At 43.3% G+C, this 144179-nt stretch overlaps 1 protein-coding gene across 3 annotated transcripts; it reads right to left on the bottom strand.

Moving 5' to 3' along the window:
• Positions 1-62506: 62506 nt before the first annotated feature.
• ABCC12 (ATP binding cassette subfamily C member 12) lies at positions 62507-127722 on the bottom strand. 3 transcript variants are annotated; one of them, XM_045988498.1, is made up of 29 exons: positions 127604-127722; positions 123989-124144; positions 121532-121679; positions 121009-121242; positions 119091-119264; positions 118490-118637; positions 115162-115310; positions 112681-112788; positions 110360-110635; positions 106670-106741; positions 104213-104337; positions 96007-96079; positions 94163-94366; positions 90610-90744; positions 90428-90509; positions 90279-90353; positions 87324-87413; positions 86548-86651; positions 84382-84579; positions 83362-83588; positions 78387-78524; positions 74227-74383; positions 69777-69866; positions 67333-67522; positions 66678-66837; positions 65596-65674; positions 64456-64569; positions 62704-62868; positions 62507-62599 (listed from the first exon to the last, which is right to left on the bottom strand). In XM_045988498.1, exons 1-29 carry the CDS (start codon positions 127720-127722, stop codon positions 62507-62509), a joined length of 4083 nt encoding a protein of 1360 aa, XP_045844454.1. The 3 variants fall into 3 exon arrangements, with proteins under 3 accessions (XP_045844454.1, XP_045844453.1, XP_045844455.1); XM_045988497.1 differs by having other exon boundaries at positions 74227-74413; positions 90279-90350; positions 90434-90509; XM_045988499.1 differs by lacking the exons at positions 65596-65674; positions 90610-90744; positions 94163-94366; ... (10 more) ...; positions 123989-124144; positions 127604-127722 and having other exon boundaries at positions 66692-66837; positions 74227-74413; positions 90279-90335; positions 90431-90482.
• Positions 127723-144179: the final 16457 nt, after the last annotated feature.

Genomic DNA, 144179 nt, shown 5'->3' with positions numbered 1-144179 from the left:
ATTAGGCCAAGTAATCCAGAAAATACATTGGCTTCCTCAAAACCAAGCTCGTTCAATTTCTTCCAAAGCCGTAGAAATGATGTGGGACCCTCAGCCGAGTTGCCACTCTCCATCAGCACAGTTAACTAAGAGTTGCCTGAAGAGATGCACAAGTGTGGGAAGGAAGTCTTCAGTCTGGATGTGGGTCTCTTGAAGAGCAAGAGAAAAAGGCTTTTATCACAGCTTGATCTTAAAATCCCTTTGTGTGGCTGAAACTGGGGGGGAGTGCCTTCTAATGGACACAACCTGGCCCCTAGTCCATCCAACATACTCTCTCCTGCCTGCAGCCTCCTAAACAAATCGGCTGAAGGAGGATGATAATGGAGATAGAGGTGTGCGTCTTCCTGCCTTGGGGAGCTTTTCATCAAAGGCTTAGGCAGTGGCAAAGTAATCAACAAAGACAGGATTTCAATAAGAAAATTCAAGAGCCGATTTCCCTTTGCCATGTAGAAAAAAAAAAAGCCTATCAAACACAAATGCATAGCTTTATCCTCCAGATCCCCAAATATTTTGTATTTGTTTGTCTAATATTCTTATCCACAAACTGAGAATTCCCTTTCTTTTCAAAATATATTATTAAAATATAAAAATCTTCAAAACTCCTTTAAAGGGAATTGATTTGTAGAGATGAAAATCCCCCCAAAGAGGTGAAAAGAGAAAAAATATATATATAAGATACCATGAAAAAGGTGATTTTGAGTTTTGAAAGACATGAAAGAAGCAGTGAGGGGGGCAAGTAATAGACCTGCCTACAGAAACACATTTATTTTTCTGAGCTAAATGCAGAGGTGTTTTAAAGTACAATGTGAAATTTTATAAAATCCTTTGGCTTTAAATATGTGCATGTGTGTATCTGTGAGAATGTCCTGACAAGCTAGCTCTGCGGGCTGTGCAGTGCATTAACATTCTGGACGGCAGCAAAATGATTTGATTTTACCAAATATGAGAAGCTATTAATAAAAGCGGAATTGAAATAAATCATCATCGTGTGGATGCTGGCTGCCGGACTTTGAGGGAAGGCGAGATTCGTGAGACTGTATGGCGTGAAAAACAATTAGAGTGCTCTGACTGGGTGTTGTAATAAAGCCACCAGCTCTCCCTGCTGGAAGGAACTGTCCCGCTGATGTCAGCCTTGCCAGGCACTCCTCTCAGGGCCATACAGGTCTGAACGAACTTTGACCCTGGCCTTGCTTTCCTTTCTCTCTTTCTTTCTGTCTGTCTTTCTTTCTTTCTTTCTTTCTTTCTTTCTTTCTTTCTTTATCAAGGGACATAAACATACACTGGGTTTCATCTGTAACCACTTCTGGGAAGATGTGATTCACCTTTTCAAGAGGGCAAATCGGGCTGGAAGAAGTTTTTTAAAGGCTCAGAAAAATTGATGGAAATATGTAGTCTACGTTTTTACAAAATCCTTAGAAATGGACTTGCACAAAGTTATGAAATAGACAAGGCATGTCTCAGTCACCAGCCCATAACTCCCTTTGGCATTGCCTTCCAATGACCACCCTGGTATGCTTACCTAAAACCCATTCTGGCACCCTCTAAGCATTGGACATTCTCCCAGATGTGTATTCCATTCCTCAGATCCTTGTCTTTTCTAGAGAATAAGAGATGATATGATTAAGTCACCAGATTATAAACCCTACTCAGGGAACTTTCAAGAGAAGAAATCTGGAATTTAGTTAGAGCATACATTTTTAACAAGTCTTTGTAGTCCAACTGGTCATATTGGAGGGTATTTAAAACACAGTAGGTGTCCAGTGAGATGGGGATATTGGGAGGCTATTTATGTCATGGCACTCTTTTGTCCCTGCCTGAAACAAGGTTTAAATCTTGGTATTTGACTAACTTCCTTCTCTCCAGACCACATTGGTCCACTTTTTGCTCATGGGTTTACTAAAAAAAAATATTAAGTACCTGGTATTCAAGCAAGGTAAATACTATTACCTCTAACCAAAATGATAGTACCATAATAGGGACACCCTGCCCATCAACCGAGATGGCTTCCAGCTTGTACGGTCTCACTGCCATCTTCCCATTTTCCATCTCTAGACTTTCATGGAACTAGCCTACCAGAACAAAGCTGAGAAAAAGGAGTTCAGAACCTGTTATTTGGATGCTGAGACAACATGCATGTCTGTATCACTGACCCTGACAGTTGCCATCTTTTTATAGGGTATGAGTTTATACAAAAAACCATAAAGCTGTTGTTCAAAATGACCCTGATCGTAGGTCAGGTAAAATGTGTACTGTGATAGTTCTTGCAATCATCAAGAGGTTGGTAGCGTTAGCTTTATTCTGGCCTACGAGTAGCTGAGAAAGGTCTGATACCAGCAGCTGACATTGCTGTATTACTTGATTGAACAAAAAGACGTGGAGGAGAGCAGTGTTAAATTTAAGAACACAGACCCAAAAGATTATTCAGGGGATTCTATCACTGCTTTATTTGTTGAGATAATACCCCAATATTTCTCTAACCAAAATCCAGGTCTTCTACTATTTTTTTACTTTTGGTTTCCCAGACAGAATGAATGGAGGTACCAATTGAGGCACCTGAGAGGGGCACATGCTAGGCTAAAATGTGTGTGCACAATCAATGTGTGAGTCTTAAGCCTTTGAAACAGACTCCCTGGACCACAAGAAGCTCACTAAGTGTATTTTAGGTCAGTCCCATCAAGTGTGTTTGTGTGCACATGATTGTGCATATGTGTACATATGTGGGTGTGCGCATTTGATGCTATATGCTAGCAAGACTATAAAAACTTGATGAAAAGCAGATTCGAAGGCAGAATGGAAATGCCTTGTTCTTCAGCAATGCTGAACTACCTGCTGTTCCCAGAAAGGCTCCAAGGCACCAAGCTGTTCCACACACCTCTGTTTTTGTAATCATGTCTTTACAAGCTAGAATGTCCTCTCCTATTGGTTATTCATGGTTCAGCTTAAGCATCTTTCAAAGCTTTCTTTGACTGCAAGCAGACAATTAGCCATTTCCTCATTGGTGCGCACTAAACCTCATAGCCTCTTCTGATAAGAGGAGAACAGCAAGCTTGATGTTCTTGTTACCAGTTTTCACTTACCTGTTTCTGTCCCCCACTGGCTCAGTTAGAGCAGGTATTATATCAGACAAGAGATGATCCTATGGCCACAAGTCTACAATGTGCAGATGAAGGTACTCCTCTGTGAAGAAAACACTAACGCTGGGTGGGTACTGACCCAGGCACCCATCTGTGGGGCTCCATTTGAGTGCACTGAGTGTTTGACTGTAATATCATGACAGAAGTGACCAGGATTATCCTGGCGTCTTATAAGAACTTCTAAGGACTTCAGAATATCTCAAAACAAAGGAGAGAACCAGTTCATTTCAGATTTTAAAGAATATTTTGAAGTTACAGAAGAGTTTTAGAAAATGAAGATATTCCTTTCTGGGTATAATTTCTTCATGCCATTTTTGTATGAGACAGAAAGTTTTAATTCTGCATGTCATCTTAGTATTTGCCATTTGTTCATTTACTCATTTGGTTAATATTTATTGGGCATCTAAAGTTTAACTCCAAAATTACCTTATGCACCTGATCATGACATAAACATTTTTATCCAGTGTCGTAATGTGCAATTTAGAAATTTTGGGAAAAAAAACACTTTATTGCCCATCTGTGATATCTGCCTCCCTTCCCCAACTTAATCTTTCCTCTAAGAAGCCCGGACATCCTGCTCATGGAATTTACAGGAAGTGTAATTTACAGCTCCTTCTATGAATACCTGTTTCTGTGTGCAATGGGAAAAATAAAAAAACAGTGGGCCTTTGACAAAGGAAAAAAAAATCAGACAATATTTACTGAACACTTACTACATGCTTGATACAAAGAAGACCTAAGGAGAATACAAATTACTATCCTCCAGCAACTTTACTCCAGTCCCACTAGAATGACTAAGCTATCATGTGGGGAATAACTGTAGGCAATAGAAGATAATTCATTCCTTCAATGAGCATCTCCTCACCCTCTTATATAGGACTAGTGTTGTAGGAGCCCCCAGAAGTGCAGGTACAAAATATTCAGTCCCTGTGCTCAAGGGGTTGATGGACTAAGGGCCATATACTCATAATGTACCACAATAAGGTGGGTTAAGCTGTCACAGTGGAGATTTGTGGTAGCCCAATGAAGCAGATAATGAGCCCACTGGAGGCCAAGGCAGCCTTTCAGAGAGGATAACATGGGAGGGGTGAGTTCACTGGGGAGGAGTTGGGGCAATTAACTGCTGCTGAAACATTTTCATGGGGGGTATTCCAATTCTACTGAGGTCTGATGTAAACAAACAGTGAGGTTGAAGGAGAAAGAAGGGTTTCAAACTTTGCCAAGCCCCCATTCATTAAGATGCATCTCAACACACATAAATGTTTTTCTTGATCGCTTTATTTCCCATTCACTTACTCATTCATTCAACAAACTTTATGGAGTTTCCGTGCCAGACGTGATTCTAAGGACTGAGGATGCAATGGCACACAAGATAAGGTCCTTTCCTTCTAGGAACTTTTATTCTGGTGGAGAAGCAAATAAAAAAGATTGTAAGTTTGTCAAGTCCTTTGAAGGGCGAAGGTGTGAAGCTACTGGGAGGAGCCTCTTAACACATTCTGGGCAAGAAAGTTGTCCTGAAAAGGTGACATATGAAATAAGACCTGAAAGATAAAACTAAGCCAAATGAAGAGTTGGTGGGTAGAGAAGAGGATACTTTAGGCCAATGGAGTTGGGGAATATCCCTTAAACAACCATACCTTTAGGCCTGGATCCACATATAGCCCTCTTGTAATAGGATTTGACCATCAGTCAGATCAGACTGGATTATGTGACCATAGTAAGCGACTCCCAATCTCAGTGATGCATAATGACATAGGCTTACGTGGCATTCGTGGCACATGTCCACAGCAGATTGGAGGGAGGGAAATCTGCTTCATGGCTCCTCATCCCAGGACCCAGGCTGATGGAGCAGCCTGGATCTTAATGTTGGGGTCTTGTGGTAGAGAGAAAGAGAGGAAAAGAGGACATGATCAGTCACACACTGGCTCTTCCAGCGTTCACCTGAAAGAGGCGATACGCATTTTATTGACCAAAGAATGGCACATGTGCACACCTACCTCCAAGGAGGCAACACAGAGCAATTCCTCCATTTTATCAGGAAAATAAATGTCTACTCAACAGCACTAATGACTACCTTATGTGGGAAAAGTAATGAATTTGTATTTCTCTCTTAACTGGTACATGAACTCAAAAAGTTAAACTTTGGAAGTTTGTCACTGAGCTCTGAGAAGTTTGGTCGTCATCTATCTGAGCTCTCTGAACAGAGGAGCAACGCTAGCTTCTGTGGCTGGCGCTCCTGTCTTTGTCTGCTCAGACTACTTAACAAAATACAACACTATGAATAGGTTAAACAACAGAAAATTATTTCTCCCGGTCTGGAGGTTGGGAAATTCAAGATTCTGGTTTGTAGATGGTCACTTTCTCTTTGTGTGCTCACATGGCCTTTCCTCAGTGCACACTCATGAAAAGACAAAGAGCTCTTGTGTCTCTTCCTCTTTTTATAAGAGACACTAATCCAATCATGAGAGTACCACCCTTATGACCTCATTTAAACCTAATGCCTTCCCAAAATACCATCTCCCCAAATGCCCTCCCTCATCATCAGAAACCCCAGCAAGAGATGCTTTAGTCCCCAGAATCTCACTCCCTGGAAGCTCATGTTCAAAAGCTCAGAGAGCGGGGCGCCTGGGTGGCTCAGTGGGTTAAAGCCTCTGCCTTTGGCTCAGGTCATGATCCCAGGGTCCTGGGATCTAGCCCCACATCGGGCTCTCTGCTCCGCAAGGAGCCTGCTTCCTCCTCTCTCTCTCTGCCTGCCTCTCTGCCTACTTGTGATCTCTGTCTGTCAAATAAATAAATAAAATCTTTAAAAAAAAAAAAAAAAAGCTCAGAGAGCCCCCGAGAAAAACTCCTGGGCTCTTATGTGTCAGGCTGGGGGAAATCTCAGAAGAGGGTGCAGATGCCGAGGCTTTGGTTTCTTTAATGACCGTGGGAAAATGCCAGGTGAAGGATGGGCAGAAAGGGGAAGCTGAAGGAGTTGAAACATTTCTGATGAAAGAGTCTGAGTGAGGTGAATATGAAAAGGAGTGGATGAGAGACCCAGAGAGCAAAAGTAATGAGCAGTGCAAGTGAAGGAGGAGGAGAGCAGGTATCAGAGAGCTGGGTGTCCTTTCAAGTGCAAAGGGGGAATCATGGGCAGAGACAAGCTTGGCACAGCTGCCCCTGTTTGGCTACTCATCCTGGGGAGAGAACAAGTTGGCTCATACCTGCCTTATAAAGCTGGGGAGTCAGAGTGGGCGGAAGTAATGGATGCAGGTTGCTGAGTGTCTGGTCACCATGTCTCTCTATATGTACCAGAGAGTGAGGGTTAAGGACAGCTGCTGTTTTTGTCAGTCTTGCACCCATCCACCCTTCTGCCGCTCATAGCAACCTGACTTTTAACTGGGAACTCCCCTTAGGAACACGTCACTTCTTCCTACCTTTATGCCATGACAGAATTGGGCATACAAGTCAGGTTTGACCAATGTGAATATAGCATCAACCAAATGATTGGTTTGGGGGTTGCATTGTGACCAATCATGCTAACATTGTCAATTCCAAGATTTGGTCAGAATAATGGGGGATAGGTCCCCTTTTTATCCAGGAGCTCCTAAGCTGGCAGGATGTCTAAAGTCTAAAACTTTAATGCCAAGAGCCATCCTTGCCACCACCCGGGGGGAGTCTGAGAATGAACCAATAGAGAGGAGCGTGGCCTGGGTTGAGGGACTGAGCACCTGCTGGATTTCCTGGGCTTGAAGTTGGTGCATCCCAAGCATCTTTGTACTGTGACCATCTGAAATCCTTTTGTTCCTTAAGACTTCCTGAGTGGACTTCTGTTACTGAAGGGGCCCAACTCTGGTTCCCATGTCTTCTGGCAGCAAGCTCACTTTCTGCCCAGGTTTCTATGAATATACTAATTTGGCTTCTTCCCATGACTACCACCTAAATTCAGGGTACTAATGTGTGGTTTGCTTCCTAGCTCTGCTGTTTCCTAAGCGTGAGAACTTGAGTAAGTTCCTCAAACTCTCTGTGCTTATTTCCTCATCTGTAAAATGGGGATAATAATGTTATTTATCTCATCAGGTTGCTGGGAAAATTAAATGAGTCAATAGATGTCAATTGCTTAGAATGGTGCCTAACACAAAGTAAGTTCTTAGTAAGCATTTAGGGGCCTATCCCATCACATATTTTATATGCTGAACCAGGAAGAGATGCAAAACAGTTGCCACTGCCAAATGGTCTCTCCATGCTGAATGCACTCCTAGAATACTAGGCTGACACAAATTTGGCTTTCCTCCCACACCTCCTGTTACCTTGAAAGCATGCAAAGGACAAAGTGAGTGTTGATATGTGGCTTCATATCAAGGTGCAGTGAGCCATGGCCCCAGGGAGGGGAGTGGAGCAGCCCTGACTTACTGACAGCAGGAAATGTGGAGGCTCTGAAGAGGCTCCCGTAGCCTGCAGGGTGGAGACTGTCAATCAGTGGGAAGCGTTTTCTGCATCGGGGCATTGAGCAGCTTCAAATAGGACAGACCAGTGATCCCTTCCTCCTTTGAAACTTCTCTGAAGGGTTTGGAACCACGTTTAAAAGTTTATTTGTGGGTCTGTTGCCTGCATAGTAATTTAATTATGCACCCCTGAGAATTCACTCTCAGCTACAATTTCTTCCTCTTCATCTTATTTTCTGAAGTCTGAAAGTATCCTTATAAAGAAAGGCAGAAGGTGAACTTGTAAGGAGAATAAGCTAAGAAACCCTGATATTTCTAATACTCTACTTGCTGGGACCATTCCTGCAGTGATGATGTTGTTTGCCTTTGACATGTGACAGGATAACCCTCCAAATGCCCAGGATTCATTTTCAGTTTCCCCCATGTCAGAACACACACAGTCCTTTCTTCATGGACCCTCCATTCAGCTTGTTTCCATAGAAACTGCTGCCTGTGTCAGAGCACCTCTGAGAGGGTAGGAAGGAGGCAGGAGCTGCTGCCATAGCAACACGCATCTCCACAGCAGCCGCCCGTACTCGGTGCCATCTTGATTCCAAAGAGAGAGTAATCATTGTAGAGGAAACCTGGGTGGTTTTCCTAGGCTGGGTAGGAGGAACTCAAATAACTGATCCTTATCAGTAACTCAGCCAGCTCTGCCTGGTATGCAAGAATCAGAAAAATGTATTTCAAAGTCCTGAGATGACAACATGGGCCAGACCCTATTTGAAGCCATACTACCAATAGGGCCACTTGCCATTGTTGGAAAAGTTGAAGTATTAATCCAGACGTTTCTACTAACGTTATGCTTACATGACTCCCATACAAATGCTTTGTATAAAATTTATACAATTTATACAAAGAGTATAAATTTAGGAACCAGACTCCCTAGAATCAAATACGGTCACTTACTGGCTCTGAGACCTTGGATAAGTCAACTTGTCTGGGCCTCGGTTTTCTTATTTGACAACAATAGTCCCTACTTCACAGGGTTGTGATGAGAACTAAGTCACTGGATTTATGAAAAGCTCTAAATTCCATCTTACAATAATTCCCTAATATACATTAACTGTTATAATTACTGCTACTAATAATGAGATAGCACTTGTGAGAGCTTACTGTGTGCCAAACATAGGGCTAAGCACTTTCTTAAGGACCGTCTGTCATTACCGTTACGCCAGGAGGAGGTACTCTTGTTACCTTGCACTAGTATACCGACAAGGAGCAGACACTTCACCTCAAGAGATTAGGTCCTATCAACACTCTATCTTTAGAGCATTCATTCCTGACAGGGCCCAATCATCCCCTGGGGCACAGAGATATACAGTACATAAATAGATGTTCAGTGTATCTATGGTATTAACGTTTCATGGGTGTCAGGGAGGGTGGAAGGCAAGTAGGGATAATTGTCTAAAAAGGCTCTTCAGGGAGGTGATAATAAAAACAAGGTTGAGAAAGCAGAAATCAGATGGCAAGATGTGGGAAGCTAAGCTATGGGCAAATCCAACCTTGACCTGGGCCATCTGCTGGTAATCAAGACCTTCAATCACACCAGTATCAAGAACCGGCAACAAGACCACACCTTCCACAGTGACCTTGGAAAAAATGAGGTCAGAATTCAAGAAATTACTTGGAACTTGTTAGAAGAAAGGCCTTGTGTAAACCCATAGAATTATTGTCATTCTCGGCATTGATGGTGAAGTCTGAGATTGCTTAGGAATCAAGTCCCAAAGCTCTTCTTTGACCTGTGAAAGGATGACCAGCAAAGACATTGTGGGGGAGAGGGGGATCAGCAGACTTCTGTCCCAGCTCTCACCAGGAAGCTGACAGCCAGCTGCTGGGATGGGTGAATTTAGGCCCTGGATAGCCTTCTAATATCTGGGAAAAGGCTGACAAGGCTAATTCCTCCTGAACACACTTCCCAAAGGACTGAAAGCATTTCTATCCCCGTCACCTAAGCGGCTAACCTCTGGGCATTGAGCTATTAATTGGAAAAAATGGTACCCCAAGGGCCAGCAGGCTGCGGCAACCACAGGACAGTGAGATGGGAGATTCCTTGGAGCCCTTGACAATAGTCCCAGGACACCTATCCCTCTCCATCCACTCCCAGATATGTGAACAAAACCACTCAGCAAAAGTAAGAATCAACCTGGAAATTTCTTATGATTTTATGATTTGCTTAGTAATTTCACATTCATCAGAGCCATGAAAAAGCATTGTTGTTAATATTATTATAATCAGGAAAGGTAGCAAAGAGAGAGGGCAGAACCTCAACTCAAAACATCCAGCATTTTCCCAGAAGGATGCCACAGACCAGAGATTTTTCAAACCAGTTTTGATTGTGACTAAACTTAGGATAAACACTTAACCTTGTAAACAGGTACAAGCTCACATGTACGGTCAAACTAAGATAAAAGTGTCATGAAGCAATACTTGTCCTTAAGGTGGGTGATGCACTTTGATACTCCCTTCCTAATTTAATCTGTTTTAAAGGGTGTGTGATTCACTAAGATGACTTAATGGGTCACAAGCCAAGGTTTGAAGATTATCATCAAAGGCATGTTACTCTTTAAGACAGTGACACATGACGTTAGGAACCTGGATTCTGGCATCAGGCTTGTATGGTTCAAGTTCAAGATGATCAGTCAGTACTGATTTCAGCCAATTTAGTTCATTTCTCTCATCCTCATTTCCTTAGCAGCAAGGTGGGAATGTTTGTAGCACCTGGCCCCAAGGACTGCTTTGCAATTAAGTGAATTAATGCTCATAAGGCACCGAGCACAGTGCTTTCTGTATAGACAGTGGCCATAATTAAGAAGTATCATCATTATTACTGTTGCTGTTGTAGTGATTGTCACTTTTTTTTTTTTAAGATTTTATTTATTTCTTTGACAGAGAGAGAGATCACAAGCAGGCAGAGAGGCAGGCAGAGAGAGAGGAGGAAGCAGGCTCCCTGCTGAGCAGCGAGCCCGATGCGGGGCTCGATCCCAGGACCCTGAGATCATGACCTGAGCTGAAGGCAGCGGCTTAATCCACTGAGCCACCCAGGCGCCCCGTGATTGTCACTTTTAAATAATGCAGAAATTGGTATGTACACAAAAGGATAGTCATTTGGGAGTTCAAAGCAAGATCAAACAGCATTGTAAATGAAATCAGGCCCAGAGGAAGAGGAGTATGTGCCCTACTGAAGAAAGAAGAAGAGGGGGCACCTGAGTCAAGGGGGCGTGGTGGGGAACCCCCGGTGTGGATTGGAAGGGGGCACCATTCCCACAACAAGGCTATGGATGTCAGGAGCACAGAGAAGGAGTGCTCAGAAATCCTCACATACAAAATATTTTCCTTCCTTGCAAGAGTCCAGGGCTCATTTGCTTTTAGGCTAGAGTCAGTAACAAAGCATATTCCAGACGAGACTGTTGTAGCCTAGGCAAACCTAGAAGCTTGCAGTGCACTAATCGAAAATTACACACTTTGTTTTCTGACTGCCAACTGCTGTCCAAGGATGATCTTAAGTATGGGTCTGAGCACACCGTTTACCCGACTCCTGACTCACGGGCTGTGTTTATTGAGCAGCCGAAATTGCTGGTGAATCTGCAGAAATAGCCCAGTTTGTCCTGCAAATCATTGTGTTCAGGCCAGAAGCGGCAAGCTCCCTCCTTGTCTTTGCCCTTGCCCAACAGGACAGCCAGTCCAGGTGCTCTGAAAGCCAGGTGGGGAATGGATGGGTGTGGGTGAGCGTACCCGTGAGTGTGCATGTGTGAACATGTGGGCACACATCCACGTGGAGGGCAGCAAAACACATGGCTCCTAAAAGCAGCGAAGGGGGAGGTTATGTGCCCGGACTGTTTGTTGCTTGCCCTTGAGGTCCAGGACAGGAACAGAGGAAATGGTGATGAGCATAGTGCTCAAAAAAATGACTGATCTTTGCTGAGCACTTATTTTGCAACAGGCATGGTGCTAAGCTCTTCAATTGCGAAGGCGCATTTACTCTTCATGATAGCCGTATGAGACAGCTGTTACCATTACCCCTACTTTACAGAAGAGGAATCTGGGACTTAGGGATGTCAAGCTGCTGGTCAGTGGCCAAGCAAGGACTTGAACAATTTGCCTGAAAGCATCATCCTCAGGGAAGCGGCCAACAGATGCAGTTTCCGTCTGGGAAAAGGTAGTCTTCCCAACTAAGCTTGAGGCTGTCTCAGCTCTCCATCTTGAAACACAGGGAGGCTGCTGACATCTTCAGACAAGTTCGGGTGTTATGGATCAATGGGGAGAGACAGGAGGGAGATGATGAGGAGAACTGGAGGGCTTTGCTTGAAACCTGTCTTTCCAAGGAGTGTAGACTCTAGAATACATGAGATGTAATGGGCCTTTAACTTTGCAGATAGCAAAATTGAGACCCAGAAAGGGGAAGTGACTTGCTCAAGACCATCCAGCAAGTTATCAACAGAGCCATGATGAGAATCTGCATTGGCCAACTCTCAGTCCAGAATGCTCTTTCTACAGTCCCAACAACGAAAGTAACAGCAATACCATGCACATGAATTGAGTGCTTTTATTCTACCAGAAACCATGCTAAGTATGTTACATGTATTAACTCAGTTGTGCCCCACAACAACCTGATAAGATACATATTACTATTATCCCCATGCCACACCTAAGGAAACAGTGACACAGAGAGGTTAAGCAACTTGCTTAAGATCACACAGCCAAGAAATAGTCTATGTCCTTCAAGGCCTGGAAGAAGGGTCATTGCCCACCCTGTTTCATTTTCTCAATATAATGGGCCCAGTTTCCTCCCAGTTTCGTGTGCCCACAGCTGTCTGCTTTTCACTCTACCCCACTCCGCTCCCAGAGGACCCAAATGATCTTTTTCTGGCCTTGATCGGAAGGAGGTGAGGCCAAAAAGTCTAGAAGGGGTGGGCAGGAAGTCTGCAGGGCCAGGAGCAGGGGCTTTGCTCTCCTGAACAGAGAGCTTCCTAAACAGGCTGGCTGTTTCCCCTCCTCATCCTGCTGAGTAATATCCAGCCACCCAAACAGCTCCTGGCCACAGGGCTGGGATGCGCCCACTGGGTCTGCTGGACTAATGCTAGAATGTGTCTGTGAGTCATAACGGATAGCTTCCCACCCTCCCCCCCAAATTCCATTTTGATCAGGTGTCACCTTAGACAGGAAAGGCTTTTGTTTAATTTGGGTTATCTGGGTGGCAGTTGTTTTTTTTAACTGCACCTTACCCTTTTTATAGCTGTAGATAATCTTTCTTTCCATAGACAGGCCCAGAAATGTAACTGTATTTATGGGCCAGGCTTCGCACGCAATCATCACTCAGAGGACGGTGATGGAGCAGTAACTCACCGGAACAGTCGTGCCACCTTCCCACACCGGGCTCTCTCTCCCGGAAGCTCGCTCCTGTGGAGGGGTGGTGAAGGTGACCCCTCTGGAGTAGAATAGAAGATGAGATCCCAGCCCAGGAGCAAGGAAACTAAGAAGAGGATGGAAGTCGCAGTTCAGAGGCCTAGAGGGGCATGTGTAAGATGGTTATTGATCTTTCATGACCTGCCCAGCACGGGTCAGAGCCCAGGCCTCCTTTGATCTGCCTGATGTGGGAGACAGAGGCTGGGCCCTTGACCTGTCTAATGCAGGGGCCAGAGCCTGGGCCTTTGACCTGCCCAGTGCAGGGGACAGAGCCTGGGCCTTTGACCTGCCCAGTGCAGGGGACAGAGCCTGGGCCTTTGTCCCCTGCCCAGTGCAAGGGACAGAGTGCCAGCCTGTGGAGTCAGACACAGGAGGCCAAATTCTGACTGGTCCACTGACCAGCAATGTGGCTGAGCAGGTTATTTAACCTCCCTAAGCCTAGTTTCCTCAACTGCAAAACGGATAATAACACACTGTGGGATTATTATAAAAATTGGAAGAATGTAAAGTGCAGAACACAGCACCTGACAGCCCAGGAGTGTTCAAAAACATTAGAGGTTATTTGCAGGAGTGTAGATGAGCCTTGAATCATTTTGTTGAGTGCAAGAAGCCAGACACAAGTTGGCATGTACTGTATGATTTAATTGAGATAAAGTTCTAAGAAAGGCAAAACTAATCTCTGGTGAAAGAAATAAGAGCAGTAGTTGCCCTTAAGGTTGGAGTTAGGGACAGAAGGAAGGGTCATAAAGGATTTTCCAAAGGTGATGGAATTGTCCGGTGTCTTGATAGGGGTGTGCATGCATTTGTCAAAACTCATGGAACTGAATACTTGAGATCTGGGTTTTACTGTGTATGTTATATCCTCATCAGAGAATTACCAGTAAAAATCACTATTTTGCTTAACATTTTGTAAATCTTAATGAGGAGTCCTTCAATGATGGAGACGAAACTTGATTAAACAAAAAGGGAATTTATTGACTCTCTTATCTGGAAAGTCCAGGAGTAGTTTGGCTTCAGGAATGGCTGGATTCAGGGGCTATGTATGTCTCTTCTCTCAGCCTGCTCCCTATCACACCAACTTCATTCTCAGGGAGCCTGTCCCCACATGCTGAATAGAGAGCCATAGCAGCTCCAGACTTACTAACTACAAGTTTGGAGACCTTGAGCAGGGGGTGCTGGCCTATTTGCGGATTACTCCTGCAAAAGCCATGGGGTTGGCACTGGGGGTTCTCTTGGATGAAAAACAAAGAAGCGTGCCCCAGAGATTACAGTCAAATATGGTTTCCATTTTAGGCCATGTTTTATTGTTGTTGCTATTGCTCTTGTTATGAAACCCTCGGAGGAGGAAATTAAATAAACTGGCTTAACTGAATTGAGAACCAGCCTCCCCAAAATAAATAATTTTTAAACCATCAGTGGTTTCTTCCTATGAGGTAATACTTTAACTTCCCTAAGACCCAAGCTGAAAAGACACAAAGGACACTCGTTTCTTTATTGAAGTCTCTGCGATCTTGTTTCTATTTTGTGAAGTTTCTTTTCCAGTTGTGGGGTCCCTTCAGAATAGCTGTGTGCAGACCCTATTTGGGGGCCAGCAGAACTTTCTGCAGATTTAATATCAGACAGACTTCATTCTCTTTTCCTCCTCTTAAAGGTGCCTATCAAGTAACCTGAGGATGTTTTTACCTTTAAAAAGTTGCTCTAGGAAAAGAACACATTTCAGATGTCCTACTAAGCCTTTCACACAGTTGCTTTTGTTCCTGTCGACCTGTGTGTGACCTTGGGCTGTCAGTTACCTCTCCTATAAAATGAGGTGATGTGGGCTTTCCTGTCTGCATCACAGGGATTATAAATTCCAGGGAAGCTAATCAAGTGAAGGTATTTTGAAAACCACAAGCATTTATAAAAGCTTGTGAGTTATAACAAAGAATCCTAAATGTCCAGGAAGAGAGACTGTTGTCTGCCCCCACAGTCACCTGCAGCTTTCCAGTTTCTTGACTACAGTCCTGAAGGAGGAATATGCTCTCTTATATAACCCATGCCTGAGCAGAGATGTTGATTGAACCCTTTGTCAGGAAGCAGCCATGGCCTCACAAGACCCTGCAGTCATCTTGGGCCCTCCATTCCACTGCCCCATCTCTGGAGCAGAATTTGAACTCTACATCCCCTGTGACCCAGCAGATGGATTACAGCGATTTTCCCTCCCTGAAACATCCATTCATGCAAACGGAGAAACCTGTAAAAGAAGGCTCATTGTACCACGTTCGGAATGGTGCAAAATACCTGAAAATACCCAAGTGTTTATCGGTAAGGATAAACATTGGATACTTTAAGGTACATCTGGATTATGGAATGCTTGAAAGTCCCTAAAAAGGGATGTAGGTCAATAGCTCTGTTTCTTGGAGGAGAAAAAAAAGAAAGAAAGTTGGTGAAAAACATTAATTCATCCAGAGTTCAACAAACATGGGTGGCCACCTACCTAGGCCCTCTCCTGAGACTGCAACAGTGAGCAAGACAGATACAGCCCTGGCTTCATGGACCCTATTGGGGGGGGGGGGGGGGAGTGTGTTTCAGAAAATGTCTGCTCATAGCAACTACCCACCTACCCCCAGAGTGGGGAATTCAGGGATGGGCACGGAAGCATAGGGGAAGGAGGAGGGTGTTTTTACTTCTTCCATTATGCATGTCTGTGCTATTTGAATATTTCACAATGAGTATTTATCACTTTGTAATTTTTATAAAACCAACAGAGGGAACAAAATAAATGAACTGTGTGCACGCATGAGCACACACCATCCATAAAAAGCCAAGCTGGGAAGAGATAAGGAGGAGGTAGGGGGAGTCCGTGGGAGAGACAGATACTCCCCATGCACTCAGGGAAACAGCTGAGAGGAAGCTGTTTCTGGAGAGAGCAAGTTGCTAAAGTGTTCATTCCCTTGAGCATTTCTGTGCCAGGACCATGGCCAGGCCTTAGAATGTGGCTCCTCGGGGTCCTGGGTGCAGTGAAGGCAAATACCAGCTGGCAGGTGCTGTTCCCTTTCTGGGATAGGAGGCAGGCTCTGTGCCTGCCCTCACCAGGACGTCATCATCCCTGCTCTGTGCAGCACAGAACAAGTCCTGCCCTTATATTATAATACAGAGTTCAAGTCTAGCTGTGCAGCTCATGAGCACTGTAACCTAAGCAACACCCTTCACCTCCCTGTGCCTCGGCTTTCTTACTTATAAAGTGAAGATGATGATGATGATGATGATGATAGCTGGGCCAAGAATTTATTAAGTAGATACTTGTAAAGAGCTTAGAGTACCAACCACCCAGCACACAGGAAGAGTTCTGCAAGGTGTTACTTTTAGAGCTGTTGTTACAACTGCCTCCTACTGTGGTGAGCCTACCATGCAAAAAGTAGCACGTGTTTTCTGGCTGTTTTTACTTGGCTCCAGTGGCTTGGGATGTAATTCCCATCCAGTAAATCTGCCCTCAGAGTTGGACATCTAAAACCCAAAAGCCTTAGAGATCCTACAGCCCAAAGTCTCATTTTATGGATGGAACCACCAAGGCCCAGAGAGGCAAAACCTGAGCTCCTGCAATTCAGTAAGGCTCTAGAGAGTAAGGAAGGTGCATGAGGATGGGTTTTCCTCTGACCCTGCATGAAAGAGCTCTGGGGGTGGGGAGTGCCTGGGTGGCTCAGTGGGTTGAGCCTCTGCTTTCAGCTCATGTCATGGTCTCAGGGTCCTGGGATCGAGCCTCACATCGGGCTCTCTGCTCAGTGGGGAGCCTACTTCCCCCTCTTTCTCTGCCTGCCTCTCTGCCTACTTGTGATCTCACTCTCTCTGTGAAATAATAAAATTTTTTAAAAAAGAGCTCTGGGGATGTGCTAATTTGGTCCCTTAATTTAGGCAGTCTTGCTGGGACAGTTGGGTTTTAAGCACCATACTCTGCAGGGTAAAAATGATGCTACTAAAACTTCCTGGTCATCCTCTTGTGGATATGCCTAAGTATAAATTCCTTGCTGATACATGTATTTTCATCTTGGATCATTGTCACAGTTCATTTTGCAGTGCCTACTTGAGTGGATTACAGAGTATCTAGATCTTTGGCTAACTGTTATTTCTGGGTGTGTCTGTGAGAGCTGTTCCAGCTGAGATTAGCATTTGAATCAGTGGATTCAGTAAAGTACATTGCCCTCCACAGTGTGGGTGGGCATCCTCTAATTTATTAAGGGCCTGAACAGAACAAAAGGAGAAGTGAAGGAGGCTATGTCCCTTCTCTGCCTGATTGAGCTGAGACAGTGGTCTTCGCTTTTGGTCTAGGAATTACACCATCAGCTGCCCTGGTTCTGGGACCTCCTGACTCAGACTGAATTAAACCAATGGCTCTTCTTCTGCAGCTTCCAAACAGCAGATCATAGGACTGCTTAGCCTCCACTATTGTGTGAGCCAGTGTCTTATAATACCTCTGTCTATATAGATATAGATGTAGATGAAATAAATGACACAAAACATAGATGATACATCTATAGATGATAGAGATGAAAAAGATACAGATATAGTTATAAATGATACAGCCATAGATCCTGGGTTCTGTTTCTCTGGAGAACCACAACTAATACAACCATGTATTTTTTTTTTAACTATTCATTTTGAAATAAGTTTAGACTTTTTCTATAGAAAAGGTGCAGGGTTTTCACATACCTTTCATCCACCCTCCCTCAAATGTTAATAGCTTCCATGAGCATAGTACAATGATCAAAGCTAAGAAATTAATATTAATGCAATAATATTGACTGAACTGCAGACTTTATTCAGATTTCCTTTTTCTGTTCCTGGATCCAATGCGGATTGGATCTGGATTCCACATGGAATTTAATCATTATGTCTCCTTAATCTCCTCTAATCTGTGACTGTTCCTCAATCTTTCCTCATCCTGTATGACCTTGGAACTTTTGACAAGGGCTGGTCAGGTAATTTGCAAGCTGTCCATCCATTTTAATTTGCCTAAAGATTTCTCATGATCAGACTGAGGTTATAGACTCAGGGAAGTATACCACGGAGACAGGGAGCCCTTCTCATCCTATCATATAGGGGGGTAGGGGAAAGCAACATGTCTTATTGTTGGTGATGCTAACTTCCATCACTAGATTAAAGTGGTGTCCATTCCAAAGTTACTAGTTTTCCTTTCTGTATGCTATATATTAGAAGTGAGTCAGGGAATCAGGCCACGTTCAAGGGGAACGGAGTTACGCTCTGTCTCCTGGAGGAAGGAGTGTCAAAGAATGTGTAGATATATGTTAAATGCACCACAGTAATTAATGTGTATCTGAAGGGAGATACATTGGGGCTGTACAAATATCCTGCTTCTCCTAAAACTTTACCTCACTAATTTTAGGATTCATTGGTGGATATTGCCTGCAGCAATGATTACTGTGATGCCTTAACGGTGATTTTCTATTTCCCCTCATTCAGTCCCATTTATTAGTTGGAATTCTTCTGTAAGGAAGAGTTAGCTTTTCTCCTCCATTTATTTACTTATTCAATTATTTATTTACATCAGTATGGACTTATGAATAAGTATTTTCCTCTTTGGGTGATAATCCAACACTATTATTATTTACTTTGTTCTAGTTTGACCCTTGGGAGATCTTTCAGGGTGGCTTCTGGGCTTATGTGACTTTTAAGTGTCCCCATCCTTTTGGGGGATTGTTTTTTATTGGGTTTGGTCTCTCGTTTTTGGCACAGGCCATGTCTTTTTCTTTTTCTTTTCTTTGTTTCTTTTTTTCTTTGTAGATTTATTTATTTATTTATTTGAGAGCGAGAGAAGGGGAGAGGGGCAGAGGAGAGGAAGAGAGACACAGAGCCCAACACAGTACTTGATCTCAACCCTGAGATCATGACCTGAGCCAAAACCAAGAGTGGACCACTCAACCAGCTGTGCCGCCCAGGCTCCCCGGCCATGTCTTTTTAAAGCATCAATTGGATCATGTTCTTCTACAGCTCAAAACCCTCCCACACATTTCCACCATACTTAGAGTAAGCCCCAGAGTTCTTCCCCACACTTCTGCCTCACACAAGAGCCCCTCGTCACGTCTGACCTTATCCACACCTACCTCTCTTGCCTCTTGCAGAGCTGCAGCCCCTCTGACTTTCTTTTTGTTCCTATGACACACCTAGTTTGTTCGCTGCAAGCCCTTTGCTCCTGCATCCCCTCTGCCTGGAGCTCCCTTGCACAGATATCATCTTGGCTGACCTTCATCCTTCCAGCCAAAGCTCTGAGAAGCCTCCCTGATCAAGCCTGAAGTGGCAGGAGCACTCAGAGTTGGGATTGAAGGGAGTTTAACTAAGGTGCATTTTACAGAGGTGCAGATGGGTTATGGAGATAAAGATGGAAAAATGAAGCACACAGGAATGAGCCGGACAGGAGCTACTACCAATCCCTAGCTTACATTGAGAGAAGAAAAAGGTGTAAATATCTCTGGCAAGAGCTGGGGCCATAGGTAAAGTCATGCAACCACTGCCCAAACCCTGGGGTCAGCTGCAACAGGGGTGGATCCTGGGAGGCATTCACCTTCCCTCTCCTTCTTCAATTTCCTATCAGTGTTCCCCATTGGCCAGGGAGCCAGGGAACAAGTCTGCTGCTACACTCCACAGAGGTTGGCCTCCTAGGACATGGGGCAGGGCAGAGATTGGGTGAAGGTGAAGGTGAAGATTCAGTCTTCAGGGGCAAATGGAGAATACCCAGCTCACCACCAAGCTGTCATTAATGTGTCACTTCACCTGCTTCTCCCCCTCCCTTTCATGCATTTGCCATTATCCGAAACTACGGTATTTACTTATCACTTGTTTATTATCTACCTATCTCCAATAAAATGTGATTTCTATGTGGGAAGGGACCATCTTATTCACCACAATATTCACAGTCCTTGGCACATAGTAGGTATTCAACAAATATTTGTGATGAATGAAAAAAATAATTGATGTTCAGAGACCAAATGTATGTTCAGATTCTTGGTACTCCCTTTAGGATGCTTCTTGTGGTTGGGAATATTTGTGCCATTCCAGAGCTGGAATTATTCCAGCGCTTCTGATTCACTCTCCCCTCCCATATTCCCCCTTCAGCTTGGCTGAGCTGACTCCTGGCACAGCGGTGATGTCTCATCTGCTCTAGCTTTGGCCGCCTCTTTCCACCTCCTACCCCTGAGGCTCAGCCCTACCTGCCTCCTCAGAAGTCCCTCTGCTGTCTGTGCCCTTCCTGCCTTCTTCACTCTTCTTTGCAGACCAGCAAAGCCTCCCCTTGTTTGCCTATTACTCTATACTCCCACTGCTAGTAGCCACTAACCACATACGGCCACCCAGTATGTAAAATGTGGCAGGCCCAATCCAGATGTGTTATAAAGCACACACCAGGTTTCAAAGAGTATGCATAAAAGAAGGCAAAAATCTTTTTGAAATTTTTAATTTTTTTATTGAAGTGTAGTAAACATAGGCAGTTATTTTAGCTTCAAGTATACAACACAATGATTCAATATTTCTGCATATTACTCAGTGCTCATCAAGATACGTGTACACTTGATCCCTGTGATCATTTCACTCATCCTCCAACCCTCCTTCTGATAACCACCAGTTTGTTCTCTATATTTAAGGGTGGTTTTGTCTCTTCTTCTTCATTTGTTCATTTGTTTTATTTCTTAAATTCCATATAGGTGTGAAATGATATGGTATTTGTCTTTCTCTGACTGACTTATTTCACTTAGCCTTATACCCTCTATCCATATAGATGCAAATGGCAAGATTTCATTCTTTTTATGGTTGAATAATATTCCACTGTGTGTGTGTGTGTGTGTGTGTGTGTGTGTGTGTGTGTGTCTACCACTACTTCTTTATCCATTCATCTATGGATGGACACTCAGGTTACTTCCATATCTTGGCTATTGTAAATAATGCTACAACAAACACAGGGGTGCATACATCTTTTCAAATTAGTGTTTCCATCTTCTTTGGGTGGAAAACAGTATGGGGTTTCCTCGGGGGGAAAAAAAACCCCAGAATTACCATATAATCCAGTAAGAAAGTACAGGGTTTTGTTTTATTTTGTTTTGTTTGAAGTTTGTTTGTTTGTTTGTTTGTTTTTGGTCAGGGAGAGGGAGAGACAAAGACAGAGAACACGAACAGAAGAGAGGCAGGTAGAGGGAGAAGCAGACTTTCTGCTGAGCAGGGAGCCCGATATAGGCCGATTCCAGCACCCTAGGATCATAACCTGAGCGAAGGCAGACGCTTAACTGATTGAGCCACGCAGACATCCTAAAAGTACAATTCTTTTTTTTTTTCAAAGATTTTATTTATTTATTTGACAGAGAGAGAGGTCACAAGTAGGCAGACAGAGATAGAGAGGGGAAGCAGGCTCCCTGCTGAGCAGAGAGCCCAGTGTGGGCCTTGATCCCAGGACCGTGAGATCATGACCTGAGCTGAAAGCAGAGGCTTAACCCACTGAACCACCCAGGTGCCCTAAAAGTACAATTCTTGATTAAATGTTGAGATGGTAACATTTTGGGTGTGTTGAGTTAAATAAAATATATTATTAAAATTAATTTCACCTGTTTGTTTTTACTTTTTTAATATAGCTACTAGAAAACCTAAAATTATATATATGGTTCACATTATATTTATGTTGGACAAAGCTGTTCCAGACCAAATATCTCCAGAAGCATTGTCTTATTTTCCACAACATTCCCACGCTCTGGCACAGAGCCTGGCACAGAACCTGGCATGTAGTAGGTGTTCAATAAATAACTGTTAAATAAATGAACACTTCCTACTTAAAGTCTTTTTCCCAGAGGGATCATGAGCTCCTGGAGAATAAGGCGGGGATTTTCTGTCTGCGTCACAAGTGAGAGTTGCCTCTGGCACAGGTTTGTTGAATAAAGGTAATTAAGAAGGTCCAAATCTAACTGAGGCTCTAGAAACGAGAACTCGTGGCGCATGATGTCTGAATCAGGAATTAAAGTCAAAAGACCAGATTGGAGAATGAGTGGCATTACCTTTCTATGAAGAATAACTCACTTGAGGGTTTTAGAAGAACACAGGACTCTTAGAGAAGAAGCACAGGACCCCTGTGACCTGTTGAACTGAACCAGGGAGGCTGTTCTGTGCCAATTTTCTTGACAGGAAGATGCTAGCATCTGCTGGCTCTGCACATTTTTACCTGACAGAGGGGGGAAATATGTAACCTTTTCTGCTGCAAGAGGTTGTAAAAGGAAGAGATATCTGCCTCTCCCCAGAGGCAGAACTTGAGCCAGACGCTGTCATGAGCACTTTAGAATTCTTATTTCATAAATCCCTTCCATGCCTCTGAGAAGCAGGTAGTATTACCAATTCTGCTTTACTTTGGAGGAAAATGAAGCTCCAAGAGGTGAAGTAACTTAGCCAGGGTCTCAGATATAGTGGCAGAGAGAGCCCCAAAACATAATTTTCTTGCTTCTTCATCCAGTGTACTGTCAAGTGTACCACACTGGCTCCATCCTCAAGTTGAAAAAGAGGGAGAGAGGGAGAAAAAGAGAAAGAAAGAGAGAGAGAGAAAAAGATGTGGAGTGGGGAGACAGTTTGGGGTCTGTAATCCATTGTTTTTCTCATGTAACTTTTCAATGATAGACTTTTTCAAAGCAGGATAGGTGCACTCTCCGTCAGAGCCCAGCTGTGTGACAGGAGTCCAGATCTAGGATTCTACAATCAACACCCATATCTGCCTCTCTTTCTCTCTGTCCCACCACTGGCTTTCTGAGTCCCCAAGGATGATATTGCCAGCTCCGTGTGTCCCTTCTCTCTCTGTCAGAGGGAGAGCTGAGGTGCTGTGAATTTTCAAGTTTCCTGGGATACTCACTGGCTGTTTGACCTTGGAGAGTGCGAACACCTGTACCAATCAGTTGTTACTGCACCACCGAGTGCCCCCAAATGGCAGATCACTCACAGGTATGAAGATCTGTGGGGTGCTTTTGCTTCACAGACCTCAGCTCAGGGCCCAGACTGATGGAAGGGCCATTAGCCACCCAGGCATGGTCTTCTCATGTCAGTGTCAGAAGCAAAAGCAGGTAAACCAGTCAAGCATACCTCAAGTCTCTGCTTGTACTCTCATCTACTAACACCTCATTGACCAAAGCAAGTCATGTGGCCCAGCTCAATGTCAAGATGGGGATTGGATGAGGTTGGTGGAAGAAAAAAATTTTTTAAGAGTAATGTAATCTAGCATATACTTTTGTCTATCTGGGCCTCAACTACTATTGGTTTCAATGATCATTTGGTCAAGGAATAGAAACACACATCATGTTTGAACGGTAATACTAGGTATATTCTTGATTTGTGAAATAATGTTACAATAGATTTCGATTTCTTGAATAGCTCATTACTTCCTTGCCTGGAGTATTTCACAGGTCACATTCTATCTCTGTAACTGAACAACTACATCTGATTTGATGCAACAGGTCAATATATAAGTCCCATTTCCCATTACCAAGGTGGTAACCTTTCCACTGCAATACTATAGAAACTTACCCAAAGCTTTGACAGTGTTCTGCTCTCCAATTACAGTTTTCTCCCTGCATGAGTTATTAATACAAAGGCTCCCTTTATAGTTCTGCTCACTTTTCCATAGCCCTCCCACATTTTAGAACTTGCCATTTTCTAAGAGAGTTGAATGAAGGTTTCTTATATTTAATTGCAGATGGGTTGGGCCCATTATTAGCCAAGTAATCATAAGTATTTCGGCACCAGTTATACACAGGGCATGGTAGCAGGAAAATGAAGACAGACTGAGTGGTGAGACACAGTACCTACCCTCAAGGAGCATAGCATCTGGTTGGAAAATTGAGGTGCTCTCCCATATTGACATAGACCAGGCATGTCAGTACTGCAGTGTACGTATGGTTCAGGTCAAACCGTCACTGAAAATAATCACCCTAAATTCCACAACTGAGGCTATGGACTAGCATTTTTTTTTTAATCATGTTTCTCAAACCTAATATCCATACCTTGGATTTCAGAAGCAAATTTGAAATTTTGAAAAAATTTTGGGTTTCTGAAATGATGGTTTTAAATCTCTGGTCAGCAATATTTAAACTTCTCTAGCATTCTTTTCAGCTGAATTTTTCATTTCATAAAGGATATTTTTCAATTTAAGAGAAAAGGGTAATTTTGTTTAATAAAAGGAAAATAGAAACCCTAGATGGTACACATTTATCTTGCTTTCTGTTGATGTTTCATTACAAATTTCCATTGCATCTGACAGTCTTGCATTAACAAATCTTTGGATACATCATTTTGGAATTAAGACAATAATTTGCCTGCAAATTTGACAAAAAAATTCAGTAATGCTGGAGATCCATCATACAGATATAATTTGCCACTGCTGTGATCATTTTCAGTAAAATGATCCAATTATACTCCACATAGCTTGTTATTAGTTTCCCTCCCTCGACCAGCTGGAAAAGGGAAAATAGTTTCATGTTATTAGTAAATGGCTAAAGTTTTTACAACTCCAACTCTGATTCTGACAGTGAGATCTGGGGACATCAAGCCCCAAACCCTGTAGTCACTTTATTTGTTCAACAAATACATGTTAACCCCCTGAACTATACAAGATAATGTTCTGGGTATGAAGAGGAGTTAAGAGGAGTTACACAGAAATGAATAAGACAAAGGGTCCCAGATTCAGTGCCTACACTTGCCAGGCTACCGACATAAGTTGCTGAAGTGGGCATAGGAGAGCATGCAAACAAGAGACTACATGCTCGGCCTACTCAGCACCCAGTCACCTATAACCTGGCACAAAGGTAAAACTGGTATGACTACAGCATCTAAGTTTTTTAAAAGAAGCCAAAAACCAAGCACTTGGGTGGTTCAGTTGGTTAAGTATCCAACTTAAGTATGACCAACTTAGGTCATGATCTTGGGGTCATGAGATTGAGCCTTGCATCAGGTTCCACACTGGGCATCGAGTCTTCTTGGGATTCTCTCTCTCCCTTCCCCTCTGTCCCTCGCCAGTCCCTATCCCTTAATAAAATAAATAAAAGAATCCAAAAACTGGGGCATTTGGTGAAATCTCCTGATTTGAAAAACTTGTCTATTGACCTATGGGCTACTAATTGGGATCCCCATTTGGAGACAGGATTCCTGCCTTCAGGAAGCATAGGCAGTAGTGAACATAGGTCACTTTGACACAGGGCAGAGTGAATTAGTGGTGTGATGCATGCATCTCCAAGTACTAGAGAAGTAGGAAAGATGGGGAGAGAGCCCTCTAGGTGTGGGTTTCAGCAGGAGTCTTCTCTTGTGAGGTATCTGTAAGCCCTAAGCACTTTTTCCTTTTAAGGCTCCACCCCAAAACATGGTCATCATGTTAAAATGCATCCAGTTCTCAGATTAAATATATATTGTTGCCAAAAATGTGTCTTAAAAATATTTTGATTTCGGGGCACCTGGGTGGCTCAGTGGGTTAAAGCCTCTGCCTTCGGCTCAGGTCATAATCTCAGGGTCCTGGGATGGAGCCCCTCATTGGGCTCTCTGCTCGGCAGGGAGCCTGCTTCCTCCTCTCTCTCTGCCTGCCTCTCTGCTTACTTGTGATCTCTATCTGCCAAATAAATAAATAAAATCTTTAAAAAATTTTTTTGATTTCTGTTTTTCATATTTTGAGGCCCATTATTCTTTTTCCCCTTCCCTACAGGTCTCATGGTCATAGGCTCCTTAAAACTCTGTAGGGCTGATAGGCAAAATACTCCCAAAGTCAAGAACAGTGTCATAGATCTTTAAAGATGAGTATATTTCCACTCATAGTAGTGAGGGAATTGAAAGGCTTTCCAGAAAAAAGAAGCAGTGGGGGGACATTTAGGAATAGTCTGGAAAGGATCAAGTATTTAGCCTTTTCCAGGGGGAGGTTAAAGAGAGGTCTAGAAAAATAGGTAGAAGACAAATTTTGAAGACAGGATATGGATTTTGGATTTTATTTCCATGCCATGAGGAGCCACAGATGGTTTCTGAGAGAAGCCTGACCTGTCCAGAGTACTATAGGTGGGACTGGTCTGGAAAGGTTTCGAGAAGGTGAATCTAAAACTTGACTTTGAAGAATGAACCTCAGAGCAGAGCTTGGGGTAGAACCCAGTGCTGTATGTATTGACTCTGCTCCATGTTTTCCTAATTCCTTCTGCCTTTGACTTTCAAAGCTCTTCACTCCCTTTCCGTGCTACCATGCTCCCCATAATACGTTCTGCTCCTGCTTCCTGGTCTGCGGCAGTTCTGGTGCTGTCTTTGCTCTGTCTGGCCTTCTCAGTCATCATTTCATTCACTATTCCATTTGCTTCCCCCAAAACACATTTTTATAGAATTCACAGTATAGCTTCTTTTTCTAGAAAAGACTTGTTTCACAGAACTTAAATGCTGAAAGGGAAATTAGAAGCCAAGGATTCTTCATTTCTTCAAGTTTATAGTGAAGGAAAATTGGCTTAGACAGGAAAACTGACTTGCCTAAGGTCACCAGAATCAGAGCCAGAGTTGAGACAAGAAACTGTGTCAGCTGGTTCAAATAACTTTGCTTCTTTGCCCCTGGCCCCTCCTGTGGGCATAACCTAGAGATTGAACTGACAGATATACAATGGTATGAGCCTTCAGACCCCTAAACACACAGCTGTTTTCTGAATTAAGGTTGTTATCCCCTAAGACAATTTAGAAATACTTTTAGTAATGGGCCCTTGACTTTCTGACCAGGTAAGTTGTTTTGGGACCAATTAGACTGACTCATAAAATGCATTTTTCCATGGATTCTCCAAATCGATCTCTGATTCACTTTTTTTTTTTCAACCTTTTTAAATAAGAATGAATGAAGCAAATGTTGGGGCTGATGATCCATCTTTTTCTTATCCTCTGAGAGGAAATGTCTCACCCAGAAATAACCACATTTTTTTATTGGAAAAATTTGACATATTGGATAAAATTATTGGATGATTTTGACAATAACATTATGCATTTCTTTGATACATGTATATATTGTAATGTGATTGCCATTGTAGCAATATCAATCCCATTACATAATTATAATATAGTATTGTCTATATTCATTATACTGTGCACAGATCTCTATGGCTTGTTTACTATTCATTGCAAGTTTGTACCCATAAGCAACATCACTCTTATCCTCCTTTCCATCCCCCACTAACCACAATTCTACTGTCTTTTTTTTTTTTTTAGATGAGTATGACTTTGAGATGCCATGTATAAGTGATATCATACATTACTTGCCTTTCTCTGTTGGACTTATCACACTTAGCTTAAGGTGCTCAAGGGCCATCCATGTTGTCACAAATGGAAGGATATACTCTTTCATATCACTGAATAGTATTCTAGTGTATAACTACCACATCTTTTTTAAAATCTTTTTATCCACTGATAACCATTTAGGTGGAAATAACCATTGTTTTTTTGAAGGCTGCTGTTCATCCTTGGAAAAACAGTGATGTCAAACAGAGCCATGAGTTTCTTTGTGCTCTAACCTGCCTTGTCCCACCATTTGAACAGGGAGGGCTTCCCAGGTAACATGAAATTTTCATGAAAGATTTGTCTTTGAAAACGATTTAGTGCTGAAACTTTCCTGACAGTCTGTTAATGTCAGTATAACTCATGGTGATATGTTGTGTGGGGCAGGCGGTGGAAGTGAGCAAAATAGCCATAAAATCACCCTAAATGGACTGTCTCCTTCACTTTTCTTGTCTTCGAATGACTATCACATCCCTTCCTAAAGATCTTCGAGAGGGGAGATGCCATACCCTGATGCCATAGCCTCAATCTGATGGTTTCATCATTAAATTTCACAAAGTTGATTCTCCTATCAAAACTGCAATTCTTTTGACATTTAATCTCTTCCTAAAGCACAGAAATCACTGTTCAATTCCTAAAGCACAGAAATCACTGCCCAACTTCGTTTTTCTCCTTCCTGTCTTGAAGATGACATTGTTTCTGTTGAGACGGGCACCAAGGGCCCTTGAGAGAAAAGGCAACTTGCAAGGAAGGTTTCCTTGGAGACCCATGACCCCAAATGACCACCCTCGACGACATTTTAGATAGGCTCTCTTAAAGATGTTAGTATCTTGCTTCTCCCCTGCCTCTTCATTTCTTCAGGATGCCAATGAACTTGCATGCAAAATGAGTTCTTCCCTTGTTTGAATCTGTGCTTACAGTTCCTAATTAAATAATAACTTGCATAGCACTCTGCTGCTCTAAGCCTGAGCAGCATTTCCATTACCTCTTCTCTGAAGTCAAAATTACAGGCCTGTCATTTCCTGGATTTTCTCATAAGTGCAAGCATTAAATTATACCTACACTCACCCATTAGTAACTTCTCTTTGTAGTGGGTGTTTAAATGTCTTATAATGACTCTGCTCTCTCTTCAACTTTCCGTCCCTCTCAGAATATTAATAAGTTCCACCTTGTTCTGGAGTTCCTATCTACTTCGTCTTCTAATTTCTAGATATAACATAAATGTGATTTTATAAAAGCTCTTTTTTGCTTCTCTTTGGGAAAGAAGAAGGAAAACATCTTTCTTAGGCACTTTCTTTGACTAAGGGCAAGAACCTAATAGAAGAGGAATCACTTTTAGATTTCAAATTTTTCTTTGAGCAGAAGTACAAATAGTTTGGGTCCAGTTGCAGACAGACTGATAGAGTCCCTCTGTCTCTCCAAATAATTTTTTTGCCACTTGATCACACTTTAATAACGACACCTATGTTCTGGATGTTTTATATGTATTAACTCTTTTAATCCTCTGATTAAAGATAGTTTCTGTTTTTGTTACCATTTTACAGCTGTGGAAACTGAGGCAAAGAGGTCAATAAATTTTCTCAAGATCACAGAGCTAACAAGCCTCACATGCAGATCAAACCCAACCAGTGTGGCTGAGTCCACATAATTGTCAGGATCTTTTGAGTTACAAGTGACAGACGCTCAACACAAACTGGCTAGGCAAAAGGGAGAGTTTATCTCTTCATAAACTAATCCTTGAAAATAACACTGCTCTCAGAAGCAACAGAGGCTGGAAACATGGCTGCCCTCAGAGACTGCCATCAGAGACTCCATCTCTGATCTCTGGTGTTTGCACCAGTTAGCACCTCAAGCTAACTTCTACCACAAGGCTGCAATGGGGGCCACCAATTATTTCCTAGATGATACCCTCCCAGCTTCACAGGGAAAAGAAGGCTCTTTTTACCAAGCTCCAAGTAAAGAAAGAAAAAAAAAAGAGTGAAAGACAGATGGAAGGAAGAAAGGAAGGAAAAGAAAGGAAAGGAAAGAAAAAGAAAAAGAAAAGAAAAGAGGAAAAGAGAAAAGGAAAGGAAAAGAAAAAAGAAAAGAAAAGAGGAAGAGATGCTAATTGGACAACTTGGGTCACAAGACCAGCCCCTGGACTAATCACTGTGGCCAGGAAGGTGCAGCACTAGAATCAGTTCAGCCTGGGCTAGGTGCCTGTTCTTGGAGAAGTTTCGGAGAAGTTACTGTGCAGTTATTGTGCAGTCATTGTGCAACTACCAGAAGTAGCTTCTGGTAAATTACATTTTAGAGTCACAGACTAAGAGAAAAACAAAATGGTTCCCTAAAAGATGAGGGTGGGATGGAGGGAGGTAACACGACTTTGCCACTGGTGCAGTTACTGTAAACTGAACAATACCAAAAGAAACATAAAAAAAATCCCCAAAGAAACATAAAAATTAGAGAAATAGAAGGGGTAAAATAATGGTTCCTGAAACAGATGGATCAGCAGATCTGGCAACATCAGACTTGCAGGTCAACAGTTAGCTGGAACTCAGGACCAGGTTCCCCTTTATGGTGGGCTGTGGACAGTCTACTTTCCAAAGGCACCATCAGGCCTGCTTTGCTTATTTATGTCACCTGCTGGGCCCCTGTAGGCCTTTGAGTTTGAGGCCTGTGGCTTAGCGTGTCGCCGAATAGCACATTCCATCATCGGGACGACCAACTAGAGCATTCATTTCCTGCATCATATTTGGCCAACAGCCCAAGAAGAAGGTTAATGCTTTGAAGAAAAAAGAGGCAAGGCAAAGGATCTGGCAGTAAAAAACAAGAGATTTCTTGACAGAATGGCTTATGGCATTTGACAGAATTTTTCAAGCCGCAGAAAAACAAGTTTGACAGCCTGTGTTTTAAGCAGAGATGCATATATGGCACTTGCAAAGTCAATCACTGCCAGCCTTTGTGTGAGGTGGGAGTGGGGAGGGAGGGGGACTTTTTCTCTCTTTCTCCTTCTTCTTTCCACCCAGAGCCTTGGTCTACACTCTTTAGGTGGTTGTGTGAAATAGCCAAACCTATTTTTTCTTGTTCCCACTAATTTCTAGGTAAAGTCTCTGCCTTGGCATTCTGTTTATAAAGATGCCCAGTGGCTCCTGGAAAAGCCACGAGGCTAGGACATCATACAACACTGCACTTTTCAACCTGTGGCCCTAGAGATTCTTTGCTGTGTAAGCCAAGAGGTGTTCTCTGGCAAGATGCCCACCAAAAGCCTTCTGGGTCTTGGAGAAAAGATTTTGTTTTCCCCAATAGGCTGGGATGGAGTGAGCTAGTGATGGAAACACAGGATGAAGGTTTTATGCTCACATGCGGTCTTCGTTTTTCTCCACATCCAGATCTGCGAAAATATAAAGAGACCCTGTGGGTAGCGGGAGAGGGCAGTGACCTTGAACTGGGAAGTAGAAAGTGAGTAGGAGGTGATCATTTAGGAAAAAGCATCACTCTGGTCAAGTAAAAATGTAACTTTCTAGTCTCCTCTCACAGAGTGTCCACAAGAGGATGAGTCTCTTGCTTCCTTTTATGGTATTATTGATGCCATTATCACATTTGGGGTAGAGAACAAGCTTGGCTGCCAGTGAGTGCCTCCTTCTGCTATCCCTTTTGAAATAAAACCCATATTTGTGCAGCCAATCCAGTTTTCCTGACTGCTTTGCTACACCTCTGGGCACTGTTGTCCTCCCTGTAGCTTGTATAATCACCCTTCTGCATTCCTAAATAATTTCGGTGTTCATTTGTATGTTTTCCTCTCATTTTACTGAGAGAGAAGAAACAGTTTATTGCTCCCGATTGCATCTCTACAAAACCTCAATTTCATTGTCCAACCCCTACAAAACCTCAGCTTCATCATCCAACCCCTTATTTTGCTGATTTTTTGAAAAGATAAGAAATAATGTCTTTATCAAATCCAGTTATTGGCTTGAAGGAAATAAGAATGTGTTTTAACTCATATATTTTTCAAATTTATAACCTATGCTCAAGGTCACCCTTAATCCAACAATCTCTCACACCACATTAATCACTCATCTACCTATCTTTCCATCCACCCATGCATCCACCCAACCCACCATCTACCTATCGGTTCATCCATCCATCCATCCACAACATTTATTCAGATTAAAAAAACCCATCTCCTTTGCTATGTTCATTCATCTCAGTGACCATATGGAATCAGTTGCATCACAAGCCATAGCTACTAGGCAAAAGTTGGTTTTTAAAACAACCAGATAAACAATTTGATTAGGCAATTATTAAATGCATAGCTAGACTCTCCTGGGAAATATATTCCCAAATCTTTAAAAGTAATTTTAAGTTGTGTAAGTGAAGTATGACTATTTCTCGAAAAGACAAACAAAAGAAAGGAAAAGAAAGAGAGGGAGAGAGATGTGAGAAAATCACAGATAGCTCTTTGCTAAGGTCTCTGCTCCTCATGCCCAACCTTGGTCCCTTCCCTTCTCCTTAAAGGCCACCACTGTTGAGGTAAGATTTGCATACCTTTTTAGATGCATTTATATAGATATACAGTAGGATACGGTTTATGTTAAAATATAAAATAAATGTACATATTTCTCCATGGTAAAAAATGTATTTGCTGATTTTTTTTTTTTATAGCAAGCAATTCCAAATATTTCCCACAGTTTCAGTAAGAAGGTATTTGGGTCATTTATTCCTTGTTTTGGATAAAATTTTGAAGGCCCTGGTTAAATACCAGTGCTTTGGGTGACATCAGTGTCAGAGCTTGGGTCAGAATATTGGCATAAATTTGCTGAAATGCAATTTTCCCAGATGAATCAAATTTAAAACCACCCACTTTTACAGAGGGCACTACATTATCGACCCACCAAGAGCTTTTCCTTAGTAGGGGCTGGAGATTAACAAAAACAGCCTGTCCCCACCCTGATGTCTACAGGCTAGGCTTCTCCCACCAATTCACCTGCTCTCAGCTCACTCTCCCTGAATTGAGAGCAGAAAAATTGCCACCCAGGGAAAAATAACTTGAACAAGAGAGAGTCTTAAAGCATGGGACTGTCTCTATATCAAGCCCAAACTAGAGGGAGGCATAAAAAGAGAGGCCTTAAGTCACAATGTTAAGCTTGCAGTCACTCTGACAGGAGTCTTTCCTCTCAGCTGTTCCCTCACACCATTAATTCACTGTATGTTCACTTTTTGCTTCGCTCCGGTAGTTCTGATCATAATAAATTCATTGGCCTTTAAAATAGGAGCTTGTTCTTTACCCTCTGTCCCAACTTTGTCACCGGCTGTGCACCCCAACATGGACTAAGAAAGCATGTGTACCATACTTCAACAGTGGCAGAATCATATATTAACATAGAGAAACATTTCCTAATTGGAAGACTTTAAGCTTAAAAAATATGTACCTGAGTTACAAATTTGGGGGATTTATAGATAAATAGTCCATGTAAACATGAGTAATCATGTATGTTATCCTAAGAATCTATAGTAAATTGTTCATTTATACATCAGATTTTTCAATGAACCCAGGTCCTTTACTTTAAGATTCTTTTTTGGAGAGTAATGATTGTATTGGGCTTTTAAAAAAAATCCTTTGTGTTTATTCTAAAGAATTTAAGCAGTGCCAAATCTACAAAGAAGTAAGTAAAAGATTTATACTGAATCTAACCCCCAGAAATAGGCATTATTAAAATAATGTGAATTTTTAAAAAATTATCAGAATATCATTTCAAACACTTTTTCTTTTACATGTATACAGTCGGGAGGACAGATAAATCATGTAAAATACATTTCTGTGAAGTAGAAGATAACATACATGCTATTTTCTTAAAAATCAATTTCTTTTACTTGAATTTATTAGGAAAAAATTGACATTAAATTAAAAGAATTTATAAATTTCAAGTAAAAGTTACTGTACCATCAAAGGTATTAATTCCTAAAAGAGCTGTGTTGGATTAAAGTAATAGTGACAATTAAAACTTGAAAGTGTCTAATGTTATCATAGCTATCCATATAAATTTCTAAGTGTTGTTTATATATACCAATTTCAAATAATATTTACTTACTCCATCCTATGGAAGATATAAAAATCAGCACTGCCCTACCCCTATTTTTGTTGGTTATTTTTTCTTAATTTTCAAGGTTTATGACATTTGCAAGCTATTCTATAATTCCCAACTTATTTAGTTCTGGTTCATAATTAAGTGGCTCTAGTGTTCAGAACCTGCCCCTTTCCGTGACGTCTCCACCCCTACTTCTTTATTTTGACTTCTCTCTTAGTTGGCTATATTTTGTTATTGGATGTCCTTTCCAAGAGGACTCCAGTGTGTTGTTTTCCTGCGGTTCTTTCCAATGTGAATCTCGGTCTGCAACTGTTCCAGCCTAATGACACCTTGTTGGAGTAGAAGAGATTAGGAAGGTCTGTTACACCCAGACCCTGAAAGCACTGGACAGAGATCCTGAGAGTATTATACTCAGCCTGTTGGGTCCCAGTGGTCTCAGTGCAGTAACACTTAGAAACAAAAGGAGAAGGAAGAAGCAGCAGCAGCAGCCGTAGAAAGAGGAGGGGGTGGGTGTAGGAGAAGAAGACAAGGGAAATGTGTTGGGGCAGGAGAGTGGGAATAATTCTGCAGAAGCCTGGATGACAAAAGGTACCCTGGTCCTTGGTGGGTGCCCAGGAAAGGCTGTCCATCAAAGGGTGAGCCCCACACTTGTTCCAGCTCTTCCATCTTCGACACATGAAACCCAAGAAGGAAAACAAATGCCCTCACGAAATCACAGAAGCAGAGGTGTGCGCAAAAACCAGCCTGCCAGGGAATGAAGGACGAAATTTCTGCCACCTGAAAGCCAAACCCTCTGAGGAATAAAGCAGAGTAAAACTAACCAACTAAATAAATCAAAGCAAAAGCAAATTAACAGGGGCAGTGAGGACAGGAGGGAATGAAAAGCTGGTGATCAGGCACAGCTGGCCCATTCAGAGCAAGCTTAATATCTCTCAATTACTTGATGAGTTCTGCTCTTCAAAAACATTTATACTCATTTCCTCATTCGGTTCACAGCAACACTGAGAAGTTGACAGGACTGGCTAGCCCCATTTTACAGACAAAGACACCAAGCTGGGATATGGCAGGGCTGGAACTAGGTCCCTACATTCTAATCCAAATAGGGGCTCCTGTGTGATGTCTCTGATATATTCAAAAGACAAAGAGGATAAAACCAGGAGAGCTTTAGATACCTTCCCCTGGATTTTCTTTTAGTCACCTTTGCAAGATGGAGGTTGGCCAACTATGTCACGGACAGCCACCAATGGCCCACCACTTTCCTATTGGGAAATTACTTCCTGTGCTCCCCATTGGGGATACTCTTGGTGAAAAATAATTCCAGATGAACATCTTTCACTATAAAACTAAAGGAGTCACTTCAGGATAACTAGAGCAGATTCTCTCTCTCCAGACTTTGAATCTTGAAAGACTGCTGAAAGGAAAACCATTGAAAAGTAAATGACCCGTGATGAGGCTATTCATCACGGCAGGGGTGGATGGGTGGTGGATGGGTGGATGGGCAGTGGTGGCCACGGTATCCACACTTGAGATAGAACAACTCCTACTTGTTGTATCTTTCCCAGTCTCCATTTGTATAAAGAGACCAAAGGTGTTTTCTGTTGTGTGCAGCCCAGAAACCTAACTGACACAAAGGGGTTGGTGGGGCTTATAATCTTCTCAAAGCTCCAGCACCCCACTTGGCCATGAAGACCTGGATGGATAGTCAAGGAATTGGGAAAGTAGCAGAGAGGACTAGGTCTTTCTTGGGCCACGCAGCTATAGATGAACAGATTCTGTATGGCAGATGTTCAGCAATCCTTGTCTAATCAGTGAGAGGCACCTGGAGTCTCCAGAATGGTGGATTCATGGCCAAACAGAGGAGTTCCTGGGGGATTCTGGGACTAACATCTGCATTTAAGCTGGAGTTGTCTGGTGGAAGGGGACACAGGCTTTGTACAGCGACATTCTTCTGGACTGTAGCAATGCATCTCCATCACCAAGCTTGTTCAAGGTGCATTTGCTCCTGCAAATGATCTCCTGCAGCAGCAGAATGGTGGGCATCCTGAACAAAGGCCATCCTCTGAGTCTCACTGTTTGCAGAAGAGATGCTTGAAAGAACCTGCCTGGGAAATGTCAGTGAGTCAGCTCTTAAGCACGCACCCCTGGACCTGTACCGGGGCAGCCTGTCAACACGCATTTTCCATTTTGTGACAGAGCTTTGTTTCCAGAGCACTCAGTGGAGTGGCCTAGCCAGCAGGCCTCCATAAATCATACTTCGGAGCCCACTTTACAGGCTCTTTCCTGCTGCCTGAGGGCTGAAGGATGACTGTTTCTCTGATGCTGCAGGTTTCTACTTCTCTCCTCTTTCCCTCCTCTTGCTGTATAGGAAAGGCAACATAGTTCTCCTGGTGGGAGTCAGTGTTAAAGGAAAGAGTTGGTTTGGCAAGAAACAAAGAGTTGTATTTTACTTTATTCATTCCCTCAGTCTCAAGGCTGCTTGCAAAACAGAGATGAAGAACAGATAGGGTGCCAGCAATAGAAGAAGCAAATCCTTCCCTCCTGGCTCTCCTCTCATTGTCTTTCCAGCAACACTCTGCCCGAACTGCAGTATGTAGGCCAGAGCTCTTGGGCAAGAAGCTCATTTACGGGCCCTCTGTTTTTGGTCTTTCTCTCCTAGAATGGAGGATCCATGAGGGCAGAGGCAGAGCGTGGGAATGTGCCTGGCACTGAGGGAAAGTTGTGCTCAGTAAATATGGTGGAAAGGAAGTGGTGTTCTCCAAGTGGTGCAATGTGGCAAGGGGTCTCTCTCATAAAACATAGACTGTGAACGTATCTCAGTGATGTACTCCAATAGCCATACTTTAGGTTGAAGATATCCAGAGAAATGGAAGGATTTGCCCCTGAGTCACACAGCTAATTAGTGGTAGTTATGGGACTCACACTAGAGACTTCAGACAATTCTGTCCAGACCACAGAAGTCCCCGTAAATATGAGATTTTTTCAATTTAATTTTATAGTGGCAAGGACACTTAACATGAGATCTACACTCAACAAGTTTTTAAGGTACATACAGCATTGTTAATGACAGGTACAACATTCTACAGCAGATCTCTAGAACTTTATCTTTCTTAACTGAAACTTTCTACTGTTGATTAGTCATTTCCCATTTCCCTCTTCCCCCAACCCTGGGAAACCATCATGCCACTTTTTCCATTTATAGATTTGACTATTTGAGATACTTCATGTAAGTGGAATCATGCAGTGTTTGTCCTTCTGTGACTGTCTTATGTCAGTCAGCATCATGTCCTCACAGTTCATCTCTGTCATTGAATATTGCAGAACATCACTCTTTTCTAAGGTTTCATTTATTTAGTTTTTTTTTAATTTCTTTTCAGCGTAACAGTATTCATTGTTTTTGCACCACACCCAGTGCTCCATGCAGTATGTGCCCTCCCTATTACCCACCACCTGGCTCCCCCAGGTTTCATTTATTTTTTAAAAGAATTTTATTTACTTGAGAGAGAGAACACAAGCAGGGGCAGAGGCGGAGGGAGAGAGAGAAGCAGACTCCCCATCAAGCAGGGAGCCCTATGTGAGATTTGATCCCAGGACCCCAGGATCATGACCTGAGTCAAAGGCGGACAGTTAACTAACTGAGCCACTGAGTGCCCCTAGGGTTCCATTTATGTATGTACCACATTTTCTTTATCTACGCATCTGCTGATAGATATTCCGATTGTTTCCACATCTTGGCTATTGTGAATAACGCTACAATGAACATGGGAGTGCAGGTACCTTTTCAAGATCCTGATTTCAATTATTTTGGATGAATACCCAGAAGTGGGAATCCTGGATTATATGGTTAAAAAAAGAAGACAAGAACTACATGATCCTATCTGAGGGCCAGATTTTAAGGGGGAGTCAATAAATAGTTTTTGGATGAATTGATGTTAAAAGAATTTGACAACTGGGATGAACTGAAGAAAGGTAACAACGAGGCTGGAAAGCCACGTCATTTGAGAACCAGCTGAGTACACTGGGAGTTCGTAGAAGGAAGGCGATGGGATGCAGAACCGCTATGTTCACATACATTTCTGTCCTCCCCCACAAACATTTAGCACAAAGTCAGCAGACCATAAATATTTGTTGGGTGAGTCAATTAATTGCTTTGCTTGGAGAGGAGAGGGTTGACATACTACACGCTGCTTCAGAAAGCTCATGATAGCTAATGAGTAGAAAAGTTTCGAAGAGCTCGCTCTCTTCAGGGGAAGAAGGTGGCATCTGTCAGAGCCGAAGGAGAACAAGGCTTCTCAAACTTCAGTTGTTCGTGAATCACCTGGAGGTCTTGTTAAAATGCAGCTTCTGGTTCATTAGGTCTGAGGTGCAGCTGATTCTTCATTGTCAGCGAGTTTCCGGGTGATGCTGGGGCTTGCTGCTCATAGACCACCCTTTGGCAGGGAGGATATAGATAAAACTCCTCAGATGGGTTAGTGTCAGTAACACTGTATGTCACCTCCATTCCTAAGAGTCCCCGAGTGCTGAGCTTTCAACAAAAAAGACAAAGTTGAGAAATCTGGTAGTGTGTGATTTCCAGACATAAAAATTAATCTTTCTATTTATATAAATCCAGAGATCTCTCTGCTGGGAACTGTGATCAAAGGAAGGAGGGGGCATTTGTATTTTCACACCAGAAGAAAAGCATTCCTGGTGGCTATGATTCTACTAAAATGCTCAGCATATGTGTGCTGCATTTCACAACAAATCTGCTCAGTTTGATGCATTTAAAAACCTGTCCAATGCTTTACAAGCAGAAAATACATAACTCATGCAGAACCTGTAGACACTTTAAAGTCCCTGCTGTTACACTCGGCAAAATGGTCTCTCCGCCCTCCAAGAGCCTCTCCATTAGGTATGTTTCTAGTTACCAGTTTTCCATTCAGATTTCCACCCCCATGCTCCTCCCCTACTTGGCCCCAGAGAGCAGGAGGAAATTCCCTCCCTCTTGAGCTGACCACACAGGCCATTCCTGAAACACCAGATGAAAGGCCAGTTCTTCCTCACCAAAAATCCCTAGATTGATAACTTTTGGTTGCTACAGGGGAACAAGTCAACAAGGAAGGGAGAAGAGGGAATCACATATGTTGAGCACCTACTCTCTGCCAGACAAGGGACCAGACTCATTCCACACAGTTTTCCCTCTGCTCATTATACATTGTCACAGGGCAATAGAGGGTAAGGAGTTTCCAGATATGCATGACCTTTGGGGGTGAGCACACACTTCCCAGACTGCTCCTTTGTGCCTCTACACACAGGTCCTGACTTTGACTGTGTCCCAAAATATCCCACTTTGCCTGGAGGGTCAGGACAAACACCAAAGTGTGCCCAGATCACAGCTGCGTGGCTGCATGAGGAGAACTAGTGAAGGTGACTGAGGCTGTCATCGTTTCCCTCCAGTATTGGTGGCTCCTGGGGGAGGGCTGCAGAGAGCAAAAGCGCAAGTCCTGCCTAGATTCCGCCTTCACAAAAATCTTTCCTGGGGCTTGAAGTGCCAAACCATAACAGTGCTCCAGCCCAGACCATAATGCTGCAGCATGATGATCCCATTATTAATGCTGCCAATTTCAGGTCTATTTCCAGTAGGGGAGGACTGGGTTTTTGTTTTGTTTTGAGGCTAAATTGATAAGTAACAATGCATGTCCTTTGCGGACAATTGCTCACACTGGCAAAAAATGTCCACAATAAGGACAACAACAGCAGCAACAACAACAATAATAATAAAACAATGCCACCGTGACCTTTTAGCAATATGGAGGAAATCATTCCTCAGCAGGGATTCATTTTTCCAGCTTTCATGCTTTTTAGTCATAAGAAATAAAGGAAGCATAAACCCTATCCTTTAATTCACTGTTTTTCCCTTCCAGTTTCTGCTTCCTGGTAAATTAAATAAACGCAATTTACAGGTTTTTCTTACTTTCCTTGCTCTTGTGAGCTGTTTTCAAAAGCCTCGCAACTCTTCCCCTACCCTGCCTTACAAATTCCTAACTGGGCTCTTCAGAGGCCTTGTATGAATACTCTTGAACTAGATCAGGTATCCTGCACATTGAAGGTGCCTGGTAAATGCTGCGTGGGAGTACACTGAAGCACTGACAGTTTCTTATCTTGGTGTTAGCCCCATAGAGAACTACAGAATCTGGGGAGATGGACTGACCACACCTTGTCCCTCAATCTAGTTTTCTCTCTTCCACGTCCATTACCCGACTTGTAAGGGAAAATCCAACTCCGCTCTGTATCCTCAGAAGTGCTTTTCCTCCCTAGGCACTGTGTTGGATGAAGCATGGAGTCCAGCCCGGCCTGTATCAGCCATAACAGCCTGCACCTGTCAACACAAGGTCTGCAGATCAAATGGAGGGGACCTTCTAATGGGGTCATCCTGGCAGGGCCACTCTGTAAGAAAGGAGTCACGTACTTGCAAAATGGGGGCAGAGGGCAAGCACATTACTCAAATCACAAAAATATTCACGAACTGAAATAATCATTGCTTTGTCTTTTTTTTTCTCTTTTTCCTTTTGTAAACAGCTCTGGGTTCTTGGTTCTACTCCCTGACCACAGCAGCCCCTAGTGGCAGTAAGCTGCAACACACAGGACTGCAAAAGGATCCCAAATAAAAGGGCTTTAGAGTTTAGGTTGTTCTAAATATGTCTCCAGATGTTAGTAGGACTCTGAAACATCCTCCCCTCCCTCGACTCCCTGCTCACCTTCATTGATTTTATTTCTTAGGGACCAGGTTAGTTGTAGACTCATACTGACCCTGTGTCTAGGGGGGTCCTTGGGAAACATTGGGTCAGTAGCCCCTGGGGTGGGAGTACGGAGCTGGAGATTGGTGAGAACAGGGAGTGAGTCTCAGCAAAGTCCCATGTTCACTGGCCCAATGTATCTTGTGAAGCTGGGGCCCAGCTCTGACTTGATTTTTTGTCCAGAAGAATTAGCTGTCAAAGAATGAGGGGTAGATAGGCCCGGCCTCACCCAAGGGCTCATAATCTCTGCTTTTATCCTCACATCCACACCAGCAGCTGCCACCAGCCAGGGTGAGAAAAGCCTAATGGCACCCTTGAGAGAGGGCCTTGTATTAGCAGCAGAGTATCCTCTCTCTTCCCAGGGAATGACTTAACAAAACCTGAAACTCCTACCCTGGATGACAGTTTACACACCGTTTCTTAACGAAAACCTAAATGCAAAAGCTTACCTGAAACAGCATACCAAGGGTGTCCTTGGATGCCTAACCCCAGCTAATGAGTTGATGCAAAGGCCACTTTCCCTGAAGGGAGTCTTAAGAGTCAAGACCTTCTGAAATTCCCCTTACTAGGATCGAAGGCCAGTGGGAAGAACCAGCCTCTGACCAGGTCCATTTTGGAAGGGCTGGAAAGAAAGGGGAAATGGATTTGTGGATGCCTACTGAGTCCGGAGACACTGCTGGAGGCTTCTTTCCCTAAACTTTCGCTCACTTCAGCTACCCTACAGCCCAACAATCACACTACTGGGTATTTACGCCAAAGATACAAATGTAGTGACCCGAAGGGGCACATGCACCCCAATGTTTATAGCAGCAATGTCCACAATAGCCAAACTATGGAAAGAGCCTAGATGTCCATCAACAGATGAATGGATAAAGAAGATGTGGGATATATATATATATGCAATGGAATATTATGCCATCAAAATCCCCGAAATCTTACCATTTGCAGTGACGTGGATAGAACTAGAGGGTATTATGCTGAGCGAAATAAGTCAACCAGAGAAAGACAAGTATCATATGATCTCATTGATATGAGGAATCTGAGAAACAAGACAGAGGACCATAGGGAAAGGGAGGGAAAAATGAAACAGGACAAAAACCAGAAAGGGAGACAAACTGTGAGAGACTCTTAAATCTCAGGAAACAAACTGAGGGTTGCTGGAGGGGAGGAGGGTAGGGGGGATGGGGTGGCTGGGGAATGGACATTGGGGAGGGTATGTGCTATGGTGAGTGCTGTGAATTGTGTAAGACTGATGAATCAAAGACCTGTACCCCTGAAACAAATAATACATTATATGTTAATGAAAAACAAACAAACAAAAAACCATAGCTCACTTCAGATTCACACAGAGGAAACCAGAATGTGAGGAATTCCTCTGGGAGGGAATTGACACTTGGAGGAATGGAATCCTGCCTTCAATGGGATCTACAAATATTTGAATTGATTTAAATTCAGCTGACTGTGAGTTGGTGTTTTTTTTTTAAATTTATTATCAAAGTATAGTTGACATGCAATGTTATATTAGTTTCAGATGTACAATGTAGTTCAAGAATTCTACACATTACTCATTGCTCACCAACATTAATGTAGTCACCATCTGTCACCGTGCAATGTAATTTTAATATTATTGACAATATTCCCTCGGCTGTATTTTTTTAATCTTTATGACTTATTTATTTTATAACTGGAAGTTTGTACCTCTGAAATTGGTGATTTCGACATTGATTAATATACTCCAATAAAGTTAGCAGAAGGGGTCTTTGAATTAAGTTCAAGAAAAAAAGAAGAAAGACAAGCCTTTATAATTCCTGCTTTAAATTTTAACAGTGTATACAGGGCAATTCCCTCAGGGCTTATTACAAAGAATCAGAAGATGTTAAACCCACAGGGAAAATCCAAGAGCTCTGAATGTTGGAGGAAAATGTGAGTTAGTCAGTAAGGAAACAGTAGATCATTTTAACCATTGTGATACTGCACTCGGTGCTGCATGATTCCCAAATGTTTGGAGGATGGATGTCAGAACAGGCTGGTTGGGTTCTCAGGAATGCACTTCCAAGCCACGATGAGGAGAGAAGACCTCCAAGGGACCCAGGCATCCTCCCCATCATGGCCTGCCCCTCCTATCAACCTGAATGTGAAAGATTGTCCCCTTCCCACATGACACTTCATTGCCCAGCATTTGTTCCTCTCAAGTCCCTAAGCCTGAGCTGTTTCTACCTCTTCAACCCACTCTTCATGAGGCTGCATCCACTGGCTTGGCTTTGGGGAAGATTAGTATGTTGAGTGCCTTCTTACCATCCAAATCCATGAGCCTCCTCTCCCCTTCCTGCCATTGACCTGCTTCTCTGATCTGCTCTCCTCATGCAGCTCCAGAGACATGGGTCCTGCTCAAGTGCCCTTTCCTCCTCTGTCTTCCCTCCTGTCTCTAAAGCTGACCTCTGTTCAGTGTTAATGCTCTCTGAGGTTTGGTAGCAAACATCCAATCTTTATACAAACCCAGTATCCACTTCCCTATTCATGCCACAAATACTTATTGTGTACCTACCACCTATCAGACCTTCTGCCGGCATGGGGCATATAGCAGTACATATAACAGACAAATTTCTGTTCTTATGGGCTTAGGTCCTAGTGCAGGGGTTGGCAAATTTTTCAGTAAAGAACCAATATAGTCTTGAAATTTTAACAGTGTATACAGGACAATTCCCCCAGGGCTTATTACAAAGATCCAGAAGATGTTAAATCCACAGAGACAAGCTCTAGGTATTGAAGGAAAATGTGAGTTAGTTTGTAAGGGGACATAATAATAGGATATTACATATTACAGGCTTTGCAGGCCAGGTGGTCTCTGTAGTAATGACACAGCTCTGTTGCTGTAGCTCAAAATCTATTGTAGACAATAGACAATACATAAACATGTGGCTTTAGCTGTGTTCCAAATAAACTTTGGAACTATAAACTATATTTATAAAAATGCATTGTAGGGGGGAGGATTTGGCCTGTGGACCCCTGTTTAGTGGACTGACGGCACATCTAATTTTCCTTTGTGCAGACATACCTTCTCTACCCCAGCTCATTTTGTTTTGGTGGCCCTGAGCCCACTCCTCAGGCCTAAGGGTGGTCACAAAGCCCAGGCTCCAAGTCCTGGGTATTGTCTCAGGGATGAGCATGAGAGCAATGAGCTGATGGGAATCAGTCTTGGTTCCTTTGGTTCCATGCTAGAAAGACATGACCTTTTTCTGCTGGCATTTATAAGTTATAGAATAAAGCCTCAGGGCCATTTTTGCCCTACACGGGAAGAACATGCTTGAGAATGAAGCCATCCAGAAGGAGAGCGGAAAGAAGATTCCTCTTGACATCCATGACATCTTTGACATGCAACCATATGTGAAGTCACGTGGGAACCTCCCCTGTAACTTCAGTTACTAGAGTCAATAAAAGTCCCTCCTTTCTGAATTTTTGTTCTTAAGCCACTTGAGTTAGAGTTCTATCATTTGTGACCAGAGTCTGGATGGATACAAAAACCACTCTCGAACCTCCTTTCTGCTTACTCTGTATACTTCCTCTAGGAAATCTCATCCACCCCCATGCCTTTCTGCTGTCACCTCTAAGTAGTTGAACCTCCTATCTTTATTTTGAGCCCTGACTTTAGTACTGGACCCATACTACCTACTGCCTATTGGACATTTCCGTTGAGATATCCTGAAAGTATAACATGTCTACAGGTCAATTCAGTGGAACCTCCACTCATCCTCACATCTTCCCTTGTGTTTTTTAATAATACTAAAAATAATAACACCAACTGGGTTACTATTCTATGCAAGGCCCTGAAGTAGCATTACATATACATTATTTTTAATCTTCCCAGCTAGCATGCAAGGCAGATATTGTAAGCTCCTCTATACAGATAAGAAAATTAGATCTCAGAGTCTAATCTCATTTGCTCAGTGAGTGGCGGACCTGCAGCTGAACTTCAGTCCAGCTGTTCCAAACCTTGACCTTCCACTATGCCAGTCTGGCAGCCATCCTGTTTGGTTAATAATATCAGCACCCAATCAAGCACCCAAGCCAGGAATTTCAATATCCCACTGGTCACTAGGACCCAGTGATTCTTCTTCCAGACCATCTTCTTTAGCTTCTTCTTTATAAATAGCCTATTCTTGGTCGAAGTTCTCATTCCTGAGACGATACAATAGCTTTCCAACCTTCCTTTCCCCAGGTCCTTCCATGCCACTCCAGTCCAAAAATAAAAAATCTCTGCATCCTGAACTCCCCTTCTCAGAAATCAACAGAACAGTTCCTCCATCACGCAAGTACCTTATTTTGCAGTTAAGGCCACTTTTATCATTTTTCTTTTTTCTTTTTAAATGTGGAGGAGGGGAAGAGGGAGAGGGAGGAGAGAATCTCAAGCAAGTTTCATGCCTAGCATAGAGCCTGATGTAGGGCTCAATCTTACAACCCTGCGATTATGACTTGAGCCTATATCAAGAGTCAGGCATTTCCCCAACTGAGCCACCCAGGAGCCCTTCCTTTCTTCCTTTTTAAAAACAGCTTTATTGAGGTGTAATTGATATATAAAAATGTACATATTTAATATGTACAATCTGATGAGTTTGGACTCATGCATACACACAAGAAACCATCATCATGATCATGGTAATAGACCTACCCATTAATTCTTTTTTTTTTTTTTTAAGATTTTATTTATTTGCGAGAGAGAGAGAGTGAGCACAAGCTGGAGGAACAACAGGCAGAGGGAGAAGCAGGCTTCCCACTGAGCAGGGAGCCTGATGTGGGACTCGATCCCAGGATCTTGGGATCATGACCTGAGCCGAAGGCAGACACTTAACCATCTGAGCCACCCAGGTGTCCCTACCCATTAATTCTTAATATTCCCTTGTGTCTTTTCTGCATATGTGGTAAAAGTATATAACATAAGCTCTACCCACTTAACAAATTTCACATTTTTAAGTACACAATACGGTATTGTTAACTAGGCACTATGTTCAATTTGTATAAAGTTTCAGTTATACATGATGAATAAGTTCTAGAAATTTGCTGGGCAACATAATCAAGGCTGACTTCAATCTAGTCCATGACTGACCTTTTTAATCTTCTCTTGTAGTGACCCACTACTTAATATATTCTTGATCTAGCCACTGCTTCCAGAATATCACAAGTTTAATCTCCTTTTCTAGCACTATTGGGCAACTCCAGCTTCGAATAATCCATCTGCTATCTTACTGTCCTTAAGTCCCTTCTCAGTTTCCAATTCTTCCAGAAAGCTCTCGCGAAGTCTTCAAACTACTCTTCCCTTCACACCTTCCTAACTTATTTGTCCCTTGAAGTTGTTGTCTTACTTCTTTAGTTAACACATACGCTGTTGTTTAACTGCATGTATTTCCCTAACTAGGCAGTACCCAGAGGTCAGGTGTTTGATTTTGTTAACTTGTTTTGTTTTGTTTACCTTTCCCCAGTTCTTAGAACATTTCTTTCCAATTTCAGTTGCACAACAGAGTCTCCAGTGGAGTTTTTAAAAAAATACAAATGCCATGTTCCACAACCAGAGATTTAGATTTAATTGGTCTGATGTGAGGCTCAGGCCCTGGTGATTCTAACATACAACCAGGCTGAGGAACTGGTCCAGCATGTCAGAGACACTCAGAAAATGTTGGTGGATATTTTATTGATTGGCTCGAGTCTAGATATGGACCCAAATTTCATGTTAATTACCCAAAATTTATTTGGCTGCCATAGTAACCTATAATATATAACCTATAAATATTGTTTGGGGTTGAAGATGATAATGTCATTGATGAGGACGATGATGATAGTCATGATGATACAAACCTGAAACAAATTCCCTCTGTGTTCTACTTGCAGCACCAGGCAACAGTTCCCCAACAAGAAATCAGGTCAGCCCCAGTTCAGTCTCTGAAAATTCTTTTCTTCCCTAATAGGCGCCTGTTGCCTTCTCGTCAATCCTTTCAGGGCTCTTTGCAATACAACAGCCTTCCTGCATCAGAGGGGCAGACTCGCTGGGAATAACCCAGTTCCTCTTCATCCCCAAGGCTACAGTTTATAAAAAGCTTAGTTAATTTGTCATTCTGAGGAACTTTTGGACCCATCTAAGTTATTTTCTTAATGAGGCCTTGCTCCCAGGGAATGGGTATGGACATAGCTTTTTAGTCTATGGCCTAAAACATTCTTGGAAGAAAAAGAGTTTGCATCAATGGTTGTCAGTTGTTTAGAGACATTTGCTAATGAGGCTGATGTCATGACTCCAACCCCTCATAAGGTAATGAGCTTTGTCCATTTCGTGAATGGAGCCTACCCCTGATCTCACTCAGCATTTTGCAAATGCCTTCAGACGTTCCTATAGATGGTAAGAGAGTGTGGAGGATGGCTGGTTACTGCTGGATTATAAAGCAGATGTGTATCTATGAAGTGGGCCACATAGTTACAGCCTAAGCATCAGGACCTGTGGGCTGTTTCTGCCATTTTATGGCATAGCTGATTAGGGACTTACCTTGGTTAGAAGTCAAATGAGATCTAAGATGCAAAAATCAGACATGTGTTTATTTCTTCTGCAGCCCAACTCCCATCAAAAGCCAGAAGAAACCAGGACTGGTCTGAGTAGATCAGAAACAGAGGATCTTGGGCAATACTTATTTTGGGGACCATGTGGAGAACATGTCAGGGCATTGGAGTGGTATAGGGGTCAGAAGTACAAGCTCTGGAGTCACACTGACCTTTGGCAACTGATTTCATGTTAGCTTTTAATTTCCATATTTGAAAAATAGGATAAAAATAGTAAGTAATAGTAACAAACCTAGAATGTTCTAGGTCCAGGCAGAAGAAAATAATTGTGGGAACTATGGCACTGAGGGGCCTCTATGACTACTGTGTGATAATAACATTGACCCAAATCCTTGTTCCCTGTGGCCTGGCTTCTGTTTAGCACATTCCTGAGTTAGAAGAATCAGTTCTCATCTCATTGGTCAGTGGAAGGTAATAGGGACTCTTTTGTCCTCAACCCCCAGGACAGACCACTATAGTAAAGAAGATCTAGTCAGAAAAGTAAAAGTCAGTCCAGGTCCAAGAAGAAGCAATTTGATATGGGGAAACTGCGACACAGATAATGCAAAAAACCAAGACCCAATGCAGAGGACAATGCAGAGAACCAGAAATTAGCAACAGTGGCAAGTCACCATCACCAGAGGGCTGGAAGGACAATAGGAAGAGATGGGTCTACAGAGTGCAGAACCCAGGCCTCCTGTTAGGAGCTAAAACCATGGCAGGAGCTTCTGGGAAGTATCTGGGACAATGGATGGAGGGACTGCCTGGTGGAAGCTGAAACAGCAGAGGAGACACAGACACTACTAGAGACACCTAAGCAGGCAGAGGGTGGTGAGAAGAAATACCTTGGCTTTTCTTCTCTCATCCTCCAGAGAGCAAGGGAGTCTGGGAAATGTAGTTTCCAATGACACCATATGAGATAGAGAAGGCAGGGAAAGGTTCTGGAAGCAAACAGCCATGCTTCCAATTGCGTCTGTTTCCCCTGGAGCCAGCACAGAACTTTGTCTCATTGGATGAGTGAGAATACAAAAGGGCATCTCTCACCTGGGAAGTGTCAGAAGGCACTGGGTAAACGGAATTACAAGGTTCCTGGAAACACACTGCATGCCCAGGGCTGCTCTGTCAGAATACAGAATACTACAGAGAGCAGAAAGGCAAGCACTGCTGGGGTTTGGGGAATTAGATTTGCTTGTTTTCTATAATTTTTTTTTTTTTTTCTGACAAGTGCCTCCGTTCTTTTTTATTATTAATCTGGGATTTTTCTTTCATGTTCTCCATACATCTTTGGAAGATTAATTTAAACCAAATCTGTAGGTTCCCAAGAGGCTAATCCATTTTTCTGACTCTTTGAACAAAAGACAACTATTATTTCTTATCAACAGAAAAGCACAACTTTCTGAGTTAAGAGTGCAAGAAGTTCCCCCCCTTCTCAGCAATCTGGAGGCTTGAGACATGGTTAAAGATCTCAGCACAGCCTGAGTTTCCTGTGGGACTGCTAACTTGGTGTTAAGAGAGAGAATGGCCTTTGCCACAGCAGATAATGACCTCAGGTCATTAGCACCTCAGACCATTACACTTCCTTGCCCTCCTCCCATCCTAGTTCTATGAAAAGAACAGGTTTCCCCTCAGCCAATGGGTAAATCTGTAATAGGGAGGAGAAATGAGTCTTCCATCTTTTGTCTGAAGTTCAGAAGCCAGAGCCTTCCAGCAAAAAACAAATCATGGCTGACTCTGTCCAGGGGCCACTGAGAGATACAGCTAGTGCTAGAGATGCTAAGTAAGTGGAGAAACTAGATATAAATACCCTGACTTTTTTATCTTCCTGCCCTCCAATCCTAGAGGAAGAATGCAAAGAATTCAAAATAATACAAACTCAGGGCACCTGGGTGGCTCAGTCAGGTAAGCAACTGACTCTCAATTTTAGCTCAGGTCATGATTCTCAGGTTTGTGAGATTGAGCCCTACATCAGGCTCCGGCTGGATGTGGAACCTACTTAAGATTCTCTCTCTCCGTTGCCCTGTGCCCCTCCCCCTCCCTCCCTCCCTCTCTAAAAATAAAATAAACAAAACTTAAAAACCACAAACTCAGAGCCCTAACGCCTGGCCTTCTAACAAATGTTCCCTTCCTAAATATTCCCTCTCCCAACCCCACTACCCCACCCCAACCCCACAAACAAACAGAATCCTGATGCTGCTAGAATTTGTCCAGCACTGGGAAGGTCACTTCCCTCCATCCTTTTGGTGACGGGTCCAGCCACTACACTTATTCCATTCACTGAGCCAGATCTGTCCAATGCATTCCAGAAAAGAAGGGCTTGTTTGGCTTCCCTGCCTGGAAACATCTCAAAGACCTACCCCCCACCTCTCCAGTATCTTCTATTCTCCTGGCTGAAAAGCCTGTTAAGCACTATATTCAGCTCTGATTTTATATCTACCTATTAAGTATTTGAGTCAGATTTATCCCGAATTTGTCACAGTGTATGAATTGATGATCTTTGGCAGATACCATCAGCATCCTCCCATATCTCTCCCTCGCCTTCCTTCAGGGCACACCAGCCCTACTTCCGTGGTCAGTGCACACATTTCTATTCCTGAGGGTCTGTTTGATCCTTGGAATCCACTTTGCTCAGCCAAATCAAGTAAGAGGTGCTGAGGAATGAACCCTCTTGAGGAGGAGCCCTCAAACAAAGACAGATGGAGTTGGTATAGAGCTCCCCCAGCTCTCTGGCACCACCCTCAGGTGGGATGACAGCCTGTGTTCTACTGGCTGTAAAGGTCTGCAATGGGATTAAACTTCAGTTCACAGTGGTAGCTGGTCCTCTAACTCATCCTTTATGGGCTGCTTTCCCTTTCCTGACTCACTTCCCCACTCTTGTTCTGCATCTTCCAGGAATCAGGAGTCTTTCGCAGTAAATGCTCTTGGGGAGCCCAAATTAAAACACAGCCAACTTGCACTATAAATCTCCATAGTCTGAGGCCTTTCCCAAATGTGTTTAATCGAGGAACTCTTGTCTCACAGTTCACCATAGGGACCAGGGTTCCAGAGAACACTCTTCTTCGGGAAGCCTTATTCTAATTCCTAGGTACCACACACCTGTCACCTGTTGAGGTGAAAGAAGTTGAGGATGGATGCATAGGACAGGAATGATGTTGACTAGGGAATATTCAGCCACCTAAAAATGCCTGAGATTAGGACTCCTCAGGGACAGAGCCCAGTCTGCCAGAAAGAGGCCAACGTGGTTGTAAAATAGGTTCATCTGTTGTTACAAGACCTGCTTGGAATTACTATTCTCACACGTAAAGTGCAGTGTGTGGACTAGGGTAATTCCTAGAAAATTCACACTTCGTGAAAAAAATTATATTTTCACTGTCTGTGAAGGAGCTAACCTCCTGCTCTGCTTCTATCTGTAAGGAAATGGTACCAATCTCCTCCAGCTGTGAGACAAAGAGGCAGAGACACCCCAGGATTGGGCAATTATGTCAGGAAATTTAACATTTGAGATGAACGGAAAATGGCTGGGGAGTTTTTTTCAACAACTTGGCTTGAGTAGGATTGATTCCAGGACTGAGAAGCATTCAAGCAATACGGTGCCTGCAGTGTTATAAAATAGGATCATTTTATAGTTGGGAAATCTAAGGTGTGCCCTACCATCAAAGCACAGGCATTTAATAATGTTGCTTGAGAATGTGGAAGCAGTGAAGGGGGAAATCAACCATGAAACACTTGGTCAAACCTACATCTGGAGTCTGAACCATCACAGAGGCACAGGGAGACATCCTCTAGATTTTGACATGAAATGGGAGCCTTAATTTTGGCCTAGAAGGACTGCAATGTTCTTTTTGGGACACTTTATACCACTCTCCCAGGAAATCTCCCTGACTCAGGAGTACTGTCTGAGCCCATACAGGTCCTTAGATCTCCACCAACTATTGGCTTCTCATTGGGCTTTGGTGGTCCGTCCATATATGATGGAATATAACATTTAAAAGATGAATGTTCCCAGTCTTCCCTGACCATTTACCCACTAATGAGCGTTCTGACCTATCCCCATCCTTTAAGAAGGGCACCACTCAGCAGGCCAGCTCTGGAGACTCAGTAGTGCAGAATCTGGAAAAAGGGAAAGGGAGGAAAATACAAGGGGTCTTGGGGAGGCAGGGCTGAGAGACTGAAGACTTTCAGAGTGACTTGGAAAATAAGAAGTCTGGAGTGCTATAGCACATGAGCAAAGTAGATGAGAGAAAAAACAAAAATGTGTTAAGAATGACTGAGGTCAAACACGTGCCCTCCTTGACATCTGAAAAATCTAAATCAAGGATAGGAGTGCTTGCTTTGAAATTTCTCTTGATTGTGGTTTCTCTGGTCCTCTAACCCACCCTGGCACTGGATTTTGTGAGTCACGTCTTAAAGAACTACACAGATGTATACCCAAACCCTGAGCCTATAAATAAACCCCACCCACAAAAGCTTTGGCTAATGACCAATAAAAACAGATATTGGGATCTCCAGCCTAGTTTACAACTTAAGTGTCCTGGATCTTCTCTCTCCTCCCATACTATTCCTCTAGTCTTCTACTGTTTAGTCTTTTCTTGACTTCTGACTTTCAACAATTCTCCCATTTTTTGGCCCTTCCCTTCCTTTTTGAACTTGAGCACAGAAGTTGACTTCCCTGGTTTTGATCCTTTCTGTTCATAAGAAACAGATTTTTTGCCTTTCTGGCTCTGTCTTATCCTAAGCCTCCAGTGTGAGCACCAGCCCAGCCTGACTCCAGTCCCTGGGCCACTACAACACCTAGTATTAGCTGGGCTTGCTCCACAGCCCAGTTTGGCCTTGAAGGGTTATTAGATAGTGTAGAACATGGCTGTTTTCCCAGCACCCTGTAAAGATTAGCTGTAGTACTGTAACTATTATAACTACTCTAGATCCCAGATAGGTCTGCTCTATCATGGTGTCCTCCCCACTCCTATCCCTGCACCTTGTCTAGAGCGAAGGCTTATCAAGTATCTGTTGGTTCCCAGACACAGGATCATCTTTAGATCTCAGTCCAGGGAAAATGCCAATAATAGCTATGACACTTTGAATTTACCATTGAGGTGTTTACATGCGTCAATAGAAATTCCAGAATGCCAGAGAGGTTCCTGGAGAAATTAGAAATTGTGGGAAAGAGGGATGCTCTTTTCTGGTCAACAGTCAATGCATTAATGACTGAACAAAGTTAATAGCTCATGACATCTCCATGACCTTACCTCACTAAATTACTGCCCCTCCTCTTGATTTTAAAGATTGGTCCTTTCCTGGTTCAGCTGATTTTTCCCAGCTTGACTGCACTTTCTCTGGCTCCCTAGACTCCTTCCTGCCTTGTATAACCTCTCGCCTCTGATCTTCTCCTTCTCATTACACCTAGAACTTGGAGCCAGACAGAAGCCAGATTTCCTTAGGTCTGCTATGAAATCTTGAGTTGTTTCTGATTGGATTATTCATTTTCCCCAGTTTTATTTGCTTTTCAAAAAAAATAAATTAGTATGATGAGTAAGCCCTCTGCTGGACTCTAGGAATATAGTGACAGACCCTGACATCAAGGTTCCAACACACTTGGGAAGACAAACAAGATGGTGGAGAATTACGAAATGCTATTTTTGTGGGGCTGGCATGTTGCATAAGCAAAGAGAAGAGCCACACAACCTGGTCTGGGGTTGAGGTTCTGTATGCGGTGGTGGGTGATGAGGGAGAGAGGAGTCGAGGTGAGAAAGGCTTTCAGAAAGGAACAATGCCTGGGAAGATTTTAAAGGATAGATAGCAGGCAAGTTAGTCCAATAGAGAAGCAAAAAGAAAGTGTTCTAATTTTCCCGAGTTCTCTGATGTGCATGTTCTTTGAACCTTCTTTACCTGATACATCCATATACTTCTTCCAAAGCCCAGCTCAGACATCACCTCTGTACAGTCTTCCTGATCCCCTTACCCTACCTCAGCTTCTGGGACTCAGCACTCTGATTTCCTCATGGTACTTTGGAATACAATGCAACAAAACTTCTCCTACTACATCTACATCATTATAATATATCCATGAATCTATCTCCCCAGACAAATGCAAAGTCCATAGGTCTTGTTCATCCTAGCACAATACCTGGAACCAGCACATACTCAATAAGTGCTAGTTGAGTTGAAATAATCAAATCTTAAGACAGTTTACTGATGTCATAGAGCTTTTGCAAGTATCCATATGGAAAGTGGTTGGGGCCTATTAGAGAGTATATCAGTCATGACCTAGTATGCTAGGGCATGATAACTGTAGTAAGATCTCTACCCAACAAAGCTTTATCTTATACTTAATATGACAGAAATTTATTTCTCACTCATACCACCTGATCTATTCAGGTCTGCATGTGGTAGGAAAAGCTCCTCCCTAAAGAAGAAGAGAAATTCTTTATCTAGTTACTCAGGGACCCAGGATGGTGGAGGCTTCACCATTTGGAATGTGGCCAAAACAATGGAAGATCTTTCTAGAGGGTTTTCCCTGGCTTTTCCATGGGTCAGTTTATTTTGACACCTATACTTTCATTTAAGCCTATTAACCAAAATTGTAAAAGAATTGCAAAAATCTCTCCCTGATACCAAGGGAGCCAGGAATGGAGGGTTAGGGAGGCATAGATGGAATGTTTGGTGAGACTACTAACTCTGCTACAGGTGGGAACTAAAATCCCCACCACCTTTTCTTTAGCAGGTGAGGAACCACTGGGGGAAAGTCACCAACCTACACGGTATAGTCCGAGATCCCATTCCTGGCTCCAATTAATTCATAGAGAACTTGTGAAGACTGAAGCCTTAGGAAACACTTATGTTTGGGGAGGATATTTTTGTTTTTGTTTTTGTTTTGAAACATTCATGTTATATTCATCTTTCCTTGGAAATGCTAGCTACTGCTCCGATCTGACTGGTCCCTGGCCTTCTCCAGTACAGTCACCATTCCCATTAGAAGAGCTCCAACTTAATGCAGCTGCCAGAAGCCCAATGAGCAGTGCTTCTCTGTCACTGCATCCATCAAAGTCCAGTGGAACTCTGCCCCCATAGACCCCACTTTGCCCACAGCTGCAAATGCAATTTTGTGGAGTCATGCTCTTCACTTTCTTGATTTTCAAATTTTCCTCTGCTCATCCTCATTCTCCTCCCTGGTGCCAAACCTTGAATACTGTCATGTTTTCATATTGACGTTTAATCAGATAGCTCATCTCTATAGTCACTTTTTTTTTAATTTATTTATTTTTTCAGCGTAACAGTATTCATTGTTTTTGCACAACACCCAGTGCTCCATGCAATACGTGCCCTCCCTATTACCCACCACCTGTTCCCCCAACCTCCCACCCCCGACCCTTCAAAACCCTCAGGTTGTTTTTCAGAGTCCATAGTCTCTTATGGTTCGCCTCCCCTTCCAAATTTTTTTTTTTTAATAAACATATAATGTATTTTTATCCCCAGGGGTACAGGTCTGTGAATCGCCAGGTTTACACACTTCACAGCTCTTTAGTCACTTTTACCAAAGGCTTCAAGTAAATAACTTTTGGTAATCATTTTCAAAGTCTTCCCACCCCTCCTCTAACCCCTCCCCCACCTTTTATTGTGCTCTGCATCTTCTTTCTGTTCTGAGCTAAACTCATTTATGAAAGTCATTTGAATCTGTTTTCTGCTTGGGTCTATTAATACAATGCATTTCCGTGCTATTGCCCTCATTAATTCTCCTTGTGCTGCTGACTCCGTCTCAGGAGATATCCATCAATCCACACATGTTAGCTTTTTGGAAGGGAAAGGAAAGAGCTTGGCTAGCAGTGGGAGTTTGCCTTGCCTCTACTGATCCACTTTCTTCATTACCTCTCAAGGGCAGTTGATAGTTTTCATTTGTTTGGGTTTTCCCTTTTGACTATGGACTCTCCCTGGCTGTCTCGCTCATGTCTTCTCTGCACTGTGATACAGGGCTTGCTGGCTGTGGCTGCTCCCTGGCCTGCTTGTCTGGCTGATTCACTCCCATCCTCCTCCTGCTTGGCTCTCTCAGTCTGTGGGGTCCCTTCATCATGTACTTGCCTCCCCCTTCAGTTTGTCTTCCCCTAAAAATTGAGGGAAATTTGGAAGTTCCTTGGATACTGAGGACACTTCCTGAGGGAAATAAAGCTATTTGGGTCTATTTGGGTTTGGGCTAAAACACTGTCTAGCTCATCAGAGGGACTGGGACTAGCACAGACCCTCTGTTCCTTCTGAATTTAGAGGGTGGCCATTCTAGGTAGGGAGATGGGGTGAGGGTAAAAAGGAGTAGTCTGAGAAGGTAGGTAGGGGCAGTGTGTCAGTGCATGTGTGTGTGTGTGTGAGAGAGAGAGAGAGAGAGAGAGAAAGAGAAAGAGAGAGAGTGACAAAAGCAGAGAGAGAGTCACACATTCTCCAAGGAGCACAGTACAATGAAAGAACTGGGAGATTAGACTCCAGACACCAACCTGCATTTAGGCAAACCTCTCTGTCCTTCAAGCCTCTCTTTTCCCTCCCATTAGATGGACAGTCAGAATTGGGTGTCTTTAGTAGTCCCTCCCAACTCTGAGCTTCTGTGGTTTTGTGAATGAATGCTGACTTGAGTCATAACTTGACCACTGGCAATTTATCTCAATTTTTTATGCTTTTTTAAAAAAAAATCTAAATGAGGGATAAAAATCCCAATTCTGGAGACTATTGTGATAATATAGTAGGTTAAAGATGTGAAATCATTTTAAAAACTTAATGATACTTTAAAAATGCAAGATCCTTGGGCAAGTAACTCAGCCTGCCTATGCTTCAGTAAAATGTGGATAACAACCACATGTGCTCATCGAGCTCTTGTGAGAAATAAATGAGGTTGTCAGGCAAAACTTGTGAAACAGCGTCTGGCACATGGTAAGCATTAAATAAGTGTTTTATTATTTATATGCTTCAAGATGCTTACAGGACAGTGTAGCAGAGGGACCTCCCAGATTCAAAGACTGATTGCAGGAGCGGGTCTATGCAAGGAAGGCCTGCATCTGGAAGAGCATCTAGCTCCTAGTCTTTCCCCATGGACTGGAGTGGGGCCATCTGGTGAGGCCCTCCCATTTAGGGCATGAAACAGCACAGCTCTGACACAGTGGGGGCATTTGGGTCTTTCGGGGGCTAGGAAGCTCTGGGGATAGCAGAAGTCAGCAACCTAGGTAGGCCATCAGAAGCCAGTCCATCAATAGGGACTGTGCTACCTCAGAGCAGATAAGTAATACCCGGGGCCCACGGTAACCTTTTCTCCTTATCTGGGCTCTGCTTCCTTCTGTATTGGCTTCACTCTCAGGAAGACACTGTCCTTGCAATATTGAAAATGGCATTTGGAATCTTTAACCTAAAGAGATCTATGGACCTCACCATCTAAGAAGGAGAACTCCCTGTTTCAGGGTTTGACCTTGACTGGCCCAGCTTGGGTCATGTGCCCAACTCAAATCTCTCAGAGCACCACGCAGCTGTGACTCATATCAGCCTGGCCTGGGATCCCAGGCTCACCCGAGAGCAATTGTTGGGGTCAGCCTGAACTGCAAAGATCTTGGACTAAGAATAGAGTGGATGGTGGTCTCCCAACAGGTGCTAGAGACTTGAAATGATGCATTTGCTTCTAGGCTTTTCTGGTTTTCCTCATGAGGGCTCCAGTAGTCCAAGGCAATCCTGGGAAGAAGTTAAAGGCACTGACCAAAAGCACGCTGAAACAAACAAGAGGGACCTGGGCAGAGTACTAACTACCCTTCCTAGAATCCTAAAGCTTAGGTTTGTTTCTCTATACCACATGTCCCTGTCCTCAGTTGGTCAATTCAGATGTTAACATGTTGTGTTTGCTTAGAGTGAAACTTGGCTTTAAAATCCCCTCGTCGGAGAAAATGGAGGAATTTGATTAGTGTGGTAGCACCATTATGACCACTTCCCAAAGAACCCCTTTGGCTGCCAAGCCAAATGTGCTCTCTGCAGAGTGGCCTCATCATTTCTGAAATGATCCTGCTGTGCAGATGATCTCTGATCACACAATACTGCATGCCTGAGACAGAGCTTCCTGTTGGTGGGGGCAGAGGGCATGTTCTGGACCAGCAAATGTGGCCCTTGTGTGCCACACTGGTAGTTTCTCCTCGGGATGCCCAGCCTGCCCTGGGGAAGGGGGTGATGTTTTGGAACCAACCGCTTTCTGTCCCCCATAGCTTATTGGCTCTGCTGCAGTGGGATTGTCAGAAGCCCTGCTTTTCCTTGGCCAGATTCCCATGACTGCTAATGGTTCTTCCCAGCGCTGCCCTAATTGTTTCTACAACAAACTGTTCTCCCATCACCAATTGTATCCAAGCCATTGGTGGTCTCCAACTGTGTTTGGAAGTGCAGACAGTGAAGTACCTGACAATTTTCCAAACAGTCGTCAACCCTAGTTAGATAGTTGCCTGCTGTCTCTCTCAAACAAGCTAATCCTTATCTCTGGGTCTCTAGATGATTTCCTCAAACAGGATCATATTCACGGCCCCTTCCTGTCCTATAAGAGCCATTAGTGGTTTCCACAATCATCCTCATCTGTGCCAACCTTCATTCATCTCTCCCTCTTTTAAATGGAAGGATGGATCATAAGAGTGAAGAATCAGGTAAATGAATGAGTGAATGAATGAATGAATGAATGAAAGGATGAATGAATGAGCTCACATCTAACTTTACACTCTCTCCTCCAGCATGTAATGGTATTCTCTTTGGCACTTTTAAATCATCTCGTCAGTAATACTATAAGCTACCTGGAAGAAAGTACTATTGTCTTTTATTTATTTTATGACTCAAATTACAGAACTGGGCCACCACTGACCTTTTTGAAAACAGTCTATGCATCAATCAACGTGAAGTCATGGATATAACACTAGGTGGAGTTCAGGATACTAATCCTCCCCCATGACTCTCTGGATGAGTTAGACCAGTTTTAGGCTTTGTTGGCCTTAGTTTTCTACTCTGTGAAGTGAAGGGATTGGGCTGAGAGAGTAGGCTCTGGGCTTTCCCTTACCTACCATCTAGGTAACCTTGGGCAAGTTGCATGATTTCCCCAAGCAAAGAGGAAGAATCATTTCTATCTCGTGAGCTGTTTTAAAGACTTAATGATATGAAGTATATCAGGTGCTTAGCTCATAGTTAATAACTATATTCTCTAAATTCCTGTCCAGATTCTGACTCAGACCTCCACTCAACATTCTGTATGAAAGTAACTTTGCAAAATGGTAGAACACTGTCTCTTCTGTTAAGATTTTTACATGTCGTGTAAATTTCCTTTAAAGAAATGCAAGGCCAATAAGCACATGAAAAGATGTTCTGCATCACTAAATATCAAAACCACAAAGAGATACCACTTCACACTTACTAGGATAGTCTTAAAAACGAATGAATGTCAGACATGTACCTTGAGGATATTATGCTAAAAGAATTCTTCCAGTCACAAAAAGACATTATATGATTCCACTTTTATGATGCACCTAGAGTAGTCAAATTCACAGAGATGGAAAGTAAAATGGTGGCTACCAGAGAGTTCGGGGAGGGTGGAATGGGAAGTTATTGTTCAATAGGTAAAGTTTCGGTTTGGGAGATGAGAAAGTTTCGGAGATGGGTGGTGGTGATGTTTGCACAGCAATGTGAGTGTACTTAAATGCCACTGAGTCCTACACTTGAAAATAGTTAAAATGGTAAATTTTATATGTATTTTAACATAATAAAACAATGTTCTAAAGAAGTGTAAAACCAAAATTAGTTTCCTTTGGGTGAAATGTTTTTGCCAGGTGAAGGAGGCACAGAGCTCCAGGGGCTCCCAGAGTTGAGGGTACAGATCATGCTGCCATGCTTTGTGCTGAAACCCTAAAAACAGACTCAGCCTGGCCCTTTAATGCCGATCCCACCAGAGAGAAAGCTTTTCAGCTGGAGCTATGAACAGGCACATTGTGAAGTCAGGCAGACCTTCTCTATGGAAATCAGCATTTATTTGAAGGCTTTAGTGCCCGATTTAGCCTCACGCAGAGGCGACCTTCTACACAGGGCCAAAAGAAAAGTGATTTCTTTGATCGTCCATTTGACCCCAAACTGACCTCCTGTGCTTTTCAATTCATTTTAAATCATGCTGTTCTGGCCAAAGCGATTCCAACTCTTAGCAGAGAATATTTCACATTTTTACCAACAATTCTGGGCCAATTTCAGATCTGTTCACTCGAATAGCAAGAACAAACTCTGTGAGTTCTTCCTGAGTCTTTCTGATCTTAAGCAGCAGGGAGGAAAGTTGAGGGCAATATTCATAATGGCATGAATTTTCAGGGGGAGATGTCAATTGGAAACTCCTCCTGGCTTAGATATGACCTAATGCTCATTTGGGCCACATCTAAAGGAAGACAGGCGTGAATCCCAAAGCAGGAACCCAGATTCTCTTTCCCTTGAGTCAGAATCAGCAATGTCCCAGGAAGGAAAACATCCCTGTCCTCTGCATTGTTTATGATGTTGTGGTTTGCAAGTAACAACAAGCCAACTCAAGCTGGTTTGAACAATAAGGAAAATGCATCTTCTGGCACAATAAGAGGTAGAATGAAGGCAGAGTTGGTAAGCCAGCAGATCAAAGCTGTAAACAAGGACCTGTGCTCTGTCCATCTCTCCACTTCTTCTGTGGTCATAAGAGAGCTGCCACAGCTTCAGACACCATAAACACACGAGGCAATGGGAGAGAATGCTTTCCAGAACCTGCCCCCCAAAACCCAGTTGACTTCCCTTTCACGTCTCATTAACCTGAATTGTATCACGTACAAATCCCTAAACCGGGAGTGATCAGAATTTTCTGTGAACGGCCAGGTTAATAAATATTGTTGGCTTAGAAGACATGCATTTGGTTGCAAAAACTGAGCTCTGCCATTGGAATGTGAAAACAGCCGTAATAATGCTTTAACAAATGAGAATGGCCATGTTCCAATAAAACTTTATTTATAAAGACAGGTGGCAGGCTGGATTTGACCTACAGGCTATGGTTTGCCCACCCCTATTCCAGATCAGCCATTTCACAATTAGCTTCAGATCCCAACTAACAGGGAAACATGTCACAGCTAATTTGTTATTAATTTATAATAGTAGTATTTGCAAGTGGTTTATTCTCTGCTAGCACCCAAGAAAGGATATTCAAGAGGCTCTAATTTACAGAAGATCACTCGATGGGTAGGCAGATGAACAGAGCACAGTAGAACTGGGCCACCAAAATAAAGTGAGACTAAAATTTCAAAGAAGTTCTTATGTGTGAAGAGCATCAAAGGAGGCATGAAGATTCAGAACTTGGTTAAACTTTGTTCAACTTATTTTTAAAACATAACCTTTACTAAAACATTTTTATTAGAGTTAGGGTTCACTGTAATTCTCCTAAAAGTCTAAATTTCACTCTTTGGAAAGTACTTTCATATCCTCCTTTTATAGTTAAGTCAGGACTGGAAAGAACACTCAGTCCAAACCCCAGATTTTACAGATGAGGGAATGGAGGCTCAGAGAGGGCAAGCTAATTTCCCCCAGATCACACAGCTACTCAGTGGCAAAACCAAGACCCAAATTCAAGCTGTGGTAGGTTGTAGTGTTATTCAGAATACATGCTGCCCCTCCCAAGAGGTGGATTATACAACTCCCTGCAGGGACAAATTCCACTATGTGTTTGTAGTGCCCCTCCCTTCTGTTGAGCTCAAGAGTGGCCACAGGACTTGCTTTGCCCATGGAACATGGGTGAGATGGCACGTGTCACTTCTGATTGTCACGTGTGTCTGTCCTCTGCCACAAGATTAGTGATGTGCTAGGCAGAGGTGCTCTGCCAGCCTACACCACAGAGTGAAGAGGATAAAAAGTACAGGCACAACTGACCCATGATGGACAGGTCACACACATAGGGAATATACCACTGAGATCTGGGGCTGTTTGTTACCACAGCATAACTGAGTCTGTGCTGATAAATACATGGGCTTTACAACACTAAGTGCTGGGCTCCTTCTCACCTGGAGAATCTCAGGTTCCCAGCTGTATTACATGGACTGAAAACACACATTTTAGAGTTGGCCTGCCTGGGTTGAGATTTCACTAACTGTGTGACATTGGTCACATTGCTCTCTGACCCTCAGTTTCTTCATCTGTAATGTAACACTGGTGCCTCCTCCTGGGAATATGGTGAGGATTCAATAACTAAGCCTGTGGTTTGAGGACTCCTGGCTAAATGTTGGTTGCTATTATTCAGCATAGTCTCTCCCTGGGGACTTTTCAGCAACAGTAAGGTGTGGGTGGTGGGGGGCTCACTAAGACTGTTCTGGGTCATTACACATGAAAACAACAGTCATCCTTCCAGAAGTCACTCTCCCCGATGTGCAGTGCTTATAGTCATCACTGTCTCTGCTACAGGCCAAGGGGAAGGGACATGAGTAGCTGTTGCAGAGGGGTTAGGAGCAGGGCTCCTAAAGTCAGCCTGGTTAGGGTTCAAATGCTCTCTCTCTATCTCTCCTTCCTGTGCATCTGTAGCTAAGTTATTAACCTCACACACTCATGCCACTCATTCTTGAGTGCTCATGTGTGCCAGACATGTTTAAAAGGATGGGGAGAAGTGTGTGACCAAGACCTAAGAAGGGGAGGTGCATGGGAGATATCAAATATAAGATTCATTGGCCATCACTGCCTTGTGCCACGTCTAGAGCTCAGACTGGGGGCTGGGAGGTGAGTCCAGAAAACCTCACCAAAACATCACTGGTGACTTCAAAGGTAAAAGAAGACAAAGAGACTGTATGTGTGCCCTTGGCAAACATTGCACAGGAACCCTTTGGATGTTTTTCTTCTCTTCTCTTTTCTCTTCTTTTCTTTTTTCTTTTTCTTTTCTTCCACATGTCACCATGACTTAACAGCACTCACTCCTGGGCTATTGGACACATATCTTTCTTGCCTCTGACAGAGCAAACCTTGAAGGTGGAAAGCAAGCTTTTTATTTGGGGATGCTGTGGGGGTTTATTACCGAGTCACCACAGAAAGCAATGAGGGTCTGTGAGAGGAAGAAGTACAGAAAGTGGAAAATCTCCAGTAAAATAATTGCAAGGCAACATTTCAGGGTAGTTTAAATTCCTACTGCATTTTAATGACCAATATAGAAGATATAAAAATGTCTTTTACAGAGAAACTCCAACCTTTTGTTTTCCTCGTTATTCTAATAGATCAAATGGAACATATAATATGATTTTTAAAAAAAAATTTTCATCAAACACTGTAATCAATCTTTCATGCTACAGATCTGTGTAGTTACTGCTTGTCACACACTCAAAATAGATGTGAATTGGACTTCAACAGAAAGGAAACTCTGCTCTTTTACAAATTCCATCCTTAAGCATTTTCCTATTCTGTTTGGTCAGATTTAACTGGAAGTTAGCGTTTCCATTTTCAGGCACTGAGGTGGTATTGATGGGGATACACTGATGGGGGCTTTGGGGTTTTAGGAGGTGGGGGCAGTTTTTTAATCCATTAGCTGCTTCTGCCTCAGTTCACCACCCAGAACTAACCCCAAGCCCACCAGATGAGGTCGGGAGGCATGGGCTGGCTAAGGCAGGACAGCGACCTCTCCCTCAGCTCAGCCTGTATGTCAGGGGTGGAAAGGACAGAGGGCCAGGTTTGCCTGTGGAAATGGCAGGCCCTTCTCCTGAAGGCCCTTCCAACTCAACTGAAGCATCCTCTAAAGTCAGGGGATGTGGCCCCCTCGGGGATTTCTACAGTCGAACTTTGTTTTCTGCGGCTAGTAACATCGCAAATGCAGAATCTGGCTTCTCTGCCAGGACTTCAGGCTTGTCAAATTCGACCACCTGAAAGTCAGAGAAGAAGATCTGAAATGGGCAGAAAATATACACTCACCTAGAGTCCAAACCACTGAAACCTCTGGGGAGGTTACGCCAACAACTTCCTGTACCTTCCCATTTTCCATGACCAGGACAAGGTCACAGTTGAGAACTGTGTTGAGGCGGTGGGCTATGGTCAGTACTGTGCAGCCTTTGAAGGCATCTTTGATGGTGCTCTGAACGAGGGTGTCAGTCTTGGAGTCCATGGAGGCAGTGGCTTCATCAAGGAGAATGATCTGTTGTGGAAGGCACACTGCATAAGTCACATTAAGCCAAAAGTGCGTCAGAGGGAAACGCACGGTCTTAGCTCTACTTATTTAAAAAGGAGGAGGAGGAGGAGGAGGAGAAGGGGTGAAAAATCAGGAATTGTGTGTCCTCTCAAACATTAAAAAAAAAATAACAGTAAAATAAAAGTCAGTTCACACCACCTCCGTCTCCTTCAGAGGGACTGACTAAAAGAATAAGGTGGTATATGATTTACTTCTCTTCGTAAATGGTTTATTGTAATCTTACAGACTGGTCGGAGGCTTTATCTACTGTGCTAACATGAATCAGCATGAGCTATAATAATTTGTATTTGTGTCCCATCACAACTATAACAAATCAGCACAAACTTAAAAACAACACAAATTTAGTGTCTTGCTGAGCTGGAAGTCAGAGATCCTAAAGTGAAGGTATTGCCAGGGCTGCATTCCTTTTGTAGGCTCTAGGGACAGACTGTTCCCTTGCCTGTGCCAGCTGCTCTGGGCCGCTTGTGTTCCTTGGCTCGTGCTACCTTCCTGGCATTGCTCTAATGGCTACTTCCATTGGTCACATCTCTTCTTCTCTTTCTGACCCTTCAGCCTCCCTCTTACTCAGAGCTGCACGATTATACTAGGCCCACCCAAGTCCTCCAGGAAGATCTCCCCACCTCAAAATCGTGGACTTAATTACACTTGCAAACCCCCTTTCTCTCAGGTAAGGTGGTACATTCACAGGTTCTGGTTATCTGGACGTGGACATCTTTGGAGGAGGAGGGCACTGTTCTGCCAACTGCAATGCAGGTTTGCAAGTCAGAGGGCCTGAGCTCAGCTCTAACTCTGCTTGACCTTGGTTAAATTACTTAACTAGCCCCAAGACTCCATATCCTCATCTGTAAACTTGCCCCAAGACTCCATATCCTCATCTGTAAAAGGGGGTTATACCTTCTTCTGAGCATGAAACGCAAAGACGACACAACACACAAACCGCTTCGCAGTTCAAGGTGCCTCAGTCAGCACAGAGCACGTGCTAGAGCTGGCTGCCTCTCCCGACAATAGGACCTCTACACAACACACATGCTGAGTTACACTTTGATCGGGGTGGAGGGAATGGGATTTCTAAAGCAAAGGCAACCCGTTCCTTGAAATCGGTAACCAAGGATGACTACGTCCCTAAGAAAAATGAATACAAATTCTACGGTTCTCATTTCTTAGCATTCTGAAGGTGTTCTTTAGCACGCTGGGTATTGTTTATCAGGCCTCGGGATTGTTCAGGGACAAGGCAAAAAAGAGTCGAGAGGCAGATTTCTTACACTCAAACCGCTTAGGAAGACAGAGAGAATACCTAAGCAAGGCTTCCCAGGGGGATGCCCAAGGGAGGCAAGTGCTATTGCTGTAAATGGCTGTTATTTTTCAATTTTTACCCCTTACAACTCTGTCTTAAAAGAAAGTGATCGGTTTTTAAATGGCTCAATTGTTCTCTCTTTGCTGAAAGACAAACGCGGGGCTCTACCTCCTGGACTGACTGGCGCTGCGGGAAATATCCAAAATTTGACCAATCCATTTTCCGTGCTGTTTCCTTACTTTTGAATTACGGAGAAGTGCACGGGCCATACAAAGCAGCTGACGTTCCCCCACTGAGAAGTTTTCTCCATTTTCTGTGACTTCTGCCTGTAATTTTTCCGGGAGTTTCATTATCTATAAAATACAGAAAATGCCACATTTATGCTGATGATCTATAAAATTGTCCAGCATCGTCTGTATTGATTGCCCCCTGCTCATGCATTCATCAGCTGGCTTTATTTTACCGAGGAAAAAAAAGTACAAAACAACAATCATTTCAACACTGCAAACAGGCACCAGGGAAAGACCAGGGAGTAGGCGGACATTAATAATTTAAAATCACGGTATGATTCATAGAGCCCCGTAGACACCTTGCCAAAAGAGGACAAATGGTGCACATATGGCTCCAGAGAAACACAAACGAAGTGTAAATGGCTTCCAGGGTCCCCATTTCCACGGAGAGAATAGACATTGGATAGGAGAGTTTTCTAGTCATCAAAGAAAGGTAAGACATTGTCTGATTTATGCAGTCATAGTGGCGCCGGGGCAGGCTCACCTTGGTACCGAGTCTTGGTGGAAACAATCCCCTCCGTGCTGCAGAGGTGGCCACGCTCACCTGCTGACTCCCGCTGTAGCTCTTATAGGATAGGACCCCATCTCACAGGAAATGGCCGTATTTGCCATTCCTGGAGCATGCCGTGCCCCCTCGCCTTCCTGTGGCATCTCTGTTCCCAGGAGCAAATGCCACTATTGGCAGAGCAGCAGGATGCCCCATCTGCTCTAGAGTCATCTCCACTTGGGTTCAAGTCTCCATTCTGCCACTTACTAGCTTACACATGTTTCTTCCCTGAGTCTTCATGTCTGTGCCTCTAAAAACCGGGATAGGAGTCCCAACCTCAGAGGACTGTAGTCAAGACAGGACAAAATGAGATAAGACATGCAGAGCTCTTGACTGGACCACTGCAGAGGCCTAATACATGTTATCTATTGTTGCTTTTAACAACAGAGTAAATCAGGATCACGTTCTACTGACATGTATGATGCCAACAAATAAGCTTGGCCAAATGCTGGCCCAGTGCTTGTCCAGTTCAAACCTGGGCCAGGTATCTGGGGCCCTAGTGCTGGGAAACAGGTTCATCCTGGAGAGCCCCAGAGACCTACTGTGTCTCTCATGAATGTCCTCTCCAGAACCTGCCAGAGCGTCTCATCCGAGTGGCTCTCAAAGGGATCCAAGTTGTACCTGAAATAAAGGAAAGAGCAGGGAGCTGGATTTCTGAGGAAGACAGGAGGGGGGAGCATGTTTCCTGCAGCATATGGGAGAGAGTGAGAGGTGGTGTGTGATGACCCCCATGCCTCCAAAAGCGGTGCTTAGCCAGGACAGTGGTCCATAAAATGACCAATCTCAGGCCAAGAGAGCAAGAACCCTCAGCTCAGTGATGGAACAGAGACCACCAAGGCAGGTGAGATAGTACTGAGTAAGTACTCAGGAAGACACATTGACTTGGTCCTCACAACGGCCATGTGTGGCAGAATGCATTTGGCGCTCTGCAAACTCTTGGTGGAGGTGGAGGGGTGGGGATTCACTCTGGCATTGCATTCACGCCACCTTCAGAAGACGTACAGCTGCAGCTCCCAGCCACTTGCACAAGGTGGCTATCCCACTGGCTGGGTGTGAGTCTAGTATACTACTTGATTGGGTGCTCAATGGGACAGACATCCCTCACATCAGAGGGGCAGCCCTTGCACTAGACTGAATGAGAAACTGGTTTTCTCCTTGTCCCTTGATACCGGATCTTGAGTCCTGCAGAATTTGCAACCTACTGTTCTTATACTTAAACAACTCCTGTTCACTTCTCTGTGGGAATAAACTGATGCACTTCCCTATGGATGGTTACATGCATAGAGTGACCACTTACTTTATTTCAAAACTGGGTTCTTTTGAGAGTGGCCATTGCTAAACGTGATAGGATGCTGAGACACAAGCATAAACCGGGGCTCTCCAGGGCCAACTGGGATATCTGCTCACCCTACATGTAAGCTGCTTGCTTATTGGTGGTGTAGCTCATAAGATACAGGTAAAGTTCATGTCCTTGGCTCCTCCCAAAGCTTCACTGAGGAGCAGGTACGATCAGTGCCTCATGATGCTGGTTCCCTCATCCCCACTGTGGGCACTTCACAAATTCCTGGCTGGTCTGCCTTTACTCTCCAAAAAATAGGAATGCATGACGATCAAAAACAGCTACCTTACTGTACCTACAAACAGGACAGGATCCTGGGGGATCACGGTCAGCTTGGTTCTGAGGTCTTCCAAACCAATCGTGCAGATATCCACCCCATCAATGAAGATCGTACCGCCGGCTGGCTCCACCAGACGAAACAGGGCCATTCCCAATGATGACTTTCCTGGGAATGATAAAAGCGATAAGAGCAAATCAAACATCAGTTTGCACTTCCATCATATCCAAGAATCTCATCAAGGGAATTTGTAATGCAGTAAAATGGCTCCATGCAGATGACCACGCAGACAGAAAGGCCTCACTCTGTGGGAGCAATCCACTGCCCTGACGCAGTTAACCTTCTCATCCCTACAGGGGCTCTTAACACAGGACTCATCCTCTGGGCCTTGTTTCAGCAGAATGATTCTCATTTAATTACTTCAAAAACCGATGTGTTTGTTTCCAACTCCACACACCCATTCAACCTGAAATCCTAATTTACAGTAAAGAGATTTGAGGGGGAGGAAATAAACCAGCCAATCCATCACACGCACACATACGGTTGCGAACGCACGTGTTTGGACACACACACACACCCCACCCTCTGGTGTGGCTTAACCAGCACACGCAGTAGAAATGCAAAGAAAACAACTTGCAAAAAGCAGTCAGAGCTGATCCTCACCAGAACCTGTTCTTCCGACGATCCCAACCGTCTGCCCACTTGGAATGACCAAGTTCAGCCCGTCAAGAACCAGGGGAGTATTGTCTCTGTATCTCATCTGATAGTCTCTGAATGTTATCTCCCCACGGCTGGGCCAGTCATGAGGACAAGTCTCCACTTTGAGGGGGTGAGTGCATTCAGGAACACAGGTCTGAAAAGCAGAATGACCAATGACAGATTCATAACCATTTGCTTTTCCATTCATTTCATTCATTCATTCATTCATTCATTCATTCATTCCCACCATCCTAGGTACTGGTGTTCATGGTTGTGAGCTAGACCAATAAATTTAGTCAAGAACTTACATTCCAGTGGGGAACTCAGATGATAAACAAGAAATGAAATCAGAAATGAAGACAATAAAACAAAGTATTGCAGAATACTATTCTACAATATGTTTATCTATATATATTATAGATACAATATGTGTATCAACAATACAATATTCTATTGTATTCTATAAAATGCAATACTGTAAAAGAGAATACAGAATGTGTGTGGTAGAAATAGGTAGGTGGAGTGAAAATAACTTAAGGGTCAAAGAAGGTTATCAGAGGATGTGGCATACAAGCTGAGACCTGGAATGCGAAAAAGATGGCTGCTATAAGAAGATTTGAGTCCAGAGCCTTCCAGGCAGAGTGGACAGCTAGTTCAAAGGCCCTGAAGCCAGGGCAAGCTTGGTCACTTTGAGGAATAGAAAGAAAAGTCATGTGGCTGATGCTTAGTGAATAGAGAGATAGGACTATTGTCCCTACAAGAGACAGCTCCTACTGGGCCTTGTGGGCCTGGGCAAGTGTCAGCAGTTTGACCTTGAAGCTATGTGACAAATCCAGACCAAGTCTTGAGATTTGCAGAATTCAATCAGATATGATTTCAATATCCGCAGGAGTCATCATGGTGTTCGAAGTAGGAAGATGACAAGAATGCAGAATATCAGATTCAGAGGTCTTTAAAGTGACATGGAAAAGACATTTCAGTTTCCCAAGAATCCAAGAAAGGCAAAGTCTAAGTAAGGAGTAGAGAGACTTGACTGTGTTGTAAGACCAATGCCTCCTCTGAAGTGATGAGTCTCTGTTAGAAATAAGAAGACCCTCATGTGCCCTGTAGTGTGGCTGACCAGCCCAAATCTGTGATAAGCAACCACAATTAGCTGAGAAAATAACTGTATTCTAGACAGTGAATACTTTTAATCCCAGGTGACCTAGCATTCATAAGAAAAAATATTTAAGAGAAGATTGAGGCACCTGTGTGGCTCAGTCTCTTAAGCATCTGACTCTTGATTTCAGCTCAGCTTGTGATTTCAAGCCTCAACTTGGGCTCCATGCCCAATTAGAAAGTATATGTATATTTTAAATAAGTAAATAAATATAATATATACATAAATAAGTATATAAATAAATAAATTTTTTAAATATACATATATTTGAGAGAAGCAAAATTATAACGGTAGTATTATCAGTTTAAGGACTCTGCATATTTGGTGTTTTAAGTATACTAATATTACTAACATAAGGGCCTGTGATTCTAATTTAAAATGGATAATTGAATAATTTATTTATACATGATTTTAAGTTAAAAGCTTACTGTTCATCTACAGAATTGGGATGCAAATTTAAAGCTTACTGTATTTATATGTGTAATTTATTAGATTTATATAACCTCTGGAAGGTTTGTTTGTGAAATCAGATAATCAAGATACTTAAGAAGGGAATGGAATGTGCTAAATTTTAAAATAGAGTTTAAAATGTTTTAAACTGTTTAAGTTTGTAAATGGGGCCAAATGCTATTCAGAAACCCTTAAAAGTGATTGCTTGACTTATCTAGACTTCTTCTCAAAGAATTGCAGGATTTGTAAGTTGAACATAAAAGCTTTTAGAGAGGGGATGGCTGGGTGGTAGAGTTGGTTGAGTGTCCAACTCTTGGTTTCAGCTAAAGTCATGATCTCAGGGTCATGGTCTCAAGGTCATGAGATCAAGCCGCACATAAGGCTCCTTGCTCAGCAAGGAGTCTGCTTGAGATTCTGAGATTCTCTTTCTCCCTCTTCCTCTACTGCCCCACATCCATGCTCTCTCTCTCTTTCAAATAAATAAATAAATCTTTTTTAAACGCTTTTAGAGAATTCAACTATTGTTTTTTTGCAATTTATAATTTCAGTCAATCAAATATTAGTTTTTAGAACTGATTCCTCTTTTTGTGTGCAGACTGCCCTTGAGGAAAAAAAAATGTTTTTAAAAGTATCTCTTCCTCAACCTCAAGAACTTTAGAGTAAATATGGGTTTTAAGAAGAAGGTTTGGTCCCACTTCAGTTTTAAAAAAGATCCCTTTCACATGTCAATAAATTAAACGCCTACATAAATTCTGCCAGAGTTAACTAGCCCCTCCTCTGGCATACACTAATTTCTTACCAAAATATACTCTCTGAGCAACTCCACAGAGGTGAATTTGGCCTGGGTCTCTGTCCCTGTGCGCACGCACACTTGGAGCAGTCCGCTTAGCTATTGTAGAGAAGCAAGCAGCTGGGTTAGAGCACTTTCCTCCCTTGGGTTCCACCGTTCCACCTTCAGGGGCAGCCCTTGTGAAGTACCCCTCCCCAGTCTCACTCAGGGCCACACAGAAAGTAGGCCTGTATTCCCATCCAAGTGCCTAGAAGTGAAGATACTGGGGTATTTTGCCTTTAAACATTTCCTCTGCATTCAGAAACAAATGGGTAATGGCGTTTTCCCTGGCAATCCAGGTGGCAAGTACCATCCCACCACAGTATCATTTTATCACTCAGTCTGAGCGACAGGGAGATGCTATTGAGCTGGAATTTCCCAATGCTACAAAACTGCTAGGTACCCCCCTCCACCTTGCTGCCATCTGGTGGAGTCCTGCACCTCTGTGCCCTCCCTGCTTTACCCTACCCACAGCCAAGCAGCAACTGAACTCCAATCACCACAGATCATCAGAGGTAGAAAAAAACCATTAAGCTCATCTGTTTGCTTCAAACGTGAGAAAATCTAGGCTCAGAGTGGGGAATGCAGCTTGCTAAGGTCATTCACCTCAAGCCAAGATCCCTCAGAAGCCAACCCTGAAATGTGAGTGTAAGCAGTGTATTAGGGAGATTGAATGGTGATCCCCCTAAAAGGTATGCTTACATCCAAATCCCTGAGTCCGTGAATGTTACCTCATTTGAAAAAAAGGATCTTTGCAAGTGGAATTAAGGATCTTGAGATCATCCTGGATTACCTGCATGGACCCTAAATCTAATGACAATTGTCCTTCCAAGAGACAGAGGAGAAGAGACAAAAGAGAGGAAGATGTGAAGGCAGAGGGAAAGATTGAAATGATGCAACTACATACAAGCCAAGGAATGCCAAGAGCCACCAGAAGCTGGGAGGGACAAGGAATGGATGGTCCTCTAGACCATTCACAGGGAACAAGGTCCTATCTACACCTTTGGGACTTCTGACCTTTAAAACTGTGAGAGAATAAATTTATCTGGTTTTAAGCCACTAGCTTATGGTAAATGGTTACAGCAGCCCTAGGAAATTAATCCAGGAGGTGGACCCCAAAAGTACCAGTAGGAGCCGGGAGAAGTGGGGCACAGAAGAGAAGGTAAGTCACAAGAGGTTCAGTTGTGGGTAACTGAAACTGAAACTTGATCCCACTGGAAGCTCTGGGACACTGTATGGAACACACTTGAGTCGTCCTAAGGAAGCTGGGCTACATCTCCACTGACCCCCTTCAATCATTGCTGGGCCACTGCCAACTGGGGGAGCTCCCCACATCTGTCACCTGCTCTGGGCTTGGACTGAGCACCTTCCTGTAGCAGCAGGATGCCAACTGACCTGCCCTGGAATGTTGGTGCATCAACAGCATCTGTCTCGGGTGCAAAAGGGGTTAGTCAGCTCAAGGCAGGACGAGGTCTTCTTCTCTAGGTGAGCAGTGGCTGTGGGCCAGGCACTGCTTGTTAGGGGAGGGGGGTTGCTGGTTTCCCAGGGCTAAATGTGTTGAACAAAACCCCTGCCCTCATGAGACTTATGTTCTAGTAGGCTGGCAGGATAAGACATGGGTAATTTCAAGAAATGGAGAGAATGCCAATAAAACAGGATGACGTGAAAGAGTGGCCAGGTTTGGGGGTGGGGTTACCTCAGTTAGGGAAGTTAAGGAACTCTATGAGTGGAGGCATTTACAGTAAGAAGTCTACCAGATTAACTCAGAGCTTGGGTAGCTCTGAGTAGCAGCAAGTGGCCTTAACAAGAAGAAGGAGGTGGGCCCAGCCGGTGAATGAGGGGACGAGTGGTGTAGGTTCAAACCCTTTTCCAGGTTCCCTTGCTGCTTTCCCAATTAACACATGCCACTGGCTTTCCATTTCTCTTAAAGCAGTGGCTCTTGACCTGGGTGATTTTGCCCTTCAGGAGGCATTTAGTACCTAGAGATACTTTTGGTTGTCACAACCTTGGAGGAGCGAGGTCCTGTTGGGATTTCCCGGTTAGAGATTCAGGAGGCTAACATCCTACAACACACAGGATAGCCTCTCACAAAGAGGATCATCCAGACCAACTTCCCATAGTGCCACAGTGAAGAACCTTTTTTTAAAATATAAAAAAAAAAAAAACCCTGTCATGGGTGACAAAGCCCTACAGAGTCTATTTCTGCCAATGCCTCAGACCTTATTTTCTATCAATCTACTCAAACTACATGAACTTCTGAGTTCCTCAAATGCACCAAGCTCCTGCCTACCCCAAACTTTGCCCTGCCCCCTCAGCCTGGAGCATTCTGCCTTCCATCTTCTTTGGATCTTTGTCATTCATGTATCAGTTTGGAAGTCACCTCCTGGCAGAGGTATCCTCTGACTATAGGATCTAATTTTGCTTCCCTACTGACAGTCATATTCCCTGCTTTATTATCTTCTTAACACTTAAAACAATTTTCAAAGTCTTCTCATTGATTTGGCATTTATTTATTCCATCCCACGTTATATCTCTTCTTATCCCATAATATAAGCTCCATGATGGCAGGGACCTGTCCAGCTTGTTCATTGCTGAATCCACAGCAGCTATCAGACTTCCTGGCTCATGGCAGGTGCTCAGTGGCTATCTGGTCAATGAATGAATGAGCCCTGCCCTTGAGAAGGGCTTATACATGTTTTGTTAGATTCAAGGGTATTAGTCCGTCAAGGCCACGGGCAACCTTCCATAAATTTAGAACTCCCCTGTCAGCACAGTGTTAGCCCAGTAAGTGCTCATTCTCCTCCATGATTTTATGTGATGTCACTTTGCATTCACTTTCTGCTCTGTGGGACTTCACACATCTAGGGAGTCTCATCTATTCTCAAGGGAAGTTCTGTCATTTGGATTCTGTGTTCTCCAAAGAGGGCTAAGGCTCAACAAAGCCACAAAGCCAGCTGGAGAAGTGTTCCCCTAGATCTCAGTGTGTTCAAATTCTCTAGCCTTACAGCAATATTGAAAACAATCTCATGGAAAGCTGATGATATCCCCAAAAAGCACAACCTCAGTTGAGGAAAGCTGTTTCACTTGGACCAAGTTGAATCTATTCAACATCATCTGCTTTCTATTTTACTAGGCAACAACAAATAAAAATATCCATCAATGAGGGAAACTGGCTACCCAAGAAAAATTCATTTTTCCCCCTTGAGATAAAGATCTGAGAATATATTTGTATTCCTTCCCTTTTCCAAAATGCCATTAAAATGATATCAGAGAGATTTTCAAAAAGGAATAGACCTTGAATGGCAAATGGGTTGGGAAGAGATACCTTTGAATGAAAGAGTCACAGATTCTGGAAGATGGAAAAGGGAAGAAAAGCCCTTTAACAGAATGGAGGCAGAATGTGTGGCAGGGGCTTACTGAGCCTTCTATCTAGCTTATCTATCTAGAACTCAGACAGGCTTCAGGTGTGAAAAGGAGCCACAGAGAGGCTGATTTGATTGGTAGTCTGTCTATAGACCCATCTATTTCCTTCCCCTCATCATTTTCCCAACCAGAGGTAGCTGGACACTTTATCCCCCAGACAAAACACACATACTCACACATACACACACACCCCTCAAGATTCACATTCAGATGAGTATCAGACCCAAATGACCTGGGTTCAAATCCTAGCTCTCACACATGACAGGTGTGTGATGTTGGAGAAGTCTTTCCGAGCCTCAATCTTCTCATCTATAAAATGAGGACTATGGCAGTACCCACCTCATAGGTTGTTATGGGAATAAATAAATAAATTTACAAGATTTACAACAGTACCCAAAAGGCATGTGCCTGCTGATTATTATTATTATTATCCTCTATTACTATTATTTCCCTATTACTGTCATTTTTCTAAAGAAAAAACCCCAAAACAACCAAAATGAGAATTATTTGTCATGGACATCACGGCTGCCACTCCAGCATTCTTCTCCTGCTCTCTATTGTGGGGCAGCTGTGTGACTTGGGGGTCAGATGGGGTGTGACTCCATCCTTTGGCCTAAGCCAGTCATCCCAATTCTATCCAGGCACTAATTAATTCTTGGATGCCCAAATTAATCCAGTAAGAGTAAAGCTCAAGGATTTTGCTCAGTGGCTAGTGTAGGAAAAGCTTTCTTCTTCCTTCCTGCCTGTTACAGTCCTCAGACTCTCAGTCACCACTGTACAACCATGAAGGAAGTCATCACAGAATAAAGACAAAGCCAAGGGCTATGATCCAACTGTTCCTGAAGCCCACATAACCACCAGACCTTTGAATGATGTAAGCCAGTCAGTTCTTTATTCTTTGAACCCATTCGAATTGGTTCTTCTCTTACAACCATCCTCCTTGGTATACCCTATGCCAGGGCCTCCAGGTCAAGCCTAACCTTACATGAGGTGTTACCTGGATGATGTAAGACAAAGACAAGCCTTTGGATGAAGCACTAATTGAGGAGAAGCTCAGGGTCACCAACAAGGCCACAATGAAGGTCACAATGTTCATGAGGACGTCCATTCTTAGAGCAAACCACCTGAGAGCACAGTTAAAGTATAGGAGGTGGCTGGAGTTTTCATCATTTAGCATCTTAAACCTAAAATTAAAAGATCAGACAAAATAGGAGATCAGATGTGCTTCCATAGACTTAAGGTTGGGGCTACTGGAAAATTAAGGCAAGGGGAATTTTTAATCAAGGACTAATGCACTTTACATAGGACTCCCTTACAATGTTGGGAAAATATCCATACTCTAAAATCTGCTGCCATAGGTCTCTTTGATTTGCAAATACCCCAAGTGACAGTACTGTGCTGAGTGGGTTCTTTCTCTTTCCCAGAAATGGCAACTAGAACTCACAGTTGAGAACAAAAGGTGCTCAGTGTCTCATGCTCTTCCATCAAAAGATCCCTATTTTGGAGTCAGCCACTCCCCACAAAGGACTGGTGGAATTGATAGTTGGCCCCCTTGATTCATAAGAGGGGTGAGGGCTAATTGTGGAGGAGGTTGCCTTCAGGGAGAATCAATGTTTATGATGGAAAGAGAAGGGAAAGGACTATGTTTGGTTCCCTCCTCAAATCAGAGAAAGAGGAGTCAAGGCAATTGCTTATAAAGCTGAGGGTCTCCTCCAGAAAAGAAAGGTGATATCTTGTACCCCCATGTGTATTCACTGAGCAAAAGACAAGGGCACAGAGTAGAGGGACAGAACAATGATACCACCAAGGATGAGGACAAGACCCGCCCCTGGAGTTGCTCATTCCCCAGATGTGTGGAAGGCAGATCCTGCCCATTCCTGCTATTGCTACAGTTGGAGGTGCAGAGAGGTGACATTTGGTGCTGCAGTCTTAATGCAGTGTTCCTTAGCGTGAGGCAAAGTGGCCCCGCATCAATGGAATGCAGTGTGAGGCTGCCCTGGAAGAGCTCTCTGGGAGACCCCGGCAGGTCTTGATCATCAACAATGCCCAGCAGAGCTGCTAGGGATTTGGTCCTGTTGGAGCTTCTACCTTGCCACAGCACATTGGCACATTTTGCCTGATTAGCAGAAATAAGCAGCAGGAAGGAGAGAATGGCCCAAGGATGCATCCTCCCAACTCCATTCCCTTGCACCAACCTGGGGAAACCAGTCTCAGAGAAAAGGGAGAGGATTTTTTTTTTTTTAAAGATTTTATTTATTTATTTGACACAGAGAGATCACAAGTAGGCAGAGAGGCAGGCAAAGAGAGAGAGGAGGAAGCAGGGTCCCCGCGGAGCAGAGAGACTGATGCAGGGCTCGATCCTAGGACCCTGAGATCATGACCTGAGCCGAAGGCAGCGGCTTAATCCACTGAGCCACCCAGGCGCCCCAAGGGAGAGGATTTTTGAAAGACGAGACCAGGGGCTTTCCAGCAGCACACCTGGCCCCCATCCTGCACAGGACATACACATAGCAACAGTGTTACTACTCCAAGCCTCTGGGTGTGTTAGGGAGGGAATACAGTGAACCCTTGAACAACATAGGTTTGAACTGCATGAGTCTACCTATATATGGTTTTTTCCCCAATAAATACAATGTGGTATTATAAATGTACTTTCTCTCCCTTATGATTTTCTTATCATCTTATAATACATACAACATATGAAATATGTGTTAATTCACCGTTTCTGTCATCAGTAAGGCTTCCAGTCAATCGTAGGTTACTAGTCGTTAACTTTGGGGAGAGTCCAAAGTTATATGCAAATTTTCAACTGTGTGGGGTATTGATGCTCCCAAACCCGCATGTCTCAAGGGTCAACTATACATTCAAGATTGAAATTTTAACTGAGCTGAACAATTAACCACAAGAGACATTAGGTTCTACTGCCACCGGAGGTTCCCCTCATCTATTGGGAAAGAGGCTTCATCAGAACAACTGTTAGAAATTATTGGGAAGAAAAAACAAAAAACTTTCAATGTTTAAACCTCTAAAGAGTTAAGATTCCTAAAAAAAAAAAAAAAGAAAGAAAAAAAAAAGAGTTAAGATTCCTCCACTGGTACAGTCACAAACATCCTCAGGCATTGCTACTCCATCCTGTTCCAAAACTCCTCAAAAGACTCTGGAAGCACCCCTGACCAGCTATGCTGGGTCCTGTAGCACCCTCTGTCTTGTTTCCACCCTAACTTATTTTCCCCAGAGCTTAGTTAAAATATTCTTCCAAACAGCATGGTGTTTCTATCCTACAGCTATAAAGCCTACAAATTCAGCTGACGGTTTAAGTGACTTAGAAGTCACATGTGGTCTTATCTGTGTGGTTGGTTAGACTGCACAGGAACAAAAGAAACAGATTGGAATTCGACCTCAAGGCTCTGTTCAGTCCCGTGACATTTTTGTCTGGTGACAAGAGCAATACATGTCAGAAGCCCAAGTCCTCTGTAAAGTCCACAACAGGAAAAAAAGTATAAAAAGAAGGGGACCCCATCAATCATGTAGGACTCAACTGTCCCATAGGATTTCCTTGGAAACCTTGGTAGAGAATCAGCAGGAAGACAGAGCTTGTATCTGTTTTGTTTGTCATGAGTAAGTCAATGAATGACTCCATGGACAGGAGACTTTCCTCATGACCAGAACATGGGAAGGGTCCATGTGTGACGGCAGGACTCTTGACAGATGACATTCAGATTAAACTAGGAATAGCACAGCCACCAACTGAACTTAAAGGCAAGCTGGCATGCCAAGTCTACACTGAAATCCTAGGTGGCAAAGCATGGGAAGAGAGAGAGGGAGAGAATTATACCCAAACTTGAATTGTGTGTTGGGTTTCTTTGTTTGTTTTTTAAGATTTATTTATTTATTTGACAGACAGAGAAAGACAGCGACAGAGGGAACACAAGCACAGAGAGTGGGAGAGGGAGAAGCAGGCTCCCCACTAATTAGAAACCCTGACGTGGGGCTCGATCCCAGGACCCTGGGATCATGACCTGAGCGGAAGGTAGAGGCTTGAACCCACTGAGCCACCCAGGCGCCCCTGGTGTGTTAGGTTTTTAAGGCAGGAAAATATAGGGGGAAACAAAACAAACAACAACAGCAACAAAACAAAATAGAACACCCAATGTGGTTGATACTGCTATAGATTCAGCAAACCCCGTTTTCTTTTCCTCCTATGGGCACAGCTGGACTCCATTTCCCAGCTTCCCTTGCAGTTTGGTGAGCCCACATGAATGAAGACTGGTCAATGAGTGTGCAGAAACAATGAGTATCTTCATTGGAGTTAACCCATAAAAATTTCCCATGAGGTCCTGCACTCACCTTATCTTCCAGTTAGACACAGAGGATCCTGGAGTAGAACCCCAAGGCCCTCAGGATGGAAAAATCCCAGTGAAACAGTACCACTGTCCCCTGCACTACAGACTCTCATTAAAATGTGACTTGAGGAAAAATAAACACATACTATGTTAAGTCGTTAAAATTTGGAAGTCTTTGCTACCATGGTGAGCCTACATGGTTGATACAATTTATACTGTATTTTAGAAGTTTGGAGCTGGAAGACTCCAGAGAAATCTACTCATCCACTCCCCACATTTTAAAAAGAAGGAAAGTGCTGTATCCATCAAGTAAAATATAATATGGCCTTTAAAATTTATTTTTTATGAGAAATATGTTGTAACATTTTTAAAATGCCATTTAAAAATGAAATGAGACAAACAAATGACAAATCAAAATGATTATGAGTACTTAAAGAAATAGAAAAAATGAAAATTGAAGGAAATATATGAACACACTAATGGGATTTGGGTTGGGGACTTATGGGTGATTTTTTTCCTTCTTTTTCCTGCTTTCTCCTACTTTCCTGAATTGGATGCATTTTGCTTCTAGTGCAAAAAATAAATCATGTAAATTCACATACCAAAGTTGTCATTGAATGAGCTCACAATTTTTGGGCCCCAGATGCTAGGGAGTAAGGCCTAGTGCCTTAGACTGCTCCTTCTTGATTCTGCCAGCAATTCACCTACAGTGAGTCCCCACCATCCCAGACTTCCCTTTTATTCTTATGACCTCCCATTCAGGGTCAGGTGTGAAATGGGGAGCCCTGGAGCAGGGTCCCAGCACCGGACTCACTTGCTAATGCAGTCCTCCTTCTTGTCATAGGCGTGGATGATGCCCAGGCCCTGCACAGATGAAGTGATGTGGGAGAACCAGGGAGACCGGCTGATGTTCTCCACCTTCTTGAGCTCCTGGACTCCTCTATGGAAAATGCTGTAGGGAGATCAAGAGGGCCACAAAGTAGGGTCTCTGAGGCTCTCTCTTAGCACACACAGGTCTGACTATGCACTCAAGACAAAGTTTAAGTCAGATGGGTGCCATATAACTAGGGAGAGGTGTTGGTCCATCCACCACTCTCCTCTAGGACAGGCCATCCCAGTTGTGGGACAGATGGGGTCTCAGAAATGTGTGTCCAACATGAATAGACATTTTTCCAAAGAAGACATGCAGATGGCTAACAGACACATGAAAAGATGTTCAATATCACTCATCATCAGGGAAATACAGATCAAAACTACAATGAGATATCACCTCACACCTGTCAGAATGGTAAAATTAACAACACAGGAAACAACAGATGTTGACAAGGGTGCAGAGAAAGGGGAACTCTCTTATACTGTTGGTGGAAGTGCAAACTGATGCAGCCATTCTGGAGAACAGTGTGGAGCTTCCTCAAGAAGTTTCAAATAGAACTACCCAGCAATTGCACTACTAGGTATTTACCCAAAGGATACACAAATACTGATTTGAAGGGATATATGTGATGTTTATAGCAACATTATCAACAATAGATGAATTATGGAAAGAACCCAAATGTCCGTTGACTGATGAATGGATAAAGAAGATGTGTTGTGTGTGTGTGTGTGTGTGTGTGTGTGTGTGTGTGTACATATAATGGAATGTTACTCAGCCATCAAAAGAATGAAATCTTTTTTTTTTTTTCACAATCATACATTTTATTAGTTGAAGTTTAAGAGTAAAATATTCCTTGAACTCTTTTCTACTTTTGATAAGTCACTCCAATCTGATGATTGCTCAAGGACAGTAATATCTGTGCACCCAGGTACTTTCCCTTAGCTCGTTGGTACCTACCCTAATAGTCTCTTTGTCTCTCCACCTAGATTACATTTAAGCTCTGAGGATGGCCTCCTGCCCATTCACCACCCAGCCTTTATTTATTTTTTTTTTTCAGCGTAACAGTATTCATTCTTTTTGCACAACACCCAGTGCTCCATGCAAAACGTGCCCTCCCCATCACCCACCACCTGTTCCCCCAACCTCCCACCCCTGACCCTTCAAAACCCTCAGGTTGTTTTTCAGAGTCCATAGTCTCTTATGGTTCGCCTCCCCTCCCCAATGTCCATAGCCCGCTCCCCCTCTCCCAATCCCACCTCCCCCCAGCAACCCCCAGTTTGTTTTGTGAGATTAAGAGTCATTTATGGTTTGTCTCCCTCCCAATCCCATCTTGTTTCATTTATTCTTCTCCTATCCCCCTAACCCCCCATGTTGCTTCTCCATGTCCTCATATCAGGGAGATCATGATAGTTGTCTTTCTCCGATTGACTTATTTCACTAAGCATGATACGCTCTAGTTCCATCCACGTCGTCGCAAATGGCAAGATTTCATTTCGTTTGATGGCTGCATAGTATTCCATTGTGTATATATACCACATCTTCTTGATCCATTCATCTGTTGATGGACATCTAGGTTCTTTCCATAGTCTGGCTATTGTAGACATTGCTGCTATAAACATTCGGGTACACGTGCCCCTTCGGATCACTATGTTTGTATCTTTAGGGTAAATACCCAGTAGTGCAATTGCTGGGTCATAGGGTAGTTCTATTTTCAACATTTTGAGGAACCTCCATGCTGTTTTCCAGAGTGGTTGGACCAGCTTGCATTCCCACCAACAGTGGAGGAGGGTTCCCCTTTCTCCACATCCTCTCCAGCATCTGTCATTTCCTGACTTGTTAATTTTAGCCAAAAAGAATGAAATCTTGACATTTGCAATGACATGGATGGAGCTAGATTTTATTACGCTAAATGAAGTCTACCAGAAACATACAAATACCATATGACCCCACTTATATGTGGAATTTAATGAAAAAAAAAAACAAACAGATGAACATGGGGAGAAATAAAAGAGAGAAAGGCAAACCATAAAATAGACTTAACTATGGAAAACAAACTGTTGATGGAGGGAGATGGGAGGGGGATGGGTTGAATGGGTGATGGGCATTAAGGAGGGTACTGTTGTGATGAGCACTGGATGTTGTGTGGAAGTGATGAATCACTAAATTCTGCTTCTGAAGCTAATATTACACTATATGTTAACTAACTGGAATTTAAATACAAATCTGAAACTAAGGAAAGAAAGAAGGAAGGAAGAATGGAAGGAAGGAAGGAAAAAAGGATCTCAGAAATGTGAGCTATTCCTTGCTGTGGTCTGTTTTGAGTGCTTCTTGTAGCATGAATGTCTCGCTGCAGGAGATGGGATTCCAGTCTTTGAAGACCAGAAATTTTTATACAATGCAGCTCCTAATATAAGCCAACCACTTTTTGGGACCCAACCAAAGAAAAAGTGATCTGTTCCAATTCTGGAAGAAAAACTGGTCTGTCAACTGCCAATGCATGGTCTTCTAAAGGCATTTTTCAAAGGTAATTTGAATCATAGCCTCAGGAGCTGACTTTAGAACAAAACCCCTCCACGGGATGCAACTCCCCTGGGTGTTGAAGTTCCAGGACCCTGCTGAGCACCAGACTACTGCCCTCAGGCAGGCACATTGGCAGGCTGGCCCACGACAGGGAATCTAATCTGCCCTCCAGATTCTCAGCTAAAACTCACTCCTGGGAGAGGAAGGAAGACCTCATTAGCTCGGAGCTCAGAGCTCGAGCGAGTTAGCTGGAAATATTTAGGTGATTCAGTCATAGCCAGCCATGGTCTGGCCTGTCTTTGTAGCAAGAAGTAGGGGTGCAGAGCAGAGAAAAGCCATTTGCTAAGTAAGTCAACAGTATCAACTGGAGAATGGGCAGAAACGATGGTCAGTCAAACACAGGAATTACAAAAACAAGCATCAGGCCAAGGAGTCCATTTTAAGAAGTGGTATCCAAGACATCTTTATCTTTGCAAATTACGTGCAGAAAGCATTTTATTGGGTCATCACAATAAACCCTTAAGGCTGGACAGTGAGGCCATGTGACCTTTCTTGGAGTCACCAGGGGGACCATGGGAAACCAAAGAGAGAGCCCAGGGCACTGGTGCTCATTCCCACGGTCACACCAGCTCCTGCACAGAAGCCAAGGATACAGAGTCCACCTTTCCAGCCCCAATGGAGTCCTATGTCCTCCTTTCCCACTGCCTACTGGCATCATCTGCAGACTTGACCCACAAACTAGAAACATCCAAATGTAAGCCCACAGACATGATTACCCAAATTGCTTCTCTTTCCATATCACCCGTATCTCTCTTCATGTCCCTCCCCATCTTAGACCCTCCTTGGCTTCTCCCATCCCCTAACTCCAAAGACCATCTCAGAAATGGCTCCCAAATCCACCCTTTTCTGCCCCCTACTGCGGCCACCTGTCTCAACTCTCATTCAGATTCTGCATTTCAAGAATCTCTCATCCCATAGCCCTGATACTGGTCTTTCCGTAGCTCCATCCATCCTCTACACTGTAGCCAAAGTGCTATTTCAAAAACTCAGCTTTGAGTGCAGTGTCCCTGGATGAAAACAAATGAACTTGTTTACAGGTGGAGGCAGGTCCAGGATTTGGGGGCTGAATCTTTACAATTTGGGGGGCCCTCTTTGAGATCCTTAGTGTCCTGCCCCAAATTTGGCACATCTAGGAGGATAATGAACATATTGTTGAGTTTGATGAAAACTCAAGTTCCTATAACATTGTACAGCTGATCCTTGTACAGTGCAAGGGTAGGGGACCAGCCTCCCATGCAGGTAGAAATCTGCATATAACTCTTGACTCCTCAAAAACTTTACTAATGGCCTACTGTTGACAGGAAGCCTTACCAATAACATAAACTGTTGACTCACACATATTTTATGTTATATGTATTATATACTATATTCCTATAATAAAGTAAGCTAGAGAAAAAAAAGTCATTAAAAAATCAAAGTGAAGAGAAAACCCATTTACAGTATGATGCAGTATTTATCAAAAAAAAAAAAAAAAAAAGAACCCACATATAAGTGGACCTGTGCAGTTCAAACCCATGTTGTTCAAGGTCGGCTGTATTCCAGTTCTAATTTATAAGTCACTCAGAGCCCTACAGTTTCATTTGATACTCTTAATAGCCTCCTGGTTCATTTGCCAGGTGTATGTTTTAGCGATTACCTTTAGGGATGAGGAAACAGGCTTGTCCCAATGTTTTCCGGCTAGTTTTGCAGTAGGGCTGGGGCTCTGGTGGAAATTTCTCTGATTTCCAACTATTTGGCCTTACATAATATGCACCATGCTGCCTGCTGAGAACTCCAGCTTAGCCCAGCAACAGGGTAGAACTGGGTTTTTCAAGGGCTAGGGTCAATCCACCCTCCTGTTTCCCTCCAAGGTGGGTGAGGATGTGCAGTGGGGCACAGCCGCAGCAGGACTCCCCAGTGCCTAGCTGCCTGAGGCTTTCCTCTAACCATATCAGTGGTTTGTGGGTGGCGGAGGGGGGTTAGTTCCCAAAGCTCAGAGTAACTAAGGACTGTCTTCTCTTCTCCAGCAGCAGGATGGCAGAGAGCTCAGCTCCATGGTTGAGAACACAGTAGCAGACAGATAGCAACCTTGGTTACTAGTTTCCTGGCCTAGGACCCCCGACTTGAACTCCCAGTCATGCCTACCTCTCAGGTTACCCTGAGGCTAAAATGCCAGATGTATGCAAAGCACTGAGCGTAGCACCTGGCATTTCATCAGGACTAAAAAATCAGTATGCTCCCACATTCGGAGAAGACAGCCAGGATTCGGCATCACCTGATACCCCCATCATTGTGCAGAGCTAACCAAATACACAAAGGTTTCATGGGCTCCTTTTTAAACAGCGTATCGACCTACCGTAAAAGAATGAAGAAGCTAACAGCAAGGCCAGCCAGGACTAAAAGGACAGCAGGAAACACAGCAGCCAATATCACAAGAATAAACAGCACCATAAAAAACTGCTGCAGAAAATTCTCCGCGTGAAATGGCAGCCGCACATCCAGCTCGTCCATGTCCTTGGAAAAACGGTTCATTAGCCTGCCAGTGGGAGTCGTGTCAAAGAAGCTCATTGGGCTCTTTAGGATCTGTGGATAAAATCAGAGAGTCCACGATGAGGTGTGTGTTTAGGGAACGCCGACCCCTCTGCTGGGGCTGGAATACTTTGAGCAGGATGAGCATTTTTCCGGGGCCCAACACAGTGTCCCAGGCCAGCCATCATGGGAAAGTGAGGATGTCCCCCATTCTTATGCCTCCCCCCCGAATGAGAGTGTGGGGGAGATTCAGCCTTTGTGTGGAGGCCCAGGAGAGCCCCTGCAGGTCAGACCTCCCTCCAAACCTGGGATGCAGCCTGGGGGGCCGAGGAGGAGGAGGAGATTTTGCGTTCCAGGGGCAATAAAAATCTAAGTTCCCCTGTGTCTATCTGCCTAGTGTGAGCCACACCTGTGGGCTCTGGCCAGGGCCCTGACAATAAAATTAATCAATAAAATTAATCAATTCTGCATACTGCAGCAGTGGAATGAGGAGGTGGTCAGAAGCACTTCTTGAGGCCCTCTGTGGACTCAGGGCTCTTAGGAGCTAGAGAAGGCCTGCTGGCCAGTACATGTCTGCCCCAGGGAAGTGCGGTGTCCTCAGGGAAACCATCCTGACCACCTTCATCTCCACCCGTAGGCTGGCCTGAGGGTCCATGGCACATTCCCACAGTCCCTGGGGTTTGCCTTCACAGTTGACAGTAAGTATCTCGATAGCTCACTCGACCGTAAGCTCCTTGAGCATTGTGTCTGTGCCCAGAGCCCAGCACAGTGCCTGATCTGTTGTAGCAGCTCAGTAAATGCCATTGGCTGAATGGCTGGAATCGCGTGCAGCCCCCGGGAGCAGTACCTTGTCAAACACGAGGTCGTGTAATGAGGAGGACGCCTTCAGTGTGGTCTTGGTGAAGGTGAAACCTTTGATGACACTAAACGCCAGCACAGACACCATGCTCCCCGTGTACACCCACTGGTACACACGCTGCCCCGTGTCTGCCAGCACTACACCAATCTCACATGCACTCTTGTTGCCCTGGGGCCCACAGGTCATCTTTGGAGAAAAACGAGAGAAGCACCAAGAATTGGTAAATTGTCAGGAAAATAGGAATTGGCCAGAGAATCTTTCCAGAGAGAAGAAACTAAAAGCAGGTGCATAACTGTGAAGAATGAACCAAGTGGTAAAAATCAGGTCATTTCCCTTTGAGCTTTGCATGGGTCCTCCTGCTGGGCTACCTGCCCCCAAGGCACCTGACTTATGAGTCTCGAGGCTCGAGCCTTAGCACAGTCAGTGGGCAGACAAAGCAGGCGGGCACAGGGTGACCAGATAGCTTCTGTCCCAGAAGCAACTATGCCTCAGGAGACAAGACGTGATGTCGGGCCAGAAAAATCACAGAAGCACAGGAAATCTGGATTCCACGAAGTTGGCAGAAGAGCCCTCAGGCAGCCCATACAGGACACAGGATCAGGCCAGCCCTGCAGCCCCCTCCCTTTCCTTTTCTCAAGGAGAATCTTGGGGGATACTGGTCCACTGTCCTGAAGTCCCTGGTAGGGAGGAGGGAGTCTGGTGAACCACAGAGTTCTGGGAAGAGTCAAGACCACACGCAGCTCCATCCTGCTGGGGGGAGAACACACATTTCTGCCAGCATTTCTGGGGAGAGGCCATCTCTTCCTCCTGAGAAATTGGCAGCTTCATTTTTCTCTGAGCCATGTGCTGAAAGTCAAAACTGCCTTTGGGGAGCAAACAAGCATCTTTCTTTTAAATGTCATTTTGCTGATTACAGCAATAGAGGAAATGTAAACCAGAGGTGACGGCTGATGGATGAACATCCATAAAAGCAAAAGCATCCCTGGGGAGCTAATTGATGAGAGGCCTAGCTTGAACAGGAGGCTTCACCGTGCGTCAAGTTGCGTCCACAGTGCCTGGGGGCAGGGCAGACACCCGGGTCTGCCATTCCTGCTCCATGCTATTAGCCAGTGGTACTGGCCCACTGAGGAAGCACCACACCTAGGACGAGGTTCCATTCTGACCAGAAACCTTGGGCTCTCCAAGAAGAGAGTTGTTTTTTGTTGTTGTTTTTTTGTGGTTTTTTTTTTTTTTGTTTGTTTGTTTTTTAAGAAGAGAGCTCTTAATGAGCCAGGAAGGATCTGGGAATATTCTAGAGATGGTGCTCTTCTGCACAGTGCAGAGCTCCCACTGGCTTCTCCCCTTGGGAAAGCCCTCAGGACGCTGCGCCAACCTCCAGGAGAGTTAGAGTGACCTCTCCCCTGCCCACAGCTCCCCAGTGCCTTCCCCCCTCAGTTGTCATAGCAACAGAACTATACCAAAATGTTATCTTGCAGGATGGGCCCACAGCATTCCCCGGGGCTCCAGGAAAGCTTAGAAAACACGGGCCAAAAGCTGGGAAAGTTTTTAGCAAGCTCCAGCAAGAGCAGAATTTTTGATCCTTCCCAGGAGGGACCCTGGTCTAGAGGAGACCTTTGGGTGGCAGACACCCTGTGTTGAGAAAGATATATGGTAACTCTGCAGCACAACCAGGAACTGAGTCTGGCTTTTGCATGTCTGGTTCCTGCAGAGGGACTTTGGAGGGCAGAGAGAGGTGAAACCCTCTGACACCTGACAGTGTCAACAAGAAGAAGTTGGTTTCTGTTCAGAGTCAGGAAAATTAACAACCACGCTAGGTTCCCCCGGCCCCTCAGGGCTATCTTCAAGGTGCCTGACAATGGAGGCTGCAAGACCGACTCTATTCTACACAGGCTTGATTCCACGGACGTGCTGCATTTGCCTGGCACGATCACAATCTTTTAGTCAATCCTTTAAAACCTGAAGGTGGCATATAAAAATCCAGATGTCCTGCTTGTCTTGCAAAATCAAAGGAAATTTCAGGAATTGAGCTGTGCAGGCAACTCATCTCAACTCCATGGAAAGGGGCAGTGGGAGGTTCCTTGGGCGGTGTTGGGGGCATTCATGCTCTCTGTCAGCAACTGACTCAACATTTTCCAATGCCAAAGGGAAACTCACCTGGGAGCCCTTGTCTAGCCAGAGACCCAGCCACCAATTGCTGAAGGCAGAGCTGCCGATCATCAGGAGGAAGAGGGACACCGCGAACAGAGAGAGGAGGTACCCTACAAGAGGAGGGGAGATGTTCAGGAGGTTACAGAGGAGGGGGCCACGGTGGATACAACCCCCATAAAAAATTCAAAGCCTGCAGAAAGAGTGCCCCCACCCCTGGGAACCGCCTTCCAGGCTGCTGTCACAAATCTGGGTGTTGGGACCCTGAACCCCAATGGGGACGTGTTCCACCTGGTTGGAAAATGGGTCCAAATTGCCAATATATTGGGAGAAAAAACCACCAATATGCACCTTAATAGAAGGAACTCAGTATTCCTCAAAAAACAAACAAAAACCCAGTCTTGCTGGGCAGAGACAGGGAATAAAACTGCAAGGTATTTCTGCACACCGAGATGGGAACCTTGCACTGAAGGCAAGCCATCAGTGCATCGCTGTTGTGCTCAGTGAAGAGGCAGCGAGGTGCGGAAGAACCGCGGCTGGTTCCTGCTGCTGCTCACTCAGTTTCAATAAATAGAGTCTGGCAGCTTTAATGGAGATAAAGGGTGATTCCATTTAAAAGGCTGTATTATCACACTTCGGATGAAAAAAAAAATAAAAGCATTGATAAATGGCTCTAGCATAAAAGGAGAAATTGTTAAGGAAATCATAAAATGTGAACCCAACAGTTTGAGAAAGGATTTTTTTAATGCAAATTAAATCAAGAAACCCGTTGTTTTATATCGAACCTCCAGAAGCCTTAATGTACGTGTGATACGTTTTCCAGGTCACGGTTCCTTCCTGGGGGGATTCAGTCTGGACGAGCTGGTGCAGAGGAACTAGGGAGACAGACACAAGTCCTGGGGTGCCTGCTGGTAGCGGAGGGGAGCCCAGTGGGTTGGGCACACCCCTCCTACATACCCATTCCCGCAATGGGGGCAGTTTTCCACCCTTCCTTCCATTGTCTTACACTTTGAAATTCGCAGCACACCTTTGCTCATGTTATTTGATTTGATCCTCATCACAGCCCCATACAGCAGGTGGCTTTCAGTCTTGGGAGAAATATTTATGAAGCAACTACTATGTGCTCAGCCCTGAGATCAAGGGGTTGATTGGGTCTAGTTCTCTAGAAGTAGCTCCTGAGAAGGGGTTATGAATGCATGGAGCTTATTCAGGAGCTGTAGGGCATAGGAAAGGGAACAATGGAAGGCATCTCATCAAGCCAGCGACCTCTGTAGGCATCTGGAGCTTAATGAGGAGAAGAGTCGAGCCAGTGTGGAACACACACCCACCAGTGTTCCCCTGACCCGAGGGTAGAGGATGTTTCTACAAATCCCATTGTCCCCTGGGTGAGGGCTCCTCCCTGTGAGGGTTAGTTCCCCAGCTCTTCTGGCTTGACCTAAGGCTGGCAACCTGCAGAGAGGGCCCCCAGGCAAAAGAATGCAGCTGGGAGTCCGGCTGCATGCACTGAAGTGCTAAAAGCACGCACAGCAAATACCGCAGGGTCAACCGGAAGGAGGCAGGAGCTCCTGTCTTCTCAGAGCTCCTGCCTCGCACATTAAACCCGGGACCTCCTCCTCAGTCAGCCACTGCCTGGACTCCCAATTCCTCCACGGGGATGTTCCAATCCTCTCTGCTTTCCAAAGGGAGAGGAAAATGACTGTTAAATTCTCCAGGAAAGCACATCCAGAGGTACGGGGATGCTGGCTAAAGCATCTCACAACAGTCAGAACTGAGTACTCATCCCCTTCCTCTCCCTCACAGAGAAGCATGAAAATGCCAGCTCCAAAGCAGAATCCTAAATCAAACATGGCTTTTATAAACAGAGATAATAAATAGAGCGAGACACAGGGGTGCCCCTGCACACGGGCTCTCTGCACCTTGCTCCAAGGCGGATAGCTGTCACACCTCAAAGGCGCCATGAATAGAGCTACTATTATACCCTCTGCCTGGGAAGCTTCATGCTTCTTTGAAAGTGTTCAGCCTGACTTTCTCTCATTGTGTCTCTCTCCGGGCCTGCAAAATGAGGGAGATGCCCAGTGGGTTGGCGGAGCCTACTGAAAGACATCCTGGAGCACAAAGGGAACTAGTCAAATCCCACGGTAGCCCACCAGCCCAGCCAGGAATGCTGACGACGCTCTTCACCTTGCTGTGCTTTAGAAAATGCCCTGATGCCAGGCGTGGTGGGCACCGCCTCCTTTAACTGGATCCCTTCCTATAGCTTTGAGAGCAGGTGATTTCACACGCTCAGTTTCCCCTCCAGAGTAGAGGGTGTGAGGAGAAAAAGAGGAGCAGGGTTTACTTTCTCCACAGGACCTCACATCTTAGGCAGCCTGGAGCTTTCCTGGGAAGGCATGGAAGAGATGGTGGGCACCTCACTTCAGCCTTGGCCGCCTCCAGAGCGATAAAAATATGTCGTCTTTCCAAACGTGCATGCATCTGTCAGAAGCACCATTATTGGTGCCAAATTTCATCGATTCAAACACTCACATTTTTTTTTTCACATTTTAACATCTCTGAAATCATGACGTGCCTTCCATTCGGTAGTATGCCATATCATCTAATTGGCAGAGATTTTTCTTTCTAAGTGGTACATAAAACGATGGTGATCTTAAAATGGATGATATCTTAAATTTGACAAAATACACGGAGGTGTGGTTTTTTTTTTGTTTTTTTGTTTTTTGTTTTTTTTTCCAGCTACACGTTATTGAGGAACAGAGCTCTACCTTGGAAAGTCTCCAAGGGCACTTTGAGGAAAGAGACCGTGGATCTGGATCCCTGGCCTCTTGGTGCCCCGCCCCAGAGAAGGGCATAGAGTAGGTGCTCAACAAACGTTGAATGTATACAGGGGTGGAAGGGAACACTGTGTGGGGGAGGAGAAGAGGGAACTTGACAAGGCTGGCACTCACCAGACTTATCTCTTCTCTCTGCCTTCCTGGAATTCCAACCTGCCCTCAAGCTCAAAATCCTCCCCCTTCCCCACCTTCTTACCACAGTGCCCGCCAGAAAACTCCTACATATCCTTGAAGGACCAGTCCCAAGGTTGCCAGCTCGGTGAGGACCTCCCTGACTTGCTATGCCCACTCCAACGCCCATTATCTTTATCCCAGTTTCCCATGATTACCGCCTTGCCTGTGTCGCCCACCAGACCATGAGCTCCTGAGATCTCATATTTTTGTCTATGCAGATGATTGTGGGGACCAGCACATGGCAGAATGCTTAGTCCTCCCACCCAGCCTCTTTAGTGCTGCACAATCCTTTCTCAACGCTCCCCATAAAGAGTGTGATACATCTCTCTTGTGTGTGCCTTTGCCTCTAACCAGTCTCTGTGCACTGCTTTGACCTAATAACAATAATAGCTACTGTTGAGAGTTACTCTGTGTGAGACACTGGGCTAATCACTTTATGTGCAGTTTCTCATGTAATCCTTGTGGGAACCTATAAGGTCGGTTATTATTTCCCCATTTTATGGATTAAGAAACTAAGGTTCAGAGTAGCCTAGTATCTTGTGCCAACTCATATAACTAGAAAGTGGCTGAGCCAGAGCTTGGACTCAAGCAGTTGAACCCCAAGGCTCACATGACAGTAAGTTGTATTAATTCTAGTTGCCCCCAAAGGACTTAAAATGGGCCTACATTCCCTCTATCCAGAATGCTCCATAAATATTTAAGACTATTGTAACTGGGGGAACGAATAGCAAATACCTGTTATGTCTAAAAATTCTGAGTCTGTTTCAGGTTCTTTTCCTTCCTCTTTCCCATCTCTTGGAGCCAAAACTAGGGTGAGAAATAAAGAGAGATCTGTGTCTGCTCATGAGCCATGGGCTATAAGGGAGGAGTGGTCTGAACTCGGACTGTACCAGCATCTTCATCTCTCTCAGCGGGGCTCTCCTTCAGGCCTTCCACCATTGCTGTATTGTAGATGTGCTCAGGATCCTGGAGACAAAATGACAGTCCTTCTGAAAGCTACAGGACAGGCCTGCTCCCAGGCTAGAGACCCAGAGGGAAGGACCGCACCTTTTGCACCCAGAGTTACCTTGAATTGCAACCCTCGGAGATTGTGAATCAGTTTTGCATAGCACCCTCTCTCCTCCATTAACTCCTTGTGGGTTCCCTTTTCACAAATCTCTCCGTCTTCTAACAAAATGACTTCATCACAAGACTCCAAGAACTGCAAAGATACAGAAACGGTCTACAGAGAATTTCTGCCTGGTAAGAGAAGAGAGCCATGCCACACTCCCATCCAGTGGCACCCCAAGCTCCTCTAGTACAGAGGTTCTCAACCTTGGCACTGTGGGCACTGAGGGCCAGATCGTTCTTTGTTGTTGGGGCGGGGACAGTGGGCTGTCCTGTGCACTGCGGGATGTTAGCAATCTCCTCCTTCCTCTACGGACTAGATGACAGTAACAATCCCCTGCTCTAGCTGTGATAAGCAAAAACGTCTCCAGATATTGACAATGCCCTCTCAAGGGCAAAATGGCCCCCAGTGGAGAAGCGCTGATCTAGTGCCCACTGGTGTCATGAGTCCAAAGGGACCCTCTGGTTGTCACTGGGAAACACTGTTCCCTAAGTGGGCCAAGAAATCTGATCGGGGGCAGGTGGGATTTGGAATATGAAATTGACAAGTTACTGCAAGACAAGATCTGGTGGAGAGGGGGAATATGACCTCAGCAATGGCCTTCCTTTGCTAGAACATTACAAGCCCACCTCATCACCCTCATGGAGCCCAGAAGCAGAACATGGAGCAGTCCCCTGCCACCAGACCCACCGCTCCCTTGATCACAACCCCCTCCCCCACTAGGCCTGAGGAGTTTACACCAGCTTTCTCTCTACGATAAAAATATAGCTTCATTTAATATGGCATCCCACATTTTGCCCAAAGCACTTCTGATTTTCTAATTTGAGCTCCCTTCATTTACATATCACTCCTGAGATCAAAGAGTTCTGCTAATAGGGGGTTTCCTCTCATTTGGAACAAGATAGATTTTTCTCCATAGGATCAACCCATCTAAGAGCAGGAAGCTCCACCTACAGGAGCAAAACGCAGTGAGATTTAAGACGGCTCAGCCTAACAAAGCCTTTGCACAACGGCCCAGAGGTCTTCCCCTCTGTTGAGGGTCCACCCAAAATCAAATTAACTTTTGACGCTCTTGACTCGGACTTTGAGAGAAGCAGCTACATTTGGCCACTGTACTCCTGACAGGATGTTGGGGGAATAGGGGTGGTGCCCAAAAGGCCAGGTGACAGCAGTTCTGACAGCTTGGGCAGCTCCAGCCTTTCCGCCTCCCTTGGACTAATGACTCAGTTCCTGTCCACTTTCCCAGACAGCTAAGCAGAAACAGCCTGACTTTTCATGTCCAGTTGAGATACTTTCTGAGAGAACCTTTTTCCGGAAAATAACCTCTCACCTTTACATAGCCTATTCTAACTTTTCAAAACCTGATCTTGTTCGTCTTTTAAGTCTCAGTGTCCCACAAGCCAATAAAGGAAGTGGCAGTTTGTGCTCAGCCCATTCTCGAGATAGGGAGATTGAGGCACCAGTGTGAGTACGGTAGGTGACAGCCTCACAGCCTTTTCTTTCTCTGTGGGGAAGTTCCTGGTGAAGGCCCTCTGGCTAGTGAGTTCCCCAGTTCATGCCAGTGAGATCTGGCATGATTTGAGTAGTTCTGTTCGCAAACACAAAATCTGACCCTGGGTTGGTTTTCAGTGGCCACTGCAGGCCTCATTTCATTGGTTTCCTCAAGTAAATGAAGAGCAATCGCCCAGCAAAAGCGCTGGGAAGCATCCGGATTGGCTGTGAGCCCACAAGTAAAAGCAGCAGAGCAATGTTCTGGAAAAGTCCTGGGGTTCCAGTTCGGGGGCTCAGAACCCCTCCTCCCCAACAATGGACAGCTGGACTGAGATTCCACTGCCATCTGGTGGCTGCTTGCATTTTTTTAATACTCAAAAAAAAAAAAAAAAAAGAGAGAGAGAAAATGACCTTGGTGAAAGGTAGACTCTTCCCTGAGACAGGCCTGGGGAAAAGATAGTTCTTGCCTGAGGTCATGCTAGTCACCAAGGTTCAAAGACTGGACAGGGCTGAGGTGATGATTTCCCCCAGTAAAGATTCCTTCAAAGATAGCTATGACCCACAGTTGTCAGGGGCCAGAAGTCCCCCTCCAGATCCCCAGGACCCCTCAGGAGGACAGCCCTCCCCACTGCAGGGGGTCTCCAGGGCTTGGACCCTCACAGTGCAGAGCTGTGGTTACAATACTTAGCACTCTGGCTGGGCGAGAGCCTATTCCCACTGACCTCATGGGGGTCCAGAGGAAATCCAACCTTCTCCTCCACTCTGATGCCTGACCAGCAGAGCAACTTGTCTATACCACTAGATGCTTCCTGGAGGTGATTGGAGCCCACTCAATAGGAACCCAAAATTCAGATGCTTGGAGTTTATTCTGAGAACTCCAGTCCTCAGCAAAGAGACACAGGCTGGGAGCAGAACTACAGTAATGGGAAGGAATGGTTTTCCTGGGTCTTTAGGAAATGTCCTCCTCTTCAAACTGGTCCTTCTGGCCACTGATAGAAGATCCTAGAAATGCTGCTTAGAGCACCCTGGAGCCATGGTGACCTCATTTGCCTCCCCTGCCCTAAGTTGACTTACCCTTACAAAGACCATGAGGTCTGTCTCTTACCCCCAGACCAGGCCCCTGTTGAATATTTTCCCCACCGGTGGCACTAGAGGAAAGAAGACAGGACTTCTGCTCCAACAGTCCTCTCAATGCAGGTCAGTCCCATGGGATCCCTCCTCCAGCAGGAGACGCACACATGTATATACATACACATAGACATGCACATGTACCCCACACCTATACAGACTCACTGTGAAGAGGGGAGATGGAGGCGGGAGGAAATCTGGTTTGTCTCAGGGTAGAGGGGAGCCTTGGATGCCAACCAGGTATTCAGAGCTCTTGATGAAGCTGACACTGTGAGAAATCTCTCCACCCTGCCTGATTCTCGAGCCCTCTGGGCAAGCTTAGTAACTCCTCAGTAATATTCATGTTCCTAAGCCTGAGAGTGGCTCTGAGAAAGGAAAAGTGTCTTGCCTTAGCCCAAAAGCCCTGGTCTCCAGCCTTTCTCCCCTGGCGAGTAATTTCTAGGGCATCAGAGCTCCTTATCCCCCTCCCAGGCACTCTATTCTCAGGCCCACCCAGGCCTTGCTGAGGGAAGGGTGGGGACTGAATTTTTCTACCTGGCTTCCCACCTCACCACCATCAGTGGTCCAGAGCTGGAGGAAGTGCCCCATGTCTACTCCATAGATAGGGGTCATTTGCTTCTGGAGAGTCTATCCTCTGGTGGAAGAAAGGTCTTGGCTCCACTAAACCCAAATTTAGGACTAATAGAGTCTATGCCCAAAGAGGAGCAGTCAGGGCTATGTGCAAGCTGGGGTGGCTGGGGAGAATCATGAATGTAACCTACACATCTTGCTTCCTCCAACGCTGGCCCTGTCTCAGCCATGGATGGGACAGGTTTAGGCAGAAAAGGAGACTTGTGAGCATTAGACACCACACCCATCCTGTGACCTCGTGAATTCTGCCAGTTCCAGTTACCTGCAGCTGGTGGGTCACCAGGACAATTGTCTTCCCCTTGAGTGTCTTCTTAATGCACTCTTCAAAAACGTGCTTCCCCACGTGGGCATCTACTGCTGACAGAGGGTCATCCAGCAGGTAGATTTCATGGTTTGAGTAGACAGCGCGGGCCAGACTGATCCTCTGTCTCTGCCCCCCAGAGAGGTTGAGGCCCCGCTCCCCAATCTGTAGGCAGGAACAATGTTACTGTCCACCACTGGGCCCCATTCCCACCCTGCAGTCCTCAGGGAACAAGAGCTTCTTGAAGCTTCTCAAGACTCTTTTGCAGACTGATCATTACTACATTCGAGTTCCTCCAACCCCTACAGGGACCCCCTGACTGTACCAGATGCCCTGGGAAGTGGAAGACTCATTTCTGTAGGCAGCCTGGTGGGCAACGGCAACTAGGGAAAAACTCCAGTGTTGAGTGAGGAGGACCTGTCTCACAACAGCCTCATTCTAGTGCATATCTCATAGAGAAGGGCTATGTCTTAATCACCAACATCAGAGGGAATTGTTGAGTAGATGCTCTGGCAGAGTGGGCAGGTGAAGAGGAGGGAGCAGAGCCTAGGAGCAAATGGACAAGGAGGCTCTCAATTTGCTCGCTTGTGTACCAACTCCCCACCTCCACTAGGACCTTTAATCTCTACAAAGATGGAAGGCATGTCTACTGTATTTAACAGTCTACCCCTAAGGCCTAGCATCACACCTGACACAGAGCAGGTGCTCAGTAAGCATTTGTAGAAAGGATGAAAATCTAGATAGCCTACTTTATGTTCTTCTGTCCAACTGACACCAAAATGAGTCCCCATTATGTTCAGCCAGGCACTGGGCTGAGCACAGGGGAAGGACACATGAAGCTGGACAAAAAAAATTCCCTATTGACTGGGAGCTCACATATCAGCAGAAACCGAGAAGCATAAGCCAAGTATTCTGGGGCAAATTACTGCAGACTGTAGGATTCAGGAAAGTCTCCCTCAAGGGAGTGGATTTGTGGTTGGAATTGAAAGGTGGTAACAATGGCAAGAACAGAGGTCTGGAGGCTGGAAGTCAAGTGTACACTTAGGCAAGTAGGGATGAGTAGAAGCAAACCCTGGGGAGATGGGCCAGGGCTGCAGCAAGAGAGATCTTGAATGCCAGACTCTGGTGGCTGTGGTATCCAATTCCTTGACACAGGCACATTGAGGGCCTTAGCAGAGGAATGTAATGTTTTCTGAACTCATCTTTCTTCAAGATTCTTTAGCTTTCTGGTCTCCTCCTTTGCTTTTGGGCAAAACCAAAGACTAAACAGAGTGCACACTGGGATGGAGAAACAGAAAGATGCATGATGGCCTCCCTCCCTGAGTCACCTCAGTTGGCAGGCTCAACCCTGGACCCAGGCAGGTTTTTGGACAAGCAGCTGAGAGCAGTGTTAGGAGGGCAGAGTAAACGAGGCAAGAAGGAGCCCTAGAGACCAGTTACAATGCAGCACCCCTGGACCTCTGTCTTTGAAAGACAGAGCCAGTCCATAAGCTATGGAAGCAGATTTAACCAGAAACCTTCCCTAAGTTAACAGGTGGTTTGGGAATGGCTCCAAGAGTTACCACACTGAACCCAACACAGGTAGAGTTGGTACCATAACCATTGTTAATATTCCCCCGAGAATAAACCCAGATGAGGAATTCAGCATGGTAGAACTTGGCTTTTCCCACACTTCCTGGGACATTTCTGTCCTTCAGAGCATCCAAATGTGGATGGAGCCAGGGCCTGCCTGCCTCAGCCCTTTCAACCTGGGCAGCCAGGCTGCCATGTTGCTACAGTGCAGCTGAGCTCCTAGCTCTGCTCACCTCAGTCAGGTCCCCATAAGGAAGGCTGCTCAGGTCTTCCTGAAGGGCACAGACACGAACCGTGTGCTGATACCTGTGGACACAAATGACATAAGTCAGCATGGTGACAAAAGACCCCATTGCTGCCCTGGATTGCCTGGAAAGGCATTGCTGATGTCACTGGAATAAGACAAGGAGTTGGCCAGTTGCTTCATCTTTGATGTCTAAATGCAGCTTCCCCCTGACCTCTAGGCATTCCCCACACACCTGATTCAGAGTTGACTTAAGGATAGCTCCTTCCCTCACAGGTTTTCTGCCCTGAGAGGAAGATGATTCAATGTACACAAAACCTCTGAAGGAAAGTCTGGGGACTCCAACTACTAGCACTGCTCTTGGGAGTCAAACAAGGGAGTGACCAATATGAGCTGAGGTCGCTGTGGGAGGCTTCCCAGAGGATGCAAGACCATAAATGGAAGAAATGCGTGTGGGTAGAAGGTAACAGCAGGGTTCTGGGATGATTACTAATGATGACCCTGACCTCTGCTCCAGGATTCTCCTCTATCCACCAGTCACTCCTACCAGGTTGGAGAGAGCAGGGTTTTCTCCCCCTGAGAGACCTGAGTACACTGGGCACAGAGAATACTGCCTGAGGAACAGAAGCCAAGAGGAATAGGATCTCAGGTCCTTGGATGTCCTAGCTTCTTGGTTTTGTCCCTCAGCACTGCCCACTGTCTAGCACTGGGCCAGTCTGTAGGGAGTCTAATGGGCAAGGCCCTAACCAACTCTCAGCACCCATGCTGCTGGGATCAGCACCTCATCCTACAAAGGACAACAAAACTGCAGTACCCCTGACCTACCAGGCATGACCCCAGTCTCACTCCCTGGGAAATTCTCACAACAAGGGATCCAGGAAAGTCAATAAGTTAGTAGGTATGAACTCAAAAATGCTCAGGCCTCAAGCTATGAGAGAATTCCACACCCTCCTCCCTGGGCTTTCTCTGTACCTCATTCCCACTCGGATGGCTTCCACCATAAATAGAATCTTTCCCAGAGTACCACATTGCTGCTTTAGAAATTAGTTCCTGCTCTGATTTCCCTGATGTTCCTGGTATCAGTTCAAGGTCATACCCTATGCAAGGCACAGTCAATTCCCATCACTGGACCCTAGGTTTCTGTCCCACTTGACAGGCTGCCTGCCTCCACTTAATTAGTTGACTAATTAATTGCTTGATTGATTAGCTGATTGATATCATCAGTATTATCAGCATCATTGGGATCCTCTCTTCTCAATGCATGAGAGTGGACAAACCTCACAACTCAGACTTTACAGGACACACTTCCCTAACAAAGGGTACCAACAAGAGTGAGCAGGCAGATCATGGGTAGCTGCCCTTCAGGTGGCATGCTGACCCCTGGCAGCACTTAATATCCTGGGGCAGAAGCTGGGCATAACCCTGAGCATCACACCCATACACCAACTTTAGGAGTGGTATATATGGTGGTTAAGACTGGGGGCTTTGGCAAGGATAACAATATTTACATTAGACAAAATAGACTTTAAAGCAAAGACTGTATAACAAGAGACAAAGAAGGGCATTACATGATGATAAAGAGATCAACCCAACTAGAGGATAAAGCAATTTTAAGTATCTATGCACCCAACATTGGAGCACCTAAGTACATAGAGCAAATATTAATGAATGCAAAGAGAGAAATTGATAGTATTACAATACTGGTAAAAGACTTCAACTGCCCATGTACATCAACGGATAGATCATTTAGACAGAAAATCAATAAGAAAAGTTTTTGAATGATGCATCTGACCAGATAGACAGATATATAAAGAACATTCCATTGAAAAACAAAAAAATACACATTCTTTTCAAGTGCACATGAAACATTCTCCAGAATATGTTGAATGTTAGGCCACAAAGCAATCCTCAATAAATTTAAGAAGATCAAAATTATAGAATGCATCTTTTCTGATCACAACAGTAATACAACTAGAGATCAATCACAAGAAAAAAAAAGTGGGAAAAACACAAACACGTGGAGTCTAAACAGACTGATACTTAACAACCAATCAAAGAAGAAATTTTTTTTAATTTTTTTTTATATTTTATTTATTTGACAGAGAGAAATCACAACTAGGCAGAGAGGCAGGCAGAGAGAGAGGAGGAAGCAGGCTCCCCGCGGAGCAGAGAGCCCGAGAGAGAGAGATCATGACCTGAGCTGAAGGCAGAGGCTCTAACCCACTAAGTCACCCAGGTGCCCCAAAGAAGAATTTTTTATAAAAATACATGGAGACAAATGAAAATGAAAACACCAAGGTTCAGAATCTCTGGGACACAGCAAAAGTAGTTCTAAGGAACAAGAAAAAGCTGAAATAAACAATCTAACCTTACACTTAAAAGTAATTAGAAAAAGAACAAAGCCCAAGGTGAGTAGAAGGAAAAAAATAATAAAGATTAGAGCAGAAATAAATGACATAGAGATGAAAACAAATCAGAAAAAAAAATCAATGAAACCAAGAGTGGGTTCTTTGAAAAGATATATAAAATTGATAAACAGCCAGATTCACACAAAAAAGAAAGGACCCCAAAAATAAAATAAGAAGTAAAAGAGAAGTAACAACTGACATCACAGAAATACAAGATATTATAAGAGAATACTATGAAAAATCATGTCAAAAAACTTGATAACCTAGAAGAAATGAATACATTTCTAGGAACATATAATCTTCTAAAACTGAATCAAGGAGGAATAGAAAATTTTGACATACCAATTACTATAACAAAATTAAATCAGTAATAATGATAATAATAATAGTAGTAACCTACTAAAAAATAAAAGTCCAGGACCACCAGATGGATTCACGGGTGAATTCTACCAAACATTTAAGAAGAGTTAATACCTATTCTCAAACTATTTCAAAAAATAGAAGAGGAAGGAAGTCTTCCAGATACATTCTATGAAGCCAGCAGTACCCTGATACCAAAACCAGGCAAAGACACAACAAAAGAAAAGAAAACTACGGGCCAATATCCCTGATGAATACAGAGCCCAAATCCTCAGAATATTAGCAAACCCCATTTAATGGTACATGAAAAGGATCATTCACCATTATCAAGTGGGATTTATTCTGGGGGTGCAAGAATGGTTTAGTATTTGTAAATCAATCAACATGGTACATCACATCAACAAAATGAAGGTTAAAAATCATACAATCATCAATAGATCCAGAAAAAGTATTTGACAAAATTCAACACTCAGTCAAATAAAAACTCCCAACAAACTAGGTTTAGAGGAAATACACTTCAACATAATAAAAGCCATATGAAAACCCCACACCTAATATCATACTCAATGGTGAAAAACTGAAAGGTTTTCTTCTAAGACCAGGAATGAGACAAGGATATCCACTTTTGCGACTTTCATTTAACATAATCCTGGAAGTTCTAGCCACAGCAATCAGACAAGAAAATAAATGAGGCATTCTTATTGATAAAGAAGAAGTTAAACTGTCACTATTTGTAGATGACATGATACGATACATAGAAAATCCTAAAACCCCACCAAAAAACTACTAGAAGTAACAAATGAGTTCTGTGCAATTGCAAGCTACAAAATTAATACCCAGAAATTGGTAGCATTTCTACACACTCATAAGAAATTAGCAGAAAGAGAAATTAAGAAAACAATTCTATTTATGATGGCACCAAAAAAATAATAAAATATCTTAGAATAAACTTAACCAAGGAGATGAAAGTTCTGTACTCTGAAAACTATAAAACCCTGATGAAAGAAATAAAAAATGACACAAATAAATGGAAAGATATACAGTGCTCATGAATTGGAAAAATTAAAAATGTCCCCACGATCCAAAGCAATCTATAGATTTAATGTGATCACTAGAAAAAATACCAAATCATTTTTCACAGAACTAGAACAAATGATACTAAGATTTGTGTCTTTGTATACAAAAGACCCCAAGTAGCTGAAACAACCTTGAGAAAGAAAAACAAAGCTGGAGGTATTACAATTCCAGATTTTAAGATATACTACAAAGTTATAGTATTCAAAACAGCATGGTACTGGCACAAAAATAGACACATAGATCAAAAGAACAAAACAGAACACTCAGAAATAAACCCATACTTGAATGGTCAATTAATCTGTGACAAAGGAGGCAAGAATATATAATGGGAAAAGACAGTCTCTTCAGCAAATAGTGCTGAGGGGCTCCTGGGTGATTCAATCAGTTAAGCATCTGTCTTCAGCTCTGGTCATGATCCCAGAGTCCCAGGATAGAACCCTGCATCAGGCTCCCTTTGTGTTGGAAGTCTGCTTCTCCCTTTGCTCCTGGGCCTGTTCATGATTTCTCTCTCCCTCTCTCTCTCTCTCTTTCACTCTCTCAAATAAATAAATAAAATATTTTTTTAAAAAAACAGTACTGAGAAAACTGGACAGCTAAGTGCAAAGAATGAAACTGTGCCAGGTTATAGCACCATACACAAAAATAAACTCCAAATGGCATAGACCTAAATGTGAAACCTAAGGCTATAAAAATCCTAAAAGAGAACACAGGCAGTAATTTCTCTGATATTGGCAGTAGCAATATTTTTTTAGGTATGTCTCCTAAGGCAAGAGAAACAAAAGCAAAAATAAATTAGTGGGACTACATCAAAATAAAAAATTTAGTGGGTGCCTGGATGGCTCAGTCAGTCAAGCATCCAACCCTTTATCTCAGCTCAGGTCTTGATCTCAGGACTGTAAATTTGGACCCACTAACAAACAAACAAACAAACAAACAAACAACCTTTGCACAGCAAAGGAAACCATCAACAAAACAAAAAGGCAACCTACTGAGTGGGAAAAGATATTTGCAAATGATACATCTGATAAAGGGTTCATATCCAAAATATTATAAAGCACTTCTACAATTCAATACCAAAAAACAATTTGATTAAAAAATAGGCAGAGGTCCGTATACACTATGGAGTATTATGCCTCCATCAGAAAGGATGAATACCCAACTTTTGTATCAACATGGACGGGACTGGAAGAGATTATGCTGAGTGAAATAAGTCAAGCAGAGAGAGTCAATTAACACATGGTTTCACTTATTTGTGGAGCATAACAAATAACATGGAGGACATGGGGAGATGGAGAGGAGAGGGAGTTGAGGGAAATTGGAAGGGGAAATGAACCATGAGAGACTATGGACTCTGAAAAACAACCTGAGGGTTTTGAAGGGGTGGGGGGTGGGAGGTTGGGGGAGCCTGGTGGTGGGTATTGTGGAGGGCACGTATTGCATGGAACACTGGGTGTGGTGCAAAAACAATGAATACTGTTACGCTGAAAAAATAAATAAAATGGAAAAAAAAAAGGAAAGAAAAAATAGAAAAAAAAAATAGGCAGAGGACCTGAATAGACATCTTTCTTTAAAAAAAAGGCATACAGATGGCCAACAGACACTTAAAATACATTCAGTATCAATATCATTAATCATCAGGCAAATTAAAGCCACAATGAGATATTACCTCACACCTATCAGAATGGCTAAAATCAAAAAGGCAAGAAATAATAAGTGTTGGAGAGGATGTGAAGAAAAAGGAACCCTCATACACTGTTGGTGGGAATGCAAATTGGTGCAGCCGCTCAGGAAAATCATCTAGCATTTTCTCAAAAATTGGAAATGGAAATACCATATGATCTAGTGATTCCAATATGGGGTATTTACCCATAGAAAACACAGACACTAATTGCAAAAGATACATGCACACCTATATTTATTGCAGCATCATTTACAATAGGTAAGATATGGAGGCAACCTAAGTGTCCATTGATAGATGAATGAATAAGGAAGATATGATGTGTGTGTGCGTACACACATGCACATGTGTGTGTGAATGTGTGTGTGTGATGTGATAGAATATTACATAACCTTAAAAAAAAGATGAGATCATGCCATTTGCAACAACATGGATGGGCCTAGAGGAGATTATACTAAATGATATGTCAGACTGAGAAAGACAAACACCATATGGTTTTACTCATATATGCAATTTAAAAAAACAAATGAATAAACAAACAAAAAGAGTCAGACCCATAAATAGAGAGAATAAATTGGTGGTTGCAGGCGGCGGAAGGAAATGGGCAAAATGGGTGAAGGGGGTGGTGGGAGGTATAGGCTTCCAGTTACAGAATGATTAAGTCATGGGGATGAAAGGTGCAAACAGGGTTTCTAGTCAATGATATTGTAGTGGAGTTGTATGGTAACGGATGGTAGCTGCTCTTGGGGTGAGCATACCATAACATAGAGAAGTAGAATCGCTATGTCATACACCTGAAACTAATGTAACAGTGTGTGTTAACTATACTCAAATAAAAAATAAGTAAAAATTAAAAAAAAAAAAAGACCAAGGGCTTTGGAATCAGAACAATCTGGTTTGAATCCAGCTGGGTAACCCTCGGATGAGTGAACGTACTTCCCTGATCCTCACTCTCCACTCTATAAATTGGGCTCATAACTCTCATTGGGTTGTGAAAAGGAAACAAGAACACATATATGAAGCCAATTGCACAATTCCTGGTGCACTTCAAGTTCTCCATCAGTGGTGGTTATTATTAACATCATTACCTTTGTCAGTCCTTAACCATGACATGCAGATCATTCAGCACATCTTCATCCCTTTGCCACTTCTACCCCTGCCCTCTTAAGTTTCCTCCTACTCTTTTGCTTCCTGTGGTCTGAGAGCCACCATGGTCACCCTAGAGATGCCACACACAAAGGGGGCCTGCATTCACCCTGCCAGGCCCAGTTCAAGCAACACGCCTCTCTTCCCTCTCATGATCTCTTCTGCCTCTGAATAATCCAACAGGGCCTCCTGGAACTTGGCACATTCCTTCTTGGTGCACTGTTACTTCTGTATATCTCTTACAGCTCCTTCCCCAGACTTGAACACCTCAGGGACAAAGACACATCTGAATCACCCTTCTTTCTCCCCTCATTTTGCATGGCCCTGCAAATTGCAAGTATTTGGTAAATATTTGCCCTGCCATTCTGCCTGATGAAGGTAGGAATCCTTTTTCCTAGCTGGCTACGACAGAAAGAGAAGCCATTCCAGGTGGGGTGGGGAGGAGGCCAGGAAACACTGAGCAGAGCAGTTCAGCTCATGCCAAGGACTCCCGCACTGATCAGACCTTCCTGCTGCTCTTGAGCCTCCTAGCAACAGGATGCCACGGCCAGGGAAGAGGAGGGGAAGTAATAGACCCCTTGCTGGGGGCACACATGCTGGCCAATGTCAGCCAGCAAAGACAGTTTGTGGGTTCAGACAGTAAAATGCTAAAATCCAGATCATCACTGGAGATCTGACAGCCAAATTAAAACAAACAAACAAAGAAACAAGCAACAATTCCACTGGTCTTTACTTCAGCATCAGGGAGCTTGGAGATGCTTGGGGGGACCCAATGTCAGGAAGCTCCAGTGAGAACAAAGGATGCTGGCCGGGCATTCAAGACTCAACCCTTGCCATTTAATAGACTTGACCTTGGGCAGGTCAATTCCCCTTCTGAGCTTCAGCCTCTTCGTCTATAAAATGGGGATATGATGCTAGGACCTCCCTAAATAGATGTTTATAGAACTCTAATGAGAGAAGGTGCATGGCAGCATACCAAATCCAGGGAAGAATCATAGAAAGCTATTACTTTCCAGTGCTTAAAATAATGATCCAAAGTATATCCAAAAATTATGACTTAAACTCTGTTTTTCTTCCATTAGATCCTTTTGAGTATATTAATGGGACTATGTCCTCATGGATCTGATGTCAATTAATAATGTCAGGACTGATTAGTTTGCATACCTGCTGCTCATGCTTTCAAGCAGTTTTGATTACTTGGCCTAAAGCAAAATTGCCAGATAGATCTTTCTCCAGTCAGACAACATATGCACCAGTACAGAGAACCTCAGAGCATATGCTACTCTGCACTGGGAACGAAGTGCCAGTTCCACCCATTTCTTAGAGCGTGATCACAGGTCTGCAGAAGGCGCCTCTCCTGAACTCTTGGGTCAGGAAGAGAAAAACCAACACCCATTTGGATCTGACAAATGTTTCATCAGAATTCCTTAAAGAAACCCACTCAGCAAGCGTTACGAATGGCATCAGCATCTACAGCAGAAGCTATCAAATACTAAAGTGCCTCCTCACTTCAAAGTTCATATTACCTTTGGTGATCATACTTTTCTCCAAACAGTATGTTTTCTCTCACATTTCCATGAAAGATCCATGCTTGCTGGGAAACATAGGCCACGGTCCCATTGACTGCCACAATCCCTTGCTGTAACTGCATCTGGAGCAAAATACCAGAACACCTTCAGAAGCTAAACCTCACAGACCTCTCTTTAGGGGCCCACTGCACCCTTGCCACCCATGTATTCCATGCACATTAACTATGATGGTGCAAGAGGGTCAACAAGATGTCTTGACCCACATTGCAAAGCACAACAGTATAGTCTGATGGTCACAAAGTCAAAAATCTATGAGCAGCCAGGCAGGAATGCCACAGAAGAGGCATTGGTGAGCTCTGCTGCAGGCTGGAGAGACCACAGGGCAAATCTGTACAACCAGAACAAAATGCCCTCTGATAGGACCCATCACAAAGGCTCCCTTTTCCTCCAGGTGCGCCAGCTGGATTCTACCCTCCTCAGCCAGGCCCCAGGGACAAGATATAGCCTGTATGGCTGTCGATGGTGGTCCTGGCATGCCCTGTCTCAAGAAAGCAGCCTCAACTCAGTGGCACAATTGGTGCAGAGCCTGGTGCAAGGGCTCAGGCTCGGTGTAGCCAGAACTTCCCATTCTTCAAGGGGAGTGGAAAATCCAGTTTCATGTGGCACATAGACAATCCAATTAGAAACTTGCATGAGCTCTAGTGTGTGACCCTGAGTACATAAGTTCACTTAGGATGATCCCACGTGGTGGGTATCTAACAGGTAACAGTCGACACTAGTCATGATGCCCTGTTCAAAGTTGTCAGGAGACAGGATTTGTGAGAGATGGCATGGTGCTCAGGGATGATGAGCGGTGGTAGTGTGTCACGGATAGTGAAGAAAGATAGCCAAGGTCAAGTGACGTGATGCCATTTCACCTCAGGAAATGTCCAAGGGACAGAGAACACTAGACTTGGAGAAAATGATAATGACAATAATGGTAATAAAAATAGCAAAATGAATAGGGGCTATGCCAATCACCAGGACTGGCCCTGAAGTTACCCGATAACTATTATATACATTATCTTGTGTAACATTCACCATGACCCTCCTAACTACCATTTTACAGATGAAGACACCAAGGTTCAGAGAGACTTAGTTATTTATCCAAGATTAAACGGTAAGCATGAGGCTGAGACAGGTAGTAAACACAGGCAGTCCAGAGCCCACTCAAAAGTCACCCTGCTGCCTCTATCCCAGTGACTATGGTGAGGCATATGATCTTCCCAATGTCACATGGGAAATAGATTCTATTTTTTCTGAGAGATTCCAAAGGAGCAGACCAAAGGGCCAAAGTTAAAAGGAGGCAAACTTCACTTCCATATACATCAAAACTCGTCAGAGGGAACTGGCTGTGAAATAATGAACTCCCCATTGCTGAAGATATTCAAGCAGAGGCTGGCTCATTTCTTAGTGGATGCTGTGGAGAGATTCCTGTTATTAAGTAGAGAATTGGGATGGGTCATCTGGAACACACCTGCTGATTCTAGGGTTATGACAGAGATACACACATAGAATTCTAGAGCATAAGGGACCTTAGGAACTCACCAGATTCTGCCCCCACATTTTCCTCAGGGAAGGAGTTGTTGCTCTTTCTAGAAATGAATTAACTGAGGCCAAAAGAGGTCACCCTGGTCTAGCAGGCTCTTCTGAACCTAACATCCTTGTTTTTTCAGAAGTGTCTTCTCTTCCTACTACAGGCATCCAAACTTCTCTTTAGGAACAGCAGGATGGGGGGAAAGAGGACTTAATATTCATTCATTTGGAATGAGAAACTGTATCAATTTATGAATACAATAAAGGGCTTGGCCTTTTCACTGGGGTCACACAGCTAGAAATAGCAAAGGACAAGAACCCTGCACTCTTCCCTCTTCCTACCAGGAGGTCTGCAGAGAAGCTGAGGGCACATTGCTGCTTTAGTTGATGCATGCATTCAGCCACTCCATCAAAGAAGGCCTGACTAAGCCAGTGCACTGGGCAGACACTAGAGATATGGAGATGGACAAGGGGAAAAATAATCTAGAGTCATGGTGAGTCACAGATGCCTCAATCCCTCCCTGTAAAGCCACCTTGCTGGCCTTTCTAATCAGGATGGCCCAAGTCATGGGAAACACCATGTACTTGATGACTTGTCTCTTCCTTTGAAAAAGATGGCACTCTGGGCAAGGAAACAGTCATTGTTTAACACATGTCTTTGGGAGGCAAACCCAAGAGTATATGAAAAGCTCAGTCCCACGTGGACAAGGGGCATGGAGCTACTGAGCACATTAACTTCCTGGAAACCACTGTTAACTGTGTGCTCAGCATCAGTGCAGCTGAGCCCAGGCACTGGGTCCACTGTTCTTGAAGGGCCCCAGGCAGGGCAGGCCGGGGACGATTTGACTGTCATGTCAGTGCTCCAACTTCACAGCTTACCTGTCCTAGGAGAGCTGCAATGAGAGAGCTCTTTCCACTTCCAACATTCCCACAAATTCCCAAAACCTTCCCCTACCAGAGAAACAGAAAAAAAGACACAGTCATTCCACCGGTTCTTAAAGGGTCTTGGGCCAAAGGTGTTGCCCCCAAACTGTGCTAGCCAGGCCAGGTGGTCGCTGCTGGCTCTAAGAGATGGCCGATACAGTCTCACACCCCAAACCTGATATGCAGCCTGGGAGGAGGCAGGAACCTAAGTCTTAATTAAGTGCTTTCCTTGGCACAACACAGCAGAGTGCCCGGAGGACTTCCAGAAATCATGTACAAGCACTGATGCGAAACAGCCTTGTGCTGGTCTGGAACACACAGGCCCTGGACGTGAGGATTGTCCCTTGCTCACACTCCAGGAAAGCAAATCTAATAGAAGTTAAAGGCTGCACAACCCAGGGGGACAATAGTAGCCTTTGAAATACAGAGAGCCAAGTGTTTTTCAAAAGTCATTTTTTAAGTACCCTTCCACCATACTGAAGCATAATCTGAAATTACTGAGCAGCTATGCTCTTCCAACACATTGGGTTAATGGGTTATTCTACAGCTACTAATCTATTAATTCAACCACAAATCATTGTAAGAGACTGCTATGTGTCAGGTGCTGTTCGAGACACTAGTAATAGCACAATACAGTACTGAACATGACAGACAATAGTTTGGCTCTGCCCTCAAGGAGCTTGTGTTTTAGTTGGGTGGACCAAAAGTCAGTAAGTACAGTACGGAGTATGTCAGGGACATGCCATGGAAACACATGAAGCGGGGAGGAGATATGGAGATGAGGCTGGAGGGAACCTTACTGAAAAAGTAAATGTCTTAGCTTGAGCTCTCCCGGAAATGGGCCCTGAATCAAAAGATTTGAGTGAAGGATGTTTGTTTGGGAGGTACCACAGGAAGGGGAAGGTGGCCCATCAAGGGTGTACTATTATGTCAGCACCCACGGGAGGCAAGTGAAGTTCAATCTTGCTGGGAAATCCTGGGAAACTGAGGATGGTTCTTTACCCCCAGCGGCTGAGGGAGTTGGGGGTAAATAACCAACAGCCAGTGTTGGAGAACGGCTCCCTTGGCTGTGGCTGTCCTGCTGCTTTGTGGGTGGTAGGGAGGGCCCTAGGGCGCAGATACAGATCCAGCAGTTGGAAGATGGCCAGGGCATATGGATGGGTCACCGGTAATATCTGCTACAGGTGCCATTTGAGTAAGACATGAAGGAGGTGAAGGAGTGAGCCATATAATGTCTGAGGCAGAGTGAGAGTCCATACAGAGACTTTTAGGCAGACACGTGCCCACTCTTGTATTCGAGTGAATACTGTAATGCTGTCGTTGGAACATCTAAGAGCATTCTCATTAAGAACTGCTTTCAGTGATCCCTTAAGAGAAAAGATGATCATCATGGAGCTAAATATTTCTCCTTTCCCATCTGAGATAGACCAGAAGGGTCCTGCCTGCTACCCTCAGCACGTGAAGATTGCTTCTTGTCATCATGAATTTCTTTGACAAGTCTTTATGGAACACCAGGCATCATGCTAGGCACTGGGCATAAACTAGTAATCAAGGCAGATGCGATCCCTGCCTTATGCAGCTCACACTGTCATTGAAGCTTCAACTCAGTGAAGCTGATCCATTTTAATTCCATTAGAAGGACTTCAAAGAACTGGGACATTTCAAAGACTTTGGGACAAAGAGACCACAGGGATGGATTCAGCTTCTAGGCATTTGGCTCTCTTTTGAGTTCTGTCTACTCTCTGGGGCCAAGTCTGAGCCTTCTAGAGTCATCCTTGTCTTCAGGAGAAAATCCACGTGGCCTGCACCCCCAAGAATTCCAATTATTCATTTGTTCATTCCAAAAAGAGTCTTGGGAACCTATGCTGTGCCAGGTACCTGCTTTGGTGCAAGGTCACAACCGTGAATGAGACAGATACATCCCTGACCTCAAGGAGACAATAGCCCAATGGAATCCTGGAACTAAATTTGGGGAAATATGGATGCTCTGAATTTAAGATATTTAAGGGCTGCTCTTAAGATGGACTTGGTTGTGAGAGGAAAAAGGCAACAACAGTTGAGTCTCAACATCAGTTGAGACTTACTATTGGCTTAGTGTTTTTCTATGATATCTCTCAATTCTCACGCCCAGCCTATAAAGTGCTACTATTATTAAAATATCCATTGAGCAGGTAAAGGAGGCGAGGTTCTAAGAGGTTATGCGGTATTTTCAAAGTCACACAGCTACAAGTGGCTGGGACTGGAACACACGTACACCAGGTTCCAGAAGCATACCCTTAATCCACACAATGCTGTGTTGCCCCCTTGTTTCAGAAAACATTGACCCTGTCCTTGATGCGCAAGCGCAAGTGTCACCACATAGAAATGAGGGGGGTAAAAGGCAGCTTCTTTAAAACACAAGAGTGCTTCACTGAGGCCTCTCTGGAGCAACTCTAAAGGCATGGTTAGAGCAATCCAGGTGCTGCACATCACAGGCAGGGGGAAGGGAATGAGAAAGCAAAATGGTTTACACCCAGCAGGACTTATGTGAGAACCTAGCTTAATTGCACTCAGCCAAACAACTACCATTTCCAACAAATACATGGCAGCCAGTCTTGTAAACGACAAGAAGTACCACCCTACACCAGCTATTGAACTTAGCGTCACATAGTAAATAGGAACCTCTCCTTCTATAGTGCTCACATGGCAAAAGGATGAGTCAACAACATGGGAGATTAAAATACTAGGCACAAGATTATCGTGAGTGCTGTGAAATGTGTAAGCCTGATGATTCACAGACCTGTACCCACACATTATATGTTAATTAAGAAAAAGAATACCTAAAAGATAATAAAATACTAGGCATAAGATTAATGCTGAACCCTCTGCAGCAAAGTCAACAAATGCTGCCATCCCCAGAGCACAGCTGCTGAATTCCCAGTGCAAGAGAACCACATGTAGGAGAAGGCCACACATTCTGTAAATGCAGAGCTTTGTCTAAAGACTCTATCCCCCAGTCCTGAGGGGGGAGCAGCCAATAGATTGGCTGGCTTCCTTTCCTGGGTTGCCTGTTGATCTCATTTGCTTTTAACGTGTTGCTGAAGATCATAGATTCCGGGGCCAGGTGCCCTCGGTGTGAAGCCACTTGCTAGCAGTGTGGTCTTGGGTGAGTTATTTAACCTCCCTGTGTGTCAGGTTTCTCAGCCATCAAGTGGGGGGTGGCTACAGTACCTACCTCTTAGGTTACTGGGGTGGTTAAATGAGTTAATTATGCACCTGGTAAATACTAAATGCTCTTAATTGTCAGTTATTATCCATCATAGTACTCCATTGTGAAATTAAGAACCAATCTAAAAAGATTTATAAAAGATAGTCATTTTGAGCCTAGCCACCTGAAATGGATTATTCATTCAACACTAAAACTGGCTCCTTTGGAGTTTGAAGATCAGTACTAACACAACCACCGTCTTCTCTCAGCTTGAAGAAAATGTCTCCATTAACCATGTACATAATTTTAAAATTGGGGAAAGAAAACAACTTAGAGACATCCTCCCACCACCATCACCACCCCCAGTTCAAACAGAATTATGTTTGGCCTTGATAAGACCAGAGCTTTGTGCTACAAGGAGGAAAAATGGAAGCCACACCTGGAGAACATATACTCACCTTTCTCACCACAAAGTTTATATTGTGCAGAACCAATTTTGGGGGGCTACCACTTTGCTCCTCTGGGCCAGGAACTCCGTGGGCTGATGAACTCAAACTGTAGGCCTCTAACCTCTGTTTCTTGAGACAATGTTTTTGGTTCTGCACTTTCCTTAGGTCACTTTTTATGCTGGTTTCTTGATCCCATGTCAAGGTGGCATTTACTAAAAGCAAGACAGTATCTGGGTCTTCTGGTTGGGTGATGTAAGATGGGGGGCTTTTATCTATGAGAATTTTCTAAGATTAAAGAGACAAAATTAACTGGGCAGACATTATCCATTTGCAAGAACCATCCCAATACATCTTCTGATGACACAAAATCATAATCTTGGCAATTTTACTTAGGACATTCAGAGAAGATATCCTGAAGATATTTCCCCTAGGAGAAGCTGCAGCAGAAATAGTCTACTAGCTCATGCTATCTAGGACATATGTCTCTTTAACCACAGGGTCTATGTGGGTCACCCATATTGGAGAATGGTAACATCAGGCCCTTTCTTCTTCATGCCCAAGGTAATAAGTTTTAGCCAGCTTTGGGTAGTGGGCTTCATTACCTGGCACTGATGCTTATGAAACCAAGGTCACATGTTCAACCTCTACTGTGTCTTCTTCTTAAGTTCCCACTCAGCTCAGTTCAATAAAACATTTGCCAAGTGCCTACTCTCTGCCATTCTGGGGTAAACAGCAGAAATACAATTATGAATAAGACAAGATTCCTGGCCTTGAAGAGATTACGGTCTGGGGGAAGATGGGAACATAATCAGACATTTCAGGGAAATGTAACAAGAACAAAACACTGTAACTTCCAGAGAAGGGAACTCTACTCCCCATCCTGAAGGCCATGTATTCGAGCCAAAGCTGAATCTGTATAGGTGCTGTACAGGCAAAGATGAGGGAGGGAAAAGGAGATGGAAACTTTTTAACAGAGTACATTGCATTAATAAAAGCAAGGAAGCATGCAACACCACAGTTTATTGGGGTGGGGGCATGAAACAACCAATTCAGGGTTATGACAGAGTCAAGATCGGAAGGGTATAGGAAATCAGGTGGAGACATAACTAAGGACCTGCTGATGGAAGGCTCAGTCTCAGTCCTAGAGAGAACAAAGACTCAAGGATTTCAAGCAGTTGAATATCACTGGTCAGACCAATATTTTAACAGCTCTGTGGAGGCTGGGTGTGATATGGATTTAAGGAGAACAATAATGGAAAAAGAAGATAGGTTCATAAGTCACTGTGATGATTCAGATGAGAGATGATAAGGTCTTGAATGAACGTGATGGCAGTAGGGACAGAGGAAAAGTTGAGGAGTCAAGAAATGGCATTATTCCTCTAGCCTAAGACATCTGATATAATATATACCATCAATGTGATGGTGTTCATGCTTGTGTTTTGTTCAAGAAGTGATGAGTCAACAGTGCCACCTTCCAACCCAATCTTACAAACATCACTCTTAAAATTGAGGAAATACAGTGAGCAGAAAGTGACCCAACTGGGCTCTTGATTAGTTGAATGTAGATAGTAAGGGAGAAGAGGTATGGATACAGGCACCTCAGATGCCTAAGAGGACTTCCAGATTGCTGGCCTGAGTGGAAAAAAAATTATTCAATTAATTCACACATGTCTGGAACACCCTCCTCCTTTTCCTTCCCTTGCCCGAACTTCAAAACCACTTTATATACCCTTTTCACAAGTCATGTATCCTTAGTGCATACATCAATTCCTGGGATACCTGGTCCTACACTAGACTGGAAGGCTCTTGAGAGTAAAGGCTCTCTCTTCCTCTTATGTTCATTTACCACAATGCCTTATAAATGGGAAGGACACGGTCGATCTCTGATGACTGACTGACTGAATGAATGAATAACGTAACTAAATGTATAAAAGTGGTGCCCCACCACCCTCTTTATCACTACCATCACCACGCCCATCATAGGACAAACCAGGTAGGTAAAGGGGAGGAGGATGGCTCAGTGCAAATTTGGCCCCATTCCTGGGACAACCTAAGATTTATAGATTGGAAAAAGAGGTTCAGGAACATCATTTTCATGTATGGAGATTCTATTTTGTTTTTAATAACAGGGCAGACCACCTTATAAAGCTCTCCTTATATATCCTTTGATGCACATTTATTGATCCAACTCTGAATGCAGGGTCTTCTCCCAGTGTTCTTCAAACCAGTGACCCAGCCCTCCAATGGACTGACACAGCTTCCCCATATCTGAGAATTTTCCCACCCAAAAATGAGATCTCTCTTCCCTACTCACCCAGCCTTAGTTATACCTTCATTCTCCTCAGAGAGACATTGGCTTCAGCCATTGCTTTGACAGAGAAAGGCAAGATTGCAATTGAAAACTTCATTACATTAAACATGGCAATCACACTAAACACCTGAAGAACAAAAGAGAAGTATAAGGTTTAGGATGAGATGTTGTCTTGGCTCTGAATCATTATATCTATGGGAATTCTATTTGTTGAGATGAGAAGTAATGGCACAGTTGGAATTCTTACAGGAACATTTTTTCCCCCATTTCATGGCTCACAAATCATGGGCTAGCAAATTAGGGATAACAATATCTTAATCTCTTTTGCTCTGGATTTTCATCAGAATGGTGGGAGATTTAACCCTTGTCTCTGTCAGTACAGAGAGGATAATGTCTAAGGAAGTCCTCTAATTGAATGCATTTGGAAGTCTCCATCCACATCTTTACAAGGCCTAGACCATTCACCCAAAACCCTATGGATTTATCCTCCTTTTCCAGTTTCTTCAGAGGCCTCTGGCCCTTCACATCTAGAGTATCCTTATCAATACCATATTCAGCCCCAAAATGAAGGCAGAAGTTTCCTGGAAGGACCAGTTGGCCCTTGCTGGCAGGTAGAGAGTGACTTCTGGTTCTCCTTCCCCTGGGGTCTGGCCTCCACACCCTCACCACATGTCTGAGAAAAATTTGAAAGCCTCTGTTCAACTGCCATTCCCCAAAAATCACCTCCCCTCCTTACTGGGACCTTTCTCACTGAGCCCTGCCTGGTAGGTGGTTAATATCATACAGCCTCAATGAAGATAAGTTTCCTCACTCCATTGGTGCCCCAGGGTGCATGATCTCATATCTCAGATTTCATCTTCTCATCTGTCCAATTTGTAATGAGCAACTTCTCCCTAACCACCCATTTAAGAAATTAATAACACAACTTCCATCAACAAATCCAGAGTGATCCTTCCTGCTGTTGTATGGGCCCCATGGACAGAGCCCTGGGCTTCAACTAATCCTCAGTAGTTCTGTAAGGGGACAATGAAGAATGCTGTCGTCATCACATCTGGTTCCAAATCCGTCCCCAGAGAGAACTCAGCTCCCCTAAGTCCTATCTTGGTTCATAAAACCCAGGCCTTGGGTGACACAGCACTCGGGCTGCCTGATGTGAGCCAGCACCTGGGGGCTGACCTCCTACTGATGTGGCCCTGACAGAGAAGACAAAGGATTCTGAACCTGAAGAAATATGTGCCTTGGGAGAATTTGTTCTTGGCCTACATTTCTTCTAAATCATCATTTTAGAAAATATTAACCACGTGCACTCAATTTGGTTTTAAATTTGCTTGATGTATGGCCGGGGAAAGAATTCTTTGTCATCGTTTGGGATCACAGAACACTGTCACAATAACTGAAAAGCATTCTGTTGAGGCTTTGGTATGTCATTGCTATTCATTCTGGCTTTGGGTTCATGGCTGAATTCAAGCCACCAGAGTGTGTGAGTAAACTGCGTGTGAAGAACCCGAGAAAACAAAAAGCACATCACAAGAAACACAGGGAGGTTCCAGGACTGACAGCCCCACAACAGATGCCCCCTCAGCAAGAGCATCCTGCTTTCTCATACATCTGTGATTTTTGGTGCAACTATTGCTCTGCGACCCCAATTGCTTATTTCGTTCTCTCTCTCTTTTTCTTGTTTTTATTGCCTTTCCTCCATTCACTTACCCTTCAGACACTGGGTTTAATAACTCAGCTGTTTATTTCAGCCAGGAGTTGTTTCCCATCTAGCCCAGAGTTTCTTTACCTTTGAGTGCATAGACCCCCTTATAAAAAAAAAAAAAAAAACCTGAGCATCTCACATTCATTCTAATTCTCCCTCGGAGGCTTTCAGCCCCAAATCGCCTGGCCTGGGTGAGCATCAGGCTAATAAGAACAACAAACACTTACACAGCATTTACAACGTACCAGGCGCTGTTCCACATGCCTTCTTTTATAGAACTCCTTCAGTCCTTACAACCACAGGGACTATTATAACCCCATTTGTAGATAATAAAACCAAGCAAGAGAGGTTCAATGCATTGCCTCTGTCATGGTAAAGTACCAGAGTTAGGATTTCGAAAAGGGGGATTCTGACCCCTGCATCTCCCAGTACCTACGACTCCTCCCACCAAGAGAACGCTCACAAACTTCCCTTCTTGTAACGCGTAGGAATAATTGTGAATAAGGCAGCCAAGTGCTCATCTGATTTCGGGTTTGTTTTCCAAATGTCAAATTGTGTTCCAACATTAACCACTATCCTGCACGGATGTAGACTGAGCAAAAGTCACTGTTGGGCTCTCCTGGGCTCGCCGCAGCCCAAGGACTTGTTTTTAAAAGTCAAGATAGAATTCTGGCCCTTCCGGGATTGGGTATTCTATGCCAGTCCAGTCCCGTGCCTCTGCAGGCAGGGAGACACTTCCTACCTGGCACTTGCCAGTGCTACAGTGTGAAGGAAGCCAGTTCTGGAGATGGTTCTTACCACCGGGGCAGTGAGCCTGCGTCTGAGGAGGATGTGGCAGGTGAATGTCAATACAATGGCTATTGTGGATGCAATGGGGGCCAGGGCTGAGTTTCCACTTTGGACAAATCCAGCTTTTTCCAGTAATTTCCTTTCCTGCTTCCTTATATCTGTAAATAAAGAACAGTCCATGATGGATTTATTTTGCAGCACTAAGAAATGTATTTACCCCTACCTGATCCTCCTGTAAAAGAGGATTTAGGATTCCTGTTGTGGAGTTTAAACTAAAGGAAGTACAGAAAGTCCTGGACAAAAACTGGGAATTTGGTGCATGTCAGCTGCCATATTGGATGGTTTCTGGGGTCTTTTCCAATCCTGATTCTGTGTCAGGAAGTCCTACATATGGATGCCTACAGGACCTAGGCATGTAATGTAAATGAAGGCAGTGGGCAGAGAGTAAGACCAGAGGGAAGTGTGGAGTATAGCAAAATGGGGACCATGTGTCTCAGTGAAAGGGGCCACAACCTCTCAATGCAGGACAGCCCAGGGTCACCGGACCTTTAGCTATTCCGAAGACTGGGATCTGGAATTCTGTGGGACATCCTTCTACTTGCAAGTATTGGGAACTAATTGGAAAGTTTTTCAATACTATAAAAACCAAATAAAACACATGTGCCAAGCCTGGAGACTGCCATATTGGGGTTCCTGTCCTGTGTCTCAGGAACAACTACCAAAGCTCAAGAGCATTTCTCCCCTTCATGAGTCCAGATGGGATCCATGCCTCCACATTGCTCACAAGTTAAATTCAAGCCTCCTTCTCCTGGTGTTTAAAGTTCTTAACTCCAATTCTAGCCTCTTCTGCAAAAACCCTTTCACACTGGCATCATGGGGCCATCACCATTCTTAGTGAGTGCTCGACTGAGCACTGCATAATGCTCTCATTTGATCACTCTCATCACTGTGTGATAAGGGAGGAGCTGTTATTATGCCCTCTGGCAGGACAGAAAAGCCATCACAGGTTAAGCAACTTGCTTTTTAATTGGTCATGGCATAGTTAGAACCCAGTTCTACCACAGTCCGAAGTTTTGCGGTCCACATGCCCTTTACCTCTATGATACCTCCTTGTCCCCAAGCATATCCTCACATATCCACCTCTAGGCCTTTGTTCCTGCTAGGGGTCTTCCCCAGTTCTGTCTATGTCTGAATCCTTGCTATCATTCAAGGCCTTTCTAAAATGCCACTTTGCCATGACACTTTTCCTGATCTCTCCAATGGGATGTGCTCACCCCCTCACCCTCCTGGAGCTTCTCTCCATTTCCTTTGTGACATTTTCCCCATTTCATCCTACGGTCAATTCATGTGTTCAGTCATTCAACAAATTTTAACCTGATGTCTACTATTAACCAGGTGCTGTGCTTGGTGTTGGACAGGATAGGAGTCAACAGAGAGTCTCAGCTCTCTTTCCACCGGGGAGACAGACAACAAAGAAATAAACAAACAAATCCTGTCATTACTAATTTGTTGGGCGATATGAAAGAAATGAACAAGATGAAGTGATTAAAAGGAATTGGTAGAGAATGGGCCTGCTTAGAACTATAGTCAAGAAGGCCTCTTTGAGTCAGTGACATTGAGAGGAGTCCCAAAGTCACCATCAAAATCTAGCACAAGAGCACTTCAGGCAGAGAGAACAGCAACTGCAAAGAACCTGAGGTATGAATGAGCATGGATGTTGTTCTAAAAAAAGACAGAAGGTTCTCACGGCCCAAATGAGTTATCAAGGGTTAGGACAAGATGTGATGAGATCAGAGAGATCTTCAGGGGTCAGATCATGTTGGATCCAATAGACCATAGAAAGGAATTTGGACTTATTATTTTTTTAAAGACTTTATTTATTTATTTGACAGACAGAGATCACAAGTAGGCAGAGAGGCAGACAGAGAGAGAAGAGGAAGCAGGCTCCCCACTGAGCAAAGAACCGGATGCGGGGCTCGATCCCAAGACCCTGAGATCATGACCTGAGCTGAAGGCAGAGGCTTTAACTCACTGAGCCACCCAGGCATCCCAAGGAATTTGGATTTAAATCAAAAGTCCTAAGTTGGAATAATGTAAATGTGATAAGAAGCCACCAAAGATTTTTCAGCAGGGAGGAACAGGATCTGACTGACATTTTTCAAAGGTCACAGTGGTTTCTGAGTACATAATGGGTTTTAGGGGGAGGGAAGAAAGCAAATGTTGCATCTGGAAGTTCTTTCCATACTCCAAAAGGGAGAGAATATTGGCTTGCACTAGGGTGGCCACAGAACGAAGAGAAGCCGATTCCAGACATATTCTAGAGGTAGAGCCAACAAACTTGTAGCTACTGTTGAGCTTAGTTAACTCAGTGTTCCTTCATCTTAGAAGCAGGAACCGTTTCTCTTATCATTCTGTGTAGCTCCCATGACCTTGCACAGAGCAGGAAGCTGATAAATATTTATTGAGTTAAACTGACTCAAATTAAAATGAGTTGGATTAAATTGAACTAAGTCAAATGGAATCCAATTTAATCAAATCATTGTACTAAAGTGAGTTCAAGGTGTAAGGAACTATTTCTGGGTCTTCGAGGGATGTTCCAAAGGGTTACCAGTGTCCGAAACTGCAGCATTTCCTTGGGCAATCTCAGAAGCAAGTCTTCTAAAACCACTCCCTAAAACACAGATACACAGCTTCAGGGCCAATTACATGCTGATCTAAAAGTGTAATTGTAGATCCAGAGAGTCAATTGTAACAGTGGTTCAGATCATTAACCGGCCAACCACCTGAGCCTATGTCAGCAATTATGTAAATGTTCCTGCAATTAGATTTGCATTTATATTTGATTGTAATGGTTTAATATCATCTTTTTTAAAAAGCTGTGTATGTGTCCTCATATCTGCGCAAGGAATGTCAAGTCAGGGGGTCATCCAATCATGATGATGTTGCTGCAGGCAAGGAGATATATATACATAAGCGTGAGTGTGTGCTGTGTATGTGTATATATCTTCTAAGTCAGGGAAATATCTTGAGATAGCTCTTTTCTTCATAATGTTTTAGTGGGTTACTTTTGTGAATGGTAACTGGTCAGTACCAACATCCACATGGCTTCATAAAGGCTAAACCTTACATTGCTCACCTGTTGAGCACTTGGGTTCACCAGAACAGATGCCTGGGTCTATCTATTAAAACCTCTACAATCCTTTGAAAAGCCGGCAAAGCAGCTCAAGGGGTCCCCACAGCCCCTTTTCTGGAATGCCTGGCCCCAGGAACCTTAAGAGCACTTTGGAAGAGCACACTCTACAGAGTAAGTGGTTCTTCAAGCACCAGCACATCTTACCTTGAATGGTATTGGTAAAAGATTTTTCCCAGGCATACATTTTAATCAGCTTTATGCAGGTCAGAAACTCATTCATTGTCTGAACTCGCTTGTCTGTCACCGAAATTGCTGATCGTCGGAAAGCTGAATTGAGCTTAGCCATAAACATCTGAAATCAAGGTACAAACAGTGTTCAGAGAGAATTGCTGAATTGCAGTTGGCCAAAAAATCCAGGAATCGGAGTATAAGTGCCAGGAAAAGTTCTAAGGGAAGTTGGGCTAAGATTCTCAGCCATCCTTCCCTTGAGTTGTGGCAGCCGATGTGCGCTGGGGTCAACACTGGAGATCAAGCAGGTGATACAAATACATGAGTTGTTAGGATGCAAAGAGAGTGTTGGGGACTTTGACAAACTGAAAAGCATGCCTTCTCCCCCAGGGCATTCAAATTCAACTTCTTAAAAATAAAATACACTGCGCCAAGAAAAGAAAGCACATTCGTGAGCAGGAAGTGAGGGCACAGGCTTCAGGTTCCTGCCCTGGAAATGAAACGTATCCAATTCAGTGAGAACACGTGTGCCAAATGCAAGCATACAGCGGTTACAATTGCAAAGACCTGCCATTACCTGGATAGGGATGAATACGATGTACACAGATATCCCGATGAGGGCTGTGGGGCCCAGAATGAAAAAAGCATACACTGCACAAACAGCCATTAGGATAGGGATGGTGGCTGGCAAGGGACAAAACAAGGCAGCTTCAAACAAGGAATAGCTATCACTTGATAGTATATTGAGCACCTGGAAAGAAAGCACATGGAATCAGGCTTTGGAAGCATCACCCAAACATCTCAACCGAGAAGAGAAGGAGAGAAGAATCTGCCTTAAGGGGGAGGGGTATTGCCAAGGGACAAACATGATGAATTTTGTGGCTCTCATGCTGATCCGATTTTGGAGAGGCCAGTATTTTAGGACTGAGAGTCCCAATGAAGAAAGACATAAAGAGTAATAAATATTATCATCTAAGAGCAAGCTGGAGAAATGGCTAGCTGCCTACCCTTTATCTATCTCTCCTTCTTCCTGCTTTATTCAGAGCACAAATGTGCCCAGCTAAAAAACTACGTTTTTTAGTCTCCTTTGTGGAAAGAGTACGGCCATGTGATTATGTCAAGGACAATGAGATAGATATAAGCCAAAAGTGTCAAGTGGGAGTTTGGAAACGCATTCTTAAAGAGAGCCAACTCAACTTAGAGGACATATATCCTTATTCTTTTCTCCTTCCTTTTACCAGCTATCTGAAACCTGACTAGCATGAGTGGACCTCCAACATCCATCCTAAAGCATTATGGGAATCATGCACTAGGATAGTGACAAAGACAGGAAGATCCAGAAATCCCCATACCAGCTCTGAATTGTTCTCTTCCAGACTCCTTTTGCAAAATGTGGAATAAATTCATCTTGCTTAATCTACTGTTACTTTATATTTTCTTGTTCTATGCAACTAAGTTCATCTTAACTGATACAGGATGCTTTGGACATAATGAAAGAGCAGCTGTAAGACAGAGGCAAATCTTCTACCTTACTTCATGTCACCTGGAGTTCCCTTGACTAGGGAAATTTTATTGTGTAAATGGTGAGGATTTTATTGCTAAAGTTCAAAGGCTTAAGAAAATATAAATTCAGGGCACCTGGGTGGCTCAGTCAGTTAAGTGTCCAACTCTTGTTTTTGGCTCAAGTCATGATCTCAGGGTTGTGAGATCAAGCCCCATGTCAGGCTGTGCACTGGGTGTGGATATTCACTCTCTTCCATCTGTCCCTCTCTCTGACCTCTCTCTTTCTCCCAGTTGAAGAGAAGAGAACAAAAGAGAAGAGAAGAAGAGAGAGAGAGGAAGGAAGGAAGGAAGGAAGGGAGAAAGAGAAAATATAAGTTCTGAAGTCCAGTAGGCATAGTCTTTATTATGGCTTTGGCACCCCAAACTCTACACAATCAGAATTATTGGATCAATTCCTCACTCATTTTTTTTAAAGATTTCATTTATTTATTTGACAGAGAGAGATCACAAGTAGGCAGGGAGGTAGGCAGAGAAAGAGAGAGAGGGAAGCGGGCTCCCCGCCAAGCAGAGAGCCCGATGCGGACTCGATCCCAGGACCCCGAGACCATGACCCGAGCCGAAGGCAGTGGCTTAACCCACTGAGCCACCCAGGCGCCCCCCTCACTCATTTTTTTAAATGCTTGTGGTGTATCCCATACTGCCTCAGTGTCCCTTTTGACAATCAAAGGGATTGAATGAGTCATCCCCCAGCCCTGAGTCAGCTGGAACAAGAAAGCCTTTCCAAATTCTCCAGCTTGAATGGAGCCCTCCTTTCACTGAATTCCTCTGATGTTTGAGTCTCCCTCACCTCACTTAGCATGGAAATGGGATATAATGGGCAGGACATTGGACAAATAAAAAGAAGGCATATGCACCATCCAGGAAGCACATTTCACTCATATTCACAAAAGCCAGGATTTAATTTTCTAAAATGAAACTCTGGACCAGCTTACCTCACCAACAGAGATGTGTGCCAGCGTCTTGAAGGACACCAGGTTTTCGAAAACCAAAGTGGAGACAGCCACCTTCAACCGGATTGCTGTGCGGTAATTTATGGCCCAGGCAAGGGCCCAAAAGAGCACTTTGGTAAACTCAGTAGCAAAAAGGGCTATGCAGAGGCCAATGCCAGCCCAGACATTCCTAGAAATGCTCTCGGTATGTTGGAGAATTTGGTGAATGAGAACCGTCTGCAAAACAGCACAATGGAGAGAGAAGAGGGCCACTGGGGGTTGAGGTTTGTATCGGAAGCCTCAGATAATGTCTGCAAGCTGACTTTATGAGGCAAACTTTTTAATTAATTTCAGTGGCGGCTGCTGTGCTTGACAAGGATCAGCTTTATGAAAATTTGCCCCCAAGGAGCTCAAAGATAATGACAATGTACTAAACCCACCAGCTCGTAGAGAAAGTAACTAATGACATTCTTTGCCAGTCTAGGGACCTGTTTGACAAGGCAGGGGAAGGGCCACCCCCACTCACCGGCCCTATGGCTGCCATGATAACACACAGGATGTTGGCCACAATATCCATCAAAACACGTGTCCTCTGGAATTTCCAGACTACTCGGCCCAGGGAGGCTTGCTCAGGACCCACTCTTTCTACCTCTTCATCCCAAAGGACTCGAAATCTGTGATGAAAGAACAGGAAGAAGGAAAGGGACTTACATTTCCACTTGCTGTTTGAAACTACTTGGATGGACAAACCTCTCAAAGGTACTCAACACAACCCTCATCCCTGGCCGTGGTCGCTCTACAGAAGCAGCTCTGATTCTCTTTTCTTCCCTGCAGGGCAGATGGGATACAAGAGGGGCAGGAGTGCAAGGCCTCGGCACCAGCACCAGCTGGCACCCAGCACTTGGGCACTTTCCAGGCCTTCATTTCCTGCTCCTACTGCCCGTCTCTGGCACAATACCAGTTCTGATTTAAAAAAAAAAAAAAAAAAAAAAGACAGAGGCAACAGAAGAATGACAAGAGTAGTCTTCCCCAGAACAGGGAGGAGTTAGTCCATTTCAAAGATCTGAAAGAAGGCAAGTGTGACTAGAGTGTGGTGAAGGAGGAGACAGGCTGACATGACGCAGGGAGGAGAGGCAAAGCCAAATCCTGTGGGACCTCCTAGTTCTCAGAAAGGAGTTTAGGTTTATTTTCTGGAGCAAAGGAAGCCATTGCAGGTTTTTAAGCCTAAGTGATAAGATCATTTTACCATATCTAAAAGAACATTCAGGTTGGTGTGAGAATAGTGGATTATAGGGGGAACAAAGGCAAAAGCAGGGGGACCACAGCAGGAGACTGTTGACAACCAGGGAAGAAATGGTGCTGGTTTGACCCTGGATTTAAGGGAAGTGCATTTGAGAAAGAATGGACAGAGACAACAGGACATATTGATGAACTAGATATGAAAGGAAAGGGAGGGAGGATCAGGGACCCCAATTTTCTGGCTCAACCAACTGTGTGAACGGAGTTTGTCAAGAAGAAGAGAAGAGCATCATCAGGTTGGGGCCCAGGATCAAGAAAGCAGCTTTAGATACAAGATATTTATGAGTCACACAAGTCCAGCTGTCCAGTTGGATGCAGGACATATGAATTCAGAGTCTGGAAGAGAGGCATGGGCTGAAGTGGCATGTTATTAAAAGGTGGTATTTGATGTTGAGTCTTTGCAGGGGATAAACTCACCTAGGAATAGGCATAGCATGGAAGAGAAGAGGACCCAAGTTGATGTTGGGTAGATAGAAGGAAACATTAAAAACAGAAAGAGAAGTTCAGACCAGAGAAGTAGAAGGAAAATCCAATACTCCACAGGCACTGGTCCAGCTCCTTTTCTCTGATCGCACTGGCAACTTTCTCTGGACTATAGATATGGGAAATTACCATTGAATGAGATATCTGCAATACATGGGTGGGGGAAGCGCAACTGTAGAAACAATTGCAAGACCATGATTAAAATTCCCAGTCCTTTAAGCACATACTCCAGACTATCCTTTGCACTTTACCACATGTGGCCAAAGATAAGAAGACTCCCAAAAGAAACAAGTGCAAAAAATCTTAGAGAAGTTCCCCATTGTTTAAGACATTATGATTCATCACAACCTCAAAGGTCAAAGCAGCTGGGAGAAAGAATGAAGTTAATGTCTTTATCCTTATGCTGACATGGAAAAATCTTTATAAATGCTTACTGGAAATAGCAAAATGGTCAACCATTCTATAACACTTCACTTTATTTAAAGAAAAAAAAAACATGACATGTAAATGGGAGGAAGAAGAGGTACTGATCCACAGAAGATGGTACAACAAGGTATGCTTAATTAGAGTAGAAAAAATTCTGGACAGATCAACATAAACATTTAACAATGCTGATCTCTGGGTAGCAGAGCAGGAGTACAGTAGGGATACTCTCATGGCTTAAATGTCTGTTGCTTTAACATTTTTAGAATTAATATGAATTAGGTTGAGCGAATGACATTTACATTTTTTGCAAGTCAAAACTGTCAAAAATTGGCAGTTTCATTTGGTTCAACTTAAACATATTTTACAATATAAAAGCTCAATAATGATTTTTAACGTAAAACAAAACATGATGCTGCACTCAGCAGCAGCCCAGGTGGGTCTAGCCAGCACAGTGCAAAGTGAAATTCTGGCCACCTTCGTCCTGATGTAGTGCTTCTATAAATCAGCGACATCCCAGCCAGTGTACTCCTAAGCCTTAGGCTGTAGCTCACAAGCAATCCTTTTTCCACACCATCTTTCCCCAGTTCTCACCTCCCCAGAGACTGGGTCAATAAATTTAGTTAGCCCAACTCATGTTTCAGGGAGCACCCATCAAAAAGGGCCCCCAAGGACCTGGAGGTCCTTCCATACCAGGGAAAGGAGAGCATTCAAAGGGCTCATGGGCCCCTGCATAGGATGGGCTCCTCTCCTGAGGTGACCCACGGAATTCTGGTACCTTTTGGCATTGGTGTCCGATGAGTCATACGGTGACAGCGGGGGCAGGGTATCCACAGTCAATGTGTGCTTGTAGCCCCTAACCATCACTGGTGTGATCCAGGAAAATGTAGCAAAGGAGAGCAGTCCTGCATCATCCACAGGGTTGGGTGCCAGCCTAAGACAAATGAGACACTCTGTGTTCTAGGGCATAGAGGTCATTGCCCTGAGTCCCTAGCTTGAGCTCTTAACTGTAGTAATAACCACAGCCACTCTTAGAAGCCATGATTCCCACCCGTTAGCCATTTGAGCAACGGCGTGTGCTGGGACCCGCTCATATCAGTCTGTGATAATTGATTTTAAGATTTTTAGGAGTTTTGCAAATTAGTTGCTAAACATGGCCAGTATTAAAAATCACTTAATTTTATGGAGCACTGGGTGTGGTGCAAAAACAATGAATACTGTTACACAGAAAAGAAAAAAAAAGATTAAAAAAATTTAATGGTTAAAAAATAATTTTGTTTTGGGGCGCCTAGGTGGCTCAGTGGGTTAAGCCTCTGCCTTCCGGTCAGGTTGTGATCCCAGGGGGTCCTGGGATTGAGCCCTGCATCAGGTTCTCTGCTCAGCAGGGAGCCTGCTTCCCCCTCCTCTCTGCCTGCCTCTCTGCCTACTTATGATCTCTGTCTCTCTCTGTCAAATAAATAAATTTTTAAAATCTTTTAAAAAAGTTTTTAAAAGAGAAAAAAGCTTTACCGCTGAAATACTGATGACTTATATGTTTGCCACATTACTTTATTTAAAGTTAATAACATAATAACATTCTACATGTTTTCCACATTAAGAGTCGTCTTTTTTGAACTTCTCAATAAAAACTTGTAAGTGTCGAAAAAAATTACTTAATTTTAAATAGTCTTAAGGACAAAGGTAAGTACTTGAAACTCATCACTTCTTAATGATTTTACTAGATTTTGCTAGTATCTATGATCTTCAGATTATATAAATCCGTTGCATCTATACAGTAGAAATACAATAGAACAGGATACTACGCACGTCTCTTCCCAACTTGGCATTCGGTGACTTCACATTGCCTTGAAATCAGCCATGGTAGGCCGTAAGAACTGATAAATGCTACCAACCATGGAATTTTTTCAGTGAGCCAGTGTTCAAACCTCACAACCAACCCATGGGAACGAAGGCCCCTGACCTATCTGTCATGAGGAAATGAAGACCTGGAAGCTGATTATCAGAGGCTGAAGTGCATGTCTTGGGCTCCCAGGAGGATGGGGAAGGTAGAGAGCAGGGCATGACACCATGGGGATGAGGCAGCGAGGCTACCTAAGCAGGCACATGCTGGAGGCAAACTCATGGCTCTGCAGATCAGGAGGATGGAATGCATTAAAGCATTTAAAGTGCTCTGGCTACATAAATACCAGCTAGAGGGTGGAGGAGGGGAAAGGAGGAGGAGAAAGAAGAAATGGAAGGAAGCAGAAGGAAAAGGAGGAAAAAGAAGTAAAAAGAAAAGGAGGAGAAAGAGTAAACGGTTGAGGAGAAGGAAGAGAATTAAAGAAAGAAGAGGAAGAGGTAATGAAGGAGGAGAAGACCTTGGTTTTGCCCTTGAAAAATTAACCAATTAACCACCTAAGACAAAATAAAGTCAGAGACATGGAGTAGTATCTACTGATTACTACATCATTAGTATATTCTGGACCCTATCAGAGCTTTATATTTGGAGCAGACGCTGCCAGGATGCCATGGGTCACAGACGCTTGGCTCAAGCTGACAACATCCCATCTTAAATGTGAGCTATGCCCCCTTTCACCACCTGTTTCAGTGCCTTCTTAGGAGCATAAGTACAGCCCAGACTTGCAGGGCACTGATGCCTCCAGGGGAAAATCTTAACAAATGGAGTATAGGAGCCCCTGGACAAACACACCCCCCTATCCTTTGGGTGGAAAATTGTACACTTTCCCAGGAGGACCTAGTAGAATCCAGTCCCTATTCTTACAGCAGTGACACTGATGACACCATGTTGTCCTTCCCTGACTCACTTCCCCTAAATCCTCCCTCCTGCTTCCTGGGATCACATCCTAAATGAGCTACCTGCATCCAAGTTCTCTGCCCAGGCTCTGCTTTTGGAGAACTCAAGCTAAGAGAATATTAACAATGTATCTTGTACCTGGCACATAGTAAAATTTTCTAAAAGGTGGCTTTTATGATAGAAGTTGTACATTACCTCATAGAATCATTACAACAAATCACTGGAATGTACAGAAGGGTGGAATAATGACACCGTTTCATAGGCAAGAACATAGTGGCACAAAGAAGTTAAAGTCTTTGGCCAAAATCTTAGAGTTGATAAGTGGTGGAGCAATGATTCAAACCCACTGCTTGCTGACTCCAAGGTCCCCATCATTTTCTTAAGCTCTATACCACATGGCCTCTCCACAAAACAATTACAACTCAGCCAAAACAGTGGGTAGTTAGCACTTTCCTGCCTGGGGCTAGTTATGGTAGCCTATTCCATCACCTTTCAACCTTCACCTCTCCCCTCAGAGGGCTCAAGGTGCGTCTTTGGTCCAGAGATTCTAGAAGAGAGCAATACTGTGTCACCTCACTATAGAGATACCACTTGGCCTTCTGATGTTCAGAGGACTGGACATAGGGCCTTTTCCATGTAGAAAAAGCAGCATTTTATGATATTGTGACTAGTATAATATTAATAATATCACATCATATCATGTTAGAGTTAAGCATGTGAGCTTGAAAGTCAAGCTACATGTGTTCCTATCCTGCAGTTCATAAATGACCTAATTCTCTCTCCCCATCTGTATAACCCCCTTTGGATTGTGAGCTTGTAACTGCTTCCATCAGTAGGTCTAGTCTATTTCTCCACTCCTAGAATCTGAGCTGACTTGTGCCTCAATTTGGTCAATAGAATGCTGTGAAAGAAGTAGTGTGCCAGTTCTGAACTTGAATCTCAAGAAACCCTATATGCTTCAACTCACCCTTTTGGCAGTCTGCTCTAATACTAAGTGATCAAGCCCAGGATACCCTGATGGGGATTGATAACCCATATGGCTCACTTGTTCCCATTGCCCCAGTCAGCAGCCACCTAGCCAACCAGAAGCTTTATAAGTAAGCCTACTCAAGACCAGATGAATCACTGTAAGCCCAGCCCAAGTTGCTGACCCAACCATAAAATTGTATGCTAACTAAATGGCAATTATTTTAGCCTTCTAAGTGTTAACAGTTAGAAAGTTTGTGTGTTACAGAATAAAAGCTATCTGGTGAACTTACAGCAAGTTATTCAACTTCTCTGTGCCTCATTTGCCCGCCCATCAGATAAAGATAATAATACCTCCATGGTGGCTGGGAAGAGCGAATGAGACCATGTTTGTAAACTACTTGGACAGATCCTGGCACAATGAAAGCTCTCCTTAAACACTAGCTATTGTTCTCTCAGCAAAGGGTAATAGGAGTGGCTAATGGATGGATGGATGGATGGATGGAAGACACAAAGACAAGAATATAGAGCAGCAGCATGGGGAGCAGAGCCAGCACCTACTCTCCTGATAGGCTAGAAACTAATTCTGGAGGTTCTCCCCCAGCCCTCCATCCAATCCTCCTCCTGGCTTACCTTGCATAGGGTCTCACCGGGATCATGGTTTTTAGGCTGGAGTCATATCTTTCTATAAAGGTTCTCCGCTGGCCTCGCCGATCCAGATCTGAGATAAGGTAGGGGCCTTCACCCACCATCCTGATGGCAGCCGGGAGCCCTGGGCCTATTGGCCTAGGGACACTTTCACTATGTAGCAGAAAGATGAGGAAGGTCACTGAGAAATGAGGACACTCTGGAATGGGTTCAGGCATTCCACCCATACTCTACCCAGGTCAGCTTCCTTGCTCCAACCCCTTAGACGGTTTCACCAATTAGATTTCTACATTTATGAGTGAGGTGGGGGTGGAGGGTGAGGTGTGGCCAGAAACCCTGCCACATCCTTCAGTTCCACTTTGAGGTTTCCTTATTAGCCAGGACATTCTGTGCCTCTTCTTTTCCATTTTGGGTTGACTGGGACAAAAAAGCCTATCATGGATTGTCTGTTGGGACCTAGTGTGACCAGCCCTGAATCCCAGACCAACAAAAGAGCTCCAGGAAGGTGTGTTTGCTGTCACACAAATTTGCTTCACACAGAGTGAAGTTTGTCACACACACCTCTTTTTCTTCCTGCTTCTTGTGAGTCCGCATTGTCTTATACCCAAGGGCTAGAGACCTCAATGAGACTACCTCTCAGGACAGGGCTCATCTGAACAAGCCCACATGCCTCCCTCCACTTCTGGGATCACTGTCCCTAAGGAAAACCAACAATCTATGTGGAGATAACACTTTTTGGAGTGCCTGTCCAGTCCATAAACCAACCACCCCATTCACCAATCACCTAAACCTAATGAGTAGAGAATAATCCTTGAAGGTTTGCCTATTCCTGGTTTCAGTCCTTTCCTGAATGAAACCCCAGCTCTATTCTTCCCCTTGGGTTCCATAACATCTCCCTCCCTACATGCTAGAGATTAATTCTTCCTTTTTACCCAAATTATCTTAAGTAGTTTTTTGTCATTTACCGCCAGAGGCCTCACCACTAATATATGTATATGTAAGTGTATGTATATATATATATACACATACACACATATACACGGGGGTGCCATTCCCATGAATTTTCTCAGGAAGTTTTCATGGCTAGAAACATCAAATAAACCAATTCCCATCAAGGTTTTAATGACTGACAATCAAATGACAGAGTTGGAAATGTTCTCAGATCCAATCTTTTACAAATTCTTCATTACACAAAAGAGGAAACGAAGACCCAAAGAAGGGAAAGGACTTACTCAAGAATGTATGTGGTAGTGACACTAGCATCATGGATGAATAAGACAACTTTTGTTTGTGTCTCTCCTGCTCTCAACAACAATTTGGCATCTATTCACCAATAAAAGTGTCCTTCTGGGAGCTGTGGGATCCAGCACCATATGCCAAGAAACCCAGGAGTCTTGCCCACCCATGTATCAGGTAATGGACACAGAGACCTTGTTCAAGGCTCTGGGCCTTGAAGTGGTCCGTGAACTAGCTCCAGACCTCCTTGGCCATAGTCTAGGAGTCCCTGAAAAATATTGCCTTAGACAATCGCTAAGGAGAAGAGAACTTTGGGGCAAGTCAAGATTCCCAGTGGAGAATTTCCAGCACACCATTCAAGCAAAAAAATATAAGTTTGGATGTATTGGAGAGGGTAAAGGGAATATTTTGACTTTATCCATACTACAACTCCCCCAAGGCAGCAAAGCTTAAGGCCAAAAAGAGATCTTCTCAGCCCATGATTTCTCTCATAGGGGAAAGTGAAAACTACTTCTAGAGCTGGCATCCAGCTGTGCAGGGGACTGACAAAGAAGCCTATTTCTCTTTCACCATATATAGAGGACTAAATTCTGAACTACATCAGCCTGGCAGGAAGAGGCTTCAAGAGAGGCACATAGGACTCTTGGAGGGCATTAAAGGAACATGAATTCTACTAACTGCATCACAGATTACATCAAGAAACCTGCTTTTGAATCATTGAGAATACCTCATTCACACGTGCTTCCAACTGGTTCACAGGCACCCCTCGCATTCCACATGCATCATCTACACACACACCCATCCTGTGGCCAGCTCCCTGTGCATGTTACCGGTGGCAGCAGTGAGAGGAAGCTTTGACGGATAGCTAGTGAGCATCATGGAAAACCAAACCACAACCAATCTGTGGGCTAGGGAGAGACCACAAACTTGAGCTTTCGCACCAGTTTTGGGAAAACAAAAAGGAGGCTGTCAGCATCCAGCCTGGCACTTTGCAGGATTGATAGAAAGCATATAGGCTTAAGAAGAGCAAGGAAGAGCTAGAAATATGGAGCAAGCATATCCATAGAAGGTCTGAGAAAGCCCTAGACTCCCAGCAAGGATCATGGAAGGTATTTCTTTCCCAGAGGCTGTAAGCAAAGATTGGAGGAGGTAACTGATGTTTCAACTGTAAAGACAGCAATGCAAAACTTTAAGGAGCATGAAAAATTAAAGAAACATGACACCACCAAAGGATAATAATAATATTCTCAAAAATATGGAGATTGCAAGTAACCCAGTAAAGAAGTGAAAACATCTATTTTAAGGAAACTCAAGGAATTACAAGAAAATTCAGAAAGACATTTCAGATAAATCAGGAAAACAATACACAACCAAAATGAGAAGTTTCAAAAAGAGACAGAAATTATTAAAAGAACCAAACAGAAATTCTGGAAGTGAAAAATACAATGAATAAAATGAAAAGTGTAATAAGATCAACAACAGAAAGAATCTATGACTTAGATGACAAGAACTTTGAGATTATCCGGTCAGAGGAGAACAAAGAAAGAATTAAAAAAGAGTAATGAAAACCTATGCAATCTATAGAATACCATCAAAAGAAACAATTTGTTAATTGTTGGGAGTTTCAGAAAAAAGAGGAAGTATGGAACAGAAGACTTATTTAAAGAAATAATGGAAGGGCACCTGAGTGGCTCAGTCAACTATGTATATGACTTTGGCTCAGGTCATGATCTCAAGGTCCTGGGATCGAGCCCTGAGTTGGGCTCCCTGCTCAGCAGGGAGTCTGCTTCTCCCTCTGCCTCTCACCCTCCCCCTTGTTCATGATCTCTTTCTCTCAAATGAATAAATAAAAAATCTTAAGAGAAAAGAAAGAAAAGAAAAAAAAAGAAATAATGGCTGTGGGGGCACCTGGGTGGCTCAGTGGGTTAAAGCCTCTGCCTTTGGCTCAGGTCATGATCCCAGGGTCCTGGGATCGAGTCCCACATCAGGTTCTCTGCTCCGTGGGGAGCCTGCTTCCTCCTCTCTCTCTGCCTACTTGTGATCTCTGTCTGTCAATAAATAAATAAATAAAATCTTTAAAAAATTATTAAAAAAAGAAAAAGAAATAATGGCTGGGACAAACCACTGAATTCTATTCTCGAAACCAATAATACACTATATGTTAGCTAACTAGAATTTAAGTAAAAATTTAGAAGGGGAAAAAAAAGAAATAATGGCTGCAAACTTCCTAAATCTAGGTAAAGATGTGAATACCCAAGTTCATAAACCATATAGGTCACCAAAGAAACTCAAAGAGATTTTTTCTAACACACATTATAATAAAACTGTCAAAAATCAAACAGCGAGAATCTTAAAAGCAGTAAGAGAAAAGAAGCTTGTAACTTACAAGGGAACTTCAAAAAGGGTATTAGTGATTTCTCAGCAGAAACCATATAGGCCAAGAGAGTGGGATGATCTATTCAACGTGCCAAGAAAACAAAAACAAAAACCTACCAACCAAGAATGCCCTAACTGGCAAAGGTATTATTCAGAAATGAAAGTGAGATACTTCCCCAGGCAAACCAAAGCTGAGGGAGTTTATCGCCACTACACCTGCCTTAATAAGAAATGCTGGAAGAAATTCTTCAAGTTGAAATTAAAGGATACTAACTAGTAACATGAAAATTTGTAACATACTGACTAATGTAAGTATATAGTCAAATTCAGAATACTCTAATGCTGTAATATGGTAGTGTGTTAACAATTCTAATAGGAAGACTAAAAGGCAATAATTTTTAATAAATACTTAATATAAAAAGGGACAAATTGTGACACCAATAACATAAAATAGAGGAGTAAAATGGTAGAGTTTTTGTATGTGATCAAAATTAAGTTCTTATCAACATAAAATGACAATTATATTTATAAAATGTTTTATGTAAGCCTTAAGGTAAAAGTATTTTAAGCAAAAACCTACAGCAGATTTACAAAAGATAAAGAGAAGGGAATCAAAGCATACCACTATGATGTCATCAATTCACAATGGAAGAGAGCAAAAGAGGAAGAAAGGAACAATGAAACTGCAAAATAGCCAGAAAAAAATAAGATGGCATTAGTAAGTCCTTACCTATCAACAAATATGTGAAATGTAAATGGATTAAATTCTACAATCAAAAGGCATAGAGTGGCTCTGGCTGGATGAAAAAAATAAGAAGACCCAACTATGTGCTACCTACAAGAGACTCACTTCAGCTTTAAAGACACACATAGGCTCAAGGTGAAGGGATGGAAGAAGGTATTTCATTCAAGTGGAAACCAAAGGACAGCGGGCATATCTATATTTATATCAAACAAAATAGATTTTAAACCAAAAATTGTAACAAGAGACAAAGAAAATTACTATATAATGATAAAAGGATCAGTTAATCAAGAAGATATAACAATCATATGTATAATATATACACACATATATATTGTATAAATATAAACAAATGACAGATAGTTATGTTTTAATGATGGGACACCTAAATATATTAAGCAAATACTAACAGATCTGAAGGGAGAAATAGACAATAATACAATAATACTAGGTAACTTTTAAAAATTCAATTAGCCAACATATAGTACATAATTAGTTTTAGATGTAGTGTTCAATGATACTTTAATGCTACACTTTCAACATTAGCTAGGTCATCCAGACAGAAAATCAATAAGGAAATACTGGACTTGAACTACATTTTAGACCAACTGGACCTAACAAATATATATAAAATATTCTGTCCAACAACACTAAAATGCACCTTCTTCTTAGGAACACATGGAACATTCTCCAGGATAGATAATGATGGCTCACAAAACAAGTTGTAGCAAATTTAAGATGACTGAAATCATACCAAGTATTTTTTCTGATCACAATGGTATGAAATGAAATCAATAACAAAAGAAAGCTAGAGCGTTCACAAATATGTGGAAATTAGAAAACACATTTCTGACCAACCAATGAGTCAAAGAAGAAATCAAAAGGAAAATGAAAAAAAAATCTTGAAACAAAGTGGAAACACAATATAACAAAACTTGTGGTATATAGCAGAAGTAGTCCCCAAATGGAAATTTATAGTGATAAATGTCTACATTAAGAAAAATGAAAGATTTCAAATAAAGAACCTAACTTTTACACTTCAATGAACCAAAAAAGGAAGAACAAACTAAGTCTAAAGTTAACAGAAAGAAATAACAAAAATCAGGGCAGAAATAAATAAACTAGAGGTCAGAAAAAACAATATAAAAGATTAATGAAACTAAAAACTGGTTTTTTGAAAGGATAAGCAAAATTGACAAACCTTTAGCTGGACTGTAAGAAAAAAGAGAAGACTTGTAAATAAAATGAGAAAAAGTAGATACTACAACTGATACTACAGAGATACAAATGATCACAAGAGACTACCAGAACAACCATACATTGACAGATTGGATAACTTACAAATAATTGATAAATTCCTAGAAACATACAGCTCATCAAGACTGAATAATGAAGAAAAAAAAAATCTGAACAGACCAATAGAATAATGAGATTGAGGGGCACCTGGGTGGCTCAGTGGGTTAAAGCCTCTGCCTTCGGCTCCGGTCATGGTCTCAGGGTCCTGGGATCCAGCCCCACATTGGGCTCTCTGTTCAGCAGGGAGCCTCCTTCCTCCTCTCTCTCTGCCTACTTGTGATCTCTGTCTGTCAAATAAATAAATAAAATCTTTAAAAAAAAAAATGAGATTGAAAACATGACCCAAACTATCCCCCCCAAAGAAAATCCAAGACCAGATGGTTTCACTAATGAATTCTACCAAACATTTAAAGAAGAATTAATGTCAAATCTTCTCAAACTCCTCCAGAAAATTGAAGAGGAAATATTACTCAAAACTTATAAGACAAAAATTACACTAATACTAACACCAGATAAGGACATTACAAGAAAAGAAAGCTATAGGTCAACACCCTGATGAATATAGATGCAAATATTCTCAAAAAAAGTATAAGCAAACTGAATTCAACAACACATTAAAAAATCATACATCAAAATAAATAAATAAATAATAAAATAAAATATCATACACCATGATCAAGTGGAGTTTATCCCTGGGAAGAAAGGATGGCTCAACACAAATCAATATTGCAAATCAATAAATATCATACATCACATTAATAGAATGAAAGATATGTCATATGATCATCTCAATAGATACAAAAAAAATAATTCATCTAATACATTAAGATACATCGTAATAGATGCAGAAAAATTACTTGATAAAATACGATATCTGAACAGGATGTTCAAAGCAGGAATAGAAAGAATATACTTCCACATAACAAAGGCCATATATAACAAGACTGCACTTAACATCTTACTAAATGGAAAAAGTTTGAAAATTTTTCTTCTAAGATCAGGAAGAAGACAATGATGCTCACTCTTATCACTTTTATTTAACATAGTACTGGAAGTCCTAGACATATCAATTAGGTAAGAAAAGGAAATAAAGGGTATCCAAATTAGAAATGTGTAAAACTGTTATTGTTTGCAGATGATATTATCTTATATATAGAAAATCCAAAAAACCACCAAAAAAAAAAAAAAACGGTTAAAACTAATCAACAAATTCAGTAAACCTGCAGGATATGACATCAACATACAAAAGTCAGTTGTATTTCTATACACTAAAACAAAACATATGAAAAGAAATAAAGAAAACAATCTCATTTACAACAGCATCAAAAACAATAGAACACTCATGACCAAACTTAACAAAGGAGGTGAAAGATCTGTACACTTTGAGGAAAGAAATTGAAGACACAAAGGGAAGTTATCTTGTGTTCATGGATCAGAAAAATTAATATTATTAAAATGTCCATACCACACCAGTTATTTATAGATTTGACACAATCCCCATAAAAATTCTAATGACAGTTTTCACAAAAATAGAGAAAACAATTCTAAATTTGTATGAAATCACAAAAGACCCTGAATAGCCAAAGAAGAAAGAAGAACAGAGCTAGAGGCATGATACTTCCTGGTTTCAAACTATACTACAAAGCTATTGTAATCAATGGTGCTGGTATAAAAATAGACACATAAAACAATAGAACAAAATTGACAGCCCACAAATAAACATATACGTATACATATATAAATGCGTATATAGTCAACTATTATTTGACAAGGGATCAAAGAGTACTCTACAGGAAAAGATATTCTCTTTAATAAATGGTATAAGGAGAACTGGATAATCACACAGAGATGAATAAAATTGGACTCTTATCTTAACACTACTCACAAAAATTAACTTGAAATGGATTAAAGAAATAAACATAAGAAGTAAAACCATAAACTCCTAGAAGTAACCAGAGGGAAAAGCTCCTTGTCTTGGCAATAATCCCTTGATATGACCACAGAAGCACTAGCAAAGTAAAAAACAAAAATAATTAAACAGAACTACATCGGGCTAAAAGTCTTCTGCACAGCAAGAGAAAAAAATCAACAAGATGAAAAGACAACCTACAGAATGGGGAAAAAAATTGCAAATCCTGTCTCATAAAGAGTAAATATCCAGGGGCACCTGGGTGGCTCAGTGGGTTAAAGCCTCTGCCTTCGGCTCAGGTCATGATCCCAGGGTCCTGGGATCGAGCCCCACATCGGACTCTCTCCTCCATGAGGAGCCTGCTTCCTCCTCTCTCTCTGCCTGCGTCTCTGCCTAGTTGTGATTTCTCTCTGTCAAATAAATAAAATATTAAAAAAAAGAGTAAATATCCAAAGTATATAAAGAACTCCTACAACTCAAAAGCAAAATAAAAAAACTGATTAAAAAATGAGCAGAAGAACTGAATGGACATTTTTCCAAAGAAGACATACAAATGACCGACAAGTACATGAAAAGGTGCTCAACATCACTAATCATCAGCGAAATACAAGTCAAAACCACAAGGAGATATCACTGCATACCTGTTAGAATGGCTATCAACAAAAAGACAAGAGATAACAAAGTGTTGACAAAGACATAAAGAGAAGGGAATTCTTCTGCACTGTTGGTGAGAATGTAAATTGGCACAGCCACTACAGAAAACAGAGGTTAAACTCCTCAAAAAGTTTACAATAAAACTGCCATAGGATTCAGCAACCCCAATTCGGGTATATATCCAAAGGAAATGAAATCAGGATCCTGAAAAGATACCTGCACCTTCATACCCATTGCAGCATCATTCACAATAGTCAAGATATGGAAACAATTTATGGATGGATTAAAAAGATGTAGTGTACATATACAATGGAATATTATTCAGCCCTGAGAAAGAATGACATTCTGCCATTTGGGACAACAAAGACGGACCTGGAGGAAATTATGCTGAGTGAAGAAGTCAGACAGAGAAAGACAAATACTGTAGGATACCCACTTACATCTAGAATCTAAAAAAGAGGGAGTAAAACAATGGTTGCCAGGGGCTGGATGGTGGAGGAAATAGGGATATTTTGGTGAGGGTTAGGTAAAAACTTCTAGTTATGAGTAAATTCTGGGTGTCACATGTACGACATGGTGATTATAGTTAACAACACTGTATTACATACTTGAAAGTTGCTAATTAACAGAGTGGATCTTAAACATTTCACTTCAAAAGAGAATGATAATTATGTGAGATGATGGAGGTTTTAACTAATGTTACTGTGGTAGTCATTTCACAATAAAGTCTATCAAATCTGCATGTCATACACATTTACATGTATAATATGATAAGTTGTATTATATGACAATTATATCTCAGTAAAGCTGGGGGGGAAGCAGAGTCTATATAAAATGAGTGGCACTATCTCTTCTGGGACAGGCTAGATATAGAGAAACTGACATGTCCACTTTTTTCCAATTACTCTGGAAAACCCCTTGCATATATTATATTACAAGAAACACCTCTCTAGAATAATGTATTCTTTATTACAGTAGAATTTAAAAATTAAAATGGCTTCACTTCAAAAAGACAAATCCCCCCAAATAGAAACAAGCATTACAAACAACTGGAGGGGAACAAATGTTTTGTAGGCAATAATTCTGCTCAAAATCTCTTCTGTCATTCAATTAATGAATATTGAAGACACAAATACCATGGATCCATCTCTAGATTCCTAATTCAAATAGGAACTCCCTAAACTTCTTGTCAACCTGTGCTGTACTCCAAAGCCCACCCTCCAGTTGCACCACCTAATATTGCACTCCAGCAATGTCACATGTCTGAACAAATTGCCAATTATTTCCACGTCTTGGTCACCACTGTTACAACCTGGAACAATGTAACATCATTCCCTTCACTTGACCACTTCCTGTTCAGCCTCAATTCAGGCTCAATTCAGACATTTCTCCTCTGGGAAAACTCCCCTACTTACTTATCTATTTTCCTAAACAGACTGAAAAATAAGCACAAAATAACATCCATGAAAATGTAAATCACAACATAGTGTTAGCCCTGCAGTTGGGGATGGGGGGGGCAGGGAGGAACACAGAAAGAAAACAAAGATTTAAAACTAAGAATTCAATCAAAGAAATAAAATGGGGCATAAAATAGTGGATTAACCCCAAATAGCTTTATTGACATATGACATCTCAATGCCAGCCCTTGGTAGGCAAGGAGGAGCTGAAACATAAAAAACAGAGGGATAAGTGGAAGACAAATACCAAGATGATAGACTTAAACCCAACCACATCAATAATTACATTTAATATAAATGGAGTAAACACTTCAGCTAAAAACTAGAGATTGTCAGACTGGATGTAAAAGCAAGACGCAATGATATGGTACCCACAAGAAATGGATTTTAAGTATAAAGACACAAATAGATTGCAACTAACAGGATGAAAAAAGAACTACCATGTTAACAGCATCAGAATTGTCAATTCTGTGAGCAAAGAGTTTATCAGCTAGAATATGGTACTTTTAAGAGTATAGTACAGTATGGAAAAGGCAGAAAAGAATAACTTTACAGTAGAGAAACCTGGCAAATACTATTTCAAACTAGGTGATCAAGGTCAACACCAACAGTAACAAGTCACGTGTGGTTTTTTTGTTTGTTTGTTTTAGTAACAAGTCATATTAATCAAAAGACATAATTTTTTAAAAGATCAAGAACAAACTGTGTCTTTCGGGGGGGTGGGGGAGTGAGCCTGGTGGTGGGTATTGTGGAGGGCACGTATTACATGGAGCACTGGGTGTGGTGCATAAACAATGAATTTTGGAACCCTGAAAAAAATAAAATTTCAAACAAACAAAAAGATCAAATTTTTCAAAATATTGTTAAAGATTAAAAATGAAGCAACATGCTGGCATAAATGTGATTCACTTAACTACAAAAAATTAGTATGCAAAAAAAGTTACAAAGAATGCTCTATATATCAATAACAAATGGACAATAAATTAGAGAAATGGGCAGAAGATATAAACAGGCAGTTCACAGATGAGCCAAATAAACAACACAAAAATGCTCTATCTCTGAGTATCAGGGAAGCGAGCATTAAAGCGACAATCACAGTAAGAATTATTTCTCATGCTTCAGATAGGTAATACTTAAGTCTGAAAATTTTTAAGTCGTGGCATATGTGTGGATCACAGCAGTTCTTAAACCCTGTTAATAGGAATATATATTGTTTAACTAATTTATAAAGCAATTTGGCATTACCTGATCATGTTCAAGATTATTTTACTAACATAGCCAGCAGTCCTCCTCCTTATGTATTTAAATGCTCAGAACCAATTCTGTCTATTCAAGGAGTCCCATACAGAGTAGCCACAAACCTTGTGAGCTTCCTCTCATTGGCCTCACAAATTCTCCCCTACCTCTGTTAGCCTCTTTTCAATCATACTCACTGATGTCAACACTGAATTTCAATCTAGAAAAACAATCCATGGAACTAGAGGATATTATGCTAAGCAAAATAAGTCAGTCAGAGAAAGACAAATACCATATGATTTCCCGCATATGTGGAATTTAAGAAACCAACCAGATGAACATGGGGGAAGGGAAGGAAAAAAGAAATAAGATAAAAACAGAGAGTGATGCAAACTATCAGACACTCAAGTGTAGGGAACAAACTGAATGTTGCTGGAGGGGAGGTTGCTGAGAAGGTAATTGGGTGGTGGACATTAAGGAAGGCATTTGATGTAATAGCACTGAGTATTGTATGCAACTGATGAATCACTAAATTCTACCCCTGAAACTAATAATATAGTATATGTTAACTAAATTGTACACTATGTATAATATGTATATGTATGTGTAAATTGTACAATATAGAAAAGGGGGAAAAGGAATACTCGACAGTGGACAAACCTGACAAATACTACCTCAACAGGTGACCAGGGTCGACGTCAACAGTGAAAAGCCATGGTGACAGCATGTGTCCTTGATATGACAGGATGAGGAGGGCACTTTACTTCTGTGGTCCTCCTCCCCAAAACCCATAATTCCAGTCTAAACATAGGAAAAAATAATAGACAAGTCCCTTGAGGGACAGTCTACAAAACACCTGAGCAATACTGCTTTAAAATTTCGAGGTCATCAAAAAACAAGGAAAATCGAGAAATTGTTGCAACCAAAAAGAGCCCAAGGAAACATAATGATTATATCCTGGATGAGATCCTAGAACAAAAAAGGGACATTAGGTAAAAACTAAGGAAAGCTAAATGAAGTATGGATATTAGTCAATAATGATGTACCAATATGTGTTCATTAATCTTAACACATATGTAAGATGTTAATAGCAATGTAAGATGCAATAACCCTCTGTACTCCTTTCACAACTTTTCTGTAATGAAAAGCTATCCTTAAAAAATAGCTTACTTTTTTAAAATGTGTAAGAAAATATACACCAATTTCAAGATGGTGGTTACCTCCAGGAGGCAAAGGAATGAGATCTGGAAGTTATGGAGGGATTGCCCTATGACATTGTAACATTTAACCATACATTTAAGAATGGAAAACCTGGAACCAGGCTGTGGGGTTAGGGAGAACCTCTTATGGGAAGTAACACTGGAGCTGAGTGGCTGCAAAAGAGAAGAGAGGGGAGCAAGAGAGTTTGAGAGAAAGCCCAGGTGAGGCATTCAGCTGAGACTGGGTGTGGTGCCTGCCCAATGAGGCTCTTAAGGTCACCATATGGGCAAGACTGAACCCTAGGCAGAAGTCCCCCAACCCTACCTCAAGAGCCTTCCCACGAGATTTCCATTTGACTGTTTATCAGAAAGCCCCTCACAACTTCCTCTACCCAAAGCATCATGCACAGCCCCGGGGCCTCTCGGCTTTTCCAGATTTGCTGGAAGACAATGAAGAGGGATGCTTAGGGATGCTTAGACTGAGAAAAGTAAAGAAACTGGCTTCTCATCCTTGGATGGGTCCTTGGCTTCTTATAAATGCAATATATAACTGCAATATATTTCTTATAAATGCAATATATAAATGCAATCCAGCCCTGGCCAGAGAGACAGGAGGAGGGAAATCTGGACATGGGCACAACCTTGCATACAGTCTTTATATTACATTCTTACCCTCCCTGTTAGTGTCACAACAGGGCATGAACAGCTAAGCTGTGGTCCCTGACCAGCTGCCTGTGGCTTCCCACTGCCTCTGGGCCACTTTCCCTGCCTGCAGTGTCCTTAGGGCTGCACAGGAGTTAGTCTGAGCAAAGTGGAGGTAAAAGGCAGAGTAGCTGATAAAGAAGAAAGATCAATCCAAGTTCTGAAACCCAACTGAAATTATTTGGGCGGGAAGAGAGAATCACAGAATCCAAGAATTAAAAGAATTCAAGAGGACATCATCCACGGAAAACTCAGTGTCTCCAGTGGGAATTTCTAGCCAACTAAATCATGATTCAGCAAACTGTGACATGGAGGACTGCCTCCATGGGTGTTTCAGCAAACAAATGGATAGCCTGACTCTAGTCATGAGGATATATCAGACAAACCCAAAGGAACATTCCACAAAACCACTGGCCTGTGCTCTTTAAAATTGTTTGCATTATGAAAGACAATGAAAAGAGGTGTATGGGTTCAGATTAACAGCAACTGAAGATACCTGACAGCTAAAAGCAATATCTAATCCCACACTGGGTCCTGGACCAGGAAAAAAGAAATTAAAGATTATTTTGGGACAATTAGGGAAACCTGAATATGGACTGTAGGGTACATAATAGTATTATATCAAAGCAAAATTTTCTGATGTTGATAATTGTACAATTTGACCATTAATAATTGTGATAATCATGGTTATATAAGAAAATGTCCTTATTCTTAGGAACTATATACTAAAGTATTTAGAGATAATGGAGTAAAATGTCTGCAATTTACTCTCAGATATGTCAGAAAAATAATAATTATGCACAGAGATAGAATGTTAAAGCAAATCTGCAAAATGTTACTTTGCAATTTCGAGTGAAGGGTAGTTAAAATTTCTTAGCATTATTGTTGTTACTTTTATGTCGTTTAAAATCATTTCAAAATAAAAAGTCGAACTTTTTTTTTTTTTTTAAGAAAAAAGCCCTAAAGGGGCCCTAAAGGGAATGAATTGTTTTCTTTCTCTGGAACTGAACACGATTTTCCTGCAACAGTCACTCCGCACTCAGGTGTCATGTAGACTACATTTATCCCCACTTACGTACCCTCAGCTGTGTGAGGACAATCACTGTGTCCCTCTGATCACCCCCAGCAACCCATCTGCAATTTCTCTCCCATCCAAACTACATGGCTCCAGTCTCTAGGATCCAGATTTCCTCTTCCTAAGGGTGTGGGTTTCATTATCCATGGAGAATGGTTAGTATGACCTCTATAATCTTTCTCACTTTCCTAATGGCAAGTAATTCTGGCAGCAAGCTGTCATCAGCTCGTCTTAAAGGGTCTGGATTCCAAGATGCCAAACAGGAGACCAGGCCTCCCTGGCCATGTTCAGGTAATCAGAGTGTGTAGGAAATTGGTGCTGGGAGGTAATTTCCTTGAGCACTCCACAGGGAATGCAGTTATGATTACCTAAGACGGCTTGGAAGCATTGCAGCAGGAATGGCACCTTGCTAAATTTGGCAGCCCCGGGGGGAAAATGAGACTTTTTAATTCAGGAAGTCTGCTTTGGCTAACATCTCTATCCCCGTCTGTCGTGGCATCCTCTGCCAGGAGTGAGGAGCTGCCTGGAGTGGCAAATCTGCTTGCTGGCAGCCAGGGGGTGGGGGGTGGGGGGCTTTGATGGGAGCTGAAAGAAGTGAAGACAGGACCGGGCCAGAGCCCCTGCAGCCACCATGACTCTGTTCCTGGCAGCTTTTTTCCATTCAGAGCATCTGAGTGTTGGGTTGAACTGAGGGTTGGGTTGAATCTGAGGGTTGGCAAGGGATTGAAGAAGGTCCCTGGCACATCCCTCTGCTTTCTGGCAGGGCATTCCCAACCTGACCTCAATGGCCCTGACAAGGTAGAAGGAGGAAGGTCTCTGTTTAGAGCAGTGGACCATGGACCACATATGACTTACCGGTCCATTTTATTTGGTCTGTACAGTTTTCAAATTTTTCTGAATTTGAATTAGGACATATCATATTAAAAGAAAAAAGGCCTCTGACTTGTGACAAAATATCGAGAGCTCTGCATGCCCACGTGGCTACAATCCCCTCACACTGAGCAGAAGTACCCCTTTTCTGGCAGGGCATACATGATTTAGCTTGCCACAGTACTCACTACACCTTATTGTCTCCCCATCTCTGGGGTTCTGGGGGACTCAGCATTTATCCTCACCTTTGCACTGCTGTTTTCCTTGTAGTACATTCCTTTTTCTCAATCTTTGCTCTCCAAAGATGGAGGACAAAAGGTATCGCGAGGGCGTTTTGAGAAGAAATATTTTCCACATCTACTTACTTGGCTCAATTAGGTTCCATTTCTGCCTCCCTGACCCAGAAAATTAACAAGTAGCAATTCTTATTTGAGAACTGGATCCTTCGTTTTCCTTTGTGCCGGTGATGGAAGTCCTTCCTTGGGATTCCCCTGCATCAGTCAAATGCTGATACACTGTTAATGATAAACTCCTTCCCAAGTAAGAGATTAGGGCCCCTGTGGATTCCTTGATAAATCCATTCTTAATTTCAAGCCACCCAAATTACCAATATCCACTGGTCTCAGTGGAGACCTCTCCCCAGTGCCCATAGCCCTGGCAACTCCCTCCTGGCCCTAGCTAGCCTCCAGCTCAGAGAAGAAGCTCTGTCTTGCTGTCCCCAACACCCAAGTGGGTAGCCAGACCGGGGCTTAGAATGCTGCTGGAGAGGGAGGAGAGAGAGGGCAGAAGGAAGCGCAGACGGGTGAGAGGATACTAAGCCTAGGGTACAGGAATGGGGTTGGGGGGGGGTGTTGCCCAAAGCCTTTCTTTCCCAGAGCGTTCCACAAAGTGACTTGCAATGATGTTTCCAAATGAGGTCACCCATTCAGTTACAGAGATATTCTGACAAGATGGAAGGCAGAAGAGAATTCTCATCTCAGACCTGTGTGAGCCACATGGGAGTGCATTGCGAACTTAAGTTTTTGTTCATTTGTTTGTTTTATAAATCCTGTGATTAAATAGTGAATAGGACAGAATGTCTATGTGCATATGGAAGACTTTGTTTATTCAGTGTAGGCTTTTGTATGTCACAGAGTTTGATGTCCTGGCTTGGCGTTTCTACTTTTTCTTGTACCTACCAGTGGGCTCCAAGAATGGAAGTACCCCAAGCCTCCCTTCCGCTCTGGGAGGCCACAGGTCCCTGCTGACTCCCATGTGGGCAGCCACATTTGATGTGGTGTCACCCACCACAGCCTGGCCTGGGGAAGACAGACAAGGGCACTGGGGGCTGATTGCGACAGAGAGAAGCTCTACCTGGGCAGGAAATGCTAGCGTCCTGGTCCTGAGGAAGAGAAGATGAGGAGGAAGGGTCCAAAGTCCTGGGGCTCAGTGGGTGTTGCCGGCTGCCTGTTAGCCGGAGACTACTTCCGTCCACGGACCTCAGATTCAGCTTCCCTGTCCCACCTGCCTTGAGTCCTCCCCTCCAACTGTCCCATTCAACTGTCACCCTCACCAGGCCTGTGGAGGGAACTCTGGGGGACCAACATTCCCTCTGCCACATTAAAGGGCACTTCCCCTTCCCATTTCTTCCGTGACAGCCAAAGTTCACACAGAGTACTTGCACAGCAGCCCCTTCCTGGCCTGTCACATCACATCTTTCTATAAACAAAGGAGAAAATGTCCCCAAGAAGGCCCCATTCTACAGGTGAAGAGTGTTCAGAATCAGAGGCCCTCTGTGACTGGCTTGGGGCAAAGTTGACACCAATAGCC

Source organism: Meles meles, chromosome 19 (assembly GCF_922984935.1).
Source record: "Meles meles chromosome 19, mMelMel3.1 paternal haplotype, whole genome shotgun sequence".
Classification (NCBI taxonomy): Eukaryota; Metazoa; Chordata; class Mammalia; order Carnivora; family Mustelidae; genus Meles; species Meles meles.
Note: the sequence above shows the minus strand (reverse complement) of the source record. Positions and strands in the feature narration are given on the sequence as shown.

What these genes read in the sequence shown, in the direction of transcription:
- ABCC12 (XM_045988497.1), bottom strand. Translation starts at nt 127,722, where the DNA reads ATGGTGGGTGAAGGCCCCTACCTTATCTCAGATCTGGATCGGCGAGGC. An exon ending in GGCTAGACAAGGGCTCCCAG is followed by an intron (nt 84,580 to 86,547) that starts GTGAGTTTCCCT and finishes TTTTCTCCAAAG; the next exon opens with ATGACCTGTGGGCCCCAGGG. An exon ending in AGCTTCTTCATTCTTTTACG is followed by an intron (nt 78,525 to 83,361) that starts GTAGGTCGATAC and finishes ATCTCCCTACAG; the next exon opens with CATTTTCCATAGAGGAGTCC.